At 40.6% G+C, this 144,179-nt stretch overlaps 5 protein-coding genes and 1 long non-coding RNA gene across 12 annotated transcripts in view; 2 read left to right on the top strand and 4 right to left on the bottom strand.

Moving 5' to 3' along the window:
- Positions 1–9,238: 9,238 nt before the first annotated feature.
- Positions 9,239–10,390, bottom strand: LOC124284964 (alpha-1,6-mannosyl-glycoprotein 2-beta-N-acetylglucosaminyltransferase-like). The gene has a single exon (XM_046721093.1). The coding sequence runs from the start codon at positions 10,388–10,390 to the stop codon at positions 9,239–9,241; it is 1,152 nt and encodes a 383-aa protein (XP_046577049.1).
- Positions 10,391–45,798: 35,408 nt separating this feature from the next.
- On the bottom strand, positions 45,799–58,224 carry LOC124284979 (galactoside alpha-(1,2)-fucosyltransferase 2-like). Of its 5 annotated transcripts, none has more exons than XM_046721107.1 (4): positions 53,847–54,095; positions 51,373–51,475; positions 48,313–48,391; positions 45,799–47,191 (listed from the first exon to the last, which is right to left on the bottom strand). In XM_046721107.1, exons 2-4 carry the CDS (start codon positions 51,406–51,408, stop codon positions 46,221–46,223), a joined length of 1,086 nt encoding a protein of 361 aa, XP_046577063.1. In that variant the 5' UTR covers positions 51,409–51,475; positions 53,847–54,095; the 3' UTR covers positions 45,799–46,220. The 5 variants fall into 5 exon arrangements, with proteins under 5 accessions (XP_046577063.1, XP_046577064.1, XP_046577065.1 ...); XM_046721108.1 differs by lacking the exon at positions 53,847–54,095 and adding an exon at positions 53,528–53,803; XM_046721109.1 differs by lacking the exons at positions 51,373–51,475; positions 53,847–54,095 and adding an exon at positions 57,996–58,224.
- Positions 58,225–65,164: 6,940 nt separating this feature from the next.
- Positions 65,165–98,811, top strand: LOC124284976 (integrator complex subunit 9-like). Its single transcript, XM_046721105.1, is given in 22 exon segments — positions 65,165–65,173; positions 65,332–65,382; positions 65,384–65,460; positions 65,994–66,063; positions 68,387–68,455; positions 68,969–69,108; positions 69,781–69,867; positions 70,454–70,574; positions 71,552–71,641; positions 73,579–73,623; positions 75,572–75,683; positions 89,535–89,715; positions 90,426–90,486; positions 90,602–90,644; positions 90,971–91,099; positions 91,416–91,471; positions 91,595–91,744; positions 93,798–93,884; positions 94,670–94,768; positions 95,422–95,535; positions 95,677–95,733; positions 98,151–98,811. Coding segments are annotated over 22 exon segments (1,968 nt in total). The 3' UTR covers positions 98,271–98,811.
- On the bottom strand, positions 91,640–92,832 carry LOC124284978. 3 transcript variants are annotated; one of them, XR_006900683.1, is made up of 5 exons: positions 92,456–92,832; positions 92,240–92,337; positions 92,078–92,129; positions 91,820–91,993; positions 91,640–91,729 (listed from the first exon to the last, which is right to left on the bottom strand). It is a non-coding gene; the product is annotated as an uncharacterized LOC124284978 (long non-coding RNA). The 3 variants fall into 3 exon arrangements; XR_006900685.1 differs by lacking the exons at positions 91,640–91,729; positions 91,820–91,993 and having other exon boundaries at positions 92,017–92,129; positions 92,266–92,337; XR_006900684.1 differs by lacking the exons at positions 91,640–91,729; positions 91,820–91,993; positions 92,078–92,129 and adding an exon at positions 92,180–92,192 and having other exon boundaries at positions 92,225–92,337.
- Positions 98,812–103,419: 4,608 nt separating the features above from the next.
- On the top strand, positions 103,420–122,678 carry LOC124284977 (acyl-CoA 6-desaturase-like). The gene is given in 12 exon segments (XM_046721106.1): positions 103,420–103,735; positions 107,365–107,460; positions 109,418–109,540; positions 109,542–109,616; positions 110,304–110,405; positions 111,051–111,176; positions 111,602–111,662; positions 116,043–116,119; positions 117,176–117,273; positions 118,390–118,566; positions 119,546–119,671; positions 120,394–122,678. Coding segments are annotated over 12 exon segments (1,299 nt in total). The 5' UTR covers positions 103,420–103,546; the 3' UTR covers positions 120,443–122,678.
- Positions 122,679–133,082: 10,404 nt separating this feature from the next.
- Positions 133,083–144,179, bottom strand: part of LOC124285017 (A disintegrin and metalloproteinase with thrombospondin motifs 9-like) — a 21,645-nt gene continuing 10,548 nt past the window's right edge. The window contains exons 3-8 of the mRNA XM_046721160.1: positions 141,828–141,994; positions 140,136–140,220; positions 137,014–137,297; positions 136,200–136,376; positions 133,967–134,111; positions 133,083–133,185 (exon numbers count right to left, since the gene is read on the bottom strand). Coding sequence (XP_046577116.1) covers positions 133,142–133,185; positions 133,967–134,111; positions 136,200–136,376; positions 137,014–137,297; positions 140,136–140,220; positions 141,828–141,994 — 902 coding nt within the window. The 3' untranslated portion in view covers positions 133,083–133,141. The remainder of the gene's footprint in view (positions 133,186–133,966; positions 134,112–136,199; positions 136,377–137,013; positions 137,298–140,135; positions 140,221–141,827; positions 141,995–144,179) is intronic.

Genomic DNA, 144,179 nt, shown 5'->3' with positions numbered 1-144,179 from the left:
AAGAAGAGTGCCAGAGTGCAGTCGGTGAGAATAAATGAAAGTTGCGGTCGCTATTTGTTTGTATCCAATTGTTCAACACACCGACGTCATGGAACCTTTCTGAAAAAACCGAACCTGTGAAGATCCGGGTAAGAATTGATCTTCAGTAACCCATGCTTGTCGTAAGAGGCGACTAACGGGATCGGGTGGTCAGGCTCGCTGACTTGGTTGACAAACGTCATCGTATCTCAATTGCGAAGTTTGATGCTCATGATGTTGATCACTGGTTTGTCTGGTCCAGACTCGGTTATTTACAGACCGCCGCCATATAGCTGGAATATTGCTGAGTTCAGCGTGAAACTAAACACACTCACTCATTTCTGGTGTCCCCGCCGTAATATTGTTGGAATGTTACTTGAAGCGGCGCAAAACTAAACCACTCACTCACTCAACTCACCCATTCACTCACTCACTTATTTCTTGGGTCCCCAATATTGTTGGAATGTTACTAAAAGCGGAGTAAAACTAAACTCACTCACTCACTCACCCAACCCACCCACCCGTCCACCAACTCTCATTTCTGGTGTCCCAGCCGTAATATTGTTGGAATGTTGCTAGAAGCGGCGTAAATCTAAACTGACTTACTCAACCCATCCAACCATCCACCCACTCACTCACTAACTCACTCACAGTATCACCTGACAGACTTCTTTCAACATGACAACGAAACAACACATACAGCCAGCTTCACTAATGACTCCCTTCACAATTCCGGCTCTTCGGATATGAACCCGACAGAGCATGTGTGGGATGAACGCGATAGACGTCAACGTCAACGTCAACGTCAACATATGCCACAGAAACCTGCACAACTGGCAATCGCGTTGCAGGAAGAAAGATGGAGAATTCCACAGGATAGAACACGTAGGCTTATTCAGTCTGTGCCAGCGGGGTGTAGAGTGATAACAGTGGTCACAGGCAGTGTGCGAAATAGTTTCCAAATATTGCTCGCCAGTCGGGCTAGCTGTGCCTAAAGTTACTAGCCCACAAAGTAATTCACTAGCCCAAAATTTCAGTACAGACACGGGTTTCAGCATTAAGCTGCTAATATGATGAACATTTTTATCATAATTTTGCATGGTTTATAAGTGTATTATAACTTAGCAAGTCGGAGAGAGGGATATATACTGAACATCATTGAAAACGCACCACCTGTATTAGTTTGGATTTCCAAGAGCATTAATGAGCAATCGGTGTAAATTTTACATACTTTTGGTGTCCAATGATTGGTAAAGAAAAGAAACAAGAACCAATCCAGCAAAACAGTGAAGTTTTAATTCAGCTGACCATGAAAGAAAGATGGAGTCAAATTGGAAAGTCAGTAACGTGTATGACCACCGTTAGCAGCAACACAAGCTGTGCAACGTCTCCTCATTGAACTGATAAGTCTCTGAATAATGTTTTGAGGCAATGCATTCCACTCTTGTTGCAAGGCATTCTCAAGTTCCCCAAGGTTGTTGATCTGTGGGCGACGTGAGAGGCGTTGGCCGATGTAATCCCACAAGTGTTCAATGGGAGACAGATCTGGTGACAATGCAGCCCATGGAAGTAGAGGAATGTTGTTGTTTGCCAGAAACTGTGTTGCAACACGTGCAGTGTGCGCTCGAGCATTGTCCTGCTGGAATGTGTGCAGATCTTGATGTTGGTTAAAGAAGGGAACGACGTTGTTCTGAAGAATGGTGTCACGGTAGTAAAGGGCATTCACTCTGCTACGACAAACTACCAGAGCGGTTTTGTGATGATAACTGATCCCTCCCCACACCATAATGCTGCCTCAACCCCACCGATCTGTTAGCACAACACAGTCCTGATGGTAACGTTCTCCCCGTCGACGCCATACCCGTAGACGCCCGTCAGCATTTCGCAAGTGAAAACGTGACTCGTCGGAGAACACAACACCATGCCAATGCCGTAACAACCACAAACGATGCTGTTCAGCCCATCGTCGGCGTTCAAAGGCGATGTCTATCAGTCAGGATGGGTCCAACATAAGGGCGTCGACACCGTAATCCTGCCGCACGGAGACGGCGTCGGACGGTGGAAGCACTGATCAAACCACGTCGGCCTTGGACAGCGTTGGCGGTTCTGGCAGCCGGCAACGTACGATCCCGAATATGGCGCCGAACAATGTCTCGATCTTGGCGAGGGGTGGTAACACGTGCCTGGCCAGGACGTTGGCGGTCCCTGGTGGTTCCTGTTTGTTGGTACCTGTTGGCAAGTCTTATGATGGTGGAATGATGGCAACCAAATCGTCTGGCAATAATCCTGCTTGATGTGCCAACCTGCAACATGCCCAACGCCCGTTCTCGTTCCTCTGGTGACAATCTTGGCATTGCAAAATAAACTTTACTTGCGGAGGTACAGCTAAAATGAGAACGGTTTTTGCCGACGGTCATTTATACCCCTAATCAGCATGTTTTACGCATGCAATTTGTGCTTTTCGTGTGTGTTGTGCATGAATTTTGTTGTTGTCATGTGATGTGTTCCATGATGTGTTCGGGCAATCCGTTCTTTACTGTACAGCATTATTTATTGTCTTTTGTGTTATTAACAACATTTCCAACGTTCATTTTCACTCTCAAAACAATCCTATTACCATATTTCAAAATTTACAGGTGGTGCGTTTTCAATGATGTTCAGTATATCTTCAATTTTTGGGGTGTTGGTGTGAGGTGTATGTGGGGTTGGGGTGGGGAGGGGGGTGACAACCATTATTGGCATCAGTATATCAGTCATTATTGTCCTTATGTTTATCATCGTGCCTAGTTTCATCCTGACATCAATCACATTTAATAAAACACAGGTAGGTAGTAGGTAGGTAGTACAGACAGGTAACAAAGCTATGCTTGTACCACGTCTCATGTCCACACCGACCTTCAACACCTAGTTTCACCGTCTGGGTCAGACAAGCCTTATCTCAAACTGATCAAAAATAGCATTTTAACGATTAAATATCTTTGCGAGTAAGATTAATTGGGTGGGTCGAGAGTTAGCTCACCCTTAAGTCCCAGGCTTGACATTCCTTCATCCTCAAATGTTGTTTTTCAGCATGTTGAATTTCTTTTGGTCGAGACCAAGAGGTAATATTTAATACCACGCGTGCTATGAACGTGGGGTTAGCTGAAAGTTAAATGTGTGAATGTGATTGTGAATGTGATTGTGATTATGTGAGTGTGAAAGTGACAATGCTAGTGTGAATGTGAAAGTGGCTGTGAGCGTGACTATATAATTGTGAAAGTAGGTCCCATAATGCCTACAGTTCCAAACTGCCTACATCCCAAACTGCCAACAAAAATATTGTAGGCAGCGTGTGAAATGATTTTTTGCGCTGTAGAATAATGGAACATCCCAATTATCAATGAAGAAGGTGTGTGTCGTTTGGAGTAAGGTAGTAGTAGTTATTTGCTTTATTAATGTCGCACGCACAACTAAGGTATTTCGGCGACGGGGTAGTACACTTATTAAGAAATGAGGGGAACAAAAAATAGAAATTTTGAGAGTGGTGTTACTACCAAAAAAACCCACCAAACAACTAAGTATTAAGGGAAATTTGAATGGGATGCCGAATTAAAAATGTAAAATAAAAATGAAATACTAGTAGGTAAAGAGTATTTGAGATTTTGAATTTTATATAGATGTGGTGTAGTAAATGGTTATTGTTATTGTATTTTTTAACCAACCCATGTTTAAAAACATTTATTAAGTGAATAATGATAGATATAATAAATGGTAAAAAGTGGTATTATTGTTTTTGTTGCTAGATTGTTTGGTATAATTTCGTATGAATGAGATGTTTAGTGAGTGGTTTAATTAATTTGGAATTTGTTAGAATGTGCTTGCAATCAGAAGAGTACTACTGGTTTTGGTATCTACATACCCCAAAAAAGCCTTAAACAATCCTATGATCTCCTGGCAAACTCCAGTATCTTCACAGCAGAACTCGCAGCCATAGTTCAGGCCTTGCAAACAACATCTGACCAAACAAACACTACCATCTGCATTTTAATGGATTTAAGCTCTATACAGGCTCTCAAAAATTAAAACAAAAAGACCAGATCTAATAAATTACATATACAGAAGATTACAATACCACCAAAACAAAAATAATCAAATATGTAAAAGAGTGTAAAACCTATCAATTCTTCATGATTTATCCATGTCTCCATGTAAAGACTGAGAATTCTCAGAATGAATAAAGATGTGTTACCAACCAACACTTGTCAGTCATTTTTTAAACTTTTGTAAGCAGAGTGGGAAGACACCATAGAACAGGTCAGTTCATTAACCAACTATGTGGTCAAGTTCATTTTAGCAGGTTAAATTAGCAGGTCAGATCGGTGTATTCCCATTGACTTCACTTCCTGATCACTGGACCGTATCATGTTGTTTTAACCTGTAGGCAGCTTGGAACTGTAGGCAGTATGGGAATACACCGAAAGTAGCAATGTGGGTATGAGTGTGAATATGTGAGTGTAGGTGTGAATATGTGAGTGTAGGTGTGAATATGTGAGTGTAGGTGTGAATATGTGAGTGTAGGTGTGAATATGTGAATGTAAGTGTGAATATGTGAGTGTAGGTGTGAATATGTGAGTGTGGGTGTGAATATGTGAGTGAGACTATGTGAGTGTAACTATATGAGTGAAAGTGACAATGTTAGTGCGCGCGCGACAATGTCAGTGTGTGTGAATATGTGAGTGTGAGCGTGAAATTTTGAGTAAGAAAGTAGCAATGTGAGTGAATGTGACTACGTGAGTGTGAAAGTAGCAATGTTAGTGTGCCTGCAACTATGTGAGTGTGACTATGTGAGTGTGACTATGTGAGTGTGAGAGTGACTATGTGAGTGTGAGAGTGACTATGTGAGTATGTGTGTGACTATGTGACAGTGACTATGTGAGTATGTGTGTGACTATGTGAGTGTGAGTGTGACTATTTGAGTGTGACTATGTGAGTGTGACTATGTGAGTGTGAAAGTGACAATGTTAGTGTGACTATGTGAGTGTGAGTGTGACTATGTGAGTGTAAAAGTAGCAATGTGAGTATGTGTGTGACTATGTGACAGTGACTATGTGTGTGACTATGTGAGTGTGACTATGTGAGTGTGACTATGTGAGTGTGAGTGTGACTATGTGAGTGTAAAAGTAGCAATGTGAGTATGTGTGTGACTGTGAGTGTGACTATATGAGTGTGTGTGTGACTATGTGAGTGTGACTATGTGAGTATGACTATGTGAGTGTGACTATGTGAGTGTGACTATGTGAGTGTGAAAGTGACAATGTTAGTGTGACTATGTGAGTGTGAGTGTGACTATGTGAATGTGACTATGTGAGTGTGACTATGTGAGTATGACTATGTCAGTGTGACTATGTGAGTGTGAGTGTGACTATGTGAGTGTGACTATGTGAGTGTGACTATGTGAGTGTGAAAGTGACAATGTTAGTGTGACTATGTGAGTATGTGTGTGACTATGTGACAGTGACTATGTGAGCATGTGTGTGACTATGTGAGTGTGACTATGTGAGTGTGACTATGTGAGTGTGACTATGTGAGTGTAAAAGTAGCAATGTGAGTATGTGTGTGACTATGTGAGTGTGAGTGTGACTATGTGAGTGTAAAAGTAGCAATGTGAGTATGTGTGTGACTATGTGAGTATGACTATGTGAGTGAGACTATGTGAGTGTGACTATGTGAGTGTGAAAGTGACAATGTTAGTGTGACTATGTGAGTGTGAAAGTGACTATGTGAGTGTGACTATGTGAGTGTGAAAATGTTAGTGTGACTATGTGAGTGTGACTATGTGAGTGTGAAAGTGACAATGTTAGTGTGACTATGTTAGTGTGACTATGTGAGTGTGACTATGTGAGCGTGACTCAACTGAGGTTGAAATCAAATTCTGCATTGAGACAAAGATAATACATTTAAAGCCACCATTTTTCAACTATTAAAACAAGAAACAACTGTTGTAGAGTGTGTAAAATTGTAAAATAATCATTCCTATGATTTCAGTCTTTTAAAACATTTTCTGCTGATTTGCATTAGTGAAAACAAGTAAAACGTGTCTTTGATATTGCAAAAGTGTTTAGGAACAACTAAAATTATCTTTGCTTTCAAAGTAACATTTTTTCATTTTCTGTTTACACATAATAATATCAATCGACAAAACGTAGCAATTTTCAAGCAGTATTTGCATCCATTTCCCGTGTAGAATGATTAGAGTGAGTGAATATGGTTTTACGCCGCTTTTAGCAATATTCCAGCAATATCACGGCGGGGGACACCAGAAATGGATTTCACATATTGTACCCATGTGGGGAATCGAACCCGGGTCTTTAGCGTGCAAGTCAAAACATTGATTACAGAACAGTCTCGTTTCCTGTTGACTGGGTTCCGTCATATTGCGCAACTTAGTACAATAACCAGTCCAGAATTTTGAGACTAATTCATTTAACTTGATACATAAATATTAATCATTATTATTTGATACATCTAAGCACTTGCATATTGCAACACTACGCTTCTTAAAATCCTTGCAAACACGTCGTGCAGCGTGCTCTGTCGTACAGCGAGCACTGACAAACAGAAACCTGGAAATCGTGGAAATCTCAAAACGAGGCTCTGCCGCTAGAAACCATAGTGGTTTGGCGGTCTGGTACGGAATTGATATTATATCAATCACATTGTGCGTTACAGAACTACACTGAATAAGCACTAAAAACACATAACACGTGTAACCAGTGAGCCAGATGCATTGTGAATAATTTTACGACCCCATCAAACAGGGGCACTCTGTGACGTCTTAGTTAAGGTCATGCAGACTACACCTCGCCATAAAATATAGAAATACGATGTTATTAAGGTTTAAAATTAAAATTTTATTGTAAATACCATTTTCTTATGAAACAAGATATTGGAATTCAGTGTAACCATAGTTGTTTGTGATGTCTATTTTCACTTTCACGCGACAAAATTAGGATCGGCTGAAAAGTAGGTCATTGTCTGAATAGGTTAATGAGACTCATGTTTCGGTTTGCGAGCCAACGCTTTAACCACTAGGCTACCCCACCGCCCCGTAGAATGATTAGAGCATAAAGAGAGACTAGGATGCTATGATATGATACACAAATACGTGAAGTATGCCACGATTAAAAGTAGAAGAGAGAAAAGGAGCCACTGGGATGGTGCAAATGGGGTCGACATACAATGCTGTTGCCAACGCCCTCGGATGCCACCGTATCACGGTTTTAAGACTTATTCAGCGCATCAGACAGACTGGATTCACCGTAGACAGACCAAGAAGTGGGCGTCCACGCATCACAACGCCAGCGGAAGATAGGTACCTCCGTCAATAAGGAAGGAGGGTAACGTTTCTTTTGGCGTTTAGTGTAGATAGAAAGACTGATTGCATGAAGGAGCACTGACAAAGCTAAATACAACCGTAAACCCTATCTCTCATTATTACTGCACAGTCATTACACAAACAAGGAACTAAATACACACAGGTCTCAGCAAAATAGCAAAGCAATGCAACAAAACATACGACACTCTCTGTATTGCACTTAGCAATTCTTCTGTTTGGTGGGTACTCTGTTTCCAGTTGTTTGTTTTTTTCCAATAAACGCGGATAGTTTTCATCAAGTATTCAACGCCCATTTGTTATCAAATACTTTCTTGTCTTGAATTTATCTCATTTTGTTGTATGGTCCTAGCGTTATCCGCATTTTATGTACAACGTGCGTACAACGGTTACGTACAACGGTATTGGGGGCGCGGTGGGCGAGCTGGCTAAGGCGCCTGGCTAGTGATCCAGCGAGGTTGAGGTGTCGGGATCGAGCCCACCTGTGACCGGGTGTAAAAACCTTGGAGTCAACTTTGCGTGCAGACTCTTTCAGTGTTGTCACAACCCCTAGTGTACAGTACACAACCCTGTTCACTTTAATGAACCCACGAATCCGTTGGTATATGACCAGATGGTGGCCACATGAATACGTGCAAACACCTAGTTGCGGGTACAGCAACGTGCAGTGAACTTGGACAAAGTACTGTGACTATGTGTCCCAGTCCACCCAGCTGTGAATGGGTACCTCGTTAGGATGAGAAAGCCACAATAACTCGGTGCGCCTAGTGGCTGCAAGAGTTGCATACTCCCCAGGGAGTTGAGATTAATAACACGATGTGCCGTTGAGATTGACATCCAATGATCGAGGGAAAATATACCAGCGCCTTGAGCAAGCACTAGTTGCCTGGATATGTAAATATCGTATAATAAAATTTTTTACGTATGTACAGAAAGAATTATCATGAAGTGAATAAAATCGCGCGAATTTGGTATGGCACAAGGTTTAATTGAACTTGATTAATCCGGACTGTACAATTCAAACATTTCCTTATTGAACGATTTCCTGAAATAGCAGAACGGGATACGCCGGTATGTCCTATGAGGTAAAGAGATAACACAGATACCATAATCACTTCTCTACCATCTCCTACAAGATTATGTGGACACAACAGCATAGGTCAGTTCATAGCACTTATAGTCTGTTTGCCGTGAAAACGTACCGATGAATATCACTTTAAACAAAAAGTAAATCAAAATAAGTGAAATTAAGATTGCCAATCCTCATAATTTTACCTTGCCAAATGAACATTTAAATCGCAACTTAGGATAAAGGTTGTTTAACAAACGATCATAGATTCAAATCGCTATTATTGGTTTGTATTACAAGGGGGTAAGGGCAGTAGATGGAACAGTTGAAACAAATGCACGTGCGGTTCGTGATGAGCGTTAACTTAGACCAACCCTACTTGTTCTCGGTGTTTCATTTAAAGTACATACCCCCTTGTAATACAAACCAATAACTGCGATTTGAAACTATGATCGTTTGTTAAACAACTTTTATCCTAAGTTGAATAAAATTCTGAGATTTAAATGTTCAATTGACAAGGTCAAATTATTAGGATTCGCAATCTTAATTTCACTTTAACCGATTTACTTTTTTGTATAGAGTGAAATTCATTGGTACGTTTTCACTGCAAACAGACTATAGATAAACCCGAGAGTGTTGGTGCAATAGGTACTCACTCACTCACTTGATATCCTGTCTCTGGATGTCACCATGTGTAACAATACATGTGTAACCTATGTAACGATTTATCCATGATATTGCTGCAAACACGCCTCTGTTTTCCAGCACACGTTAACTAGTTAGCCATTCTTCCTGAATAGCAGTTGGTGAATACCAGACAAATCCTTCTGGTTGAGAGTCTTGTTGTTGTAAATCTTAAAGCAAAGCTCGTGGTCCCTGATGTCTGTCCAACCCCCATAAGGCACATCGTGCGTCGGTCTATTTGGGAAATTACCAACAACTTGAACTTTAGCTGGAAACAAGTATTGCGAATTCGTTTTAAGAATATGGTCAGCTTCTTGTTTGACGCTCTCTGTGGTGCAAGACATATTTCTATGGAAACCCTTGCATTTCCCTAGATGAAAAAGCCGACTGGCTGATGGTTTCAATATTTTAAGGCCGCCGGGGATGCACGTGGCGGTCACGTGCTGTAGAGCCCAATCCCAATTACAGTCGTCAAAGAGACAAAACGCCTTTTGACAATCTTTTAACAATTTCCAGAAATCTTTCGTGAACGCTTGACCCCTCCCAACTCCAGCATACCAGTACCCTCTGTTAACGTCGCCTGACTGGGCACGATATGGCTGTGGGGACGTATTTTCCATTCCACCCATGATAAACATCTTGCAGTCCCTGCATTCAGCATCCCGTGCAACGTTCATCTTCTTGATCATATCTAGGGCGTCGGCGGCAAGGTAGTAGTCGTCGTCGAGACGTAAGATCGTCACACCGGGAACGTCTTTGAAGAAGGAACGTTCAAAAACAAACTGAAGTTTCCACAACCAGTGATGTTTGAGTTGTGTATGCTTGGCTTCCCTATAATGCTGGTACCGGTCCGGGAACTCCGCGTTGTTGCACTTCCGCTTCCGGGCCTCGTCTAGAGACAGATCACGTGGACAGTCATTCGGGTCGTCACCGGGGAACATTTTATTGTAAGCTTGTATAGGATATGGGTAGAATATTTGTAGAACCGGACAGAAGTCTATTGAATCAATAATGTCAAATACAGGTTTGGAATAATAGTCGTGACTTACGACAAGAAGGGTTTCATTAATGTACCTGTTTGTTCGGAAGGACTCGAGCTGCATCTTCAATATATCAAGGCGGTCGTGCACCTGAACCAATATCACAACTGAATCGGGTTTGATTTTGTAGTTAAACTTTTCCCCATTCATGATATGCTGTTTTGCATTGATTTGTTCCACGTCCATAGGAAACTGGTTTATATCCATCCAGTTCGGAATACGTGGTCCATGTGGATTTCTTAAAGATCCAAACTGTCTATTAAAATGCTCCGTCAACCTGTTTGCAGTTGAATTCAAGTGTCTGTTCCTCAAAAGTAATCCAGCATGGGAAGAAATTCCAAACTTGCTAGTTATAAAAGATGCAACACAGAAGATACAATATCCAGAAACGATCGCAGCGAAGAACTTGATACCCCTTTGTCGAATGACAAACCTCATGGTTAATTACAGATAGACGTTAGAGCAGCTTGTCAACCACGACCTGTTACTAGCCTCATCGTATGACGATCCAATACGTCTACTGGCACAGCATCACTGTGCGTCATTTGGGCAATGCCTGTATTTCAAACAGCTCCAGACTCACACTGATATCTCTACCACGAACTGCGTCACGTCCTTCCGGGTCTCCGTTCAGAGACGCTCTCTCGGCAAGTGCCCTTCGAATGGAGAGAGGTTTGTGTGGACACCCAGCCTCGTTAAAAGGAACGCGAAGCACTAGATGATAACGCCGAGAAGCTTCAAAGTCCTGACAGTCGCCATGATACGGAAATATGTCAGCAAACAATCGGGAACTTTGGAAGAGCTGGTGCAGATAACAGCCAGAGTGTACGACGACACAATGTGAGGCGTTGATGACATACCCGTGACATGCCCGTGGCAAACAACCCTCATTACCAATGCACTTTGTATCTTATGCACTTTTTGAGTTACTTGATCAGATTCGGCGTAGATTATCAGCAGTTATTGTGAACCGATGCAGGTCGTATGTTACACCACGTGGTAAACAGGAAGAATGTCCTATGTGCTTCAAATGCCCTGTGCATTACGGTGTCATTTATTGTAAACAACATGAATGGTGGTGATGTTGACCATGTCCGTGCCTGCCCTGATCTGCCCTCCCCAGTATTATCTTGTCAGTGTTTTCTGGTGAAGATCATCTGTCTTTTAACGAGTCTCACCTGCATGATAGAAAACAAAACATTTCGTGATCCAAGAAATCGATTTCAAACAAAACAAGTATGACACATTGTACATGTTGGAGTGAATGTGATACTTTCAACCAGGCAACAAGTCCAGTGGGTGAGTGTCGTTTTACGCCGCTGTTAGCAATATTCCAACAATATCATGGCGGGGGACCAAAAATGGGCTTCACACATTGTGCCCATGTGGGGAATCGAACCCGGGTCGTCAGCGTGACGAGCGAACACCTTAACCATAGGGCTACCCCACCACCCCTCATCAAGTCCAGCACGATGGCCCGTATATGATGTAATCTATTCCAAGCAAACGTGTGGGTGATTGCATGAACATCGCTCCATGACTGGATGAGGAAAATAACTTGAGTGAGAGAGTTTACAGTCCGTTCGATTTCATTTGAGACCGATGAATTGCTCACTAACACAAAATCTAATTATTGCAACAAAACCAAATTTTGCACAGTCACATGGATTCGACAGTCCAACTCTGATGATTTGCTGGAATGCTGATGAACGCGGCGTGAAACCAGACTCACTCACTCACTCGTACCATACCCATACGTACCTACCCAACCCACTGTAGCATACCTGTCCAATGCCACTACAATACCTCGAGTCACTTACCGTGCTTGATCTGCATACGATGTATACGTCAAACCGTACTCAAGTCTGTTTTTTTATGTTTTTGATTCCCTTTCAAGTTGTATAATGTACAAACAGAAAAGTGACATAAGTTGGCAGTTTCATGATCAAGTTACATGCATAGTTGTATATACATATGAGGGTGTACAGTAAAGAAAATAGTCTTGGATATTAGAACATGTCAAGTTGCTGGGAAGTTAGATGAGAATGTTACAGCTGTGATGGACTCATTGGTTGGCGTAAGACATATTTTATGAGTGCTTCGTTAGAATGTCAGAGTAAGGTATGTCAGTGTTGCCATGTCCTGGTAAAATAACTAAATCTATCATGTTTCATTGCAATAAACCTTTCAAAGTAAGTCCTTAAGCAATATAAGGTATCCTGCAAAAGATATATTTTGGAAACAAGGCATTTCCTTATGCGGGTAAACATACGTAAATTTTCAAAGTTTCAAATGTTTACACATCTTAGATACATGTATTTATGTACCATGCCGGATATCAAGGTATGTATATGGACGGGTTTTATATGTTCATTAAACCGGTGTTCAAACGAGATGATCATATGTTTCCATCATGTAAATTACTTGGTTCATGTAACTTCATTTCACACATTTTAATAGGTTTGGAATCAACGTTCATCTGACCTCATTAATCTTATCATCTAAAGGGCCTGGTAATGAAAACAGCATTATGCAAGCTAATACGTCTTGTTAAGATGTATTCGCTCTTGCTACCAGTATCAGTTACGCCTTGTCTGCACTGCTGGCAAACATTGTGAGGTGCTTGTTTCTGGGGTTGTATGGTTCAGTTGTGAACAAAGAGCAATGCGCTGCCCCTTTGTCCTTGCAAGTATCGTTACATCCCTACAGAATAAACCTCTATATCTCTTGGAGCACCGGGTACAATGTGTGAAGCCCATTTCTGGTGTCCTCCACCGTGATATTGCTAAAAGCGGCGTAAAACCCAACTCACTCACTCACTCACTCTTGGAGCACAGGGGAGGTGGGGGTAGTCTAGTGCTTAAAGTGTTCACTCGAAGATCCGGGTTCGATTCTCCACATGGGAACAATGTGTGAAGCCCATTTCTGGTGTCCCCAGTCGTGATATTGTTGGAGTATTGCAAAATGCGGCGTAAAACTAAACTCACCCACTCACTCATAGCACAGTCAAATACCCGAGACAAACCATCTCGTCATTTTAAAGTATATTCAGTTCGAGCAACACACGCCTTACAAATGTTGAATGTGAACGTTCAGTTGGCATGCTCCAGACTGACCAGTCTACTGTGGCTCTTGTACCTGCTCTTGTAATGTCATGAGATGCAGTAGACGGGACAATTCACAACCTGAGGACAAGTGTGCATCAAACGGGTTCAGTTTTCACTAGATTGTTTCAATTCACAGTGAATACACACGTTATTCCTTCGGTCTGGAAAACATCAGAAATTGTACCAGTTCCTAAAAAGACACAACCTAAAGAACTCAACGACTACAGGCCAGTTGCTCTCACATCTATAGCAATGAAGTCGTTGGAATGCATCTTAATGAGACATCTCCGACAGGAAGTTGCCGACATACTGGACCCGCTTCAGTTGGCCTACAGGTCAAGGAGAGGAGTTGTGTGAGCCACACTGTCACTCCTTAATAATGTCTATAAACATCTAGAGACACCTAAGTCATACATCAGGATCCTCTTCGTTGAATTTTTCATTTGCGTTCAACACCATCCAGCCATATATCATGATACAGAAACTGTTAGACATGGGCGTTAACTCATACCTCTTCAAGTGGATCGAAAACTTTCTTGTGGACAGACAGCAGTACGTGAAAGTTAACGGGGCTGTATCGAGTAAACGGACCACCAACACTGGTGCACCACAAGGCTGTGTAATATCTCCTGTTCTTTTCACCCCCTACACTAATGATTGTGCAAGCTCGAATTCAACCTGTTCAACTGTAAAGTTCGCAGATGATGCAGCAATTGTCGGCAAACTGAACGACACTGATTCTGAAGAACTGTATAAAGAGGACATTAATCATTTTAAGACTTGGTGTGCAGAAAACCACTTACTCTTAAATGTCACAAAAACAAAGGAAATGATAATTGACTTTAGGAGTAAACCCACAGAAATGCTTCCAGTGATAATCAACGGTGAATGTGTTGAGACAGTGTCGGAGTATAAGTATCTGAGAACCTTCATTGACTCTAAGCTGAACTGGAACTCTAACACTGAAGCCCTATACAAAAAGTGTCAACAACGTCTTCATCTCATGCGTAAACTGAGATCTTTTAATGTTAACCCATCTGTGATGTCATCTTTTTATGTAGCATTTATTCAGAGTATTTTAATATTTTCCTTCCTTTGTTGATACGGGTCTCTCTCAGTTCATCCCAAATCTAAAATAGACAAAATTGTTAACACTGCAAGTAAAATCGCTGGAGTCAGATTTGAATGTTTATCATCAATATATGAGCGGCAAATCGTGAATCAAGCTGTCAAAATTTATATCTCACTACTTATATTCGGAATACAACCTCCTCCCTTCAGGCCGCCGCTACAAAATTCCAATTGTGAAAACTAAGAGAGCCCGTACATCCTTTATTCCAAGTACCATATCTCTCTTAAACAAATGTGAAGATAACTAAATCAAAGAATTTATGTAAATATGTTTGGTATCTCTCTAATGTGTCAGTAGCTCTGCTGATGTAACACAAATTCCTGAAAAGGCATTACAGTATTATTCTATTCTATTCTATTCTATTATCTGATCGCCCCGGGTCAGGACGGCTACGTGTGACGTCACATACCGAGGACAATTCGGGTACGTCATATGCGTAATAGGTTTACGACCGCAGCGTCAACGGTTACGGCCTAATCCGCCGAATTTTGAACAGCCAGTAGTGCCGATCCGTCGAATCACGCTTGAGTGGTTCTGCGCTAATCGGTCGAATTTCAGACTGTGTTAACACACTGGGAGAGTCTAAGTTCATTAATTAAGGGGTCAGCTTGTAGTGGGTTAAAACCCTGACCCTGATACAGCGCTCTGCCCGTTCTGTAGAAACATAGATGAAGACGAGTTCCATGTCCTCCTTGTATGTCCTAGGTATGAGGAGAGCAGACAAAAGTATCTACCAGAATATTATACAAAGCACCCTTTTTTTGTTAAGTTTGTAGGACCACTAGCCAACCAAAATGAAAAACTTACCTTGTGTTAAGCAATTTTTATAACAAAGATATTTGAGTTTCGAGAGACTCCTAATTTTAATCCCTACCGTGCGACTTTAATACCGTACATTAATATACTCCCAGGTTTATGCACCAAGTCTAAATTACTTCTCGAGAAGTTTGAACATCAAGAACTATATATTTCTCCTTATGAATGCATTTTATTTAATGCATCAATTTCTATTTTGTACAAAAGTAAAAAAATATGGAGAGTCCAAACATATATTTAATGCATCAATTTCTCATTGTATCATATGAGTAGGCGAAGATATATACTGTAGAAAAGTACAAAAATATAGAGAGTCAAACCATCCAACACCCCTTGCGTCTTGTTTTTGGTATGATCCAATGTTTTGATAACTAATTCATAGCTATGATCACAGTGCCGATCCGTCGAATGCATTTTACTACTCTGAAATCAGAAATTCGACGGATCGGTATGCGACCGCGTCAACCAGTAACGCACTGTTTAGGCGTCGCGTAACTGCCCAGCCCATACGAAACTGCCTGCACACTGCCCATCTTTGTGCCCGACGTCCTTATGTTGGGCCGATTAGTAATGTATGTTTCGTGGGGGGATAAGTGCACCTACGCTGGAACCAGAGACAATAGAATAGGGATGGGTTTCGCAACGAAACACGCTTTATCTACTGACGGAAGAGGGCGAGCATGGCGTCGGAGCGATGAAAGTGCTGCGTATAGGAAATTGATCGATTTCGTGGCAGTAGCGTAATGGTTTGGGGAACTTTCTGCAGGACATGCGTTCACGTCTTCTTGTAATTCGTAGGAAGCTCAATGCAGCGGGATATCGAGACCATTCATGTAACCATGCTGCCAAACCCCAGGTGGAATATTAAAATGGATACGCTGAAAAATATATGAATGACCCTCAAAAAGTCAGACAAAAATATCCCCAGAGAAGTGAAATATAAGCCCAATGTTAAAGATGAAAGTTGATCAGTTATACATAGATAAAATATTATTGTTTTGAAATTCGCAGCGATTAATAACTATAATTCCTAAACATGTTAGAAAGCGCACGTACAATCTCCAAAACAAGCCCGCAAGATCGGCAATTTAACCTATGAGAGCCGTTATGTAAACAAACGTACGTGCGTGTATTTGGCTCACGTTCGATCGCATTATTCTTTTGAAATACATCCCATTAGGCAGCACAATTCTGATAGCTACGTTCCCTGTACTTTGAATATGACGATATATATTTTTATGTTTTTTTAAACAATGACATAATGCCATTAAAGGAATAAAGTACTCGGGATTATTTTCATCAAAGCACCGCAATCATTACGCGCGTTCTGATTGGTTTGTCGTATTTTCGCACATAACAAGCATCGAGATGGGGACGAGTCTTCTTGGAGGTTACGGAAAGGGGCGAGTGAGTGGGTTTGGTTTTGCGCCGCTTTTAGCAATATTCCAGCAATATCACAACGGGGGACACCAGAAATGGGCTTCACACATTGTACCCATCTGGGGAATCGAACCCGGGTTTTCGGCTTGAAGAGTGAACACTTTAACCACAAGGCTACCCCGTCGCCCTCTTCGGGTGAACTGACGTCCTCGGGTTTACCGTAAGCTGGGGATCATATATCCATGCTGAGGTAACTATTACAGAATAGGAGACATGAACATGAACATTGGGGCATGAACATATAGTTTTGAGTTTCAGCAAAATCTGTAACGGCGCACCCGTGAATGTCCGGGTTAGAATATCGATCTTCAGTAACCCATGCTTGGCGTAAGAGGCGACTAACGGGATGAGGTGGTCAGGCTAGCTGACTTGGTTGACACATGTCATCGATCTGCGTAGATCGATGCTCATGATGTTGCTCACTGGATTGTCTGGTCCAGACTCGATTGTTTACAGACCGCCGTCATATAGCTGCACTATTGCTGAATGCGGCGTAAAACTAAACTCACTCACTCATTGTAACGGCGCTAAGTTTACATTTGGAATCCACGTTTGTAATGCGGAGTTGTCTCCCTTCAATGTGTCAGAATGATGTGATTGTGGCATCGAATCCAAGACGCGCCATGATCATCGGTTTGTCCACCCTTGCCCTTGGGTTTCACTAAATAGTTAGCATATATGTAGGGGTGCGTATTGCAGAGAATTTTCATATTGCGATATATTGCGATGCGAACGCATATATTGCGATATGTATTGCAATATATTGCAATAAGTTTTAAAAAACCAAACTACTTATACTCGAGTTAATGCTTGATTTATAAAGCAAAAACAAAACAAAATCATCATGTTTGATTAAGCTGTAATTAAAAACCTTTAATCCTGACAAAATGAAAATGTAAATAATATTTGGCACAAATGAAACAAGGCAATATCCGAAGATTTCCGAGTGCAACGAAGTTTTCCGAATGCATGTCAAAATACCGGTTTTCGATCAGCGTATCGCAATACGTATCGTTTTCATGTCTGAACCGGTAAATACCGGTAAACCGGTTATATTGCGCAGCGCTACATATATGGCATACATTATACTGGGTTGGCAAGTAGTAATTATGCTGAAACGCAGTAGTCACGCGCTGAGCATGACTGTAGTCACTGTTACTGTGGCAAGAACCGACTCACCCTGTGCTCAGTTTATTTGTATTTTCCTATGTTGCTTTGTTATTTAAAACCGTGCTCATCAATATTCTAGCTGTATGGGGCGGTCTGTAAATAATTGATTCAGCTGGCAATGTGAATGTTTTTTTTGTATCAGTTCCGAGGAACAGCTATCAATATATACTCTCCCAAAAAAGAAACGCATCATGAAAATAGCAATTTCATGTAGCAATGAATTAAAACTCGATTCATTTTACAAAAGGTTTTGCTCTGTTTATGAGTCCTATGGTGTTTATGTTTTAAAACATCACAACAAAATGTACCATCCGTAAAATACCCGTATTTAACAGCATGATTGTGAATTTCGGCGTGTAGTGTCACAGAATACACAATTCACATGCAATGCACGTGAAAGTTGGGGATCAGATAGTCTCAATGATGGGTATAAAAGGTTGATCGCTGTCTGTCGATTATTCACTGTATTTGGAATATTGTTGACGAACGCAAAATGCCACGTCTAAGTGAAGCCAACCGTCATATCGCCATTGGTTTGCTTGAAGCTGGCCAGTCTCAACGTGCAGTTGCCCGACGCATGAATACTCACCAAAGCACCATTTCACGGCTCTGGGAGAGATATCGCCGGCAGAATGCGGTAGCAGATGCCACTCGTAGTGGGCGACCTCGAGCGACCACTGCGGCGCAGGATCGCTACATCCGGGTACATCACCTGCGTCATCGAACAGCTACGGCGACCAGTACCGCTCGACAAATACCCGGATTGAGGAGGCTTCCTGCACAGACCGTCAGGAACAGGTTGAGAGAGGCTGGTTTATGTGCCAGAAGACCTTATTTTGGCCCTGTGCTTCGACAACAACATCGTCGACATCGAGTTCAATGGTGCACCTACGTTCAGGCCTGGAACCTACCGAATTGGCGTAGAATCTGGTTCAGTGATGAATCACGATTTCTATTGGAACGGCGCGATGGAAGAATGAGGGGTACAGACGTCGACGTGAACGTTTCGCCGACGCTTGCGTTCCCCAGGTGGACAGGTTCGGTCGGGGAAGTGTTATGATGTGGGGAGCGATCACCTGCCGTAGGAGAAGTGATTTGGTGATGATCCAGGGCAACCTGACAGCTCAACGGTACTGTGACGAAATCCTACGTCCACACCTCCTTCCAATCATTGATCGCCAGAGGGAGTTGTTTCAACAGGAAAATGCCAGGCCCCACACAGCACTTCACACTAGAGACTTCCTCAAGAACCACAACATCAATGTGCTCCCCTGTCCCTCAAGATCACCGGACTTAAACCCGATCGAACATCTGTGGAGTGCCCTGGACAGACGGGTGCGACGCCGTAACCCTCAGCCCAGGACACTTCAGCAACTCGCACAGGCACTACAGGCAGAGTGGGCTGCGATTGGGCAACACGGGATTCTGAGACTTACTCGTTCGATGCCGAGGCGATGCCGTGCAGTTCTGGATGCCCACGGTGGTCACACGAGGCATTGACTTCAGCGCCACCACACGTCTCCATGTGACACTCAAACTGACTTTCCTCGAGTTGGTGCCAAAGACGGATTAGTCTGCATTCTCAGTGTGCAATTTCGCTATATTTCATTGACTCATAAAGTCTACAAGATGTTTCAAAATTAACATAAAAATACAGTTGAAATTCCTATATGCGTTTCCTTTTTGGGAGAGTATATTTAATCAAGATTGGCATTCATTGTTAGATAAGAGCTCATGATATGATTCCTATCGAATGTTAAAACTTTACTGCAACCCGAAAAGTACCTAACACATTTAACATCCAAAAAGTTAAGAAATTCATTAATACGATTTAGATTAGGCCTATCAAACTTAATGATTATTGAAGGAAGACGTATGCCCATGGACAGAGATAAAAGAATTTGCCCATTGTGTAAATCATTTATTGAAAACAAAATTCAATTGTTTATTTGTCTGCCCATCTTACATAGATTTACGTAAACAATATAATCCTGAATGTTACCTCTCCAAGTCACCTACTGTAGCATTTAAACAATTCCTGAATGTTACCTCTCCAAGTCACCTACTGTAGCATTTAAACAATTCCTGAATGTTACCTCTCCAAGTCACCTACTGTAGCATTTAAACAATTCCTGAATGTTACCTCTCCAAGTCACCTACTGTAGCATTTAAACAATTCCTGAATGTTACCTCTCCAAGTCACCTACTGTAGCATTTGAACAATTCCTGAATGTTACCTCTCCAAGTCACCTACTGTAGCATTTAAACAATTCCTGTCTTCTAATGACAACTGTATCAACTTAAAGCTATCATGCACAATACATTTACAATGCAATGTCTAAGCGTGATACTCTGTTAAAATCATCTGTGTATTGAAGCTGTACATGATTGTATAATGCATGTTATTCCACTGTTTGTGGGCCGGAGTGAGTGAGTAAGTGAGTAAGTATGATTTTACGCCGCTTTTAGCAATATTCCAGCAATATCGCGGCAGGGGACACCAGAATTGGCTTCACACATAGTACCCATGTGGGGAATCGAACCCGGGTCTTCGGCGTGACGAGCGAAAGCTTTAACCACTAGGCCACCCCATAGCTCCCTGAAATACAATAAACATCTTTTGACTTGACTTGGCAATCCAGTGATCAACAGCATGAGCATCAATCTACGCAATTGGTATACAGACAGACAGGCTGACAGACAAGTTTATTTCAGTAAAAGGCCTCCGGTCCAGAATACATACATTGATGATTTATTTCCTTGGGCAAAATCATTTACCTATTTCTGTGACTTAAAATATTTCTGACATGGTATAAATATATACCAACATACCTAATAATATCAGGGTTATTTTTCTGAATTAAAGATACCAAACTGTAACTTGTGTATGGTTTCGAAACATACTTTGTAATATATTTGTCATTAGTGTTGAGTAAGATTCCATTTGGGATACGATGACATGTGTCTCTCAGCGAGCCTGACCACCCGATCCCGTTATGGGTTGAAGACAAATTCTAACCCGAATCCTGTCGGGTGTGTGATCAGTTGAAACTCTTCACCATGTCAGAAATCTGTGATCGTTGGCTCGAAATCCGGTCCGCGCCGATCATGTTTCCAGGTATGTCGGTACCATACGCTTACTCGAGGTAATTGAATTGATGACGTCATAAACAGTGGCGCGGGAAATGACTAGGGGTGGGCGATATATAGAGAATACTACACGAGGTCTCATTACATACGAATTATACGAAACGAGTGTCCTTCCTATGGTATCTGACCGAGCGAAAGCGAGGTCGATAACTATAGGAAGGTCACGAGTTTCGTATAATTCGTATGTAATGAACGAGGTCAGATAATTTATTTATTTTATTACCCACGTCTTACATGCATTAAATTGACAAAATAACGTAGTTTTGTTAATATTTTGGTTTCAAACCGAAACCGGTTTCATAAAGAGGTTGCGGAAGAGTTTTGTACTGTAGTACAATATTTGCATGACGTCACTGTAATGACGTCACTGCCTTGGTAACCGACGTCACGATGCATGTCAGTTGTCTTCGCCTCGTACAGCCTCCTACAGTAAACTACTCCGTAGCACCTCGTTTCTTGGTTTGCAGTTGCTTCATTCGGCTAACATCACTGGTGGAAACATTGCGTTTACGTTTTCGACGGGTATAATGTCTCAGTTCGACTCACAATAAAACAGCGACACGGCAACGTTCGCGATGTTTACATTCCCACAATGCATTTAGTTGTAGAATGAATGGATCCACGTGTTTGTTATGAATGAAAAAGTAGTTCCGTCACAACATGACCTAACTGAGAGGTCATCGGTTATCCAATCAAATCGTTAGAATCTCAGGTCAAGTCGTTACGACACAGGTCAACGCGATACGACACACGTGTGACGTACGAGATTAGTATGCAACTCCCATACGTTGACCACGTGGGTAATAAATAGAGATTATTACACGAGCAAGTGTGGCATACGACTTATACGACAGGAGTGTGAAATTTCTAGCTCGGGCAATACACAATTTTGCACGAGTTTCGTATAAGTCGTGTGGCACACTTGCGGGTGTAATAATTTCTTTATTATCCATTTTATTCATAAACATTTGTGCAGTAAAATACGGTAAGCAAGTGTGGTTTCATAAAGAGGTTGCGGAAGAATTTGTTCTGTATTCTACCATGAATCAAGAAAATACTAGATTCTGATTGGTTGTTCAGAAAAATCAGAGGGCATCAATTGTGGATTGACGCTCATCTGATTGTAAGGCCGCTTCACCGCGCATTAACAAATCTTATTGTGAGAACTACTTCCGTTTGACCACAATGATGGCGGATCATAACAACAACTCCATGGATTTGGACGCTGACTTTCGAATTTTCCACACAGGCAATTGGAAATTTTTGGATTAAAAATGCGTTTGATTTCATTGCGCTTCACTGCGCACGTTTAGAACACTGCCGCACTACTTCAGCTTGACCACCAACATGACTAATATCAACACAACAGACGTGATGGAAATGCTGATAAAACATTTATTTAAACTCGAAAAATACAGTTATATGATTTTCCCCCCAACAATTACGAGGGAACCTCACTATCATATTACCTTCTATTATAAAAATATTCAAACTCAATTACAATACACAGCCCCAAACATAAACAAAACAATATCTAACAAATAAATCAGAAAGCCTTGTAAAAATACATCCCTATTTATACAAAATATGCAGCAAAACATTAGTAAACATTTACCTACCTGGTAAATGGTATATTTAATTCCGTTTAGAATTGGAAATTTGCAAGATAGATCTAACGGTCTGGCGAAACACCACATTTATGCCACTCATAGTCATACTCCATCATATCCCGTTGCATCGTTCACAAAATAATTCTGCTCTCTGCCAGTTTCCCAGTTCGACTCACGTGGAGCCGTACAACCTATGTAAACAAAGGATCGCTACGCAAATCGAAATAGTGTTACATGTTTTTGGATATTTTCTCAGTGAAACTAAACCTTTCTATTAAAGATGTTTAGTTAGATGTGTAGACTCGTCAAAAATAAAAGAGTAAAAGAAATTTGTACATTATATTGAATTGACATTGCAAGATGTGACGAATCGTCACATTTTTCTGGCCTGTGGCAGAGGTACTATGCTGGCTTGCCGCATGGAACTCTGGGTAGGAGAGTGGACCTAACTGAGAATCATCGGTTATCCAATCAAATCGTTAGAATCTCAGGTCAAGTCGTTACGACACAGGTCAATGCGATACGACACTCGTGTGACGTACGAGATGAGTATGTAACTACCTATACGTTGACCACGTGGGTAATAAATGATATATATGACACTGGTTATGTTTCACCATATGGATAATAATACGGGTTAACCGGTATATTGCAATTCGAACTTCACAATACCATATGTTGCTGTCCTGTTTTTGCGAACCGGGTCACCCGGTGTGATCGGCATTTTCCGTGACCATGATCGTTTATTTTCGTGATGTAGTCAAAAATACTTATAACATTTGTATTTCCTTTATATTATTATACATTAATAGTTTTGAGAATGTTTATTGGTCATATAGCTGCATTTGCGTGACTTTTAAACCATGTAAAAAAGAAAATAGATTGGTACCGAAGGCAGACGCTTTTTCTCGAGTTCCAAGCTTTAGCGAAATCTTCTGTTTGGAAACATTTTCAATTGGTCTCTTGTTCAATCACATCTGAATCCTGACAGTGGCCACTGGCATTGTTTCAAAAGAGAGGAAACAGTAATTTCATTACCCTAGACCATGGGTTACACTTTCACAATATATTGCAATACATATTGAAATACGCCAACGAATATTACAATATCGCAATATGAATATTTTGGCAATACACAACCCAAGAAATGACCGAGGAGTTTCTGTCAACAACGAAACAACTAGTGATTACTATAGTTTTGAAAGGAACAGAATATTGATTCAGATAATGGAAAATGGCGATGAGATCTTTAACCTTTACTAGATCCATACTATAGTTTCAGCGTAAAACGTGATAGTTGGGACTCTAGGTGAATCGTTTATGATAAAAACCAAAAATGATACATACCTTGCGAATAAGAACCGTTATTTACGCTGGTTAGACGTGCATCGGTCCAACTTCATGCTCAAATTATAAACACCAGAGACAGATTGTGTGTTACACCCTGTCAAACAAGCTATATTGCTCAAGACGCTCCCGAGGCAACGGTTAAAGTGATGATTTATTTAGTGGACGCTGAGATACGTAAAATAACCGAAGAAATGTCAAGGAGGTGGTGTATGCTGTATGTCGACATTTGATCCAGGTAACTTTATAAATGATTAACATCGACGCTCACGTAAATCCTAAAGAAAACGTTTACTTAAAGGAGTCTAGTGTTGATCAGCTAAGCGTATATCTGAATACACAATGCCATTTGGAAGTTGTCATATGTAACACATGTTATGTGTGGGATTACACTTTCTCAGTAAAGTACAGGTTCAAGTACTTTTGTCGGGTTGAGTCCCATCCTGGATTCGAACCAACATTGACTTTGTGTGCTGGCGATTAGGTACCTGCTGAAGTATAAAGTGCCTCTTGGCACTATATCACACCACACTTCTCTAAAAGTAAATAATGCATTTCTCTCAATAATACTGTAACTATCAGCCCTCAGGGAAGCTACCATATAACTGATTAAAATATAATTTACGTATTTAGATTACAGTATTAAATCATGAAGTTCGAAGGAATTAATGCAACGTTGCATTAAATCGACTCTTGCGCCCTCTACTGGCCGAACATTATTTCAAGCGAACCCCATAGAGTTATGCTCCCACGCAAAACTTGTTATTGAAACCAGTTCGACAACCACCGACAGTTTTCGATGTACAGAACAATTGTTTGCATTCCTTATATGGCAAGTGTTCTCTGTTTGGAAGCTGTTCGCCTCGAAGTTTCAATTACATGTAATAATTCAGGCAAGTCGTAAGGGATAATAAGTCTTTTATTGCATCAATAGGATGCTAAAGTGAGTGCATATGCCACAATATGTATATAACTTAGACCAAAATATTATCGAAAATGTGTGACATTGTGCCTTTAACTAACAACAAAGAAATAAAATATAATTACTAGTTGTATTCAAAATGTTACTGAGTCGACAAATCACTCTAAACAAACTACAGTAACTCTACAAATAAGAGTGAGTTAGTGAGTGAGTTTAGTTTTACGCCGCACTCAGCAATATTCCAGCTATTTGCCGCGGTCTGTAAATAATCGAGTCTGGGCCAGACAATCCGGTGATCAACAGCATACGCAACGTTCTACGCAATTGGGATACGATGACAAGTCAGCGAGCCTGACCACCCGATCCCGTTTGTCGCCTCTTACGACAAGCATGGGTAACTGAACACCAGGGGCCCGTTTCACAAAGCCCTCTTACCGGTACGACCTCGTAAAGCAGGTCGTAGACCACCTCTTACTTTTTTACCCTGTTTCACAAAGACCTCGTATATTTACACTGTGTCGTAAACAGCCCAAAATTTAGGACCCCGATTGACCTGTCGTAAATGCTTTAGGAGGTCGTAAACACTACAAAGATGGCGTCAACGATTATGGCACTGCAAGTGATTAAAACGCGCTAACAAAGAAGACCTGAGAAATTTTGAGACAGGTCGAACGTGCTCGACACTCATGTTGTTTTCTAACTGTGCAGAAAGTTAGAGCCTCAACTGAACAAACCTACAAGGCGTTCACATGCTATTCCGACCTCCCTGCAAGTGTTGTGTACACAGAGGTATTTGGCAAAAGGGGTTTTCCTCAGTGAAATCGGGGATCTCCATGGAGTATCCCGAGCTAGTGTGTTAAGAATACTCCGCGACACCGCTAGTGCTCTGGCCGTGTATCTGGACTTGATTAAAAAACCCTGGGTGCCACAGGGACATACATGTATGTGCTTCCTCTTCAACCCTCACTTTGAAGTCCAATAAAATTGGAAATTTCACAAGCACACGTAGTGTGTAAAGTGAAATTATGATTTCATTAGTAAACATAGTAGATGTGATATTGGTATCTTCATCATGATATCCGGAAGTAGGCCATATTTAAAGCTAGCGAAGTCTCGCTGTGCGAGATCTCGCGAGGCAAATTACCCATAAACCCTTCTTCATAAGGGCCGAAATTAGAAAAGAACACAGAGTAAAGGAAAAACATTTAATCAGATCATACAGATGATCTATTGAATTCGAACTTCCAACGGAAAAACCCTAGATAGGGTCAGTGGCCACAAGTCATCCAGTGGAGCGCCTTTCCCTTCCTGGCCAGCTCCGCTCTTGTCCAGACCCACAGCACTCAACTGCAAGCAAAGAGCATAGCATTATCAACTATGACTTGGTTGAATCACTTAGATCAATCCAAAACTGTAATATGTTAAAATCCATTAAGATTGACATAAATTCAAAACATTTCCTGGAATGAAGTTAAATCTTAGCAATGCAATAACTCTGAGAAATGCCAAACAATCTAGGCAATTCAGGGTGGGAGACAGGGTAGGGAATATCACATCTACTATGTTTACTAATGAAATTATAATTTCACTTTACACACTACGTGTGCTTGTGAAATTTCAAATTTCATGTCATAAACATAGTAGATGTGATATTGGTAGTTCAAAGCCTGGTAGTGTCAAGTATCTTTGACAAGCAGTTGCCACTGCTGATAGTATTTCTCAGATAGAAGGTTCTGAAAGTAGAGGCCTTGGTCCAGTTTCCCAACTTCAAAATGTCTGTGACAGAAGCACCTTTGGCAAATGCCTTTGAAGCACTAGCTCCTCTGACAGAATGAGCTTTGTAGTGTGAAGTGTCAATACCCGCCTCGCTCATAAGGTTTGTCACCCATCTTGCAATACTTGGGGATGAAACCGGTTTATGCGGTTTCACATAGCTCAAGAGAAGGCCAGACCTACATTCATCTCTCCAAGGTTCTGAGCGTTCGAAGTACACTCTAAGGCACCGAACTACACAGAGTGCAGGGTCCTTCTCATAGGCACTGAAACTCAAGGGATGAGGTTTTGTTCCTTTCTTAGTCACCTTGGTTGGTTTAATCAGAGTAAATTCTACTTCAGTGCCCCTGTCTACCATGTGTCTGATATCCAGGGAAGATAACTCTGAAGACCTGCTAGCAGAGGTTAGCATCAGAAGCATTGTCAACTTCCCAGACAAGTTTTTATCCGACAAATAAATATTATCTTTCAATTTTTTCAAATATTGCAGCACCAAATCTACATCCCAGGCCACTGAGTATCTGGGCTGAGGAGGATTCTGATTAAAAATCCCTGACATTAATTTCCTGACCAGTGGGTGCTGACCCACATTATAGCCCTCGATAGTGGGGTGAAAAAGCAGACAAAGCTGATCTAGCTGTATTTATGGTCCTGTACTGATTATTCTCGTGGTACAAGTGAGTGAGAAAGTCTAAGATAGACTCCACAGAGGCTGAAAAGGGATCAAAACCCCGTTGATTGCACCAGCCAGTACACCTATTCCAGGAAGCATTGTAAGCGCCTTGTGTGCCAGGTAGCCATTGGCAGGAGAGCAGCTGTGTAGTCGCCTCTGAAATTCCTCTGGTCTTGATGCTACGCCTGAAACCTTCCATGCCGCTAACACCAGAGTGTTGTTTTCTATCAGTGGATGAGGCAGGTTTTGCGGGGAGTTTAATCTGTGGGAGGAGGATTGGTTTTGTGACCGCCATCTCCAAGAGGAGTGGATACCAGGACTGACCTTGCCACACTGGAGTTATTATGACCAGCTCTGCTTTGTCCTTTCAGATTTTCCACAGACACCTGCCTATCAGTGAGAACGGGGGAAAGGCATAAGGAATCCCCTGGTTCCAATTCACTAGAAACGCATCTGTTGATTGTGCAAGGGGGTCTGGCCTCCAGCTGCAGAACGGCTTCATTTGGAAAGTGAGTCTCGATGCAAAAAGGTCCATTGAGAAGGGACCCAGTATCTGGTTGCATTGAGCAAAGATGATTGGATTGAGCATCCAATCGCTCGAGTCGTTGCAGTGGCGAGACTCCCAGTCCGCATGAATGTTCTCTACCCCTGGCAGATAGACTGCTGTTAAGAACAGACGGTTCTGGAGACAGAAACCCCATATCTGCTTTGTGATCTGCAACAGACTGACTGATTTTGTCCCCCCCAAATCGGTTCACATAAGCCATGGCTGTCTGATTGTCCACTTGGACCAAAATAGATTGATCTTTGATCCCCTTGCAAAAGGTCAAGAGTGCCAGATGAATTGCCTTCAGCTCTAGAACATTTATGTGCATACTCTGCTCTATCTCTGACCAGCGGCCTCCTGTTGATCTCTGGCCGTGTATTGCTCCCCATCCCTTTTTTTGATGCATCTGTCTGGAGAATTACATCTGGATGAGCTGCCATGATTGGCTTCCCGTTGAAATTGGTGAGGCTGGTCATCCACCACTTCAGTTCCTCCAGACAAACCGAAGGCAGTGTAATCATTGACTCGTAACTCTGAGAACGCAAAAGCTCCCTGCTCGAATGCATCTGCAGGTAACGACAATGCAGTTGAGCTGGTAAGATTGCTCTCATTGAAGCTGACAGTTTTCCTATCAAACTTACCAGTTGTCGAATCCTTACCTGTTTCTTTCTCATCGTGTGACGACAGGTTGCTACAATGTTCTCTACCTTATCCTCTGGTGAGATCAGAGTACGATCCACCGTGTTTATCTGAAACCCCAGGGTAGTGATCGACTGGGTTGGTGACAGAACTGATTTCTTCCAGTTTATGACAAAGCCTAGGGACTGGAGGAGAAAGAGGAGGGTGTCCCTGTGTTGACTCAGCAGGGTCGGCGATTCCGCTATACACAAGATATCGTCCAGGTATATAATCAAGCGGATGCCTGCTCGCCGTGCCAAACTTACCACTGGGCGAAGAAGTTTTGTGAATGCTCTTTGAGCTGGGGCAAGTCCAAATGGCATGCATCGGAACTGATACAGAACACCCTTCCAAGAGAAGCGGAGTAGCTTTTTCATGTGGGGTGCCATTGGGACGCTGAAGTAAGCATCCTTCAGATCCAACTTGCAAAGGTAGTCCCCTTTGCGGATCAAGTCCCTTAGAAGGTGTAGTCCTTCCAACTTGAAGTGTTTGTAAGGAATGTGAGCATTGAGGGCCTTGAGATTTATGATTGGCCTCTGTACCCCATCCTTCTTGGGAACCATGAACATAGGACTTAGAAACTGATCCGAGTCCATCGAAGCAGACTGGGGAACAACCTCTATCACATGTTTGCAAAGCATTGATTGGATCTCCTGGCTCAAGGCTAACTGTCTTGTGAGCTTTAGTTTTGGTTGAAACACACGATTCTGAATAGGTTTTGACAACAGAGGAATCTCGAAACCCGAAACTGTCTGAAGTATCCATGGATCTGAAGTGATCTTTTGCCAGTTTTTAAAAAGTGTACCAGGCGACCCCCTATGAGGGATTCCTTGTAAAACAGAAGATCCAGGTTTAGCTTTAGAATTGCTGGGATAACCTGTAGATGTAGCATTGAGAAAGGAGGAGCATTGTGGGAACAGGCGTTGCTGACATTTGACCCACCTGGTATATGAGAGTCTGCGATTCCGACCGGACTGACCGGCTCTTCCTCTGCCTCTGGAAGAGTTGCCTCTGAAACCTCTGTTGAAGGTGGGCTTGATGTGGAATGTGCCCCCAGAAGATTGTCTTCCTCCTGAGGGCATTCTCTGAAAGGGCTGTCTATCAGGGTGACTGGGCCCTTGGTGTCTGAAAGTAGGTCTGCGAGCTGAACGTCTCTCAGCATCAAATATCAATTTGGCTTTGGTCTTACGTTTTACCTCCTTCAGCATGACGTCATAAAAGGCATCTCCGAAGAGTCTGCCCTTAGCCTCTGACAAAGCTGTGTCATGCTTGAGAATGAGGCGTTTAGCCTTCTTGACATCCTTAGAAAGTTTAGCCAGAATGTTTAGCCTTCTGTTGTAATTCATGGAGACATTAGCCTGACCGATAAGACAGGTGGTTTTCTCTACCAATTCCAAAAGCTCAAAGATATCTAAATCGGCAGGGGGATTCACCTCTGCGGATCTTATCAAGGTTATGCCACAGGTGACATAGAGGCCCCATGGAATTCAGAATCCGCTTTTGAATAAATTGAAGGGATTGGTCAAACTTTTTCTCGAACGACTTTCCCTTTGCCTCAAAGAGGTCGTCTAGATATGGATCCAGAGAAGGTGTCTGAAGACATTCCTCTGAAGGGACAGGGAGATCCTCTAGAATATTTTCTTCTAGTTTGGAATCCTGGCAGAAGACAGAGAAATTTCTCTGAGTCTGTCGTGAGAGAGTATGCGGGAGACACCATTCTGATGGGTCTTTAGCATCAGCTAACGAGAAGGGGACGTAATCATCGAAAGTCTCTATTGTTCCTGTCTTATTGACTACCGGTTTAGACGGAACGACCCCTTTATCCCCACGTTGATTCGTAGCAGACTCAACGTAAGATTCGTCTGAGCTTACATCGCTCGAGGGGGAAGATTCTGATTCTGAATCTGACTCAAAGTCAGAAGCAGAAGCCACCCGTGCGTAAATTCGAGCACGTTTGTGCTGATTTGAGTGGCTATCCAACCCCAAGTCTCGCTTGTTGCCCGACCCCGATGGTTGGGGTTGATGGGACTTGCCAAAACCATCCACGTGGTTTTTCGACATATCATCAGCTGCAGATGTATGCGCCTCTACGGGCACATTTTTCTGCTTAGTTATACCATCTAGGTCCTGTATGGACCCTTTGATGGAAGAAATGTTATTCATACCAATCTATGCAAGTGAAAACGATCAAAACTTATGGAATGGCCGGCTCACGTGTCTATCTACATTGAGGCCATGATGAAGACGGGTTTATGGGTAATTTGCCTCGCGAGATCTCGCACAGCGAGACTTCGCTAGCTTTAAATATGGCCTACTTCCGGATATCATGATGAAGATACCAATATCACATCTACTATGTTTATGACATGAAATTCTAAATATATCACGCACACAAATATACTTCACAGTTTTGTATTCTGCGGGAAATTCCCTGTTTCTTGATACCATCCACTAAAATCTCAGACAAAGCTAAAGTGCTTAAATAACCTTTCAAAATAGGCTTCATCGTAAATGTCAATACGAAATCACGATTCACAGCATTATTTGCTGTACAGTGTAGACAGTATGTTTTCAAATGTGAAAATCGGATAATTACTGGGAGTACTGAATTTCAAAAATAACATATTAATGATAACTGAAATCAGTTTTTCATGATATCACTAACGATAATCTGAAACGCTGCCGATGAACCTAGAATCGGTTTGGATGTTTTCGAAAATATACTTTCTGCTTACACGAACGCCGAAGTGCGCTTTCCGCCTTATTGGATAGTGTTTACAAAATCACGTCTCGCAAAGGCCGGTATTGAGACGCCTATTACATCACGTATATTTTATAGTCAGCTGCGACAAATGCATCAATGAATTCCCCATACATTTTAAAATCAAATCACAGTTGGTCTTTGTTACCAATACCAACTGGATATTGGGTGTGAAAACAAACGCTGTGCTCGGAAGACTGCGCTACTGTAGTTTGAAATGTAAACAAAGAAAAGATTCGATTTATACTGCGTAGCAGCCGGCTATTCATTGCTTGCAATGGCTCAATACCTTTAGAATATGTATGGAAAGAGTATCATAGCAAGAAAGAGGAAATTAAAAAATAGATACAATGCAATGATTTGATTTGATACTTCATAAGAAATTGTCAAAGTTTCCGTGCAGCGTGACGCAATAACGCCATAACAGACGCAAAATCACGCAGAACGACAACGGTAATTATCAGCATTTCTGGCTTCTTCTCTTACTTACATATAACAATACACAGATAGTCAGAGTCACTCTGATTACTTACATTTCATATTTATGTACAAACGATCCCTGAAGCAAGGGAAGAGTCCTCGCAAAATCCTGTGTACCCTTGTCAGCGAAGCCGCCATTTTGTAAGAAATCGGTCATCGGTTGTGATGTCAAACGTCAACATTGTTGTAGTACTACATATTAGGCAATATCTTTGAGGTGAAGGTCGGATGAAAAAAAAGTAAACACAATCGTCCTATCCTTCTGATTACACTTTCAGTACTATGATGTATATTTTGCGTATCATTCAGATATATTTTTTTTTTCATGAAACCAATTTCAGTAGATTCTACCTACATTTAGCCTTGTTCAATATCATATCATATGTGGATACAGGGTATACGTTTTTATTCTTTGGAAGTTTTTGATTGTTTGAATAAAAGTTACAAAAGAAATTGACACATTTAGAGTATCACACCACATTTTAAACCTTTACACAAGTGTTAGTAGATCAAGCGTAGCCATAACTGCAACATTGAATTTAGGTCCTATAGTGTGCAATATTCAATACATTGGGACTAATATTGCAGTTTCATATGAACAAGTTAATGGACAGCGATTTAATTCAAACCTTATAAGTAAAACTGATAATATTAATGGAAATGATTTATACATTTTATCTTGTTATTTTCAATGAGATTTAGTGAGAGAATCCAAAATAATTCATTTATTGATATTTTCTTACCATAAGATAACCTGTACATTGAATTTAAAACATAACATTTGCATTGTTATTCAAACTGTATTTCTATTTTGAAATACTTTGGGAATAACAAGATAAGCAGGTGCCCGTTCGGTCTCGCTTTATGCGTTGCTATGCAACAAAGGACCTCTTATACAATGTACGACATGGATTTAGGACCGCGTCGTACGACATGGATATGACGTCTTTGTGAAATGGTCGTAAAGGAGGTCGGAAGAGGGTCGTAAACAAGGTCGTAGGGTCTACGACCTCCTAAATTTAGGAGGCTTTTGTGAAACGCGGGCCAGGGTCTTCACGGGTAGTACAAATAAGAGTGGCAATGTAACTTCAATGGCAGTACACATAGTGGCAATATAACAGTGATGATAGAAATAAGGACAGTGAAGATAGCATTCATCTCGCTGCAACTGTGTCCAAGCTTCCAGAACAGGCCCAGGCTGAGTATCCAGGGTGAAAGGTCAACTTCCCACAACTGGTGGTCTGCTTGTAACGTGACGTGTAATGTGAGATGACTGAAGCACGACTTGCGCCCCTTTACATATGCAAAAGTGAGAGAGTGAGTTTAGTTTTACGCCGCACTCAGCAATATTCCAGCCATATGGCGTCGGTCTGTAAATAATCGAGTCTCGATCAGACAATCCAGTGATCACTACCATGAACATCGATATACGCAATTTGGATACTTGATATGTTATTGGAATATTATGGGCTATTGCTAAAAGCGGCGTAAAACCCAACACTCGCAGACACGTCGTCAGGAGGCAAAGACACCCACTTCCGTCGACAAGACACGAATGTTACATTAATCATTCGCTTGCCCACGTTATATCCGTTGTGAAAAAGGTTCCATGGTTAATGTCTTTGCTGAAGTTAACCCTTTCATTTCGGCGGGGCCTTGTTACCTGAAACTAAAACATTGTTTCCGTGTAATTAATTAGAAGAATCAACTGCCAAATTGCATTTGAGTGAGTATCATGGTACATATAACATATGTTATATTTGGGATTACACTTTCTCAGTGAAGTATATGACCGCCTCCGTGGTGTAGTGGTTATCGCGGGTTCGATCCCCGATCGCGTCATACCAAAAGACGTTAAAATATGGTACTTGTTGGTCCCTGCCCGGCGCTCGGCATTAATGGGTACATCAAGGACTGGTCGGCTCGAGTCAGTATACTGTGTCTGAGTGGGGTATTCATGCTTCATTGCGGCATGGTATCTCAGTGGGCTAGCACTATAAAACCAGCTTCAGTCTGGGCTAGTACAAGCAGCCGCACATACACATACACATACACATGCATGCACGTCGTCATATGAGCGAAATATTCTCAAGCACGACGTAAAACCCAATTTCACCTCACCTCACCTCAGTGAAGTATACAAATCCGGGATTCGAACCCACACTCTAATCGCCTTTTAAACGTCGGTTGGTTGGTTTGTTGTTTAACGCCACACTCGGCAATATTCCAGCCATATGATGACGGTCTGTAAATCCCGTGATCAACAGCATGAGCATTAATCTACTCAATTGGGATACGATGACATGTGTCAACCAAGTCAGCGAGCCTAAAGATACGTTCCCGTTAGTCGCATGGGTTGTTGAAGACCTAAACTCATGCATTCACTCACTACCAGTCGTGATGCAAGTGACCAGGGTTCGATTCCCCACATGGGTACAATGTGTGAAGCAAATTTCTGGTGTTAAACCAAATCACTCACTCACTCATGTAATGGACGTTGTAGGGCGGTGGGGTAGCCTAGTGGTTAAAGCGTTGGTTCGTCACGCCGAAGACCCGGGTTCGATTCCCCACATGGGCACAATGTGTTAAGCCCATTTCTGGTGTCCCCCGCCGTGATATTGCTGGAATATTGCTAAAAGCGGCGTAAAACTAAACTCAGGCAGTCAGTCAGTAATGGACGTTGCCAAAAGGTAGAGTGTTAATCATACTGCAAACTGTTAACAAGAACACCATGAATCATAGCATATAGTTGTCAACATGTCATCATCGTACTGCAAATTGTCAACAACATCAATCATACTGCGCGTTGTGCACAACTCCAGGAATGATTCAGGAGTTGTTGACAGATTTATCCATTTATAAGCGCTTCAGAAAGTTGGACTTTTAGAGGAGATTCCCAGTATTTGTTAAAAAGGAGACAAAAAAAACCATACGTGTGTTTCAGTATAATTGTGGCTTCTATTGATGTCTCTGGAGCCGCAGTGTGACATTTGAAAAGTGCAAGCGTGTGAATCGTGCTGTTGATCTACCTTAATCTCAGGCAGAGGGTTCTTCATAGTCGAGTTACCCCCCTTTGATCGATTGGTCTTATGGAAGTCATGAGGTGTTCCTTTTTTGTCGGTACATTTGTTCAAGGAGTACATGCTTCAAATTTGGGAAGGAGAGTACTTGAAACCTGAAATCCCATTTTCCATTCAGCGTCCTGGAAATACTGCAGAGACAGAATGATTCAAATGACCCGCAGCTTTTCATAAGTATTACCCGGGTGGGATTCCCCACACGGGTACAATGCCGTGATAATGATGAAATATTGCTAAAGGCGGCATGAAACCCAACTCACTCACAAGTACTATCTACTGATGAAGATATAAATATAATTGCTGTTACTTGCAGGTGACCGAAGCTAACTAGTGTGGTGCCCAAAGTTCGAAGACTTAGCGTAAGACATATTTTACGAGTGTTTCAAATGGAACCGATTTCGCGAATTGTTTTCATCCTGAGCGTGTCAACCATTTGGGTCTAACGAAGTCCATCGGAATAGTTTCTAAGATATAACTGTCATATTGCAGCAATAATTCATTCCGATTGGCGTGAATGCCCTGTGACAGTTAAAGTCTTTGTTGTCACTGGAATCTGTAGCTGTACACAAGAAAAACAACAAACAAACCTGAGCCACGTATGATACATGGTCCTAAAATGTGTTTTCGTTTATAATCTTGAATTGCTGTTCTTTCAAGAATGCACCTAATTCAACATTCGTGACCAACTCGTGTTATTCCGGGACAAGCCGAATCTTCTTGGAGGTTACGGAATCGGACGAGTGGTTACGAATGCTAATTCAATGGAGGTCACTGTTAGTCCTTTGTTACGACCAACACGGAAGAACTACGGTTATATCAACGCTTTAAAAGGACCCGTGAAGATCCGGGTTAAAACTGATCTTAGAAACCTATGCATGCTTGTCGTAAGAGGCGAATAACGGGATCGGGTGGCCAGGGTCGCTGACTCGGCTGACACGTCATCGGTTCCCAATTGCGTAGATTGATGCTCATTCTGTTGATGATTGGATTGCCTGGTCCAGACTCGATTATTTACAGACTGCTGTCATATGGCTGGAATATTGCTGATTGTGTCGTTAAACAACCAACCATACCGGATCTGTACTTACTGAGAAAGTGTTATCCCAAATATAACATGTTATATGTAACATGATACTCACTCACTCATTCAGACGCAATTTGGCAGTTGATTCTTCTAATTAATTACGCAGAAACAATGTTTTATACTGACAAGCAAAAGAAACGCAATTCAAAAATCAAAACAATATTGTGTTAAAGTATCATATCCACACATGCTGAAAAAGTATAATATTCATGAATTCATGAGTCGCGTTTTTATTGCTGGTCAGTATAGTTCCAGATGAACAACTGATAGCAACGCCCCGCCGAAATGAAATAGTTAATTACAGCATAGACATTAAAATCAGGGAACCTCTTTCACAACCGATATAACGTGGGCAAGCGGAAGACTAATGTCACTGTCGAGTCTTGTCGACGGAAGTGAAGATGTGTCTGCAGTGATTACGCCGCTTTTAGCAATATTGCAGCAATATCAAGGCAGGGGACACCAGAAATGGACTTCTCAAAGTGTACCCATGTGGGGAATCGAACACGGGCCTTCTGTGTGACGAACTTACACTTTAACCACTGGGCTACCCCACCGCCCAGACGTGTCTTTACATATAGCGAGTTCGCTTCACACGAAAAACTGCCCCCAAAACCTTCGTGAAATTGGCATTCTGTATGAATTCAATGTAGAAATTATTGGACGTAGATTACAGTTAATATACTGAGAGAAACAAATAAAGTATCACGGGAAAGTGCAAGCGTTTATAATTTTACTTAATATTTTTCCAGTTTTCATCGCCGCAGCGCTATTCATGACTGGTGATGAAAACTGGAAAATATTAAAGGAACGCTGTGTTTCTTTATTTGTTTCTCTAAGTACGTCTCACACGTTCTGTGTTCACGAACAGTGAACACCGTCACGGGGACAGTGAGCAGGCCGAGTAGCTAGATATCCGGATCGATTTCCCCATTGGCACAAAGTATGCAAGCAATTGTTGGTGTCATCTGACGTAAGTATCACCCGAATACTGTATGAAACGGTGAAAATCAATATCTCTCACATATTGCAAATGAATTATTGCTTCATAAATTGTATAGCCAGGCTGGATGACTTGGTTGACACATGTCACTGTGACCCAGCTACGAAGATCGATGCCCACGCTATTGATTACTGGATTGTCCTGGCTCCATAACTTATAGACAACCGTCATTAAACTGGAATATTGTTAGTGCACCGTTAAACAACAAACAGTGAGTGAGTTTAGTTTTACGCCGCTTATAGCAACATTCCAGCAAAAACACGGCGGGGGACACCAGAAAAGGGCTTTACACATTGTACCCATGTGGGGAATCGAACCCGAACTAGGCTACCCCACCGCCCTTAAACAACGAACAAACAAATAACTCATACATGGTCGTACGGCCGAGTCCTGGTAATTTCAACTTGCTTCATAATTGTATGAAACATTATTGGGAATATCATACACTCTACTACTACTATATTGTACGGCGTGCCCTCAGCTGCCTGAGGCGGTGGGTATTCTAGTGGTTAGGGCGTTCACTCGTCACGCCGAAAACCCGGGTTCGATTCCCCATATGGGTACAATATGTGAAGCCCATTACTCATGTCTCCCGCCGTGATATTGCTGGAGTATTGCTAAAAGCGGCGTAAAACATAACTCACTCACTCACACACCAGTCAAGAAACTCAGAGGGTACAGATGGTAAGATTGGTTGGACCAGTGGACCCCGATTCACAAAGGGGTCGTAGAGTGAGATGATCTAGTGGTATTTAACTTAATTTGCCACTGAAATTAAGATAATATTATTTGAAGTAATGGAGTAATCGGAATAACTGTTCCGTTAGAATAGTTTGTGTTAGGGGAATACAGGATCTCTGGTGATTTATGTGGGTCAAACAAATGATATATCTATCTAAAGAAGAATAAGGGACGGACAGATAGAGATAACATTTTGGATTACAGAACATTTTGAAGGAACAGTTTTCATTAAAACGACAATGTAGTCCAATCTGTTGAGACCCGTGAAGATCCGGGTTAGAATTGCTGGTGATGAAAACTGGAAAATAGTAAAGGAACGCTTGAATTTTCCTGTGTTTCTTTATTTGTTTCTCTAAGTTCGTCTCACACGTTCTGTGTTCACGAACAGTGAACACCGTCACGGGGACAGTGAGCAGGCCGAGTAGCTAGATATCCGGATCGATTTCCCCCATTGGCACAAAGTATGCAAGCAATTGTTGGTGTCATCTGACGTAAGTATCACCCGAATACTGTATGAAACGGTGAAAATCAATATCTCTCACATATTGCAAAATTAAAAATCTATTGCTTCATAAATTGTATAGCCAGGCTGGATGTCTTGGTTGACACATGTTACTGTGTCCAAACTACGAAGATCGATGCCCACGCTATTGATTACTGGATTGTCCTGGCTCCATAACTTACAGACAACCGCCATTAAAATGGAATATTGTGCAGCGTTAAACAACAAACAGTGAGTTAGTTTAGTTTTACGCCGCTTATAGCAATATTCCAGCAAAAACACGGCGGGGGACACCAGAAATAGGCTTTACACATTGTACCCATGTGGGGAATCGAACCCGAACTAGGCTACCCCACCGCCCTTAAACAACAAACAAATAACTCATACATGGTCGTACGGCCGAGTCCTGGTAATTTCAACTTGCTTCATAATTGTATGAAACATTATTGGGAATATCATACACTCTACTACTACTATATTGTACGGCGTGCCCTCAGCAGCCTGAGGCGGTGGGTATCCTAGTGGTTAGGGCGTTCACTCGTCACGCCGAAAACCCGGGTTCGATTCCCCATATGGGTACAATATGTGAAGCCCATTTCTCATGTCTCCCGCCGTGATATTGCTGGAGTATTGCTAAAAGCGGCGTAAAACATAACTCACTCACTCACACACCAGTCAAGAAACTCAGAGGGTACAGATGGTAAGATTGGTTGGACCAGTGGACCCCGATTCACAAAGGGGTCGTAGAGTGAGATGATCTAGTGGTATTTAACTTAATTTGTCACTGAAATTAAGATAATATTATTTGAAGTAATGGAGTAATCGGAATAACTGTTCCGTTAGAATAGTTTGTGTTAGGGGAATACAGGATCTCTGGTGATTTATGTGGGTCAAACAAATGATATATCTATCTAAAGAAGAATAAGGGACGGACAGATAGAGATAACATTTTGGATTACAGAACATTTTGAAGGAACAGTTTTCATTAAAACGACAATGTAGTCCAATCTGTTGAGACCCGTGAAGATCCGGGTTAGAATTGATCTTCAGTAAACCATGCTTGTCGTAAGAGGCGACTAACGGCATCGGGTGGTCAGGCTCGCTGGGTTGGTTGACACATGTGATTGTATCCCAATTACGTAGATCGATGTTCATGATTTTGAACACTGGATTGTCTGGTCCAGACTCGATTTTTTACAGTCCGCCGCCACATATCTGAAATATTGCAGAGTGCGGCGTAAAACTAAACTAACTCATCCACCCCAATCTCACTGTAGGGGAGACCGGGGTCAGTAGTAACACTTTTTACTTAACCTCTTGTAATTCGATACTAGTCGACCGCTCACAAAGTTAATCGGTACTAATTTGTACATTGGCATCTTGGTTTTAAACCTCAGTGTCATTTAAAGTTCACTATCATGTCGTTACAAAGTTATTACATATCAAATGCAATGACTGCTAAGTGTTACAATTGACCCCTAGCACGGGGCAATTGTAACAGGCGGATGGGGCAATTGTAATACCCCCTTCACACTTGAGGCGGAATGAGCCGGAATGCCGTCGGAATGACAATTCCTGGAGATTCCTGGAAATTCGGAAATTCTAAAACGTCTTACTCCATTCCGAATGCACTCCAACTATTCGTGTCAATTCTTGTAACATGCCCGAATGTTTTGAACATGTTCAAAACTTTCGAGGTACATTCGAAGTGGAAAAATATCGAACAGCATTTGAAGTGCGTTCTAACTGCATTCTAAGTTTTCTGAACGTATTCGAGGGAGAATCGAAAAAGCAAGCCACTTCAAATCCTGCATGAATGTCCCGAATGCGCCTCGAATGTACTTCGATTGCTGGTGGAATTTAGGTGGAATACTCCTCAAACGTATCGGAATATTTCGATTTCACTTGGAATACAGCCCGAATGTACATCGAATGCACCTCGAATACAGTCAGAACGTCTCGAATGCTCTTCAAATGATCCCTGGAGTCATCAGAACACCGCCGAATCCCTTAAAAACGTCACTGAAACTTCAGACATCATTCACTCCTTCAAGCTGCGTAAGTTGTCTCCAGCCTCCTGGCACCACGTTGTGCTGCTCATCTTCCTCATCCACCATACCATTGTGGAGATTAGGATAACGACTCCTTATCAAGTTGTGCAGGCAGACACAGCATTCAATGATGTCCTTCACAACGGAAGGCCTTGGCAGCATGGTGGTGAGGAGGATTTGCCAACTGTGGGTCATGATTCCAAATGCATTTTCCACTACCCGTCGGCCCCGACTGATCCTGTAGTTGTTGATTCTCTCGTCTCTCTGGAGAGTCATATGGCCATACGGTTTCATCAAGAAGGCTCTTAATTCAAAGGCATCATCTCCCAGAATAAAGCATGGCATACGCTAGTCATCTTGTGGTAAGGCGAACGGATCAGGAAATCCTATGCTCCCGTCTTCAAGACAATCCTTGAGCTCGCACTTGTTGGAGATCTGAGCATCAGACATACTTCCGTAAGCACCAACGTCCGCCCACAAGGGCCATTTGGACCACAGAAAAGAAGCCCTTGTAGTTGTGGTACAATGAGCTGCCCTTGGCAGGTTTCCTAATGGCCACATGTTTGTCATCTAAAGCTCCTACGACATGAGGTATATTCCACCTGTTTCTGAATACCTCTTCAATGGGTGTCCATTCTTCTGGAGTGGTCGGGCAGATGATAACCTCATTCTTGTATTCTCCCAAATGACCTTACATACTTCTGAGATGATCAGGTTGATTGTGTTCCTTGCCACACGGAAGCTGTACATGTTGCTGTGGTATCACCTGAAGCCAGGAACCTCAATGTGATGGCTAGCTTCAAGCCTGGAGGTAGCACCTTTCTCATATATGTATCCTGCTTCTGTATTCTTGGTCCCACTTTCTGCACCAACTCATCAAACATGGCAGGCTCCATCCTAAGGTAGTTGAAGAATGACTGCGTGTCCCCAAATCTTAGCTCTTCCATCAGTCTTGTGTAATGTCAAACAGCCTCCTCCTTTCCTCTGTCAGCCATGGTCTGGTCTGGAATCTCCTGGGTCTCTGTTTTTCCACATCTCTTTCAATCTGGGATTGCTGGAGGACAGCAATCGGGAGCACCGCAACATGGTCCAGGTGGTCCATACTCTATGGGAGTTGGGCAGTGACTGATGAATAGTCCAGATTCAACCGGTTTTTATACCCCATCGTGGAAAATTCCGGCAGCATTCTTGATGCATACCGGACATTCGTGTTACATTCTAAGCGCATTTGAAGGACATTTGAAATATTCGAGCTGCATTCTGTTTTAATTCTTTAACATTCAACCCATATTCGGGGGCCATTCCAAGAAGGTTCTGAATGCATTCTATGTAAATTCGTGCAGCATTCGAGGTACGTTCCAACTGAAATTTGAGTGATATTCACGCAGCAATCGAACCGGACTCGTACTGCAGTCAAAATTCATTTTAAGTATTCTTAGTGTATTCTAACGGCGTTCTAGTTATTCCTTCTGTATTCCGATTCATTCGACCTGCATTCGTGATCTAGTACATTTGGAATGAGTAAGAATAATTCGAGACGGGTTCGAAGTGCGTTCTAAGCATTCTTACAAAGCTTGAAAAAAAATGTTTATTTAGACATTCTCTCCCGAATGCGGTTCGAATTTTGGAATATTTTTTTTCTGGCTGATTCTCCTTGATTCCTGTCAATTCGAAATAAGTGTGAAGGACCCTTAACAAAGAAGGTTCAAATGTAACAATCTGTTTATTTTCCAAATAAAATGAAAATAAAAAGTGGAAAGATGTTATCTTGATCAATTGAAGTGGAAATGGATTAACATTAAACCTTTATCACCATGGACATTTAAAATGTTTTTGGTTTAAAATTCTTGTATTGGTATGCCCAAAATATAATACAAAGACCAACACCAAAATATGTCACCCGAGGCTGATACTATCAACATAAGACTGAACACGTTCTACTATGATAAAACTAGTAAAGAACTAACATAAAACATTCATCATAATTTGCTTCATTATCCTAACACAAGGGAAAATTACATGGGGGCAATTGTAACACAGTGTTACAATTGCCCCCGATGGTAGTAGCCATGTTTCATGCCACGTCACACGTTAACAACCTAGGGCTTCTCAAATATTTCTACTTCAAAATATGTCGTAATACCTTAATTTTACACTTGTTAATTAATTTCATACCAAGCAACATTTACTGCATTAAGAACCTTTTATTACGTTTTGTGAAAAATTTACTTTCCTCTGTGAAAAACGGTTCTTCATCAACTGTATCTCGCCATGAGCGAGCAGCTGAAAAACGCCTGGATGTGTACCGTAGGAAAGTAAAGAGAAATAACTCTACTCACCTACACTATACTTGAGCGAAAGCTTTTAGAGTAATCGCCCTTCTTACAATTGCCCCTTGTTACAATTGACCCTGGTCTCCCCTACCTAAGGTGATGCGTTACCAGCATCCCAACATGGCGGCAGGTAAGATCGCTTGGCGATTATTTCCCTCGAATTAGCAGTCTTCCATGTGTATACAATCAAAATAATTTAACACACTGATAAACCTTGATGGTGCAAATACATTCAATGCACTGAGTTTGCTTATTAATGTCTATGTGTTGAAGAATAAGCATTTTTTAAATCGAGCGAGGATGTCGGTAACTCAGTCGACATCCAGACTTTGAGTTACCGACAAAATTACAGTAGCGATATTATACCAAATTATCAATCAATATTTCAGCTGATATGCTGAAAATCTAATCCTAATTTAAAGCATTTCTTATCTTAAGAACTTTATATAAAAACTTTGCTAAACTTAACAATACATTTTGTCAATACTCCATGTGATTCTAACAAAAGTGTCCATAGAAGGGCTATTTCTTATCTATTCTTACAGCTTTATAACGTTGACAAATCATTAATTCATGAAATTGATCTTCTAAAAGGAATACATTTTCACTGTGACAATCAAAACAAAGCATCTCGCAAACAATAATATAAAAAATCCCTCAATTGCTACCCTGAAATTGATACACCGGAATATACAATAACAGTTCTTAGATGCAAAGGAATGTCAACTGATTCAACATGTAACATAGTCCTAAAGTGACAATAAGTTTGACACTTGCTCAACTGTGAGATAATTACTTGTGAAGGTAACCCATGCTTGTCGTAAGCGACTAACGGGATCGGGTGGTCAGGCTCGCTGACCTGGTTGACACGTGTCATCGGTTCCCAATTGCGCAGATCGATGCTCATGCTCTTGATCACTGGATTGTCTGGTCCAGACTCTATTATTTACAGACCGCCGCCACATAGCTGGAATATTGCTGAGTGCGGCGTAAAACTGAACCCACTCACTCACTGTGAGATAATACAATGCCATTCTTGACTCAAGGAATCAAATAATCTCTTTGAAAAGTGATATAACCGTTTTAACATTACCAATGCCATGACTTATCCACACGACTCCAAAACCAAATTGGAACCAAATATTTCTCACATGAGAAGCCCAGTTGTTTCTACCAGCATCATCCATATATTCTTGTGTAGCCTTAATAGTCTCTTACAAAAACTGGTATGTTCTCTTTCGATTGTTTTACAATAATATGTACCCCAAACTTCAGCTCCATAACAAACAATTGGAACAATCATTGTATCAAATATATTAAAGGCATCAGTACAAGAAACAAATCCATATTTTCTTTGATAGGTTTATAATGACATCAGAGGCCTGAGCTGATAAACAGCTCTGTGCTTTTGACCATGGCAAAGTTGGTGTGAAAACCACCCAAGATATCTATGGTTATTTACAACATCAATCTTTTGGCCTTCAAAGTACCAATTCTCATAACTTCGTAGAGTACCACCTCTTCGAAACGCCATAATTTTAGTGTTTTGTACATTGACCCTCATACCAGTTCTTTCACAAAATTGTTCTAAGACATTTATTTTTCTCTGTAAATTGATAACAGAGTCCGATACACCGGCTACATCATCAGCAAAGACAAATGCTACAGAATGTGGATGCTCTTGTGAACAAATATACCTCTGACTCGTTTCTCCTCGAGCATTGCACACAATTGGTTTATGAAAATGACAAATATAAGAGGACTCGTGATATACCCTACGGGTTCCAATATCACATTTAAAATAGTCGGTTAACCCTTCTGATGTTCTTACACAACATGATATTTTTAATGATGAATACATCGAGATAATAAACTTTAGAAATTTGCAACGCACACCTATATTGTATAAACTTTGAAACAAAACGTGACGGTTTACACAATCAAAGGCTTTACTGAAATCTATAAATATACAGTAGAATCTGCCTTTTTCTTGGATATACACTTCTAGATCATTGCTTGCAAAGTAAATAACTGATCAATAGTGGCGTAACCAGGTCTAAAACCTGCCTGGGGCACAGAGATAACATTATTCACATTACACCATATATGTTCAGGATAGTAGATAGAGATTTGCCTAGTTCACAATTAAAGAAATTCCTCTATAATTCCCGTTGTCATTCTTATTACCAGATTTATGTTATGGGTAAATTATACTTTTACCCCACACAATGGGAAATACTCCATCATGGAAGAGATTATTTTACATTCTAGTCAATAATGGTGCAGTATAACAACTAGTGGACTTCAAACATTCACTTTGTATACCATCCTCCCCTGGGGATTTTCCCATTTTTAAATTTGTCAAACTCAACTTTACTTTATCTTCGGTAATAGGTACATTCAGATTACAAGTTGAATCATTTACATCATCACAAGTTGGCATAAAATCAGAACTAGGATTTCCTTGAAAATTAGAACAATCATTCTCAGGAAAAACAAGATTTATTAACCTTGTTTCCTTTTAAAACTTGGGTGTGTGTGTGTGTGTGTGTGGTGGTTTGGGGTTATCCTATCTGGCATTTGCAAGCAACACTCTCTGTTGGCTCTGATATTTCTGTCTATGGAGACAAAATAACCTCTTGAATTTATTTCTTAAATGTCTATATAGTTTAAAATTGGTGCCACACTGGCGGTATTTGTTTAATGCGACTATTTCCTATGTTTATAACTATATAATTCTTCATCCCACCAGGACGATTGAGAAACAACACTATTTGCAGCTTGACATAGTTCGTACTTTTTCTTCATGATACTTGCAGCTGACTGATACAAACAAGTAATATCCTCAATGCACATTAAAGTATTGTCTATAGCAGTACCCAGTAATGTAATGGATCGCAGGAAAGAAGAAACGGATCCTGAAACTTGCTCAAAAATAGTGATGCAAGTTCTTTGTTCCAAACATATTTTACCCACAGCTCTAATATCTACTAAAAAGTAAGACAGGTTCTCAATGTAGACAAATAAATAAAATACGTGCCAATATTTTGCTTTGTATGTTATACATCAGGTTGTTTCTGAGCGCCATGACACACCCAGAAGGGAATACAATAGGAGTATGTATGTTCTGATTTCCTTTGTACAGATCTGATTAGCTCCAGAACCTCCAGTTCACCCAAAGCGCGATCTCCCATGGAGGGGTTGTGGTAAAGGTGTGTAGATATGATTTTAATGAGACTGTACTTATCTGAGATTCGGTGATCACAATATCGATCACTGGATTGTCTGTTCCGGACACGAATATTTACAGACTGTTTCTATATATGTGGAATACTGCTTAATGCTTTTGTAAACCACAAACAAATCTTTCACTTCAACAGACGCTAAGACAAGAGTGACTGACTGAGTTCACAACGTTTTACACAACTTTAGGCATTATTTCAGCAATATGACTTGGGTGTAAAGACCAGAAATAGGCTTCAGCCTTTGTACCCATGTTGCGAAACGAACCGGTCTTCGGCGTGACGAGCGAACACGTGACCAGGCAACCCCTGTATAGACGAGACCCGTAATTTTAAGCATCACATGTTCACATAAGCACAATTTTTTCATCAACTCATGCACATTCATACAGGTATCAGCTCATCCCGATCCATTTAGGGTAGGCAAAAGTTGTTACATAGTCATTGGTAACAACACCAGACAGCTCAGAGTCTGGTCGGAATGGTTTATTGTAATAAATAACCAATCCTTGAATGTGCCAACCTACCCACCATCCGAACGTTCCCACTGACATAATAAAATGATCGCACATTGTCAAAACTGTAAAGTCGAACTCTCTTGTATTGTTCAGCAGGAACACGGCATTCGTTTCCTTGACAACTTCTTGTGACCATTCCATGTCGTTAGAACTGACAACAAACACGACTGGTTTAGGAACTCTCTTGGTGACGTAGGCCATAGCCTTGTGGAAATACTCCTCTGGTGCAACAAAATAACCATGTTCACGAAAGAAATCATTTAGCAGGTCACCCCGTCGAACGTGAACACCCACCAGAGATACGGATGATCTGTTTTCGACTCCGAGTTCTTGTAAACTGGCATCGATATAGTTTTCCGCTGATGCCTTTAGGTCGGACTTTATGGTGAAGTGTTCCCTTATTGTGTCCTCGTATTTTACCCAGTATAACCAGGACTGAAAATAGCCACCAAAATGAGTGTCGCGTTTAAGCATCATATTTCCAACTTTCGAATCATAGCCAATGTTGAACTTGTTTTTGATTGCCCCTTCGCCAAAACACAACCGAAGGCCCTTGTAGTCATCAGCACAGTCTGGGATATCGAACATCTGTTGTATGGTCTGAATCTTATCTGTTTCACACACCATTGTCATGTTAAAGCGGAGTGACATGGCCAGCGTGAAGGCGTACTGAAACAACAGGTTGCCAAGCCCGCCTAGCATGTCGCAGCAGATGTAATTGGTCCTATCAGCCTGGTATTTGTACCGTACAACCTCCATGTCCTCCACAATGACATCATACACCATCTGATTGTGGGTGACAATAATGATTAGCAGAACACAGAAACCTGATATCAATGTTAGCCGACCTGAAACATAAACCAAAGAGAAAATTATTCTGACAGTTAATTTGGGATACCATGACAAAAAAAACCCTCAAAACAACAGTGAGTGAGTTTAGTTTTACGCCGCTTTTAGCAATATTCCAGCAATATCACGGCGGGGGACACCAGAAATGGGCTTCACACATTGTACCCATGCGGGGAATCGAAGCCGGGTTTTCGGTATGACAAGCAAACGCTTAAACAACTAGACTAGCCCCCAAAACAACAACAAATATTTTGCCCTGCCGGTGTATTAATTGGCACTATTTATTTAAGGGACCTTGACTACAGTGCTAAGTAAGTGAGATTAGTTTTACGCTGCTTTTAGCAATATTCCAGCAATATCACGGCGGGGAACACCAGAAATGGTACTAATATCGTACTAACTTGGGGAATCGAACCCAGGTCTTCGGCATGACGAGCGAACGCTTTAACCACTAGGCTACCTCAAAGCCCCAAAGTGCTAAGACCCTAGCAGTGACAAACTGTATTGCGGATTTATCAGGTTTTAGGTTTAGTTTTACGCCGCTTTTAGCAATATTCCAGCAATATCACGGCGGTGGGACATCAGAAATGGGCTTCACACATCGTACCAACTTGAGGAATTGAACCAGGTCTTCGGCATGACGAGCGAACGCTCTAACCACTAGGCTACCTCTTGAAAAGCCCCAGAGTGCTAAGACCCTAGCAGTGACAAACTATACCTTGGAGCTAGTGCATACAAGCCCCTGTGGACGACATTGTCTCCAATGGCGATGAGACAAAGCATTCACGATTATTGTCTAGCTATTGGGACGTTAGTGATAATAAAAGACCCATGAAGATCCCGGTTAGAATTGATCTTCAGTAACCCATGCTTGTCGTAAGAGGCGACTAACGGAATCGGGTGGTTAGTCTCACTGACTTGGTTGACACATGTCATCGGTTCCCAGTTGCTTCTATAAGTGATAATGGGTCTCTGGTGTATTATCGAAAATATTATCGAAAACGCACAGGCTTCCTTTGCCATTACAAACGGAGCATGTTGCATTTGATTTAAATAGACTTGACTCCTACTACAACCTTCCAGTTGGTTAATTTGTTAATCATAAGCTGTAATTACTTACCTCCCCTTGTATTCAAGCATCGCATATTCATGACACCTGGCCTGAAGATTGAAGAACTGCGATGTCGATGTCGCAGCGCCTGAGCAGAAATAAAAGCTTCATGAATACAAATGTACACATGTATACTAGTGTATGTTCAACAACAATCATGCATTCGGCATCTAAGTATTTCAAATCCATATACATGTATTTCTAAATAAGAGGATTTCGGTTCGGGGCCATTTTTAGAGTGAGTGAGTGAGTGAGTGAGTTTGGTTTTACGCAGCTTTTAGCAATATTCCAGCAATATCACGGCGGGGGACACCAGAAATGGGTTTCACACATTGTACCCATATGGGGAATCGAACCTGGGTCTTCGACGTGACCAGCGAATGTTTTAACCACTAGGCTGCCCAACCGCCCCGCCATTTTTAGAACTAGCAGGTTCATCTTGAACAGGTAACGGCCTTTTCAACAGGATTGTACACCGTATTTATTTTTTTAATACTTGATATATGGATATATTTTTACTGGCAAGAAGTATGTGATTCATAAGGTCGTTATTATATCCGCCAATTAAGACTGTATATTTTGTAAGGGTAAAAGTTTCTGATGATTTATCTTCAATATATTCTTTCACTTTCAGCCAGAACGTTTTCACACATTCACATTCCCAATAAACATGTATCAAATTTTCTGACATTAAATTACAAAATGAGCAAAGTTCATCATCTACTAATTTCATTCTCAATAATTCTTTCTTTGTGTAGACAATATTGTGGATAAATTTAAACTGGAAGTCAATCAATTTGGTATCTTTGTACATCTTCTATATTTTCTAAAATATCTTGCCATGGAATTGCAATATCAAAGATATTTTGCCATTTTCACATGTTGATGGTAGGTTTTGCAGTAGTTATAAGTTTGTCATAGAAATATCTGGATCTCTTTGGTGCTGAAAGTAAATCTATCAGTGATGTGTTAAGATAATGATTATGAACAATCAATAAATTCTTTCTTATAGTTTCTTTTTCCATTTTTTGGGTATATTTGAAAGAACCTGGTAATAGTCAAGAATTGTGCCTTTAATTTTGTAAGTTTTCTTAAGTTCACTAAATGGCAAAATACCTTGATCATTACACAAGTCTCTTTATAGAGTGAATACCTTTGAGATGCCAATGTCTTATAATGAAATTACTATTTTGGAATTGGTGATTGAACCAAAGGGGTTGAGATAAGATTTGATCAATATCTGTAAAATCAGTTTGATGTGTTTTATAGAATATTCCCCATGCAGCCAATACATCTTTCCAATAGGGATTTATAATACTGACATAGTTTTCAATATTGGCTCCAAGCAGAAATATATCTTTAAATGGAAAGATACTAGGGATAGAATTGCTATTATTTTGAAGATATTTATGTAAAACTGACAGTTTTAAAGAGTTTATGAATACCTGTACATTAACCATTCTGAGTCCCCCCTCTTCATATTTTCTAATAAGTGTCGTTCGCTTTATCTTATCCCGCTTATCATTCCAGATGAATTTATAAAATATATTGTTTAATTTGTCAATGAATTCCTTTGGAGGATTTGGGAGTGAGGTGAATATATGCACCAATGATGAAAGTGCTAAAGTTTTAATAACAGTTATTTTCCTATTAATGTCAACTTTCTTTTCCTCCATTCCCTAGAGTTCTATTAATAATTTCTAGTCTTTTTCTTGTATTAATTACCCAAAGGTTATTTAAATTAGGATTAAGTCTTATTCCTAGAATATCAAAGTCCTCATTATGCCAATCAAGCTTAAGGTCCTGGCATAAAATCATGCTACTACCTGCCATTGAGCCTATCCACACTGCTTTCGTTTTATCTATATTTATTCTTAAACCAGACATTTTGTAGAAATTATTGAGAGTGTCAGTTGCTGCCCTTAAACTTTCTTCGCGCCCATCGAGAAATAATTCAGTATCATCTGCGTACTGTCCAATTTTATGTTCAGTGTTATTCAATGTAATTCCTTTTATTGCAGCGTTGTTACGGATCATTATTCCTAATATTTCAGCCACTAAGATGAATATATAGGGAGAGACTGGGTTTCAGGATTGCATTTGTGGGGTAAAGATTTTGTTTACATGTAAACCCCAAAATTACCCGTGAAGATCCGGGTTAGACTTGGTCTTCAGTAACCCATGCTTTTCGTAAGAGGCGACGGACGGGATTTCGTGTGGTCAGGCTCGTTCGTGACGAGGTAGACACTTGTCATCGCATTCCGATAACGTGAATCGGTACTCATTATGTCAGTGACTGGATTATCTTGTCCAGACCGTTGTAATATAGCAGGAACATTGCTGGTTGCGGCGTAAACAACAAACAAATAAACAACAATCCAATATTAATATCTTAACCAGGCCGCGTTAGTGGCAAGTCAAATTCTGCAGAAAGGTTCTCAAATACGCACCTGACAGACAGGCGCTCTTTTCAAAATATAGATCCCTGAATGAATTTTCACTCGTCCATAAAAGGTCAAGCTATTCACACAGTGCTGATACCTTTGTGACATGACGAGTACCGTATTTCCTCAGATAAGCGCCGGAACTCTAATAAGATTCGGATCTGGAAGCCCGTTAAAAAAAGCTCCAGGACGCTTTTTTGAGGAAATACGGTACTTGATTTGATCAAATGAAACAGTCATCCTTACTTGTGAACATGCAAGTAAATGTGCAAAACTTTGAAAGTTCTAAACCAAGATTCTGCGCTTAAACACTTAATGTGAGAACTGCACTCAGAACACAAATACAGAAATTGTTTTAAAACAGAGGTGCTACGTATACATTGTTAGCTAGTTTAAGCTTCCCTTACAACCTACACCTTGTCGAGGAAGTGATTATAGCGCTATGTACCACTGTAGCTACCCAGTGTGCAAGCATGAGTATTGCACTCAGCAATATTCCAACTGTATGGAGTCGGTCAGTAAATAACCCAATCTGGACCAGACAATCCGGTAATGAGCAGCATGAGCTGAGCTGAGCTGAGCTGATTGCTTACTTGCTCTAAAAACTGTGTGGTTGGCTACTTACGGACATTTTCGAGCCGCTAGCCATTTTGCGAGCCATTACATGTGCATGAGAAAAGGGAAGTAACTCCTAACGTAAGCTGTTTGCAGCGCCTGCCTGCCCAAAACTAGTTGATCAAAACAAAATGCATTATAATAAGTGTGATAACTGTTAGCACACAAAATTATAGGATTTTTTCCTTGACCCCTTGCTCATTAATGGTAACACTGAACCACTGAGTGGACAGCAAGAGGTAGCAGAAATAGCAACTGTACTATAGAAACCTTTCCGAAGGCGTTATGGTCGAACTCACCAGAGTTATCCCCCTGTACTTACTTTCTAAATTCCGTACCTGACCGGAACCGAAATATGAATAGAGCAGTAAAAGAATTTTACCGAGTTTTATATAATGTGAGGAATCAGACAATGTGTGAACTCAATTCGTGATGTCCTCCACCGTGATATTGCTAAATCTCTGTAAAACACATTCCGCTCACTCTAAATTTTATATAGCCAGATACACATTTACAACTATACGTATAATACGTCCTTCCGCGGGGCTCACCATCTAGACGAAAGCTAAGTCTCTGAAAATATGTTGCTTTGATAGAAACAAAAATCTCCAGTTAAATTTAAAAGGAGCCCCAGTGTGGTGGAGTGAGTGAGTATGGTTTTACACCGCTTTTAGCAATATTCCAGCAACATCACGGCGGGGGAACACCAGAAATGGGCTTCACACATTGTACCCATATGGGGAATCGAACCCGGGCCTTCGGCGTGAAGAGCGAACGCTTTTACCACTAGGCTATTGGTGAAATATTGCTAAAAGCGGCGTTAAACCAAACTCACTCACACACTACAAACAGTGCTGGGCAGAAGGGAAAATAACATGATTCAGGGGCTGTGCACAGACTAACCCAAGGCCAGTCGTTATGCTGTGTGAATGTGTGTGTGTGTGTGTGTGTGTGTGTGTGTGTGTGTGAAGGGGTGGGTGCATAAGTTGAGATTATCCCCATAGCGACGCTGAACTTCATTTCAAAATCGACTATTGAGTCCTAGAACAACAGCTGATATTTCGGATTATCCATAGAGCCTAATGGAGAAAGAGACCAGTCAATATATCGACAGCACTACAAAACATGTGCACACCTGTTAGAACCAAGCCGTACATCTACATGAATGTGCTAGGCTTTGTTTCTTTGTCAATTTGTGTCTTATCAGAAAGAAAATATTTCATTTACATTCACATCTCCGGCCTGTTATACGAGGGGATATTTTTAACCTAATAAATAAAGTTCGCCTAATTCAAACTAATTTCTGCTTTCGTTATTTTTTCATTCGGTGGACTTGTAAAACAATCAAAAGGTCTTATCGATTTTTTTAATAACCAGATCGGAAAGACAAGATCTAGATGGTAATAAGTACCTTCTTGTCTTATTCAGTGTTACATTTACCAGCTAGAATTACAAAAAGACTGAAAAACTTTCACTGAAAAAAGCAACAACATTTATGTAGGCAAAGACATGTTTTACATTGTTCTTCCCCTCCGATACGTCTGACGTCAAATAGATAACTTTTTATAATACACGCTTGAAACTTGACGTTGGCAAAACCATCAGTTATGGGTAGGGGGCTGACTAGCCCGCAACAGTTCCAGTGTCGTTGTCTCACGTCACCAATGAGCAAAGAAAAGTCAAATTACACAAATTAAAATTAAATAAATCATTAAAACTAAACGTACCCATATACTTATACTGAATCTCTGATTATTAATTCAGTGCCACAGCAAAACTTTTCATATATGTATATGTACACATTGGCTAAAGTGTGTGTGTTTTTATAAAATTGGGCAACATACTCCGTACCTATATTCTGTATGCTATATTCCTGGTTTTAGTTTCAGGAGAAACATTCTGCCGCCCATCATATCATACAATACACAACATCTAGGGTGAAAGGCATATGGCGGTATTTGAACGACATCATGTACTAATTGTTTATAAATAGTCCACGTGTTACAGCATGCCGTCAGCAAGCATCATAACAAAGACTTAGTGTTATGGAGTACATTCACAGGAGTACAATACAAACAGGACACAACTAGTGTCCTGGCACAATCAAGGAAGAAAACGAACACAAGTTTGTTTTAACACAACTGTGAAATTCAAACCTTACTCACCCGAATCATGTTTTGCCAAAAGTGATCACGTTATATAACGCTCAGCTTTGAGCGCTTGACTGAGTTTGTGGTCTCCGGCTGTCAACGTTGGCTAGGCGCGTTATAACGAAGCCTTAGCGGCGACAAAACGAGGTACACGTTCACTGGTGATTTTCGAACAGTGATGGCGCGCTAATGACATGAGTGTAATATATATAATTTCATATTGAAGGAACATACTAATTCGGATGCTGTTGAGATGACATAAAACCCGGACGGTATGAGAATATACACGCCATGTTGGGATAACCTCTTTTATACAGCGTATGCATATACATACCCACATCCAGACTTGTTTGCATCAGATCGTTTCGCTTTAACGGGCGGGTCTTGCGATTTGAATGAGGATGTAGATAGGACGGTGCGACCAATATGAGCTCGAGGTCGCTCTCGAGTTTCACGTAATTTGAGGAAGATCGTGTGGTTGTATCGGTCATTCCGACAGTGTTTCCGGCAGTGATTCAACAGACAGCATGTCAACCCATGGAAGGAAGTTATCCTTGGATGACTGCTTGCGGGTGCGAATGAGTATGGCTACAGTCAAACCTGTTTGGGATGGTCCATCGAGGGGTGGGCTTGTTTGCCTGAATGTCTCACGCGATGCGAGGAAGGGGTTGGGTTTCAGTTTAGCATTTCGTGGTTGGGTCGACTGTGTTTCAAAATCATCTGCGCTTAGAATTTATTTTTTTCAAAACATAAAACGAAAGAACTGATCAAATAAACGAACAGGCAAATACAACATGAAGCATTCACGGCAATTGCACATCGGGCTTATATTAAGGGTGAGGCAAGGAGTCACATTCCGCGGATTCGATGGCCTTAGGTGGGGGACAACCATTTCGATAACCTTAAGTTTGCCTAAGCAAATAATATACAGACCACCTATCTGTGTGTGGTGTCTGGCCTAATATAAATAGCTTAACTTCTGCCATTTTTAAATCAGGTCGAACCCGTTATATAATGCTTCAAGAAAGCCACCCGAATATTGGGCAAATAATTACACTTTTGTCTGCCATGGATGTTCTTCGTGAGAGAGAAGGAGTGTCGACTTAAGATAATTCTGCACGGGTGGATACAGCTTTTCGAGTTTCAATGGTCATTTAATAAACTTTCAGGACAAAAAAGGGGAGAGTGCGCACTCCGCCTATGGCAATAGTAAATGTCATCACCGAATAAACCTTTCACAATAGACAAAATCAAGGGAGTATAAGTATGGTTAAAGTGTGCAAATTGTCAAAAGCCACACGATTAACGAGAAACGCGAAGCAAGCAAAGCAGAGAAACCGAACAGTATGCACAATTTGCACGTACACCTTAAAGCGGTTGCCACCTCTGTGATAACGTGAAACCTTGCAATCAATCTAGGCATGTTTAGCCTATGGCGTTGTTAGGGACGCTGTTGTTAGGGACGCTGGCTGAGATTAACGTTATGCTAGTTACATTCTTCAACGGGGGATGTTCTATCGTGATTTTTTTAAGCAGCTACACCGAAACTTCGCTTACATTATAATAAAGAATTGTTACTTTATACGTGAAATCATGATTGAAACTCGCTGTTCATAAAAGTCAAAAGTCTTTGACGAGTTACAACACTGATTCGTAGATCGATCAGAAAAGGATCTATTCTTCGATTCTGCATGGTTCAGATTCGACAGTCAGCCAAATATTTTCTCCACTGTCACTTCAACCTTTCGCAAAATGTAAACACTAGCTCGTCCGCCATTTCCAACTGTTACGTAACTGTCAACAACTACAGGCGTTCCAAGAAAATAAGTAGGTCAGACGATTCCATGTATCTATAGTGTTTGCCGGGGGTTGGGGTATACAGTAGGGAAAGACTTCTGCCGGTATCCCCTTCTAGTCAAAAGATATCACCTGAATATATATTGTCCTCCTCTGATAAGGATAATTTTTAACATGATTCTTTAAACGTATCTGAACATACTGAAAGACATATCCAACTTCTAAAAATGCCACTGAAAGAAATCTTTCCTCATCGTTCAAAGTTAGGGGGGAAGGGGGATACGGGCGGAAGTCTTACCGCGTAGGCTCGTCTCGCCGAAGCCCCGGGTTCGATTCCCCACATGGGTACTATGTGTGAAGCCCAATTCTGCTGGTGTCTCCAGCCGCGATATTGCTGGAATATTACTAAAAGCGGCGTAAAACTAAACCTAACAAATTCGCAATGGTAGGTAATCCATGGATTACAAGAAAAGGAGGTACAAAATATAACAAGCCAGCCATTATGCACGTCCGCTCTGGTGGATCCGCCTATGGCAATAGTAAATGTCATCACCGAATAAACCTTTCACAATAGACAAAATCAAGGGAGTATAAGTATGGTTAAAGTGTGCAAATTGTCAAAAGCCACACGATTAACGAGAAACGCGAAGCAAGCAAAGCAGAGAAATCGAACAGTATGCACAATTTGCACGTACACCTTAAAGCGGTTGCCACCTCTGTGATAACGTGAAACCTTGCAATCAATCTAGGCATGTTTAGCCTATGGCGTTGTTAGGGACGCTGTTGTTAACAGATTCTGCAGATTTTGCAGATTCTGATACCTTTCGGTATGGACTACATATGGAAAAAACACGTGTAGCAAACTAACTACTGAACCAATAGGGCGGATGTAGGTACCAAAATAAAGTCTTGTATCTAAGCTACCCGAAGGTAACAATGAACATTTACAACCAGATATGTACAATTCACAAGGTGGCACAAATGGCCATTAAAGGTCACATGCAACGTAAAACACAACTTTGCAGATTCTGATACCTTTCGGTATGGACTTACCGAAACAAATCATCAAAAATGCAAATTCAACTTATAAAGTTGAAAAATAACGCGATGAAAAAGACCGCGCGAAATCGTAGTTCAAACGATTCATCAATTTTCCCCCAGCGCTTGGGGGAATTGAAGTGGTTTCAACAGCTGGGCTGCGCTCATAGCACATGCGCAGTGAAATAGGTTCGCGCAGCTTGGAAGCGGGTTGTCCGGTGAATACTAGTATTCGGTGAAGGCTTTGGTGTGAGCTATTTTTCTAATGTTTTGTTGATATTTCACAGGCGCGAGCTTTTTATATGTTATTACAGTAGATTACCGATTTAACTGTTTATATAATTTCATTTGTCTATTTCACCACACGTTCTTCTTACCCAGTCACTTTCTCAGTTCGATACTTAAAAGCAATGTCATTAGTTAGCGTTGACAGAATTTCTAACTGTGATATAGATATGTCGTTGTCACAGACAAAACTCAGTGTCTGTTTATTGACACCTGTGTGTCTGCTTGTCTGTCTGCTAATGACAATATTCAATACACAACTTCGATCACTGACCACATGCAATTTGAACTTAACACCTATCAGGCTATACACCATAAACAAAACGCATTGATTTATGGCCCGAATTCGGTCTCTGTCACATTATGTAATTACACAGATAGGCAGGTGTGATACTTGTACACATGACATGTTATGATGTCTGTTGATTGCAAAATGTTATATACAAAAAAATGAGCATGTATTTACAAAACCCAACATCTCTATATACACACACAATGAGCCGTGGGGGCATCTGCAAATGAACCAGCCGTTACACTTGAGTGCACACCCATCCGCTCTGACCGGGTTCGGTATCCCGGCTGCTTCGTTTCTTGGGAAGTTAACCCAAGTACAAAATATTGCACTTTTGATTTGCGATTGCACGCTTATAATTTTGTTTATATGTTTTTTCATAACCAGCAATGTATATTATATGTTATGAATAAGTGATAATTGTGTTTTAATTATGTTTGATTGTTTGGTTGCATGTGACCTTTAATGAGAAATATTTACATAGTACCAGATGAAAAATCAACGTTATTGACACATCCTCAATACATGAAGAAGCTTGTCAGTCCGTAGACGAGATAACCTTTATAAAAGGTGTGGTAGAAGTATGCGATAAAAGTTCGTGAGCAAAAAGTTGTGGATAACAAATTCAAGTAATGAAGCTTATACGTGACTCACTCGTGTAAATACCTGGACAACCGAATACCTTGGGTGAGTGGTGATGATACCGATACTTCGAGATACCGAGTGGTGCCGAAGTGAGCCGAGCTATGCCGATTGTCGGACAGCTGTGAGCCGCGAGTCACTATGTATATACAGTCATCGGCCGTGAAGAACCCAGTGCCAGTAATCAATGTCATTCAACAGTCTAAGATCACATTTAGCAAGATATGGCTATTAGTTGTAAATTTGAAACTAGAGCAACATATATTTTTGTTAAAAAGAGTACATCATCTTAAGAGAAAGTTGTTCATAATGTTTCTAATTATAACCCTCCGAACTAAAATAAACACACAAACGGGTGGATACGTCGACATCTCTCGACGTGTGTCAGTATTGCCTTTCACTCTACCAATACAACTAATTATCACTTACGCGTAGCCTGAACATGTGGAATCTGTCCTTGTTTAATCGATACGTGCCCACCACGGGTCTGTAAAGTGCGTTCTGGTCTCACGGTGTCTCCACATACCCAGGAACAGCCACCAGTCTGTTGATGTGTATCAAGTTATTTGTTAATCTGAAGATCAGATCAAGCTGGGTATTTTCGTGTAGTATTAGATCTATCTGGGGACGCTAAAGTTACGCTTTCAAATTTGTGATCATACACTATTACGAGCAGTCTGTGATCTTGGCTCCACCACTGCCTGGGATCACGTGATAGGATTCAAGTGTAATCTTTGATCAGGCTGGTTTTGAATGGACGCGGTATCGCTATGACAATGAACACCTTAAGCTGCAGACCGCCGCGTCGACACGCCTCCGTGATTCACAATAAGCGCAGCCCATTTCTGGTATTCAACGGGCGTTTTGAACTGATTGATAGAATAGAATTTGCCTGGTCACATGCGGTCTCATGCTTCCCAGGAGAGACCCCAAGACACACGCATAGGGGCACACACCCCTACATATGCGTCCCCAAGCAGGGACACACCCCTACATATGCGTCCCAAGGAGGGACTCCCCTACATAAGAGCCCCAAGGAGGGACACCCACTACATGCGTCCCAAGGAAGGTCACATCCCCACATGCGTCCCAAGGAGGGACACCCCCTACATGCGTCCCAAGGAGGGACGCCCCACTACATGCGTCCCAAGGAGGGACACCCCCTACAGGCGTCTCAAGGAGGGACACACCCCTACATTCGTCTCAAGGAGGGACATCCCCCTACATTCGTCCCAAGGAGGGACACTACCACCTACATGCGTCCCAAGGAGGGACACATCCCCACAACCGCCAGGGCAACCATTTCGTAGACTAACGCTTAGTCTCTGAAGATTTACACCCGTGCATTAATTAAGCACCCCCTTATTTTGAAAATAAGATGTGATGCTACAGAAAAGTTAGGATATAGCAATCAATTTAATCAACCTGTAGTTAAAAAAGCTTTATCCACTGACAGTTTTACAAATACCATAACCTTTTCTATTCGTTATGAAAGAATATGTTGATGAAATGTGATGGGACTGAATTTTTACCCAAAATAACTATTCCTCTCCTTTTCAAACTACACAATCAGGAAGAACCCGAATGTCAAAGATTCAGGTCTTTCCAACAATTCAGTTGGTAATTGACCAAAACTGAATTTTGAGTTTATTGTGTTGAATAAACACTTCTCCTTGCCGGATACTGATAATTAAAGCTAAAATCTGTGTGTTTCGTTTGCAAAGAACTGCATTTTTAAAATTTTACTTTTCTTTAGTTTGACTGTTACTTTTCCTAAATCTTAGTTTACAAACTTTCATCCATTCACAATAACTGACGAATGTATAGGCCACACAACAATCAATTATTACTTTTACTTTTCAAAATAAGGTAACTTGTTTTAGGACAGAAAAACACCTGTTTTAACTGTGGGCAATTATCCTAATTAAAATACATGGTAATTTCAATGATGTTTTCGTTTCTGAAATGTTAAATGCTTGCTCTATCAAATTGTAAAGGTTATTTTTTGGAAAGATTTTAGAATTTCATTTCAGACAAATTTAATTGGTAAAAATACATGGTGGTGCTTATTTTATGCACAGATGTATATATAATTATGATAGTAACAAATAAACCCATCTAAATTGAAAAGGAGTCTGGAGACCAGAGATTCAGAACCTGAGGAAATCTAGACTTGCTTAACTTAGGGCTTTAGCATTGCAGAGAGAGCTAGGCAGTTGGGAAAATAATGTGGTTCAGAGACTGAGACAGATTACCAATGGCGTGGACTACAACGGAATCTGTCAATGGATAGTGCAGTGCAGTGCAGTAAACTTCGTTTATCACAAATACGCTTATATCGAACTGGCGGATTTCGTACGTGAGTATAATGATTAAAGATGAGATTGGAAATCTGAGAGCACAACCCAGTGAGGAAATGGGTGTCTACATTTGATGATGGCGATATTGTATTTATCTATTAAACATATTTTTCAAACCGAAGCGAGGGACGTACGTTGCCAACCTTTGCTCTGTTCACTAGCATATAGAAAGACTGGTCATTTTTCTCTCTGTTGCGCAACCCTATTTGCCTGTGGTTTAAGGATGCACTAAGTTTCAGTCTGCTTGTAAATGACGTTTGCTATTTCGAGGCCAATATACTTAGATTACAGCCTGTCTCACAGTCCCTGAGCCACATTATTTTCCTTTTGACCAGCCTTTTCTGTAATACTAATGCAAGTCTAGATCTTGTATCTTTTCAAACTAAATTGGTTATTTGTTTCTATCAAAATTAGATATATTCAGAGACTAACTGCCAGTCTAATGTTGTTTTGAATCGATGACATAAAGAAGTGTTGGGTGTATGAATACTTATTCCAGATTTACCTCAGACATAACTAGATTTGATGGTTTACGGGCCATATTGCGTTTCTGTATCTTTTATCTCACTGGGGCCGCTTTTCCATATGAAAATAAGTTATTTTTTCTATCAAAGTTATATATATATATATATATTCAGAGACTGAACGTCACTTTCATGCTGATTAATACGGCCTGATTGGAGTTCAGCGTGTTTATGTGGGTGTTTTAGTCCATAGTGTAGACACGTGACGAGTGTTAAATCTGTGTACGTAACAGATTAACGGATAGGAAGAAATGTGATACGTTGTCTGTGTGTTGTAGACTGCCAACAGGATATAGCGTTATAATGGTTGGTTTCCGTGTCGAGACCCGGTTATTAATGCGCAGTGACGCGGCTAGACTAACAACTAGTCTCTGAAATGAACATATTTTACTGAAAAAGTTCATAGTAAAAAAATATATAGAGACTTTCTTCATTTCCTGAAGCTGAGGAAATCTAGACTTGCCACATTTTCTAGACTTGCGTGGGCTTTCTTGGATATATTTGCTTCAGGGTCTGTACGACAGTCTATGACGCGGCGTGATGAGATTGGACTAGCCTTGCTCCAAGGCTATACTGAAAGCTAAGCCCATGGATGTACAGTATAGAGGCCTAGCAAAGACAATTTTGCCACTGTGCAGAAAAACGCATATTAATCGTGGAAATAGCAACATGAACATAATACCTCGCTACTGAAATGGCAACTTTAAATCGCTAAAACTGCATAAAAGACGAAGAACCTGCAACTTCGATTTTGCGCATGCGCACACGGAAGAGGAAGTCTCGAACGCATGTTGACATTTTCCAGCTTGGACAAAAGTTACATTCCCTTTTTAAGTATTTCTGTTGTGTTATTTGGCATTTATCATCATGACACTTATGTGCACACTTGTTTAGTTTACTGTCAATTCGTATGAAATGATTGACAGCAATTATTTCGACATATTTAATACTTTTTCTACGCAAGGTGATTCACGGTTGCCCGGAAATTGGAAAGAAGCGCGGATCGTAATGCGCATGCGCAGTAGAGGTCAAAGTTCGCTGATATAAAAATGTTGCAGTTTCATAGTCTTTCGTTGCCGTTTTACTGTTTCAGTAGCGAGGTATTATGTTTATGTTGCTATTTTCACGATTAATGTGGGCTTTTCTGCGTTTTTGTGCACATTGGGAAAGTTTTCTTTGGTAGGCCTGGTATAGCTCGACTGTGTTGGGGCGGTGGGTTAGCCTAGTGGTTAAAGCGTTCGCACGTCACACCGAAGACCAGGCTTCGATTCCCCACATGGGTACAATGTGTGACGCCCATTTCTGGTGCCCCCCGCCGTGATATTGCTGGAATATTGCTAAACGCGGTGTAACATCATACTCACTCACTCGACTGTGTTGCTGAATAGTGTAAGAGGTGGAGAAATTCGAAATTAACACTTAACAAAACTTAGCTTGTTCACTATCGTCCTCCATCAGCGAATCGAACATTATTTGGGTTTAAATGTGGAAATGAGAGCATTGATATTTGTTCGTCATAGAAATATCTAGGTTTATGGTTAGAAGAACACTTAAATATGATCTATACAGCCAAAGAAATCGCCAAATCATCGATTAGAGCACTGGGTGTAATAATAAGTAAATTTAAATCATTTGGAGGAATGCGATATGAGGTACAGCGGAATCTGTCTATTACGGACTGGCCTGGGACCGACTCGTTTGTCCGGATTATAAAGCAGTCCGGTTTAGTCAACTTTTGTCCGTTACCACACAAAAGCACCGTAAGTTCTTTTCTAAACCTGTCCGATCTTTGCAGCATGGGTATTATTGTACATTTTGTTGGCTGAGCGGGTTAGGCGGCTGACTTTGTGTGCTGGCGATTAGGTGCCTGACTCTGAGAGTGTGGGTTCGAATCCCGGATGGGACTCAACCTAACAACAAAAGTACTAGAATTTGTACTTTACTATGACAGTGTAATCCCAGATATAACATATATTACATTTGACCACTTTCTAAATCGCATTGTGTAATCATTGTTGCACAGATACGAAGTTAGTCTCATGCCTTTCGAAAGTCAAGGGTTAGGAACGGTTATAGTAGCATGTTTACCTCTCTTCAGCTCCCATTTGACATTTATAATTTCTCTAATCATACGTAGTGAATTTCATCTTACGTACATTGAGAGTTAATGACGCCGAAGCCTGGTTACGGGATATTTGGAACGACACTGGCCAATTAAATGGAAATAAGCTGAGGACCTTTAGACTCTTTATAAGAATCAGCTAAATACGTCGACTTATGTCGGTTTCAGACAGACAACGTAGCATCGTGGCTAAGCTTCGCTGCAGTTCTTTCCCCTTAGAAGTTGAGGCAGACCGCCTCCGTGGTGTAGTGGTTAAAGCGTCCGCCCGGAGAGCGGAAGGTCGCGGGTTCGATCCCGACCGCGTCATACAAAAAGACGTTAAAATATGGTACTTGTTGGTCCCTGCCTGGCGCTCGGCATTAATGGGTAAAATAAGGACTGGTCGGCTCGGAGTCAGTATAATGTGTCTGAATGGGGTATTCATGCTTCACTGCGGCATGGCATCTCAGTGGGCTAGCACTATAAAACCAGCTTCAGTCTGGGCTAGTACAAGCAGCCGCACATACACATACACACGCATGCACGTCGTCATATGAGCGAAATATTCTCAAGCACGACGTTAAACCCAATTTCACCTCACCTCACCTAGAAGTTGAGGCTGGCCGTTACTCTGCCAGACACTCTTCCAACTCCGTGTATGTAGGCGATGTGAGCGCTCATGCCTCGAGGATGAGATACATTTCTTAACAGAATGTGAATATTATTCCGATCTACGATATGATTTTCTACAGACCGCTTTCCCAGCCTTAAGAAACGTAACCGCAGAGGAACAATTTAAAACATTATGCAAAATGATAGTTCTATCAGAGACCATTAAGCTATTTCCCTATAAGCTAGCCGCAGTTGTTACTGCTATTTACAAGAAGAGACAGTTTCAAGTTGCATTGTAAATAGTGCACATCTGACTGGGATCACATGACTAACTGATGGGTGATCGTTTATTTGTGCTGCCTACAGGCACAAGGGGTAATCTCAAAGATAATTTAAGTTTTTCTTGTATGTTGAATATGTCTCATCTATTGATTAACATCTTACGTGTCTTTCTTTCATAAAGTTTATGTTCAGATATGTAAAAAAGTATGATGCGCATAGAAAAACTATAGTCAGCCATCGTATTAAGTGTCTCAAAATATATAGGTGGCATGACCACCCGAAGATCGACTGGACTGGATATTATTTGTAAACTGTTATGACACGCCGTTTACTTCCCCAGTTTAATTCCTCTAAAGGATTATCTTCTTTTAGCTGATATCTCTATCCCCAAGCCCGACCCCAATCGCCGTCTGCAACACCCGTCCTGGTTTTGCTTTTGAGACGACCCCTCCTACCTGTTTCTTTTGATGGTGATAGTGAGACTCCATGGTAGCTACATCCTTAATAGTTTCAGTATTAAAGTTATTATTTTTTACGTCAGCTATCGTTTATAATGAAGTCAAATTTAATTTCAAAATGGGCATTAAAAAGTGCATTTTGTAATACAATACCATCGCACTCTAATTTGCATAAAGTCATGGTCTGTTCGAAATAAGTCGATTTGGACTCAGTAAAGTCTTTTTTTTAACGTTTCCTATCACCTTACCACTGAGACTGTATAGCTAGACCGAACTTAGTTTAACAGGTATTTCCCACTTTCACATATTAACTACATTGTACATAAATTGTAGATATAAATGTGAAAAGAACAAAAGTTAATTTTTCTATTTCCGCAGTACTTTATATAGTCGGAACTTAACATCCGTTATATTTTGTCATTCAGTCACTAGTCTCACTCACCGCGTGTTCAATCTATCATTTCAAGGAGTAAAACTTTTTATGTTATACAGTAATTAAAATGTTTTGGGGGAAATGACCTACTTTCGCTATTTGAATGTCCATATTGTATATTAATCAAGTCCAGAGCACTCACAGTTGTCTTCGTTATCTGGCTCATTATACTTTTCTGTATGTAATTTGTGAATTTTTTTCTGTAAAATATTATCATTTCGGAGACTAGATGTTACCCCAGCGGTTTTGGGAGGCAGTGATTCTCTCACTCAAACAGCTCTGAGCACCACATTTTACTGCACCGTATGTTATTGAGGCAGTCCACCGTGAATCATTTCTTCCTGCGGCGGACTTAGATCCTGAAACATCGCCGCGTGATCTGGCTGGTACAGTGAAGTGTTGAAATGGAAAGGAAGCGAACAATAGCATGAATTGGTGTTGTGAAAAATGTTATGTTATCAGATAAAATGTTTTACTTATATAATTTTATTATATCCATTTTCACTTTAAAAATCTGCACAGTTATTATGTTTTACAAAACCGAGAGAAAAATTTAACATTCTTCCAGTTAGTTGAATTATAGTTGTGACGTAAAATAATTCTCAGCTCTGTTTTGAAGATATATTCAAAATGAGCACCTGACATTGAGGATCCACCAGTTGGTTTACCGATATTCATTCAGCGCACGCATTACTAAACTTCAAACAGGGTAGGAATTTGTTCACTGCAAGGAGTTTATCAAAGGGCGATAACTCTAAATTTGTGTAAGAAAACCAAACGTGCCTGAGGGAAAAACAAAGATTGGGATATCGGGAATAACTCATAAGAATGAAGCTGGTTAGTAGATTCCTGAGACATAGTGACAATAATGAGCTCGAGTTAGAATGGATTAAATATCACTAGGGGTGTTTTTTTCGTGATTGGCTTTTGAGCATATTTAGTTTAACAATGAAACATCTTTGCACAATCTGAGAATCTCGTTTATTTTTCTGCAGACATGCCTCAGCAGCAACCCAAGTAAGCCCTGCTTCGTGCTCTACTTCAAGGGGGGTTAGTCTCATGCTCGACTGTGGCCTAGACATTGGACAGATTCAGCATTTCCTCCCTTTAACCGTTATACCCGGGTAAGCATTGGAATGAATAATAAGAATCGGAAATAACACACACTGACACAGGTGATTTGAAAACAAATATTTCAATGAAAGTAATTGTCATTTATCAACAAAGAAAGATCTACATAACTGTGTGCATATATTTTACCATACACTTCACAGATATTTACTGCCAGTGATGTTATAGTTACTTATATGTTTGACTTGATCTGTAGTCTGTTTAGGTTCAATTGAGAACAACAAATGATTAAATATCTCGAAATTGGGATAAGTGCACAAAAAATAAATAAGACACATGGTCCTGACACCTCTGTACCCAACAGGATCGATCACGGAAAAAGTTTTTTAAGAGACTATCGTGTAATCTTGTGCTATTTTCACTCTTCACACTGATTTCAGATCCTGTTGGGTACACAGGTTTTAGGACCATGTGTCTTATTTATGTTTTGTACACTTATCCCTATTTTAAGATATTTAATCATTCATCGGACTATATATCATTTTGGACTTTTTGACACATTTAATTTCTTTCTCTACACTACCAGTTGCCAGATCTCCAAAGTTCGGACATGGAATCCAGGTGTTGACAGAAAGTCAAAGCTAGGGGAGGATGTGGTAAGTATATAGGACTTTATTACCCACGTGGTCAATGTATGGGTAGGTGCATACTAATCTCGTACGTCACACGAGTGTCGTATCACGTTGACCTGTGTCGTAACGGCTTGACCTTAGATTCTAACAATTTGATTGGATAACCAATGACCACTCATTTAGGTCACGTTGTGACGGAACTACTTTTTCATTCATAACAAACACAGGATTTAATTCATTCTACAACTTATATGCATTGTGGGAATGTAAACATTGGGAACGTTGCCGTGTCGCTGTTTAATTGTGAGTCAAACTGAGACATTACATGCGTCGAAAAACATAAAGTTTCCACCAGTGATGTTAGCCGAGTGAAGCAGCTGCAAACTAAGAGACAGAGTGCCACGGAGTAGTTTACTGTAGGAGGCTGTACGACATGCAAAATGACATCGGTTACCAATGGGGCAGACGAGCAATGCGTAGTGACGTCATTAAAGTGTGACGTCATGCAAAAAGTGTACTACAGAACAACAGTCTTCTGCAACCTCTTTATGAAACCGTTTTCCTTTTGACACCATAAAAATAACAAAAATATGCTATTTTGTCAATTTAAAGCGTGTAAGTCGTGGGTAATAAATACAATATCACATTCGGTCTCATAACATATGAATTATACGAAACTCAGATACCATAGGAAGGACACTCATTTCGTATAATTCGTATGTAATGAGACCTCGTGTAGTATTCTCTATGTACGGTATTACCGGTATACCGCAAAACGATTTTCAAACGATGTGTATTGGTATTTTTTTTTCTGTGAACTGGTGTTTTGAGCAAAGAACATGTATAAAGTTTTTGTGATTATCTTTATGGTTTAAGTGAAAATCTGCACAGACTTTCATTCACAACAGATGTTTTACTTGGTTATTCAATTACAAAACTGCACACTGTAATACTATAAATTTATGAAAAAGAAAATAGAATCCCTGACTATACAACCTAAGTTTGAGATTGCTGTTATCAGAACCATAACATATATTTTTAGGGACTTATGATGTAGAAAATTTGATCAACATGTACAATAAGTGTCACCTACTGTTAAACACCTAAGTTACCAATATTTCACAATACGTATTGCAATATGGGTACCTGAATCGCAACTTATTGCAATACAATTAATTTGCCAATACACAGCCCTATAACTTATAATTATAACCACATGTCAACTAGTGGTGATCTGATTAATTGAAATAATCGAAGATTGGTCGCAGTGACTAAACGACCAAGCAATCGATCATGTTTTCTCATAATCGAACACAAACAATTCTGGAACACTTGTTTTCATCAACAATATTTTTCACAAGGTTGGTTTTGTCTGTTACATTTCATAAACACTATAAGCTCGTTCCAAGTCATGATTGAATTTATCTTAAAGACCCCAAGAAATTTATATTCCTAACATACTAGTCATCCTTTCAAGATGTGAAATTTTGCCAACCCCCCCCCCCCCCCTGTTTTTTCCTTATGTTTTTGTGCAGTAACAAATTTCATAAATGACGCTAACCAATTATTTTCGATGATTGATCGGTGGTAATGAACCAATCATCAATTATGAGATTTTAACCAATTCCCAACACTAATGTCAACACTCAGGATGTGATGATATATCAGTCGTATGGCTACAGTGCATTTTGTCACATGTGTACATGTTTTTTGTATTTAAATATTTACCGATTAATGTTAATAAGGTTATATTAAGAATTGTATGGTCCTGTAGACATGGTAGAGGTGACTTGTATTTCACTCACAAGAGTATGAATAAACCAAAGAAAGCGGCTTTCATGCTCAGGTTTACATAATTGCTTTGACTGTAATGTTAAAATTTGTAAGTCATGGATTGAGGATGATCAAGCTTATATTAAGTAATCATCAAAGAAGACAGGATCACAGTTTTCACTCTTGTAATGTTTCAGGTCATCGCAATCTAAGTCATGATTGATAGACATGTCATAAGAATGTTTTAAGATTACAATTTGGAATGACATTTTTCAAATATGACTCCGGGAGTACTAAATTGTAGTAATGTTTACTACACAAATGATACATATATCAGGCACATGGATATAGTGATGGTAATGCATAGGTCACAGATCATCATTAGCGTCTACTTTGAATCTTTTGCATAAGTTCTCCTAAAACTCTGAAATTTGTAAGTGAGTAGTTTCTTATTGGCAATTATTTCTTCAGTATTGTCTGCTCAGGAAGTGTGCTGAACACTGGACTGATGGGACTGATTTTGTCTATCTATTGTTGTCATAGTGAATGCAGACATATATTTTCTGTTGTCTAGTGTCAGGAGTTGAAGGAGTGCGGCGGTCGTGTGTTTGTGGATGGAACACCACAGTTCCTCACTCCAGAGGTGAGTTAGCACTGATGATCTTGAAGCACGCCCTGCTTGGTCTGTTATATGATGAGTGAGTGAGCGAGTATGCTTTTACGCCACTTTTAGCAATAGTCAAGCAATATCACGACGGGGACAACAGAAATGGGTTCACACATTGTACCCATGTGGGGAATCGAACCTGGGTCTTCGACATAATGAGCGAACGCTTTGACCACTAGGCTACCCCACCACCCCCTGTTGTATAATGAAATACTGTAGGAGACTGTTCTGAAGTTGCTGTCTAACCTTCAGTGGTTAAAGATTGCGCTTGTCTCACTGAAGACTCAGCACATGGGTATGATGTGTGCAGTTCATTTCTGGTGTTCACCATTGTGATATTGCTGGAATATTGCTGAAAGAATATATTGAACACTGTTACATTTGTTCAGTATCTGTACATTTGAAGATGCAAAACTCATGTAAATTACTAAGTAAAGATAATAATTGTCTTGTACCTCTCACATCATTCAAACATATGGTTATTTCCAGGTAAACATGGTGGATCTGAGCCAAATTGATGCCATTCTGATCTCCAACTACTCCTGTATGTTGGCTCTCCCCTACATCACAGAGTACACAGGGTTCCGGGGGGTTGTGTACTGCACGGAACCCACCCTGCAGATAGGAAGGTAGAGTAGATACAGTTCCCATGGTTACAGAATACACAGGGTTACGGGGAGTGGTGTACTTTACAGAACCCACACTTCAGATAGGAAGGTAGAGTAGATACAGTTTCCATGGTTAAAGAATACACAGGGTTACGGGGAGTCGGGGAGTCGTGTACTGTACGGAACCAACACTGCAGATAGGACAGTAGAGTAGGTACAATTTCCATAGTTACAGAATACACAGGGTTCTGGGGGAGGTTGTGTATTGCACAGAACCCACATTGCAGATAGGAAGGAAAGTGTAGATACAGTTTCCATGGTTACATGGTTACAGAATACACAGGGTTCTGGAGGATGGGTACTGCACAGAATGTAGAGAAGATACAGTTTCCGTGGTTACAGACTACTCTGGGTTTTGGGGTGGGGATGGGTGTGGGGGTCAGTTTCCTGAAAGTTATGTTGACAAGCAAATGGTCAAAGTCATTAAGCAGATGCTGGCAAGGCTAAGGGATGCAGCTGTGCATGACAGCTTGCAGTCACCCATCCTAGAGATGTTGATTATCAGTATCTTTTCATTTGTGGCATCAGAACAGAAACTGATCAAGTGTGGTATCCATGGCAACTGTCAATGTTTTGAGCCAGTGATGTCTTGCCATTGTCTTATGTTGCTGTGATGTTGCTGTGATGTTGCAGGCAGTACATGGAGGAGTTGCTGACGTATGTGGAGAGGAACCCCAGAGCTCACATAGCCACTCGCTGGAAACAGCAGGAAATACTCAAGTAGGCTTTCAGGGATATCTTTTTATACATAAAATAAAATTGCAGTTTGCTTGTATTTGAAACTTTACAGAGCAATGCAGAATGACATGAAATCCGTTCTAGCTTAGTTTGAGCAAAGTACCTGTGAAGGTCTGGGTTAGAATTGATCTTCAGTAGCCCATGTTTGTCGTAAGAGGCGATTAACGGGATCAGGTGGTCAGGCTCGCTGACTTGGTTGACACATGTCATTGGTTCCTAATTGCGCAATTCGATGCTCATGCTGTTGATCACTGGATTGTCTGGTCCAGACTCGATTATTTAAAGACCGCCGCCATATAGCTGGAATATTGCTGAGTGCGGCGTAAAACTATACTCACTCACTAGTTTGAGCAAAGGGGAGTGTGTTAAAAAATCACAGTGAGTCAAGGTTAATGTGACTAAGGTGAATGTAAGGATCAGATTTATCTGTGTTATGGTGAATGTGAGGATCAGATTTATCTGTGTTATGGTGAATGTAAAGATCAGATTTATCTGTGTTATGGTGAATGTGAGGCCAAGATTTATCCGTGTAAAGATGAATGTGAGGTAATCTTGTGCTGTTTTACAGGAACTTGCCAACCCCTTTGAAGGAGGCTGTCAAGCCAAGTGTGTGGAAACAGTGCTATACCCTGCAGGATGTCGAGTCCAGTCTGTCACGGGTACAGATTGTTGGCTTTAACCAGAAAACAGTGAGTACCTTGTACATGGCTTTGTTTAAGCAACATCCTGATCATTAAAGCTTATACACTTTGTTCTTCTCAAAAACTCAGTCTGAAAAAAATCCCACAATGCACAAAACAACTTTAACAAAAAGTGTTCATGAACACAATGCATCAAACTATCAATGGATTGCAATTGTGGAGTCTCCGATAGCAATTAATCGATGGTAGAAATGAAAACTATTGATGCATCGACAGTATTTGTGACTATCGATAGTGTAGTAGTTAACTAGTGATAGTTCAGTAGTGATACATCTGCAGTATTGTTTTATTGTTTGGGTGCAGACTTGCAGCTTCATTGAGTTTGTTTTAACTGTTTACTTGATCTGGGTTTGAAGTTTCTTGTCAGTTATTAAAAGAGACTGAAACTTCTGCAACTTTTTTTATTTCATATAAACTATACATTCATTTGGGAAATGACTTCAAATTAGACAATTCAAGGAGAAAAACTATTGCAATAGTATGTTGCAAAAGACTATCTCTATCGCAATAGTTGTTTCCCCCCTCAATAGTCACCCCTAGTAATTACATATATTTTACTTATATCTTTCTGTGTTTGTATGAATGTATATTTAAGTAAATGTTTGTACACTTCTGTTTATTCCTGAAAAATGATAGTTGGGTAGCCTAGTTGTTAGAGCATCCACTTGTCATGCTGAAGACCCAGGTTCTATTCCCCACATGGGTACAATGTGTGATGCCCATTTCTGGTGTTCCCCGCCTTGATATTGCTGGAATATTGCTACACGCGGCGTAAAACCACACTCACATACTCATTTTTAAAACAATTTTAAGTCTTTTGATATCAATATATCAACACTTGTTGATCTCTCATGCACATATATTGCCTTAATACCTTGTAGGTGTATGATATCAGCCTAAATTATTGTCGGAAATTGCTCATTCTTGTATTGCCTGGTGCAACTGGTGTGTGTCTTCTGCTGCAGGATATATTCGGCTCGATGAAAGTGATGCCGTCCAGCTCGGGGTACAGCCTGGGCAGCTGTAACTGGGTCATTCAGTCAGCTCATGAGAAGGTAACCACAGCGTTGTATTGCCATAACTATGTTTACTACAACTTACATTTGTCGTTATAGTATTTTTCATCCAACTTGGTAGTAGCATTTCTGTTCATTATAATTGTTTTACTTCACTGTCTAGCCATCGCCAGTAGACAGAGGGATGTTGTACAGTAATCCAGAATATGTCAGTGGTCCATAGTGTGGTGGCCTTAACTTAGCTGGGGATCTATCACCCAACTTTAGAATGTATGGTTCTGATCATCCACATTTTGATGTTCCTGTACTACTTTTAGACCTATATCTGTGATATTGCCCATGTGACTTCACTCACTCACTCACTCACATACTCCATGCACTCACTCACTCCATGCACTCACTCTATACACTCACTCACTCCACACCCATGCACTCACTCTATGCACTCATACTCTATGCACTCACTTCACACACACACTCCATGCACACACTCCATGCACTCACTCCATGCACTCCACACACTACTCCACTCCATGCACTCACTCCACTCCACCACATGCACTCACTCCATGCACTCACTCACTCCATGCACTACACTCACATGCACTCACTCACCCATGCACTCACTCCATGCACTCACTCACTCACTCCACACACTTCCATGCACTCACTCACCCATGCACTCTCAACTCACACTCACTACTCCACGCTCCTTGCACCACTCCATGCACCACAATACTCTATGCACTCACTCCACACACTCCACACCCATGCACTCACACTCATCACTCTATCCCACTGCACTCACTCCAACTCACTCTATGCACTCACTCCACACACACACCATGCACACTCCATGCACTCACCCATCTCACCACTCCTATCCACACACTCTCACTCCATGCACTCACACAATACTTATGCACTCACTCCACACACTCCATGCACTCACACTCCATGCACTCACAATACTCTATGCACTCACACTCACACACTCCTGCACTCACACTCCATGCACTCTCACTACCACACACACCTTATGCACTCACTCACTTCACTCCATGCACTCACAATACTCACTATGCACTCACTCCACACACTCCCACACACTCCATGCACTCACATCCACCCACACTCACACCACTCACTCATGCACTCACTCCACACACTACCCATGCACTCACTCCACACACTCTCCCTCACTCCATGCACTCCCTCACCCATGCACTCACAATACCCATGCACTCACAATACTCTATGCACTCACTCCACTCCACACACTCCATGCACTCACTCACCCATGCACTCTCACCCATGCACTCACAATATTCTATACACTCACTCCACACACTCCACACACTCCATGCACTCACTCACACTCACTCACTCCATGCACTCACCCATGCACTCACAATACTCTGTGCACTCTCCACACACCACACATCCTCCATGCACTCACTCACTCCATGCACTCTCACTCCATGCACTCACTCTATACACTCACTCACTCCATGCACTCACAACACTCTATGCACTCACTCTACACACTCACTCCATGCAGTCACTCACTCACTCCATCCACACACTCTATGCACTCACAATACTCCATGCACTCACAATACTCTAACACTCACTCCACACACTCACTCACTCCATGCACTCACTCCATGCACTCACAATACTCCACACACTCTCACACTCCATGCACTCCACTCACTCCATGCACACACTCTATACACTCACTCACTCCATGCACTCACAACACTCTATGCACTCACTCTACACACTCACTCCATGCAGTCACTCACTCACTCCATCCACACGCTCTATGCACTCACTGACTCACTCCATGCACTCACTCTATGCACTCACTCACTCCATCCACTCACTCTCTCCACTCGCCTACTCACTCACTCCATCCACTCATTCCATCCACTCACTCACTCACTCACGTTCATGTTCCACCAATGTTGCAGGTGTGCTATGTGTCGGGTTCTTCTACACTGACAACTCATCCAAAGGTAGGTCTGTCACATACATGTATACACTGATGATCTGTACTGTAAGGCTTCAGTCTTATCCTCGGGTCATTATATAGATTGCTTACAGATAGCAGAAGCTGCTCAGAGAAACCTTATAGGAACTTAATCAAGCAAAGACAGAATTCCATTGCCTTTAGCTTAGTTAAACCATTGTAAAGTTTGTGAAGTACCTGTCACGATGTAGATCAAGATGTCCTTGTACATCACGGACAGAGAGACATATTCCAGGGGTGGGAAACACCATTGCCGATGTTCTGTCTTGCCCAGACTGTCCATGTCCAACTAACTGAAGATGACATCCAGACATCGTCCATTCACACTGTCTGCAGTTCAGCATTCCTCAGGTGGATCTAATTGCAACCTGATTCAACACTCATCGAGAAATACAACTGATAGGAATAAATACGATAATATTCATTTACCTTGTTTGACGAATGTATCCCTAAGTATCCACAGAAAGAACATATGAAACTGTGCAAAGAGACTTGTTAGATGTTCGATGTCTTTATAACCATCTAATATTTTGAAATATATTTAGTGTTTCGGAATGTTATAACCCTTGTCTGTCTTCCAACTTGTTTCAGTTGTTCCACAAACATAGCACACATGAAATATGTTAATAATGTCCACATTGTGTATAAAAAAAAAATATCCAGTGGGTTACATCACAAGAAATTATCAATCAACCAATTACTGCTAATCCTTTGCAGAAAGTATGATGTTTTAACATGGGCACTTCATGCCCAAATATGGGTGTGGTCCATTTGCTTTTGACATATCCATTTTGCAAGATCACAGTTGGTTAAACCTTTGATGTTTTTACGCAACTTTTTTTCTCTTGCTGTGCTGCTACGTGGGTATTACATAACATGTTAGACATTACTGCATCAGACCAGGATTTATGACTGAATCAAACATGAAATTATTAACCCAGACATAGAAGTGCATAAAGCAAACCACTCATTGCTATGTATCCCTGACACCCACAGAGGCAGGGGTGAATGTCATTTGGGTATTTTGAATTGTGTTTGTCAGGTATTCTGAGTGGTTCAACAATCAATTATACAGGTAATAAAGATGACAGATAAACAGGTGTAGATTTAAGACAATAAAAAATGAATGGCAAGAAGGGAGTAGTAATTGTTGTACTTAATACAATTTGCCCCCAAAATAAGGGACGTTGCTCTTTTGAATACATGAACTGAACTTCATTGTTGCTAAACTAACACATACACATTTCCTGTGTATTGAACAAAAATTGTTGATGCATATTTACACATGCAGACAAATTTGCAAAAGAAATGGTTTTAGTAAGCATGATCCAATCAAATGCAAGGGGATTCCCCCACAAGGTTCTCCTGGCTGGTCCAGAGTGAGTGAGTGAGTGAGTGAGTGAGTTTAGTTTTATGCCGCACTCAGCAATATTCCAGTTATATGGTGGCGGTCTGTAAATAATCGAGTCTGGGCCAGACAATCCAGTGATCAACAGCATGAGCATCGATCAGTGCAATTGGGAACCGATGACATGTGTCAACCAAGTCAGCGAGCCTGACCACCCGATCCCGTTAGTCGGCTGGTCCAGAGCCCAGAGGTGAGGTGAGGTGGGGTAGCCAAGTGGTTAAAGCGTTCGCTCTCCACACCAAATAGCCAGATTCAATTCCCCACATGGGTACAATCTGTGAAGCCCATTTCTCTTGTCCCCCGCCATGGTATTGCTGGAATATTGCTAAAATATGTAAGAGCGGTGTAAAATCATACTCACACACTTTAGAGCCCAGTTTACTGTATCGCTGATGTGTAGTGGCATCTGGTGATTACTCAGATGAGATTTGAATTGTTGTTTACTTTCAATATTACATCCTTACCTGCATCAAGCATTACACCTTAGACCATTTGTAGGCTTAGGCTTGTTTCCCAATACTTGCAGCCCATGGAGCAAGCGCCGTTACGGAATAGCGACATCCTCATCCTCAGTTGCCTGACTCAGACTCCACTGGCCAACCCCGATCCGATGATAGGGGAGTTCTGTGTCAATGCAGGTAAATCTACATAGTGAATGTAACATAGCACTGTCCACAACAGCACATCGGCAGACTGTGAAGGAAGAATGCCATCTGAACAATGGCTACATAAAGGCACAATGTCACACATTTTCGACAAAATTTTGGCCTATATTTTATACCTCCCCTTCCACAAAGCTGGAGCGAGGGCAGACCACCTCTACCCATGTGCCTCACTCTCTCCTTCTTAAGCCCAGTGAGCTGGATAAAGAGAGCTCTGTGTCTCCGACACTATATCCTTTGATTTATATTTAGTTAGTTACCTGGTATAGACATCTATAGAGGTTTAGCTAGTATCCTTCAACGATTATATATGATATTTAATCGCTTTTTCTACAGTTTATTCACGGGGCCGCGTGTTTGTTTCAGTGTATTACGTTGATAAAAATTCTGTACTATTGCAGATTACGTTTTTTATTCTGCTGCTGATCCGCCTTAGTTGTATTGCGCCATGTTCATTTTATTCACGTTGCAGTTGCGGTACTAATTTATCCAATTCTACCCTTTATTAATATTTACTTTGCGTTTGAGACGCGCAGCAGATAGGTCGCGTATGCAGAGTCTAGTATGACTGATACACCTGAACCCCTCGCCAGTCTACTGCTGTTGGCCACCCCCAGTGTGGTGTTCCGCTAGAGTGGTGGAGAGGCGTGGGACGTAGTCCACCATCTCCAAGAAGCGTCCTGCTTCTCCAGACATCCCATCGCCGCAGCCGAAGACTAGAGGGTTTCTACTACATCTCAACAGCGAGATTGTTCCCGCAGATTTGGGCCTGTATGATGATCAGCCGATCATCATACCTGATGTACACATCAAAGAATGACCGATGTCGGCAACAGTGATGTCAGCGCAGATCAGCATGCAGCCTGATGTACCAACGCTGATATTCGATGATCTTCCTGAGGGTCCCATCGCTACCAACACTCAACGCAGACGTCGCACACCCAGGGCAGCATCGACCTCTGAGGGGAAATCAACGAAGTCTACTAGGACTTTCTCAACCGAGATTGTTCCAGCCGATGACCTGGACCTCTACGATGATCAGCCGATCATCATCCCCGACGTACGCCACAAGAAGCGACCGGTGACAGCTACAATGACATCAGCAGAGATCACCATGCAGCCTGATGCCTCTACACTGATGTCGGACGATTTTCCTGTGGACCCCTCCATTAACACCGCAGATAAGGCACCGACGACCTCGTCGCAGACCATCCCTGAGGACCTCATGCGGCAAATTATGACCATGATGGAGGACCGCTACAGACTGCAGTAGCAGGGACCGAGCCTTCGCGAAGGCTCCAACGTAGACAGCACCCCAGAGGCACCCCCCGTCAACGTAGCAGCCAGGACGATGTCACCTTCGCGAAGGAAGTCACGGACCACCTTGATGAAGGACCTAGATGTACAGCCTTCGCGAAGGACTTCGCGAAGGCGGGATAGATCATCGCCTTCTTCGGTTTCATCCCTAGATGTGGATTCGGACCATCAGACATCACGGAAGCCTTCGCGAAGGTCATATTGTCGATTCCCCCGGACCGGACGCAGAGGAAGCTTCGCGAAGGCATTCGTGAAGGACACCTGAATCCAGATCATCATCATCTAGAAGGACATCGAGGGACTACACAAGAGCTTCGCGAAGCTATCAACGTTCTCCTCACAAGTCTCGAGAAGATCAACCCATAGACAAGTTGATCATCGATATCAAGAATAAGAACTACAATCGAATTGGTTCAGTTGAATCCATGACCCAGAGGCGTATGTTCTCTGGCCTAAATAGATCTAGAACGATCAATAAGACACTTATCACCAGACTTTGTAACACGACTTCTGAAGATAAGATGATCCACTCGGCCCTACTTATGCACAACCAGCAAGTCCCAGGCCGCCTCCGAGAAGGAGCTAGAGCCTCACCAGCTACAAGGGACATCAAGGAGGAGAGAAGCCTTTCACGACCCCACATCCTGTTTAACACAGAGGCCGTTCGCGAAGCAAGCTCATATATATATATATATATACTAATCGGGCTTTGACTCGATACCTTCGCGAAGGTCGCGAAGGCTAAGTGGCTGCAAGTCTACTTCACCCAGAAAATCTAGAAGGGATACTTCGAGAGCTTCGCGAAGTCTCCGGCATTCACCGAGGAAGTTTCCTCCAAGGTCTCCATATACTAGCCACTCGTCATATATAGCTACTCGTCAGTCCATTCAACACATCGCATAAGTTGTCTATCAACTGTATGCCAGATGCCGTCTATAAGCCTACGCGAAGACAATTGCACAGGCTATTTACAACACAGAACGTCGCTGTATTATTTAGTCAACGACGTTTCATAGATCTTCACAGAAATCAACTATTCCGTATAAATTGCTAGAATATGCAATCCCGGACGACGATACGATTATCTACATGCGTGACCATTACGCATATCTGCAGACAATTCAATATCGAAATTGAACAGCAGTCTTGTTACAGCGAGTATAACTCATAAATCGTCAACGCTTTCTTGAGAAGAAATATGTACAACAAGTTCAGCTTTAATTCTACAATTATGACGATACATTCATGTATACAGTCTACAAGCTGACAACTTGCAAGTTTATTGTACCTTTATATAAGGAAGTCGGAATTATATTCAAAACTGAAGTTACTTTCCACGACAGCCAGGAAAAATAACCTACCCAGCATTAATATTACAGAGCGAGGTATTTTTGGCGCGAAGGTTCGCTGGCGTTTACCACTAACCCTCGAAACACGTGGTCACTCGGGTAACTTCGGGAAGCTCACGGTGAAGACCGGCGCTTATGCTAATATCAGGGACGGCAAGATTTTCATACAAGGTTTTTTCCTACTACACGGTGACATCACACAGCGAATTATTATACAGAATCAAAATGCCTTCTTCTGATTGGACGCGATGGACAGCCCCACGTGAGGTCGATCTTAGTTCACAGTGCAAGACTTACGTCACAAGTGACAACTATATATCAGTGAACGAGCAAGCCTCCTTACAGTCCAGTTAACCTGAACCTTCATGATTAGGCTGCTTTCTTCAGGTTAGAGACCTCCCCTGTCAAGTTAAGGCGAGGCACGGCAGTCAGGCGCATTTTTCATAAAGTTCACGAGGACGGACACACCTGGTTGTGAACCTACATCGTCAAAAGGACTTGCCGCGAGCGAATTACCTAAGGACGGACGGGATACAAGTGGATCTAAATCCACAGCGTCTCAGACTACAGCTGAATTTCATCATCAAGCTACTAACACAACTAGATGGTTAGTAACCTACTTAAGCTTTCTGATTGGAGAATTAAAACGGAAGTTTCACACTCCAACTTGGGGATCTGAATATAGTGCTCCAACACCTCACAAGTGAGGTTTATGAACACGCCTGGATGACATACTTGGGCTCCATGATATGGCATGATTCTATCACGATGGCCAGCAAGAGCACTGTAAATTTATCTCCACCGAACCAAACAGGAAGGGAAAATGCAACAGATTATTTCCTCTATCATCAACTTAGGCAGAATGAAGTCTCACGTACTATATCTCCGTTTGGATCAGAACTGTCATACTATGTGCATACAAGACGGATGGACCCAATCCGACCCTCCATGAGCTTTTAATACTCATGATATTAGAGCTGTTAACTTCTACAATTGATCTACACTAATGTTATTTGGAATAATGGAGGGTTTATTTCTGGAGATCCGATATGGTGGTTGCCAACCATTATCTGAGAGATATCACCACTGAGGGCGTCCCAGGTATCCACCAATTCGAATCCCATGGTCCCTCGCACAACAATTGACAGTTCCTCGGAGAAGATAAGTCAATCTTACAGTTTTCTACTTATCTTATAACAGTACTAAATAGCTACATGCTATATATATAATTTGCTTAAGTTCCTTTTATCATCACAGTACTATGATTATTACATCATACAATATATAAGTTAACAACTCTACAGAGTTTGTTATTATATATTTACCTTAAGTTAATCATATCTTAAGAGTAGTACTATGGTAACATGATAAATGCATTAGCTAACAAACTTTACAGAGTTTTTGGCTATTATATAATGTAGCTTAAGTTAATTATACCTTAAGCATAGTACTATACTCATATTATAAAATATATATTAAGCTAACAAACTCTACGGGTTTTGCTATTATATAGGTAGCTTAAGCTTATTCATATCTTAAGCTTAGTACTATGTTTATACCATATAAGTATATTAGCTAACAAACTCTAAAGAGTTTTGCTATTGGGTTTAAGTGTCATCATATTCTAAGCAATATGGCTATTTTATAACATGTATTAGCTAACAAACTCTACAGAGTTTTTGCTATTATATATGTAACTTAAGCTTATTCATATCTTAAGCTTATAGTACTATGTTTTATATGATATAGGTATATTAGCTATCAAAACTCTAAAAGAGGTTTTTGCTATTATATATTTGGCTTAAGTTTTCATCATATTTTAAGCTTTATGGTTACATTATAACATGTATTAGCTAACAAACTCTACGGAGTTTTGCTATTATATATGTAGCTTAAGTTTTCCTTCATAAGCTCAATACTAGGTTTATATCATATAAGTATTTTAGCTAACAAACTCTAAAAGGTTTTGTTTTGCTATTATTATACAATTAGCTTAAGTTTCATCATATCTTAAGCAGTATGTTTACATTATAAAATGTATTAGCTAACAAAACTCTAACGGAGTTTGGCTATTATATATATATAGCTTAAGTTTAATCATATCTTTAAGCTCAGTACTATGTTTATAACATAAAAGTATATTAGTTAATAAACTCTAAGGAGTTTTTTTTGCTTTATACATTTAGCTTAAGTCTAATCTTATCTTAAGCTTAGTACTAGGGTTACATTTCATTATAAATCTATTAGCTAATAAACTCTACAGAGTTTTTGGCTATTGTACATGTAGCTTAAGATAATTATATCTTAAGCACAGTACTATACTCATATTGTAAAATATATTAGCTAACAAACTCACGAGTTTTGCTATTATATATGTAGCTTAAGTTAATTATATCTTAAGCACAGTACTATACTCATATTGTAAAAATATATTAACTAACAAACTCTACAGAGTTTTGCTATTATATATGTAGCTTAAGTTAATTATATCTTAAGCATAGTACTATACTCATATTGTAAAAATATATTAGCTAACAATCTCTACAGAGTTTTTGCTATTATATATGTAGCTTAAGTTAATTATATCTAAGCACAGTACTATACTCATATTGTAAAAATATATTAGCTAACAAACTCTACAGAGTTTTGCTATTATATATGTAGCTTAAAGCTTATTCATATCTTAAGCTCAGCATTATATCTATATCATATATAAGAGTTAACTAACAAACTCTAAAGAGTTTGCTATTTTAATTAGCTTAAGTTTAATCATATCTTAAGCTTTAGTACTATATTTATATCTTAAAGTATTTTAGCTAACAAACTCTAAGGAGTTTATGCTAGCATTTTAACAAGCTTAAGTCTATTAGTCTTAAGCATTGTATTAAGGTTATATATACTTTATCATAATAAGTACATTGTAATAACCTTTATATGGCAGCTGATAAGTTAGCAGCAGGAATTCATCAGTTCAGTGCCTTTATGAAGTTCCCATAGGGTTATTACAATCATCACAGTTCAAATCACTAATTATTAAAAATCCAAAGTATATATATTCCCACCTCCTTTCCATTCAGTTCTACAAGCAAAAGAGCATGAGTCAGGATAAGGAAAAAATATGTAATTTTAGAGTAAAATTGATATTTTATACTTATCCTGACTCATGAGGTCAGCTCCTCCCATCCTCCCCACATAACACTTTGGATTTCCCTGTAAATTCAAATGTTGGGCTCAAGTATATGAGGAGAGAGTGAGGCACATGGGTAGAGGTGGAAGCCCTCGTTCCCAGCTTGTGGAAAGGGGGAGGTAACTTCGTGGTGAGTGCTAATTAGTGATTTTACATTGAAGGGAACTTCCAATTAGGGAGATACAAGTGTTTCCACTATGTTTGCAAGAGGAAGGGAGACAAGCAAAGAGCATGAGTCAGGATAAGTATAAAATATCAATTTTACTCCTAAAAATTACATTATTAGGGGTGTATGCACTCCTTTAGCATCCTATTGATACAATAAAAGATTGATTATCCCTTACGTCTTGCCTGAAATCGATAATTGAAACTTTGAGGCGAACAGCTTTCAAACAGATAACACATGCCATATATGGAATGTAAACGATTGCTCCGTACATAGAAAACTGCCGCACATGTTTTTGTCAGTGTTTGCCTAACTGCCCTCAATCACAAGTTGTGTTATAATATATTCGTAAAGATCATTCAAGGGACATAACTCTATGGGGTTTGCTTGAAATAATGTTGGGCCGGTAGAGGAGCGAGAGTCGATTTGATGCAACATTGCATCAATTCCTTTGAACTTTTTAATTTGATATTGTAATCTAAATATGTAAATATTTTTGAATAAATTATATGGTAGCTTCCCTGAGGGCTGATAGTTAGTATAATTGAGAAAAATGCATTATGTATTTTTGGAGAAATATGGTGTGACATTGTGCCTTTAAGGAAATAGGAATAAAAATTCAGTTTATTCATGGGGTTTCGAAGGCTGATCTGTTTTTTGAGGTTGTTGCTATCTTTGTTATAAATATGTTTTGGAGAAGGCTTTACAGTTATTTATCAGCCACCATGATATAGCTGGGTTTGGTTTTTGGTTTTGTTGTTTTTTAACATCGCACTCAGCAATATTACAGCTATATGGTGGCAGTCTGTAAATAATCAAGTCTCGGCCAGACCATCCAGTGATCAACATCATGAGCATTGATCTACACGATTGGGATGCAATAACATGTGTCAACCAAGTCAGCAAGCCTGACCACCCGATCCCGTTGGTTGCCTCTTACGACAAGCACAGGTTGCTGAAGACCAATTCTAACCCGGGTCTTCATGGGTCGATATTGCTGGGATATTGCAGTCTGTCACGTAACACAGAACTTGTTTAAGACACTGGCAGTGATCTTGGTATGGGCAGAGACAAAGTTGACAAAGGAACCAAACTTCACCAAATTTTATTCCTGAGCTGCCAGTAACACCATGGTATGGGTTCAAATCCACGAAGGTTTTAAGCTTTTGTTTGTCAGCACTGTACTGGATTTCAACAATGTACAGTGTGGTTTCACATCAGGTTTTCCTGGAGATTCTAAGATTACACATAAAATTGTGTTGAACTGGAGTTGAGTATGTCAGTCTTTGCATGTAAATCAACCTATGTTTAGTTACATCCCTGAATATGTATATTTTTCCTTATCCTAACTCATGCTCTTTTGCTTGTCTTCTTCTTGCGAACACAGTGGAACACTTGTATCTCCCAATTGAAGCTCCCTTCAATGTAAAATCACTAATTAGTACTCACCAAGAGTTATCTCTATCCCACTCTTTTGCGCGGGAACGAGGGCGCCACTTCCCGCCACATGCCTCATTCTCGCCTTCTTCGCCCAGTGAGCAGGATGTGAGAGCGCCTGTGTCTCCCTACACATTATATCCTTTGTTTATTCTTAGTTATTTACCTCTCATAGACTTCTATAGAGGTGTAGCTAGTATCCTATAAACATAATGCATTGATATTTATTCGTGTTTCTACTGTTTTATTCGCGGGACTCCGTGTTTGTTCAGATAGATTGCGTTGATGAAAATCTGCACTATTTGTAAATAACGTTTTTCTGCTGCTGACCCGCATTTAATATGCCCTAGTTGTACTACACCATGCTCTACTGTTTCACGTTGCAATTATTGTATTAATTTATCCAATTCTGCCTTTGATAAATATTTATTCTGCGTCTTGAGACGCGCAGCAGATAGGTCACGTAAACGGATTTAGCCATGGCTAATACACCAGAGCCCTTACCCTGTCAACTGTTGTCGGACGACCCCCTCCCGTCTGGTGTTCCGCTAGAGTTACCCTCTGAAGCGACCTGCATCCCCGGACATCCCGTCGTCGCAGCCAAAGACTAGGAGGGCTTCCACGTTGTCACAACGCAGACTCCGCACCCCCAGGGCTACATCCACGTCGAAGGGGAAATCATCGAAGTCCAGCAGTACTTTCTCAGCCGAGATTGTTCCCGTTGCAGAGTTGGGCCTGTTTGATGATGAAGATCCGATCATCATTCCAGATGTACGGCGGAAGAAGCGGCCAGTGTCGGCAACTATAACATCAGCGCAGATTAGCACGCAGGCTGAGGCACCTACACTGATGTCAGAGAATCGTCCTGAGGGTCCCGTCGCTACCATCGTAGAGAAGGCAGCAACTACTTCAGCGCAGACCGTCCCAGACGACCTGATGAACCACATCATGAAGATGATGGAAGATCGCTACGGTCTTCGGAGGCCTTTAGAGCCACGGGCGACCCAGCCCACCCCCCATACCTCCGTGTAGGGCGACCCAGCCCGTTTGCATGTCTCCGCGTAGGGTGACCCAGCCCGCTAATGCGCCTCCACGAAGGGCGACCCAGCCCGTCTCTAAGCCTCCGCGAAGGGCGACCCAGCCCGCCTGCACGAAGGACCCCGATCCTAAGCAGTCACGGAAGGCTTCACGGAGGATGTCTGTATCACCTACGTCGGACCTTGATGAGAGAGGACGTTCGCGAAGCAAGATCCTCTCATCCCATGATTCTGACTCAGACTCTCAACCTTCACGAAGGTTAAGTGGCTCCAAGTCACCCTCATCTAGAAGATCATTAAGAGAGTCACCGAGAGCTTCGCGAAGCTACCAGCGTTCGCCAAGGAAGTCTCCGCGAAGGTCACCTTATAGACGCCACTCGTCAGTCTGTTCACTACGTTATTCTGCTCGCCGATCTCCATATCGATCGCCTCATCGATCACCTCGTCGATCCTCGTACAGATCATCAAGGACTCCACCTCAGTCACTATCGGAGGAGCATCAACACATTATCTGTGACCCGATGTCTGAAGATGAAGATGGTATCGTATTTTTCCGACGCAGAAATAAGATATTGGATGGTGAATAGTCCGGAACTTTCCTCCCCGTCTAAGAACGAGAACTCAGCCCACACATATCTTATGAAGGAAGACGATGCTGACACAATCACCTTACCCCCGATTGACCCGATAGCAGTGGTGCCAGCTAATCTGGATACAGCCTTTAGTAAAGCCACGAAATCACAGACACCTCATGTGCCGCATTTCAACGCTAACAAGTTTGCAGGTCACAACATGGACTCTTTTTACAAGGCACAAGATATCGATGATAACTATAAGATGATCAGCGATGCCAAGTCCAAGACTTACAGAATAGATGACCGCAAGCTAGCCCAGATGGAAACCATATCAAGGAGGATGTTTTTTGGTCTGAACAGATCAAGAACAGTTAACGAAACTCTCCTCAAGAAGTTCAGAGACTCTACATCTGAGGATGATAGAATGATTTACTCGGCCCTCCTCATGCAGAAGAAGGACCAGCAGTTCCTTACGGATCACTTAACAGCACTATCCGCAGCTACTACTATGGCTCGTCGTCAAGGTCTCCTCGCCACCTGTAATTGGGGTGATCACTTCACCGCACCACTCTACACAGCCCCGTGGTCTTCACCGTCCATCTTCGATGGTAACATAGACAAAGTCTCTAAAGAAGTCTCTAAAGACTCAAGAGAGGTACTCATGATAAAGTCTATGGATACGCTAGCAAGCGTCATCAGACAAACTTCGCAGAGGTACTCAGGCAAATCGAAGTTCTCCGGTCTACACAGAGCACGGAACAGGAAGATGGCTAGTGTAAGAGGAGTGAAAGAGTCTTTTCGCCGCCCATACGGCAATTACAGAGGAGCATCGGGAAGAGGCAGGTCATCCAGAGGCTCCCGCAATTATAAACGATGAAGGACAGGTTCGGAACGACTGGAGTCTTCTACCCCCAGCCGTTCCAGTACAACCATCACAAGTGGGTGGACGCCTTCAACTGCACTGAGAAAACTGGGGATTCCTAGAGGATCCATATGTCTCCAACATCCTACAGCACGGATATCAGATACAACTACAGGCCACGCCTCCGCTGTCAGTCATCTCTCCTAGGTTCGACTTCCAGGCTCTACAACTACCAAAGTTAAGAGAAGCGGTATCAACACTCCTAACCAAGCAGGCCATAGAAGTACTGGACCAAGTAAACATCGAACCAGGCTTCTACTCCCCAGTTTTCCTAGTGCCCAAGAAAAATTCCAAAGAAAAGTTTCGTCTCATCTACAATATGAGCACGTTCTACAGAGACTATCTACGCAAACCGCAAGCGTTTCGCATGATACACTTACCACAACTATGGCACTTAATTCGTCCCAGAGACTACATGGCCAGCATAGATCTGCAAGACGCATATCTACACATCCCAATACATCCCGACTCCAGGAAATACCTTCGGTTTACACTAGACGGGCTGCATTACCAATGGAAAGTACTACCTTTCGGAATCTCATCGGCCCCCTGGTTATTCACAAGGGTGACGAAACCTATCGTCTCTTACCTACATCGTCAAGGACTACGCAGTGCATTCTACCTCGACGACGGGATACAAGTGGATCCAGATCCACAGCATCTCAGACTACAGTTAAACTTCATCATCAAGCTACTTACACAGTTAGGATGGTTAGTAAATCTACTCAAGTCGGATCTAGAACCTACGCAAGATCTGCAATTTCTAGGCATTCGATTTCTCCACGTAGCAGAGAATCATATCGTCGTGCATCGGAGGACCGATGGATCAAGATCCAACAGATAATCCCTCAAGCCTTACTCTCTCCGCTACCACTACGACAATGGCAGAGCCTGTTGGGTCTACTCACGTCAGCTCAAGACATGACAGTCAGAGGCAGACTACAGTTACGTCCGTTACAGGTCCTCATCAACTCTCATCTCGACGACCCTCAACCATTCAGTCTACTGAATCACGTCAAACCTCACCTACTATGGTGGACCAAGAGATCGAATGTTTTGCGATGGAATCTGTTTAATAGAGCCGAATTGAAAACACATCTCTATGTAGACGCGTCGCTCCAAGGTTGGGGAGCACACCTCGCCAACAGGATGGCATCAGGGTTATGGAGCCAACAAGAGAGCAAACTACACATAAACTTGCTAGAAATGCAAGCAGTAGTAAACGCCATACATCATTGGAGCAACTTACTAAAGAAGGCCAAATTGATGATTCACACAGACAATTCAACAGTGGCATTTTATGTGAACAAACAAGGCTCAACCAGGTCCCCGAACCTATTGACTCTATGTTTTCAATTGTTCGATCTAATCGACAATCTCAACATACATGTCAGAGCATGTCACATTCCAGGAGCAAAGAATGTAATAGCAGACGGCTCTCTCGCCACACCTACCATCGCCGACAGAATGGATGCTCCATACAGAGATATTCGCACAAATTATCAAGAAAATAGGAGCTCCACTAATAGACCTATTTGCCACTTTCGCTTCAACAATCAGCTGACAACATTCAGTATCACCAGTTCCAGACCCACTAGCATGGGCAACGGACGCACTAAGCATATCGTGGAAAGGACTCAACGCTGCGACGCTGCGTTCCGCCACCAGCGTTAATCCCACAGGTGTTACAGAAAATCAAGCAAACTCGAGCCTCCAAATGATTTTGGTCGCGCCCTACTGGCCAGCGAGAACGTGGTTTCCAACTCTTATTCAAGAAATCGGACAACCAATACTACAACTTCCAAAGTGCTCGAATCTACTAATACATCCTCACACCAAACAAGCGCATGGAAAGCCAGAAGCATTCCAACTTCACATATGGACTGTATTAAGGCGTGTCTAAACAAGAGAGGTTATTCAGCCAGAGCGGCGAAAGCAGTCACGCTTGCATTACGCAACTCCACTCGCAACTTGTACGATGACAAGTGGCACAGTTTTGAAAATTATGCTGCAAAGAAGGGATTTACAGCTAGAAATGCTACACATCCACAAGTGGCTGATTACTTATGTTACCTATGTCAGACTAAACGTCTAAAAGGCTCAACATTAAAAACATATCTCGCAGCTTTAAGCTCTGTCATAACTATGAGAACGGGTGTCAAGCTGACGAAGACCCCAGAGTTACTCGCCTTACTACGTGCATTCCGATTGGAGGATCAGAAACAGAGGTTTCGCGCTCCAGCATGGGATCTAAATATAGTGCTCCAACACCTCACAAGTGAGGCATATGAACCACTGGAATCAACATCATTCGAATTTCTGACACAGAAAACTTTGTTCCTGTTATCCCTAGCAACAGCAGCCAGGATGTCAGAGATTCACGCACTAGATTACGAGAGAACACGCTTTGATGACAATCATAACATCGTGCATATGGGACTACTTTGGGATTTCATCGCCAAGAACCAGTTGCCAGGTCAAACAGATAGATTATTCCACGTCCCAGCTCTCTCATCAATTCTCGGACCTCATGATACACTGGATCTATCATTATGCCCAGTCAGAGCACTGAAAATATATTTACGACGATCCAACACAAGGCGACATAAACTCAAACGATTATTCATCCCTCTATCGACAGCTACACAAACTGAAGTCTCACGTACAACTATCTCGATATGGATCAGGACTGTCATACTACGTGCCTACAAGGCTGCAGGACTCGACCCTCTAAGAGCATCTAATCCACATGAAATTAGAGCGTTAGCTTCAACACTTGCTCTACATGGCAACTGCTCTTTGAATACCATCATGGAGGGCTGCTTCTGGAGATCCGATATGGTGTTTGCCAACCACTATCTGAGAGATATCACCACCGAGGACGTCTCAGGTATTCACCATTTTCCCATGGTCCCATGGTCCTCGGAGAAGATAAGACAGCAGTTGACAGTCCCTCGAGAAGATAAGTCAATCTTCATGGAGATTTTTACTGCTTATTTCACAACAGTACTATATAGCTAATAACTCCATGAAGTTTATGCTATTATATATTTTAGCTTAAGTTCAATCACAATCTTAAGCTCAGTACTATGTTTATTATATCATAATAATATCATTAGCTAACAACTCTATGAAGTTTATGCTATTATATTATCAAGCTTAAGTCTATCTTAGTCTTAAGCATAGTATTCATGTTGTAAATACTTTATTTATGTTTATCATAATATCTATATATTGTAGTAACCCATATATGGCAGCTGATAAGTTTAACAGCAGGAATTTATCAATTCAGTGCCTTTATGAAGTTCCCATAGGGGTTATTACAGTTATTACAGTTATCAAATCACTAATTATCTAAATCCAAAGTATTCTGTATTCTAACCTCCGTATCCGTAGGATTCTACAAGCAAAAGAGCATGAGTCAGGATAAGGAAAAATATGTAATTTTCTGAATAAAATTGATATTTTATACTTATCCTGACTCATGAGGTAAGCCCTCACATCCTCCCCACATAACACTTTGGATTTCCCTGAAAATTCAAGTGTTGGGCTCGCTATATAAGGAGAGAGTGAGGCATGTGGCGGGAAGTGGCGTCCTCGTTCCCACGCAAAGGAGTGGGATAGAGATAACTCTTGGTGAGTACTAATTAGTGATTTTACATTGAAGGGAGCTTCAATTGGGAGATACAAGTGTTCCACTGTGTTCGCAAGAAGAAGAAGACAAGCAAAAGAGCATGAGTCAGGATAAGTATAAAATATCAATTTTATTCAGAAAATTACATCTTTCTTAGTTTCACATGCTAATTGATGTTCAACATTTCTGTCATATATTTTCAGCTGTGACGATAAAAAATGGGGGTAATGTACTTGTCCCGTGCTACCCATCAGGCGTGACCTATGACCTGTTCGAGTGTCTGTCAGGTCACATGGACCAGTGTGGCCTCGCCCACGTGCCTCTCTACTTCCTGTCTCCAGTCTCCGACAGCACACTGGCATACTCCAACATATTCGCAGAGTGGTAAGTTTCTTTGAGTTCTACAAAATAGGTATGCCCCATTAGTCCACTCCATACAGATACATCCAATACCAGGCGGTGGGGTAGCCTAGTGGTTATAGCGTTCGCTCGTCATGCTGAAGACCCGGGTTCGAACACACTCACTCACTCACATCCAGTTCCACTGGCATTGACTCTGCCCTTTACAAAGGACACAAATGAATAGTTTTTTTCTTTAAGGTGTCAGTGATGGTAGTGAATGCCTTGTAATTTACCTGGGGTGGATTATAACTCTAAATAGGATTTGTTTACAGCCTATTGTCGCAAAAAGATAATGAATCCTTTGGAGGCTAAGTTCAGTTTTTCGCTGGTTATTTGCTGGACTAACAGACAACTAAGAAGTTGTTACCATATGGTTGCAACATGTTGGAATATTTTGAAATAATTTGTATAAATAGTCATGTCCTGATGTGACAAATTTAAGGCCAGCACTTCCTCCCCCAATTTGAGAGTTTCTAGCAACTTCACCATGAGATTTAAGTGAGTGGTCTAGGGGAGGTAATTCTGAGCAACCCTTTAGCAGAGAGGCACGTTTGGGTTTCTGCATTATATGATATGAAGAGAGTGGGAATTTGCAGTTTTTGTGTTTGATATTTTGGTTAAATAATAAACATTCTGATTTATGTAAATTTCTTTATGAAGATTCATATTAAGATTTTCATGTGTGTTTTCAGGTTGTCCCAATCCAAGCAGTCTAAAGTGTATTTGCCTGAGCCCCCCTTCCCACATGCAGAGGTAAATAGAGTCTCTGATAATTTATCTCAAACCCAAACAAAATATTTTACTAAATTAATAATAAAGATGAAAATGCTGTGCTTATTTCAATACATGCCTTTTTGTCTTCTTTCAGCTTGTCAGCCTGGGAAGACTGAAGAACTTTAAGAGTGTCCATGGTAAATTGGTATTAACTCTATCCCAAAATCCTCATGAATTTTGAATACTGAAATAGAGGAAATTTCATCATAGATACCTAATTCAACATTGGGTTACAGATTTAGGGGTCTAATCATTCAAATACAATATGATGATATATTTATAACTTGCTTTAGTCACGATATGGCTGAAATATTGCCGATGTGACTAAAAATCTTAACTCACTCACTCACTCACTCAAATACAATATGAGAAGATCTTAAGGGCTGCAGGACCCACTTCATTTGTGATCCCTGACGTAGAGGATATTTCATCATTACATACCTTATACAACATTGTGTTACAGATGGTCTTGGCACAGACTTCAAGACCCCATGTGTGATGTTTGCCGGCCACCCCTCCCTGAGGCTGGGGGATGCTGTCCACTTCATAGAACTGTGGGGCAAGTCTGCCAGCAACACCGTCATATTTACAGGTCAGGGCAACCATTAAGTTATTGTAGGGCCTCTTGTAGAATAGGGGCGGTGGGGTAGCCTAGTGGTTAAAGCGTCCGCTCGTCACGCTGAAGACCCGAGTTCGAATCCCCACATGGGTACAATGTGTGAAGCCCATTTCAGGTGTCCCCCGCCGTGATGTTGCTGGAATATGGCTAAAAGCTGCGTAAAACTAAACTCATTCAGTCAGTCAGTCTTGTAGAATAGGACATGGATATCCTGTGGCATATTCATTTTGTATCTACTTCTAATTTTAGACATGTCTAAATTCACGTTGATATCTGCTTCCAATTTCAGAGCCTGACTTCCCATATTTAGAAGCACTTGGACCATTCCAGCCCTTAGCGATGAGGGTAGGCAGATTGTTTTGTTTTGTATAGTAGTCAGTGTCAGTCTTACAATAATTTGTTTCGAGTGAGTTGGTGGGCCGACAACCTGGGAGTGTTCTTGTTGATGTAAGCAGCTTCTTGTTGCAGGTGTGTTACTGTCCGATAGATACCAGTCTCAGCTTTGCCCAGGCCAACAAACTCATCAAAGATCTGCGTCCGCTTCACCTTGTAGTTGCTGAAACTTACACCTCACCTCCGTTGCTCGCCCCGCAGAGGACAGACCTCACCATATCATGGGTATGACAGACCTCACCATATCATGGGTATGACATCTCAACTTGGTGACTTCACCATATCATGGGTATGGCAGACCTCACCATATCATGGGTATGACATCTCAACTTGGTGACTTCACCATATCATGGGTATGGCAGACCTCACCATATCATGGGTATGACAGCTCAACTTGGTGACTTCACCATATCATGGGTATGGCAGACCTCACCTTGGTATGACAGACCTAACCATGTCATGGGTATGACAGACCTCACCATATCATGGGTGTGACATCTCAACTTGGTGACTTCACCATATCATGGGTATGGCAGACCTCACCTTGGTATGACAGACCTCACCATGGTATTGGTATGACAGACCTCACCATGTCATGGGTATGACAGACCTCACCATAGCATGGGTATGACAGACCTCACCATATCATGAGTGTGACATCTCACCTTGGTGACTTCACCTTATCATGGGTATGGCAGACCTCACCGTGGTATGACAGACCTCACCATGTCATGGGTATGACAGACCTCACCATGTCATAGGCATGAAAGACGTTACCTTGGTATGACAGACCTCACCATGTCATGGGTATGACAGACCTCACCATATCATAGGCATAAAAGACGTTACCTTGGTATGACATACCTTACCATGTCATGAGTATGACAGACCTCACCATATCATAGGCATGAAAGACGTTACCTTGGTGTGACAGACCTCACTATATCATAGGTATAATAGACCTCACTTGGATATGACTGACTCATCAGAGTATGACAGTTGTTACCTGGATGTGACAGATCATACCTGTGAATCCTTTGAAAACCAGGCTTGAACTTGTAGCTTCAGATCTTGGTGTGACAGAACATGCCTTGGTATGACAGATGAGCCTTGGTTTGACACATCACACCTGGGTATACTCTATTTATCCTACTTGTATCCTGTATGAAACATACCATACACTACACAGAGGGTATTTCTGTGACAGATGCAACTCATGCTGAAGTACAATCCCAGGTGAGGTGAGCTGAAATGGGCTTTAACATCGTACTGAAGAATATTTCGCTCATAAAGACGTGCATGCGCGTGTATGTGTGGCTGCTTCTACTAGCTCAGACTGAAGCTGGTTTTAAAGTGCTAGCTCACTGAGATACCATGCCGCAGTTAAACATGATAACCCCACACATTATACTGACTCCGAGCCGACCAGTCCTTGTTGTACCCATTAATGCCGAGCACCAGGTAGGAACCAACAAGTACCGTATATATATTTTAACGTCTTTTGGTATGACACGGCTAGGAATCGAACCCGCGACCTTCCGGGCGGACGCTCTAACCACTGCACCACGGAATAGGCTGCTACTCATGCTTGCCTTAAGTGGAAACTTGAAGTTGCAGAGTGCAGTGGTTGCAGTTCATTGAACAACTGTGGCCTTGACCTTTCCCAGAGATGCCAACCATACGATTTTATCGTAATCATTATGAAAAATAAGACAAAATATGCAACTACGATAGTAAAAGTAAAAACATATGAATTATAAAAAAGAAATACTTTAAATTAATTTATCATATAGCATACGTACCATACACAATATATTTCAACCACATTTATTCAGTATCAAGCTATATGTGGATGCTTACTACTGATTTAGGTGAGTACAATGTTAATAACAAGTTCTTAGAATATTTATATATTTTTTATTTAATAGGAAAATTATTTGGAAACGTTAATACTAATTTTGGCAAGAAAATACTAATTTTGGCATCAGTTTTTGGCCAAAATACTCATTGGGCTAAATTAGGGTTGGCATCTCTGCTTTCCTCATATTAATACATATCAGCTACTATATTACACGGTGGACCCAAGTATTAACAGAATGTTGTGTAACTCAGTGACATGAATATGGCTCGAATATTGCTGACCTCAGCTTAATAAAACATTCACTCACCTTGAAGCCACCACAACTGCAGCTAACTAGCTATATCATGCTATGTGTAACCTGACAATAACAGTAAACATAAGCTGGGCAAGGATGTTCTTATGGCTACCTACTTGCAGGAACCAGCGCCCTTGACATACAAGCGAGGGGAGATCCTGTCTCTGCCTATCAAGAGGCAGTATGAGAATGTTCACCTCCACCCAGAGGTAGGTGCTGTCCACTTGTAGACCTGCTTTACTGTACACTTATTTTCATATTTTATTGTACACTTGTTTTTATGTTTTACTGTACTTTTATTTTCATGTTTTACTGTACACTTAATTTCATGTTTTACCAAACCAATGAAGGTCCGGGTTAGAATATTGATCTTCAGCAACCCATCCTTGTCGTAAGCGGCGACTAACGGGATCGGGTGGTCAGGCTAGCTGACTTGGTTGACACATGTCATCGGTTCCCAATTGCACAGATTGATGCTTATGCTGTTGATCACTCAATTATTTACAGACCGCCGCCATATAGCTGGAATATTGCTGAGTGCGGCGTAAAACTAAACTCACTCACTCACCACTCACTCACTCATGATTTACTGTACACTAGCAGACCTCCATTATTTAACACATGTGAACATGGTAAACCTGAATGTCTTCACATTTTTAACACCTGACATATGACACCTTTAAAGACCAGATATGAACTTCTAGTTTGATCCTGACTGGCAAATATGTCCCCAGCAACCTATGGTTGTTGTAGGAGGTGACTAAATGGATGGGGTGGTCAAGCTTTCTGACTTGGTTGGTGCAATCGTTTCCCAAAGCGTAGATGGATGCTTTTGATGTCAGTCAATTAATTGTCTGGTCAAAACTTTATTGTTTACAGCCTGCCATCATATAGCTGCAATATTGTGAGGTGTTCAACAACAAAACAAACAGATTGTTGACACCTTCAAACTGCACAATCCTTCACTTTATGAGTTGTCTCCCTTCTGTTTTAGTTGGCTGAAACTTTGGAACCAATGGAAGTTAAACCAGGCACTGCTATATCTATGGTAACAGGTTTCCTGGAGGTTAGGGACAACAACTACGTTTTGAAGGTTAGTGTCCATTCCACTGGAAACTTTAGACTAAGATGACTGTTTTTATTTACAATTAGAATAACAATTACAAATACAGCAGTGATACTGCAGTGCATTGAAGTTTGCTGTGCACAGCAGTCATGCTGTTGGGCCTGTGTAAAATGTTGTTGGACCCATGTAAAATGTTGTTGGACCCATGTACAATGTTCTTGGACCTGTGTAATATGCTGTTGGACCTGTGTAAAATGCTGTTGGACCTGTGTAAAATGCTTTTGGCCCTGTGTAATGCTGTTGAGCCTTTTGTAAAATGTTGTTGAGCCTGTGTAAAATGCTATTTGGCCTGTGTAAAATGCTGTTGGGCTAGTGTAAAATGTTGTTGGACCTGTGTAAAATGCTGGTGGACCTGTGTAAAATCCTGTTGAGCCTGTGTAAAATGCTGGTGGACCTGTGTTAAATGCTGGTGGACCTGTGTAAAATCCTGTTGAGCCTGTGTAAAATGCTGGTGGACCTGTGTTAAATGCTGTTGAGCCTTTGTAAAATGTTGTTGGAACTGTGTAAAATGCTGTTTGCATTGAAAAGTTGACCTAAAGAAAATAATTATCAGAATTTGATGCATGACAATAAGTTAAGTGTAAGGAATCGTTACTCAGGTCAACTGACTCTCCTTTCAGCCCATACAGAAGGATCCTGTCCCTGGTGACAAGCGTAAGCTGGATGGATCAAAGTCCAAGTCCTATTTGTTTGGATCCCCCAACATTCAGTCATTCGTAGATGATCTTGGCAAGGTAAACCCCCTCGACTGTTGGAATGTAAGAGGTTGCAAGCCTGTGGGATAGAGTCCCCAATAACCCATACTTGTTTTGAAAAATGGTGAAAGAGGATTGTGAAATGGCTGCTTGTATACAGTGTGTTGTGTCTGTTTACAGGCGGGTGTCTCCTGCATCAAGGTGGAGGAGACCGGCAGTGGAACCATCATTCATCTGGTGAGGCAGGAATCTCAATTTATCTGTGAACATTATCTGTCATTGGTTTCAGGAAGGAAAATAACTATCACTGGAGCCCAATCTACAAAGCGTTCACAGCACTACGATAATCATAAACATGTAATATATTACATGTATATACTTACGATAGTTTGTAATGCTATAAACGTCATCTGGCCCTGATTTCTCGAAACAAATTTAAGTCTGAGTTTTTACTCAAATTTGAGAAAACGCAGGAAAATGCATTTCCCAGAATAAACTGAAATCAATATTAAACTCAAACTTAGTAGACAATTTGAGTTTGGTGGATAGATTACTTAAGTTGTTTGGGCTTTTTTTATTTAAAAAATTCAGCTGTTTCAAATTGTCAAACTCAGTTTGAAATTTGAGTAAAAACTTAAGTTTGTTTCGAGAAATCGGGGCCTGGATTGGGCACCTGGTTTGCAAACTGTTGTCATAATAGTTGAAATTTAAGGTAAACAGATTTGTTGATGCCTGTTGGTATTCTCGGACAGAATGGTTACTGTGTGTGATCTGGTTGACTGTATGACATTGTACACCAGTTGTGTGTTAATACTTTCAACAACTGGATGTCTAGGTAGTTACCTACAGGCTTCCATCATACAACTCATCTTCCAGGATCAAGAGATTTCACTTCCCTGTATCAGGGGGCGGTGGGGTAGCCTAGTGGCTCGTCACGCCGAAGACCCGGGTTCGAATCCCCACATGGGTACAATGTGTGAAGCCCATTTCGGGTGTCCCCTGCCGTGATGTTGCGGGAATATTGCTAAAAGCGGCGTAAAACCAAACTCAGTCAGTCAGTCAGTCAGTCAGTCCCTGTATCAGAGTCTTGTTTCCACCACTGACGGATTTTGGCTCGATATCGTCTGTAAGTCTCACCCAGCTTACTTCTGGTACCAGGTTTCCGGTGACCGTATATTCAAGAACCAGTTCTGGTTCAACATTGCAAGACCACCAAATATGACTTAACCAGACTGGACCAAGTGTACAACCACGCTTGGCTGTCACAGCTGCTGGCAGTCATAATAGTTGGATAATTTGGGGATGATTAGATCGGACATTTGTTTTTCCTGCAAGAATTATGGGTTCCTTGCTGTCAGCTGACAACCATGAGACCATTCAAACAGGTATGAAATGTTGTTTGTCACCGGAAGTACTAAGGTCGTGTCAAGTGCCGTGACCTACTTATGGACCCTTTTCCTGATCAGCTCCATGTGGCTGCCTCCGTGGTGTAGTGGTTAGAGCGTCCGCCCGGAGAGCGGAAGGTCGCGGGTTCAATCCCTGACCGCGTCATACCAAAAGACGTTAAAATATGGTACTTGTTGGTCCCTGCCTGGCGCTCGGCATTAATGGGTACAACAAGGACTGGTCGGCTCGGAGTCAGTATAATGTGTCTGAGTGGGGTATTCATGCTTCACTGCGGCATGGTATCTCAGTGGGCTAGCACTATAAAACCAGCTTAAGTCTGGGCTAGTACAAGCAGCCGCACATACACATACACACGCATGCACGAGGTCATATGAGCGAAATATTCTCAAGCACGACGTAAAACCCAATTTCACCTCACCTCACCTCAGCTCCATGTGGAGCATCAGTTGTATCCTGTATGATGAAAACATGATAAACAGTCAGATTAATCTGCTCATTTCACATGGTTTCTCAAAGATGGTTGCTACTATAAAAAATGACCTCTTTGATAAGATAATGAAAAATAAACAGTCAGATTAATCTGCTAATTTCACATGGTTTCTCAAAGATGGTTGCTACTATAAAAAATGACCTCTTTGATAAGATAATGAAAAAATATGAGATTTCATCCCTGACTAACAAACGAAAGAACAGATAACTATACATGCAAGTTGCTAATAAAATAATAGAGGCTAACAGACTACACAGTATCAAGTAACAATGCGTATGAAACACTCAGCATTGGTTGTCTAAAAATAGAACAGAATCTATGTCATTGCCGTAATGTTCAGCTGTTGGAATTAGCATTCACTGAAATGTATAAAAATCACTCTAAAAGTGAACGACAAATTAGGTAAGATTTTCAGAAATATTATTGTCATCAATCAGTTGTTGGAATAATTCAACATATGATTGCTGTGGCCATAGCTGCTGCCAAATTTCAGGAACCAAGATGTTGTAAATGTTCTCAGATTAAACTAGCGATATGTGCAGGACTTGGTTTGAGAGGATGCCAGTTTTAGCTCAGGAAACTTGGTTTTAAAGGGCAAGGTTGAAGAGTGGGAGATGGATGTAGCTGCTTATCTGGTGATTTTATGTTAAAAGCAGCCACTCAAAGGAATATTGTATGGTACAGGTAATTGGATGTCATGTGGTGATGGAGATGTTGTTATTTTCCTCTTCCTCTCATTACTGCTTTCTTCCTCCAGCCCAACGATGACACCCTGATTCAGCTGGAGAGTGATTCCACTCACATTATCTGCGAGGGAGATGAATCCATCAGGGTCAGACTCAGAGACACCCTCCTGAAGTGTCTCCAGAGATTGTGAGGACTCCATGAAACATCATTTATGATGTCTCCGAGATAATAACAGTTACAATGTCTCAGAGATTTCAGAGAAGTCAATGAGATAATGGTTACAACATCTCCAGAGATTGTGAGACATCAACAGTTCCAATCGTCTCCAGTTATTATTACAACTCAATCAGACAACTGTGGCAATGTCTCCTGGGACTGTGAGACATCAATGGTTACAATGGCTCCTGGGACTGAGCGAACTCATCAGTTATCTCCTGGGTCAGAGACACAAACATCGGACTGGGTGTCTCCATGCATCTGACAATCATTTGATTGTTTGATAAGAATATGCTCTCAGAACAATATCTTTTTCTTGATACGGCTCAAGGTCATAAACCAAGAAATACATACCAGGGCCTAGACTTTTTAAGCTCTTAGGGCTACCATAGTCATAAGTGCCATACATTAACATTAACTTACGACTATCTTAGAGCTAAGAGAGCTTGAAAATCTAGGCCCAGAACTGTACATGTGTACATAATAAAGTGCTATGTATTATAGCTTTTTGTAAAGCTGTTGTCTTGTAATTTCTTCACTTCTGTTGTAAATACTGAAGATATGATACCCAAAATGAAAACTCAGCAAACGCCCACACACCATTTTGCAAATCATCTTTATTATCTGCTGGGTATTCTATTACAGCAGACCCATGAAGGTCCAGGTTAGAATATTGATCTTCAGTAACCCATACTTGTTGTAAGGGCGACTAACGGGATCGGGTGGTCAGGCTGCTGACTTGGTTGACACATGTCATCGGTTCCCAACTGCTCATGCTGTTGATCACTGGATTGTCTGGTCCAGACTCGATTATTTACAGACCGCCGCCATATAGCTAGAATATTGCTGAGTGCGGGGTAAAACTAAACTCACTCTCTACTGTCGATTGTTAATAGAAGGAGAGGTGTTCTAGCATTGCTTTTTCTTTGTTTTTTAATAGGCTATGGCTATTTACCTATCCCATTCCTTTTGAAATTAGATATTGTTTAAATCAGGCAGACAGGTGGAATTGGTTTATTTATGTGTCTCGTGACAGACGACAAATCATTTGCATACAAAGTGTCCTAGCATCCAGCTTGGTAGGCTTGAGACATACGGTATCTGAAAACGATAACAAGTCACCGGGTTCATTTGCATATTAAGATTCCATGCATCCCATTGGTCAGGTCCAGTTTCTCAGCATCACCTGAGTGATGCCAAAGTGGATATCCGTGTCGTGGACAAGTACATGTGCTACGGAAAGTTTACCAAGGCTGTTGTTTACTGTATATATACATAGCGATAGATAATACTCATTGTTCACACGCGTTCCAGCACGCCTATCATAAATATACTGAAAGAAACAAATAAAGGATCACAGTAAAATTCAAGTGTTCCGTTATTAATTTCCAGTTTTCATCACCAGCTTTGAATAGCGCTGTGGTGATGAAAACTGGAAAATAATAAAGGAACGCTTGAATTTTCCTGTGATCCTTTTTGTGTTTCTCTCAGGATATATCAGCCTATTCAGCAAGGAAAACGCCATGGAACTGACGCATTCCAGTTTTACAGAATTACACATTAAAAGAAGTTGTTGCCCTCTATATTACATGGCAGTGTGGCATTAATCAGTTTTCACTATTCTGACAAGATTTTGAGAAATAGATAAATTGTTGTACACCGAACATTTCGGAAAAAATATTTCCCCTTCGATTTTACCTAGATTAAAAAGAGGTTCATTTATTTTCTGAAGTAAATGTCTTTGGCACTTCCTGTCAGAGATTCGCTCGTCACGCCGAAGACCCGGGTGCGATTCCCCACATGGGTACAATGTGTGAAGCCCATATCTGGTGTCCCCCGCCGTGATGTTAGACCAGTTCTAACACGGATCTTCACTGATCCGAACAACTTCGTCTAACGGAATAATCTGTGGAAGGACAGTTTTTGCAAAAACAGTAAAATTAGCCAGGATGATTATTGACCAGTATAAGTCAACGGTAACCTTTCAGTCGGACAGACAGGATAGGAACAGAAGTGCAAGTTGACGATCTATCTGTTTTCTCTGTGAGTCAGGTGTGTGGAGTCAATAAAATTATTGTAAACCGCAAGACGCTCTGGACAGTCCACTACTATGGAATTCATACAGACAGCTACATTTGTCCTTTACGACTCATAAACGTAGGGCTTTGCGGTCATCGGTGCCGTCACCAGCGTGGTATAACGACCGTACAGGCACAGTCGTGTGATATATTCATATCGCGCTATCGGTGATATCTCCTGGTATCTCTGCAAGCATGAGGAGGCTGGGATCAAGTCATGAAGCTGTCAACGCCATTCAGATTATCACGTGATGCAGGCTATCAACGGTGCCCTTGACATTGTATATCGTTCGGATTTTCTCTCTGCTTACACGAACATTGGTACTGTTTACCAGAAGGTCGTGATTAAACATATTTCTCGGTGTATGTTAAGGTTCTTAAATCACTCTCAATAATAAACAGCAACTTTTCATCTCTTCGCTGATATAATTTGTGAAAAATAATTATAAAAGCGGTGTTTAACCCATATCACTCAATCTAACACGTATTGAATAATAAATAAGCTTTGTTACATTCTTAGTAGTGTTTATCAGGATTCGCTTATGCTCTGTTAGCAACCTAACCTCAGTGGCTATGTGGTATAAGTAATATTCCTGAGTGCGGCGTTAAACAACAACCAACCAGCCTCAAGTTCAATCAGATTGACACGACCTGATATAATTTATAAAAATTCTCAAAGCGTCAAGTCAAGTGAACCCTCCTCATACGAACAATATTTTAAATATTATCATCATTATATCTGCTTTAAGTATCCATTTTGATCCTGTCGACATTCAGGTGAGGTGAGGTGAAATTGGGTTTAACGTCGTACTTGAGAATATTTCGCTCATATGACGACGTGCATGCGTGTGTATGTATGTGTATGTGCGGCTGCTTGTACTAGCCCAGACTGAAGCTGGTTTTATAGTGCTAGCCCACTGAGATACCATGCCGCAGTGAAGCATGAATATCCCACTCAGACACATTATACTGACTCCGAGCCGACCAGTCCTTGTTGTACCTATTAATGCCGAGCGCCAGGCAGGGACCAACAAGTACCATATTTTAACGTCCAAGTCAAAACATTGATTACACAACAGTCTCGTTTCCTGTTGACTGGGTTCCGTCCTATTGCGCACCTTACTACAATAACAAGTCCAGAATGTTTAGACCAATTCATTTAACTGAATGCTTAAATATTAATCAGTATTATTTGATACATCTAAGCACTTGTATATTGCAACACTACGCTCCTTATAATGCTTGCAAACATGTTGTGCAGCGAGCTCTGACAAAAAGAAACCTGAAATCGTGGAAATCTCAAAACGAAGTTCTGCCGCTAGAAAGGTTTGGCATAGTGGTACGGACTTGATATTAAATCAACCACATTGTGCGTTACAGAACTACACTGAATCAGCGCAAAAAAACCAAAACAGGTGTAACCAGTGAGCCAGATGCATTGTGAATCATTTTACGACCTCATCAACCTGGGGCAGTCTGTGACGTCTTAGTTAAGATCATGCTGCCTACACCTCGCCATAAAATATAGAAATACGATGTTATTAACGTTTAAAATTAAAATACATTTGTAAATACCATTTTCTTATGAAACAAGGAATTGGAATTCAGTGTAACCATAGTTGTTTGTGATGCCTATTTTCACTTTCACACGAGAAAATTCGGATCGGCTGAAAAGTTGGTCAGTCTAAATAGGTTAATGAGACTCATTTTTCGGTTTGTTTTGGTATGACGCGGTCGGGGATCGAACCCGCGACCTTCCGCTCTCCGGGCGGACGCTCTAACCACTACACCACGGAGGCGGTCCGTCGACCTTCAGGTGTGAGTTTGAAGCAGTCAGTATATTTTTATTACAAGCAATTTCAATATGTACTGATTGAGTGAGTGAGTGAGTTTGTATCTAAGCCACTTTTAGCAATATTCCAGCAATATCTTGACGGGGGGAGACCAGAAATGGGCTGCACACGTTGTACCCATGTGGGGAATCGAACCCGGCGTGACGAGCGAATGCTCTAGGCTACCCCGCCGCCCCTCTTTACTGAGAATGTGTAATTCCACTTATAACATGTGTTACCACTTTCTAAATGGCATTGTGTATTTATACGAACAGAGGTAATTAATCTTCAAGTTACAAATCTACAACTTAATATTATATGACTTTATTGATGAACGCAATCAAATCTGATATTAATCTGGCAGAAATCTATGTCGAAATACGCTCATTACAAATGAGAGAGTATGTATATGGTTGTACGCCGCTTTTAGCAATATTCCAGTAATATCTCTGCGGGGGCACCAGAAATGTACTTCACACATTGTACCCATGTGGGGAATCGAACCCAGGTCTTCGGCGTGACGAGCGAACGCTTTACCCTCAAGGCTACCCCACCACTCCAACAGTATAAATGTTGTTGATAATACTAATTACAATTAATCCTAAATAATAAAATGAAAAATCGTCATATAGATTAAACGGTCACGTTCTGAAGTAAGAAATGATTTGGGGATATCATGCAAATACTGATGTGATAAAATGCATGAGTAATGTGATATGTTACAAACAGGCATTAAAATATGGCGTCTGCTTTCGTGGCAAATATTATATTCCTGTTATCCATCAGTCAGTAGTTCACGCTTTTATATTTTTATGATGATTATGGGATACAGATACGTACTTGAAATATCATCCGTCAAACCAGAACAATATGAGATACATACATACCTGATTTTATCAAGTCTATTGTTAAACCCCGTGGGTATTAATTATTTAAAATAATTATTAAGCTACTCGATCGTTACTAAGTAAGGTGAACAGGTAAGCTGTCATCACAGAAACGTGCTAATTAACTAGACGACTGATATATTAACGTACACAGGCGAAAACAGTGTGTACCCAATCCTTATGCCAAAGCCAGTGTATTTTGTGGCGAGATTTGCGGTAATCGACAATTGAACCGAACGACAACAGCACAGCAATGCTTCCATCTTATTGGCTGATGAGGATGATCTGAGGGTCATTTCAGGTCATGCATAGGTGAAGGTCGTCTATAGCGCGATTTTATTTTTTTCTACTGGTGCGCTCGAAGCTATGGTCATTGTTAATTAATTTTCTCTCGAGAGAGGTTTATTTATTTCCTATTTCAGATCGAGAGACTGTCAGCTTATTTTATGCAGCATGTGCCGCGAAGAGACGAAGAAAGGGAAAGTGTTGCCCTCTTATTCTATGAATGACATTAGCAAACATGCTTCTCGCGAGGACCGGTGGATTGTGATCGACGACTTCGTTTACGATGTAACTTCGTGGGGGAAAAAGCACCCGGGTGGTGAAAAACTCATCAACAACCATGCAGGCGAGGATGCCACGGTGAGCTCATGTTTGTGTTCTGATTTACATTCATAAACCTTACCTGTAAGTACATTTATACATGTACACATGCAGCTGTTTAGCCGGCATGAGGCGCTTGAGGGGTGATCTTGGTCTGTTTCTTATAATAAGTTATATTATTTATTAATAAATCATATTTAATTTAAAATGAGAAAATGTTACGATTCTTTTATTATTTTGTATTGGTTCCCAAGATTACAATGTCATATGTACCAAACTGTAGTACATACAGATACATTATGTACAGGTATTATGCCAATATCATAATAATAAACATATACGTCGATAAAAAAGAAAGATGATATCAGGTATATATGGATACATTTTAAAGTATTCAAAGTACTTGGGAGAGAAGGACCCATTTATGATTGAAATGTTACACATGACAAACACTCTCACTTACATCATTGCAGAAACAACATAGACTGCTATAAACCTTTTTCATTTTAAGCAGTTCTCTTTTTGTGATGATTCTTTCTTTGTTAAAACACCATGAGTTTAAGAACCCTCGTACTAAGTCAATATTTCTTACATAACCATCACATTAATTTAACGGCTGCCAACAGACTATCAATATATATATTTCAATTAGTCCCAGAAATAAAGTTACCCTTTTAAATATATATAAAAAATGCACATATTATATCTACAACATATGACACATATGACTGCGAGGACAATGGGTGCTTAATTTTAGGCCGAGAAAGTATTTACATGCCAGATTAATCAGACAGGATTTAGGTGATTTTAAAATTATTCTCTTGGTCCGGAGACTGACTATTCATGACCCTCTTGTATATATCTGAAGTGGTTTTCAAGGAGATGACAATCACTGTATTTTGTTGGTGATTTGTGTTTGAAATTATTTCACAGATAAATATACCAGTCTGATTGGAAGATATTTTTGTCAGTTACAAAAGATTAACTGTTGTCTGAATTCAAAATCTCAATTACCTTAAAAAAGATAGATTTCAGACTATTCATCAAACGTCTTAAGTGATACTTGTGATAAAGAGTAAGGTAAGATTTAGGTTTGTCATTATCTGTGGTAGGTTTGATGACATGCTTTCAGTTTTCCAGTTCGTGCCTAGAGAAACAAGTCAAGTATAAACTGAATTAACTGGGTCTCACCACACACGGTCTAATAAGAATGATCTACTTCCCTGTTTACATTCTTGTTGTTATAAATATTCTGGTCACGATAGCCCCGTCCAGTTAATTCCTTGTGAAGACAATTAAGCTCACTGGCTGACATGTACATTAATTAAAGTAAATCCTTTGCATATTTACCTGGGAAGCTCATTGGATCATTTGCATTTAGAACACAAACTGTTCTTGAACAAATAAGACATCTCTCTCTGTTTTAATTACAAGGTTGAATGTATAGCTCTTTGAGGTCTAGATTTGGGTGGTGTTTGTTTTAAACAGTGTTGTGTTTGGCAAGTCAGTACAGAAGGACAGAACTATTATTATGTTCAGGTTGCGATACTTGGCATAAGAGGTACAAATATACAGTCAAGAGTACATAGGATGACAGGATGGTTTACATGGAAGATTTATTGTTTTCATGATGGTATTACAAAATATGCATAGTATTTTTAAAACATTTGTTTGTTTACAGTTCAACAATTGTTAATTTTAACACATTGTGTTTTAAATAATGTTTTGGGATATATGTTTTCCGATGATGCTTGAAGAAAGGGCAGAGAAAAATGTAGTGAAATTCATCACCAACATCACACGTGTAGCAGATGTTACACATTCTTTATTAAGGTGAAATTTTGTGCCACCAACCTACTTCTATAGGTAAATGATGGCAGGATCCCCGTTCGAATTTGTGAGCCAAGGAGAAGAGGATATATTGCATTAATTGAGCACCACCCTATTTTGAAAATAAGATGTGATGAGAAAAAGGGATATAATACCTGTAGTTAAGAAGCTTTATCCACTGACAGTTTTACAAATACCATAACTTTTTATTCTTTATGAAAGAATATGTTGATGAAATGTGATGGGACTGAATTTTTACCCAAAATAACTATTCCTCTCCTTTTCAAACTACACAATTAAATTAAGTTTTGTTTGTTTTAAACAGTGTTGTGTTTGGCAAGTCAGTACAGAAGGACAGAACTATTATTATGTTCAGGTTGCGATACTTGGCATAAGAGGTACAAATATACAGTCAAGAGTACATAGGATGACAGGATGGTTTACATGGAAGATTTATTGTTTTCATGATGGTATTACAAAATATGCATAGTATTTTTAAAACATTTGTTTGTTTACAGTTCAACAATTGTTAATTTTAACACATTGTGTTTTAAATAATGTTTTGGGATATATGTTTTCCGATGATGCTTGAAGAAAGGGCAGAGAAAAATGTAGTGAAATTCATCACCAACATCACACGTTGTAGCAGATGTTACACATTCTTTATTAAGGTGAAATTTTGTGCCACCAACCTACTTCTATAGGTAAATGATGGCAGGATCCCGATCGTTCCAAAGAAGAGGAATTTGTGAGCCAAGGAGAAAGGGATATATACACCCGTGCATTAATTGAGCACCACCCTATTTTGAAAATAAGATGTGATGCTACAGAAAAGTTAGGGTATAGCCATCAATTTAATCAACCTGTAGTTAAGAAGCTTTATCCACTGACAGTTTTACAAATACCATAACTTTTTTATTCTTTATGAAAGAATATGTTGATGAAATGTGATGGGACTGAATTTTTACCCAAAATAACTATTCCTCTCCTTTTCAAACTACACAATTAAATTAAGTTTTGACTAAAAATAAAAATTCTGTTCACACCAAGATGACTTACACACCAAGTAAGCTTTAATTGTGTATAATCAGGAAGAACCCGAATGTCAAAGATTCAGGTCTTTCCAACAATTCAGTTGGTAATTGACAAAAACTGAATTTTGAATTTATTGTGTTGAATAAACATTTCTCCTTGCCGGATACTGATAATTAAAGCTAAAATCTGTTTGTTTTGTTTGCAAAGCAACTTTTACTGCATTTTTAAAATTTTACTTTTCTTAACTTTTCCTAAATCTTAGTTTAAAAACTTTCAGCCATTCACAATAAATAACGAATTTACATAACAATCAATTTTTACTTTCACTTTTTATAATAAGGTAACTTGTTTTAGGACAGAAAAACACCTGTTTATAAATGTAGGCAATTATTCTAATTAAAGTATGTGGTGATTTCAATGATGTTTTCGTTTTTTAAATGTTGAATGCTTGCTCTAGCAAATTATAAAGGTTATTTGTTGGAAAGAGTTTAGAATTTCATTTCAGACAAAATTAATTGGTAAAAATACAGGGTGGTGCTTATTTCATGCACTGATGTATATGTCAAACATTTGGATAAGCCTAAATTTAGACATTTATTTTTATTGCTGGGAGAGCAAGCCTGGGTTTAAAATATGAGTGGGGTATTCATACTGAAACTGATTCAGTGTACTGTTGCTTTAACAATTAGGTTAGCCCACTGCCACTGTTATCAAAGAATTCATGTTTTGAGCAATGTTTTCTTGATTGGACAGAGCCTGAGAATCAACATAGTTTATCAAAGTTATTTCCTTGATTTTATTAGGATGCTTGGGTTGCATTCCACAATGACAGAAAAGCAGTGAGCAAGTACCTGCGACCACTGCTGGTTGGGAAAGTCAGAGAAGAGGAAAGAAAAGTGGTAAGATCATAAAAGAAACTAAAGTAAACAATGATGAACCTACCTTATTTGCCTTTATAAGCAGTGAGCAAGTACCTGCGACCACTGCTGGTTGGGAAAGTCAGAGAAGAGGAAAGAAAAGTGGTAAGATCATAAAAGAAACTAAAGTGCCGTATATGACCGTCTATAAGCCGAATTTTGAGGACCAAAAAAAGCAGTCTGTAGAAGGGGGTCGTCTTATCCATGGGTTACGCTTTCGTCAAACTTTTTTCCAGGGGTAAGAAAACAACATCGTATCACTTCGTGTGAACAAACAACAGAAGACGACTTTGTCAGTAGAGACGTCAAATTTGCAATTAAACATCACTAGACAAGATTATTTACCTCTTAAGTTATAAGTTGTTTTGCTGGGCATTGTATTATTTGCAGGGATTAAGATTACCGTGCGTATTTGTCTCGTACACAAAGCCGGAAATAGCAATCAGCTGTGCACACGTTTCCCGGCGAACAAGTTCAAACATGCACAATAATATAACGGGACGAATTCTGACGCAGTCATCAGTAAAATATAATACAGAATACCATTATTTAACCCAAAGAAATATATCCTAGCATTGTGTAATTTTAGTTACAGTTTTTGCTCTATAGATTAATTAAGATTACCGTGTGTATTTGTCTCGGATACACGGTAAACAATGATGAACCTACCGTATTTGCCTTTATAAGCACCCAGTTTACAAAGGGGATCACTAATCCTTGTGTTACTCTCAACTTAGGTTCTTTAAGCAGCAATTAGAAGCTGGTGCATATTTCATTTACTTGATAACGGTGTTGGGATCTACGTCGCATCGAATGCTATAAAGAAGTTGTCTATCCATAAAAAAAGTGTTCCTCTTCTCAATTTAGGGACTGTTCATAATTTATGGCTAGGGGTGATATTGATAATTTTTATGGAGAAGCATGTGAATGACCCCCCTAAAATTTAATTTATGTACAAAGTAAGAGACAAACCCCCAACCCCTGCATTTCATGTACAAAATTGCTGGACACCCCAGAAAAAAATTGGTGTTTCCCCCTTAAAATTATTTGATCAAAGCGACAATTCCCTACATCAAAACATTCAAAGAAATTTAATATCATAAAACACTATAGAAGTGCTTATGCAACATATAATTAGGAAATCAATGTTTTTCTCATAAAATAGAAGTGCTTATTCAACATGTAATTATGAAAACAATGTTTTTTTCTGGTCATCTTGATGTAAGGTGTTGAAAGACTTCATTGAGAAATAACGGGCATATTTTGTGTCAATTGTTGCTCAAGTTGAAATGAACACAAGGAATATTATTGAAGTCAGGACTAGTGTTGGGAATTGGTTAAAATCTCATAATTGATGATTGGTTCATTACAACCGATCCATCATCGAAAATAATTGGTTAGCATCATTTGTCAAATTTTCCTGGTTATGTTTGTTAATGCACAGAAAATAAAAAAACAAACATGTTCTTTTGTTTTTTTCAAATTGCACAAAATGCATTTGCAAATTTCACATCTTTAAATGATGACTAATATGTTAGGAACAAATTTCCTGGAGTCTTTAAGATAAATTCAATCGTGACTTGGAACGAGCTTGTAGTGCTCATGAAATGTAATGGACAAAACCAACCTTGTGAAAAATGTCGTTAATGCAAACAAGTGCTCAAAAATTGTTTGCGTTCGATTATGAGAAAACACAATCGATTGCTTGGTCGTTTAGTCACTGCGACCAATCTTCGATTATTTCAATTAATCGGACCACCACTAGTCAGGACAGCTGTATCACTCCCATCAGCATTTTTAATACTTTTAAAACTAAGACTGGTAATGAGCTTGTAATCTCATATGTGTGTTTATGGTATTTACTCTACCTGTGCCTGAACAAAAAGAATTATAATAATTTATGCAAATTATTTGGAATTGTTAACTGTTCTGACGTCAGAGTGAACTGATCCGGGACTTCCGGGACTTGCGTCAGAAGGTGGAGGACATGGGTCTGTTCAAGGCCAGCGTTGCCTTCTTCACATGGACAGTGGGTCAGGTGATAGCCCTGGAGGCCCTAGCCTTGGCTCATCTTCTGGCAGTTCGGGACGTCCTGGGTACCATATCTTGTAGCCACCTTGCTCCTGACGACTGCGCAGGTAGGGAGTGTAACTGCTGGTGTCCTTTGTTTTTGTTTGTTGTTCAAGATATTGTCAGCAATATGTATATATGTGTCTTTTCTGTCAGTGCTTTAAACAGAGCATTCCGACTTTTTCTGTACAATGCTGGTATGGAACCATGTCCCTTAAAAACAGAAACTGTCTCACCAGAATAGTTTTATTAGCCAGTAAAATTGCAGGTGTATCTTTTGCTAACCTAAATGAAATATATGAAGAAAGAGTTCCTTTGTTCCTGCCAGTATTAATCTTTTAAATGATTCCTAGTGTTTGTCTCACCTTGTTAGCATGTTATATCTGTGTTATTTATTGTATGAAAATAATTTAATCATTTTATCAATGTTTGAGCTCTGTACTTTACACAAGAATTCCCTCACGGGTAATAAAGTATTGTCATCATCATCATCATCATCATCATCATCATCATCATCATCATCATCATCATCATCATCATCATCATCACCAATACTCCAGCTATTTATAAGTAATCAAAGTTGGAACAGATAATCCAGTGACTGACATCATGAGCATCAATCCATGCAGTTGAGGTATCATGACATGCATTAAACAAAATAGTGAGGGATCAAACTTTTGTAATCTTCATCACAGTTGTAATAGGTCAGATAATTCATTGGATAATTACTTGAAAGGTTTGTGTGTTTGTTACAGGCACAAGCAGGGTGGTCTCAGCACGATTTTGGCCATTTATCTGTTTTCAAGTCGTCCAAGTGGAACCACATCCTTCATGTATTTATCATCAATTTTCTTAAAGTAAGTGACACAGTCAAGCAGAATCGGGTACTGGTATGGGTTACCTTCTCTTGAACCATTCATGTGATATGGCCGACCGTGCAGTATTATACCAGGTTGATGTTCACATTATCCACCACTGGGTTAGATGAATAGCTCATCATCTGGAAGTAGTGAGTAAGTTGTGTTGCATGTCACTTTAACAGTATTCAAGCAATTGCACAAGGGGGACACCAGAAATGGGCTCCACACATTGTACCCATGTTGGGAATTAAACATGGACCTTCTGTAAACACTTTAACCACTAGGCTACCCCACTGTCTCTAGAAATAGAAGTGACATAGACATATTTAGATCACTGGGGTAGACACCTTGATCTAAATCCAGCCAATCTTCTTTACTTCCTTGTTTGATAATGCATTTAAAAAGAATCATTAAAATGTACTAACTTCTTAGAAGGCAGTTCAGTGATCTGTGAAGAGTTACATACCTTTTCTGTGACAGGATCTGCTTCAGGTGAGTCTAAATTCATGATATGCCTGATCAAGATTAATGGTCTGTTTGTACAATGCACATGACTTTTTACCAAAGCATTTCATCAGATTTATATTTCATGGGTTTTCCATGATGTGAAGTGAGATCTGCAGCTGTTATTGTTTGATGCAGGGAGCCTCGGCTGACTGGTGGAATTACCGCCACTTCCAGCACCATGCCAAGCCGAATGTGGTGCGGAAAGATCCGGACATACGACTGGATTATATTCTCTTGGTTGGAGATAAACTACCAGTAGAGGTAATTATCCCATTCCGTATCATAGAATATACAGTAACATTTATGAATCGGCATCACTTGTGACTGAAGTGTTCTTTGAGAAAATTTAAAGGTGTAGTAATTGCCCCCAGAATGATGCTATTCATACTGGAGTATTTTATGGCTAGTACTAATACCACTAAAAGTGTTGTTTTTGCAGTATTATTTCATTCCCTGTTGGGATTCTTGGATAGAATAAGTCTACAGCATCCTATGCTTTTTGTAAGAGGTGATGGATTAACTCTGTCAATCATAGCTCAAAATATCACTCACTGAATTGTCTGGTTCAGACTTGATTATTTACAGGTGTCAGCCATATAAATGGAATATAGCTGAGCATGGCGTTAAACAAGAAATAAACAATAGCCTGTCGTTTGTGTACCAGTTGACATCCCTGTATCTTTCAGTGGGGCAAGAAGAAGAAGGGAGCCATGCCTTATCAGCATCAGCATCAATACTTCTTCTTCAGTAAGTGAACTACCTACAGACCCGTGCCAGTTATATTCGGACACTTGACGTAATTTCCATAGACTTACATGTTAATCTAGTGTAGCAGAAATAATTTTCATGAATTTAATTTTCGTAAGCTCCAAGTCAAATTTTGCACATTTGTGAGGAATCATCTTACCTACAATCACATAATTTCTGTTTAATTTTCCGTTGCTTATTTATTGAATGGCAACAATTTAATCAACATATGTACAGTGCCATGAACTCCTTTAACATGGCGGCCTATGGGATTGTGCATTGTGGAACCATACGTAAGTTGATAAATGTGATGTCATTAGTTAAATAGTGGTCGGAAAACTGAACTTAAATTATGTGCGCAGAGCAGATATGATTTCAAATTTGCCTGTCAAATTTTACAAAGATCCATCCTAAACTCACTTCATGAAAATTATTTATGCTTCACTGAAATAACATGTAAGTCTATGGAAATTAAGTCAGGTGTCCGAATATATTTGGCTTCGGTCTGTAGCATCTTGTGCATCTTACCTGCTTCAGCAGCTGTATTGGCAAAGTGGATGAAAGGTTGCAACAGTGATGATGTCCTAACAGAGTACATTGAAATATGGCTTTGAGTAAATTGAAGCAGGATATTATGTAAAATAATGTTTATATTTAAACTGCCCCTATCATATTGCCTCGTATTTTGCAGAACTCTATTTAAGGAAATGAAACCATCTTGCACCTTGTGCAACCTCAGGTAAAACCTTGTTGGGATACAGCCACTAACAATCACAGATGCTAATTAAATCACCAGTTATTAAAAAACATTTATCTATTTTCAAAAGTGAAATATTATTTTGATATATTTGAGAGCCATTAATATGGCAGTTGCTCCTGCTGTGAAAATAGAACTGTTATCTTGTAATCAAGAAGATATTGTTCTGGATCCACTGATCGTGGTTATAAGAATCCAAACCCCCATCCTTTGGGTCTATATTTGTGTTTAACCCTTAACATGACAACATTGTCCTTTGAACACCCTTAATACTTCTAGGTAGCGGTGGGGTAGCCTAATGGTTAAAGCGTTCACTTGACACGCTGACGACCCGGGTTGATTCCCCACAGGGGTACAATGTGTGAAGCCCATTTCTGGTGTCCCCTGCTGTGATATTGCTGGAATATTTCTAAAAGCAGCATTAAACCATACTCACTCACTCACTCTAACCTCTAAGCCTTCATACCTCTAACCTTTTCTTACCATACTAGACCCGTGAAGATCCGGGGTAGAATAGGTCTTCAGCAACCCATGCTTGCCACAAAAGGCGACTATGCTTGTCGTAAGAGGCGACTAATGGGATCAGGTGATCAGGCTTGCTGACTTGTTTGACACATGTCATCAGTTCCCAATTGCGCAGATCGATGCTCATGCTGTTGTACACTGGATTGTCTGGTCAAGGCTCGATTATTTACAGACCGCCGCCATATAGCTGGAATAGTGCTGAGCGCGGCGTAAAACTAAACTCACTCACTCACTCATTCTTACCATACTACAACAATGATCCATATGTTGTAACTTATGCTTTTTGGGGCTTGAAATAAAACTGATACAACTTGTCTTATGGTCTGAAACATTGTTTGATTGGCATTTGTAGAACTTGGAGATTAAATGATGAGTATGGATGAGTACTTCTGGTTTATAGTAGAAAGAGACATTTGCATGTAGCTTCTTAATAATGGTATAACATTCTACATCGAAGCATTGCTGTATGCAATAGAGAAGAAGTCTATCCATAAAGTCGCATGCTTCATAATTGTGAATACCCGTGAAGATCCAGTGTAGCAGGCCATTTCTTCCCCGGTCTAAACTTTGGCCTAGGCCAGATTCTCCCCGGGGAGGTTTTGTCCTAGGATATTCTTACCCCGGGGAAAGTTTGGGCTAGGCTCAAGTTTCCCCCCTTAGGCCAAACTTTTCCCCTTGTTTAAACTAGGATATTTTGTTCTGTTTTCTGTGAAAAGTGGGGAGATTCTGGTATGCTAGGCCACTTCTTCCCACCCTTGTTCTTATATCAATAGGGGTAGATTCTGGCCTACCTAGGCTTCTTCTTCCCCACCCTTGCTCTTATATCAAAAGGGGGAGATTCTGGCCTAGCTAGGCTACTTCTTCCCCACACTTGCTCTTATATCAAAAGGGGTAGATTCTGGCCTAGCTAGGCTACTTCTTCCCCACCCTTGCTCTTATATCAAAAGGGGTAGATTCTGGCCTAGCTAGGCTACTTCTTCCCAACCCTTGCTCTTATAAACCGACAGTAGGGTTGACTTATATTTTGGTACACATTTTTGCTAAATAGTCCATGTTTGCCTCTGACTTGGGTGTAGTGATTTGAATGCATACATGTTTGAACGGCATTTATCTCTAAATCTGTCCTGCTCCTGCTGCCATTCCTATGAAGACACATTGCATTAGTTCTTCATCTGTCCACCATAAGACGTAAACATTCAATCGCACATTTGATGGGTAAATAAGATGTAATAAACACAGGTTGCTTGCTCTCTTATGCTGTTAATCATCTAATATTTGTTGTATTTATGTATAAATGTAATGGAACATTATTTACATAAGCTTGTTTACTAATCCATAATCACTTTGGGTGAATGAAATATGATTCAGATATCCATGGGCCAAGTATACACCTTATCAAACCTTGTCTTTTGAATATAGAATAAGGCAATATAGTGGAATGATAGATGATACAGCATTTGATACAGATATTGTGTTGGGTTGTTGTTGTTGTGTTGATGTTTACATCTGCTTCCAACTGTTAAGTTAATGTCGCCAACATGGATGCCATATTTAAAGCCATTAGTGAGTGAATAAAATTTTGAATGGATTTGGACATCCAAGTGAAAACTGGGTATTTAGCTAAAGTTTCGAACATAGTAATGATTTTGACATAAGCCAATTTTGAGTAAGTGGGGATAAGTAAATTATTGAAATATAAAAATAAATAAATGATAATATAAAACAATAGTAATGATATAATATCTTTGCTTTTATGCTTGCTTTTCTTTTTAATCCCACCTTATAGAAGGGTATTGAAACAAAATGGGAACCATGTACATGTTGAACATAGAGATTTTTTCTGGGTTACATCTTCTTTTTATTCTCGAGTACAACATTTCAGGGCTTGTTCTGGAGAAAAATCATGGAATTGTTCTGGCCAGAACAAGCCCTCTGGAGAATAAAAGAAGATCAGAATCTCTATGTTCATCAAATATGATCTTCTAAAATGCCAATCAAGCATCATGTACATGTTATATATGAAGATGAAGATGACCTGTAAATTTTTAATGGAACTTGACATCAACATGAATATCTTATCAATGTGTTCACATGAATAGCTATGTCTTGTTTTTGTTTCTGACTTTTTCAAGACAAACATATACATGAAAAGTTGGAGAAGAAATAGCTTAGCTAGGCCAGAATCTCCCCCTTTTGATATTAGAACAAGGATGGGAAACACCCTCACGGGTGGGGAAAGTTTAGACAAGGACAAACTTTTCCCGGGAAGATTTAGCATAGGGGGGAAAGTTTGGCCTAGGCTAAAGTTTCCCCGGGGAAGGTTTGGCCAGGGGGAAAGTTTGGCCTGTTACACCGGGTTAGAATTGTAAGTAAGCCATGCTTGTCATAAGAGGCGACTAATGGGATCGGGCGGTTGACACATGTCATCGTATCCCAATAGCATAGACTAATGCTCATGCTGTTGATCACTGGAATGTCTGGTCCAGACTCGATTATTTACAGACCGCCGCCATATAGCTGGAATACTGCTGAGTGCGGCATAAAACTAAACTCACTCACTCATAAGTGTGAAACTTACCAGCAAATCAGCTGACTTAACAGAGTGAGTGAGTGAGTTTAGTTTTACGCCGATTTTAGCAATATTCCAGCAATACCATGGCGGGGGACACCAGAAATGGGCTTCACACATTGCACCCATGTGGGGAATCGAACCCGAAATGGCACAGTGTAATCATTGTATTACAGTCTAATCTGTACAAAACAACCATATCGCAACAATTGTGTAAGTCTATGTTAAGGTATGGGAGTCAGGATCATCTTAGCTCTACGATTGCTTGGTAGAATGGAGACCTGAACCCCATTCAACCACAGACCTAATCAATGTTATACTGACTGAGTGAGTTTGGTTTTACGCCCCTTTTAGCAATATTCCAGCAACAACACGGCAGGGGACACCAGAAATGGGCTTCACACATTGTACCCATGTGGGGATTCGAACCCGGGTCTTCGGTGTGACGAGCCAACGCTTTAACCACTAGGCTACCCCACTGCCCCTAATCAATGTTATAACAATTCCATGATTTTTCTCCTGTTTTCAGTCATGCCGCCCCTGTTGCTGCCCCTGTACTTCAACTTTGAGATTGTCTATTTCCTCATCTCTAGAGCCAAGTGGATGGTGAGATACAGAATAGGAAATGCTTATAATGCCTTTAGATTTGAGGGTGTTGACTTTTCAATTTACAAAATGTTCATTTGAGGCAAAATTAATTTTCAAATATAAAATTTCCTGTGCAATAAAACTTGATAAGGCCAGACCAAATTTATTTCTTGTTTTACAGATTCTTGTTCTCAGAAAACCTAAAGGCAGGAGGGAGACAAAATAAAAATAAAATCACCAGTCAAAGTAATATTCAAAATACTCAAAGCATTTTACTTTTGGCAATTTATGAAGTGTATATGGGGCAAAAAACATTTAAAAACATTTTTCTTGTAAGTTTACACTTTTGGCCAATAAAAACATTAGGATTTTAATTTTTGAGCGGGGAAAATTAATTATTTTTTAATTTTTTTATTTGAAAAAATACGACAGGCGGATTCGTAAAACAAGAAATAAAATTGGTCTGGCCTAATGTTGTTTCTTTATCACTGACATTCAGAGAAATGTAATATCATCATGCATAATATCAATAAAGGGTGATAATTAAAATAAAGGGTCAACTTCAGTACATTCTTACTCATTCATTACTAAGAATATATTCCGAAGCATCGTGTCCCTGATATTACGGAATATAACTGTGTCTGATACTGCTTGTCATTAAAACTGACCGACTTAGTAGAGTTTCATGCTGCTTTTAATAATAATAATAATAATGGCCATTTATAAAGCATCTGTTACCACGCACTTGTGCATTCTCAAAGCTAACACGTTATTACCCTGGATAACCAAGCTGCCTGTGAGGCGCTAGAAGGTTAACAGTCATATGACCTATCCCACCTGGTACCCATTCAAAATCATGGCTTATCTGTTTGGCTTAACTCTATGACAATCACATGTAGCCAGAGGTATAGTGTAGATCCAGATTGGGTACGAGAAATTGGCTTCACTCATTCACCCTTGTCTAGAATCGATCTCTGATCATCAATGTTGTTATTAAAACAACTAACATGTTGTCTGACTTGTTTTCAGTTCTGAGATTCCTGTTTGATGCATTGTTTCCTATTGATTTAACAGGAGCTGTTCTGGATGGGAACGTTCTTTCTCCGATGGCACATAATCTTCTCCCCTTTCATCAGCGTGCTAGGGATATTTGGTCTTTTCTTCTTTGTCAGGTGAGCTTAGCATATCTTGGAATGTGAAGGCACAAAAAAACATGAAGGTCCACTGGAACTAAAATTTCATATTTTGAAAATAGTTAAACAGATCTGTCCTGAAAGTCACTGAATGAGTTCAGATGACAACAGTTTTACAGTTTCAAAGTTGAATTGAGGGAGTTGGGTTATTGTGCCACTTTGTAAGATGTTTCATCTTTTTGAGAAATGCTTGAAGTGGGGCAAGTCCCAGACTTTGGTGAAACCCTTGAGCTCGGTTATGGATCTGAAAAGCCTAGAAACCTAAGTGGGTAGAACCAGGATTCAAACCAAGAATCATAGGATTCTGGCTTGCTCAAGGGGCACAACTCTTCACATTGAATGGTGGTGCCTTAGATGAATGGGTTCACCCATGCCCCACTTTCAGACTCTTGAGCTGTTAATTATCAAATCCAGTAGTATGACTTAAACATTGTGAAAGAAGCATGAACTTTTAGTCAAGCTATATTTTAGGAAATGTATTCTGAACAGGGAAGTCATTTGAGGAAAATATTTTTCTTGGGCAGGTTTGACTCCATTTTCCTTGAACTTCCAAAAATCATTTCTCTTTGTGTGTAACTTAACAATAACTATGTACTGTTAGAAAAGTATGGCTTCATGTTTGTGCATGTTCATTGAATTGTCAGTTTAGTGGTCCATGAAAAGGACTTTGTCATAACTCATTCTTTCTTGGTAAATCCGAATAATAAAGTGGACAGGAATAATCGTCTTGATTGTTTCATGTAAAGGTTTTTTGAGAGCCACAGGAATAATCGTCTTGATTGTTTCATGTAAAGGATTTTTTGAGAGCCACAGGAATAATCGTCTTTATTGTTTCATGTAAAGGTTTTTGAGAGCCACAGGAATAATCGTCTTGATTGTTTCATGTAAAAAGCCACAGGAACAATTCTTGATTGAGCCACAGGAATAATCGTCTTGATTGTTTCATGTAAAGGTTTTGAGAGCCACAGGAATAATCGTCTTTGATTGTTTCATGTAAAGGTATTTTGAGAGCCACAGGAATAATCGTCTTTATTGTTTCATGTAAAGGTTTTTTGAGAGCCACAGGAATCATCGTCTTTATTGTTTCATGTAAAGGTTTTTTGAGAGCCACTGGTTTGTGTGGAACACCCAGATGAACCACATTCCTATGGAGGTCGACAAGGACCATAACCGTGACTGGGTTACTATGCAACTACAGGCCACATGCAACGTGGACCAATCAGCTTTCAACGACTGGTTCAGCGGCCATCTTAACTTTCAGATAGAACATCAGTAAGTCAGTTTTTGCCAGAAGTGTTTAATATAATATATTCTTATGTATTCATGCTTCGTTTAATGTACTGACAATGCATTACCAAGGTGGCTGCATTGACTGTTGCTTATGCTTTGACTGGACCAAACTCAGAATGCTTCCAGATCAGCCATTGCTCAGCATGCAAACTAGCCCAGCCTCCCTCAGCTACAGTAAAAAAAAAGGGAAAAAAATGAAAAACTCTCTCAAACTTACATGTTTCTCGGGCCCGACTTTTCTAACTTGAAATCCTGAATAATTAAGATATGTTCAGACATAAGCCCAAAATAGAAAAAACCTCTAAACTGAATGTACCAACTTTAAATTAGAGCACATTAAAAAACACTAAGTTCTTCTTCTTGTTTATCCACTATCAGTCAGTTGATGAGTCTCCTTGCAATGATGCCTGGAAATTATTAAGAGTTTGCTGTCAGTATTTAGAGTCCTTTTATGTTCACTTCCGTGACTGCCCAACTTTGTGAATTTGGTTCTGTAGCAGGAATTGAAGAGTGTATGAAATATATGCTTCTGTTGTGTACCAATTCTTTAACACTGCAGCTGAACCAGTAGATCAGGTCTATCCTCAGTCACAGAGACCTTATTCACTCAAGGCAGTTCGAGGCTGTATTAGTTTGACTTACTTTTGTTCTTTATTGGAAGTTGGCAGTGTTATGTATTTTTGCTTAGCTGAAGTTAGGAGGGTTCTTTTTGTTGTTCTTTGTAGGAGTGAGTGAGTGAGTGAGTATGGTTTAACGCTGCTTGTAGCAATATTCCAATGAGATCACGGCAGGGGACACCAGAAATGGGCTTCACACTTTGTACCCATGTGGGGAATCGAACCCGGGTCTTTCAGCGTGACAACCGGACGCTTTACGATTAGGCTACCCCACCGCCATGTTCTTTGTTGGAATTTTGCACAAAACAAGTCAAAGGTATCCTGTGATGAATTCTTTGTTTCAGTTTATTCCCGACAATGCCTCGCCACAACTACCACACAGTGGCGCCGCTATGTAAATCCCTCTGTGAAAAACATGGCCTTAAGTACGAGTCCAAGCCGCTCTTCAAGGCATATGCAGACATCATAGGGTGAGTAGGCAGACAAACTAACACCTCTGAAAGGATTATCCTCCATGTTACATTACATCAGTTGACAAACATGTATAAACACTTAATATTACCTACGAGGGCAAAAATATCGGGGTTAATATTTTTCATATGATGTCCTAGGTCAAAATATCACTTTGTCATGGTGACGTGACATCATGTACAATGCTATGACGTCACGTTTCTTTTGTGACGTTGTGTTCTACACACGGCGACAGCGGTAGCCAGCCTATGTTTGAATGTAGATTTGGGTTATTTTCCTCAATTTGACGTCTTCAGTAATAAACAGAATATTATATGAGTGCCCATATCATACTATGTTTACGACACTTGTGCCTAAATATCGGTACATCCCTCGCTCTTGCTCGGGAAATACCAACATTCAGGCACTCATGTTGTAAACAAAGTATGACATGGGCACTCATATAATATCCTCTATAACATTAGCTTATGATCATTATAGATTGTTTCCTGGAACGGTTCATGAGCCCTGATTATTAGAAACTGGTTGCCTGGTTTAGTTACAGACCACCATGAGTACAGTTGGAATATTGCTGTCTGAGGCATAAAGGAACAATTCACTGATAGTGACCATATACACTTTGATGCAAGGTTTGTTTTAGTTACCAGCCTTGTGCACTGGAGAGAAAAAATTAATACATAGTGTTTTGTGTAGATTTTATGAATGCTTCTTCTTCTTGCAGATCACTGAAAAGGTCGGGTAAGCTGTGGTATGAAGCATACCATATGTAACTTCAGGGATAGCAGTTTGTTGTGTAGAAGACCTGGAGAGATCTTCAGTCTGTTGCATTTGGAGAATGACTCACAGGGTGTAAAAAACATAGTATTGCCCAAACACACATTCCTTTTGAAATATCTAAATCGAATTGTCCACAGAACATATTATTATATTTTAAGAAATAGTTTCCTATTTTCATTTACAAAGTGTTTTTGTTCACCACCCATGACATGATGTAATTTAGACTGGGCACAATATACCAGTACATGAAATAGCACTTACACCATGCACAAGGAAAATATCATGTTACCAGACCTTTGTTCCATGTCATTACCCGTAAGATAAATTTGTCGAATTCTGATTGGTCTATAGCCAAAGCATACGAAATCATGTAAGCGGATTTGCCTGGGTGTACGAAGTGTACACGCTGTCAATTCTGTCATATGACACACTACTCTGGTTCAGTAAATGACCTTGACCTTAGATGGAATGTGGCTGCCAAAATTCTGATCTCTTGAAATTTTAGAGTTGGTGTATACAATTATGAGTATAAAGAGAGTAATAAAATTGTTGTCATAATATGTTATTTGTTTGTGTCAATAAAAGTATATATATTTGTCATTTAACAAAACCTCAAATTCGATAATTTTTATCATAAACTAAGCCATCATGAGTTATCTCCCTTTGTGACCGTTCAGGGAAAATCATAGCGGAATAAATTCTGTATTCTGGTCTTACAATCCTGTAACCCTTTCAAGACACTGTGTAACTAATATTATGTATAAAATGGTTGTTGCATAAAACAATGGTGAGAAACAACAGTGTTTTAATTTAAGTAAATGTAGTGTCATACATATCAAACCCTTCTTACTGTTTTCATTAACGTAATCAGATGTGTTCTCTAAAAGTTGTAGGTAAGATGTGGTTTTCCCAGAAAAGTTCTTAAAGAGGCCAACTCAAATGATGATTCAAAACCCTTTATCCAGCCTTATCTGGAACCAATATCACAGGTAATCAAAGATCACTAATGTTTACTATTTAATACATTGATGGGGAAGAAATATGATTCAGACTATTTACTGTGACACCATCGTAGCTGGAATTGTAATGGGCATGTGCATCGTTGCAAGTTTTGTATTTTTTTTGTCTGGCAGTGACTAAGTCAGTATTTAATTTGCGTACCCTGAAGCTAAAAGGATGTTATAAATATTTACAATTTGTGCAGCTGAGATATTCTGGAGAAATTTTCACGTTACTTCTACAGAAAATGTTTCTTGCAAAAGATGTTTCAGATTGATGTGATCTGTTGGCCAGGGTGTTTTCAATGAATGTTTAGCTGCTAACCACCCACATATTATTTTGCAATGCTCACGTCAGTAGACTTTTGATATTATCCATCCATGAAAATTGCTATTTTAGACATTATGATGTTTGATGGAAATATGTACATGTTTGTTTCCAGTAGATATGGCATATAAATAATATTTATAAATAATATTTATTGTACCATAGACAAGGCCCAGTTTTCGTTCAGACTATTGATTTGGTCAATAAGGATAGTCAAATAACAACTAACAAATTATGCTAACAAATAATAGTGCATATGTACTGAGGGTAGGGTTTGAAAATTCCATGATTAGGCCAGACCAATTTTATTTCTTGTTTTACGGATTTTTGCCCTCAGAAAACCTAAAGGCAGGAGGGAAAAACATAAAAAATAAATATCACCAAAGTAATATTCCTTTTGCATACTAAAAGTATTTTATTTTTGGCAAGTTATGAAGTGTATATGAGGCAAAAAAACAATCAAAAACACTTTTTTTGTAAGTTTACATTCTTTGCCAATATAAACATGAGGATTTTTTTGGGAGCGGGTAAAATTAATTTAAATTTTTTTTCTTATTCTTGAAAAAATAAGACCGGCGGATCTGTAAAACAAGAAATAAAATTGGTCTGGCCTTAGACACAATTTGAAAATAGTTTGATATCAGATGATGAGGATAAGTGTTACACTGTTGTGTATTTGAACATATAATATGTTTTTAATTATACCGGTGATTGTTAGTGGAATAAAGTATCTTACAGGCTGTTTGAATTCTTTGCGATCTGATATCTAAAGTGTTGTTTTTGAAAGGCATTTAGAAGTTGGATGAACATGAATACATGACATGTTTTATGGATCACAACATAAGAACAACAAAGAATAAAAAAGTGTTGATGTCCGAGATGCAAGACATGACAGTCAATCAATTGAAAGTTTGTTCTCGTTTAGCCCAAGATCCACATTATACAGTCCAAGTACTTTCTGTATCAGAGTCCATATGTCTAGCATTTCCGACAATGATTTTGGAAATTCAGACCCTGACATATATTTGTCATGAGGTGACTTGGTTTTTGTTGAGGGCTGTTGCTCATACTATTAATCACTGGTTTATCTGGCCCAGATGCCATCATTGGCAGGCCATGGTGATATTGCTCACTGAAGCGTGACAAAACCATCTTGAGTGTAGCCTGGTGACCTGGTTGATGGTGTAATGGCCTGGTAGATTGTATGGTGACCTGGTAGATTGTGTAGTGACCTGGTTGATTGTGTAATGACCTGGTTGATTGTGTAGTGGCCTGGTAGATTGTGTAGTGAACTAGTTGATTGTGTAGTGACCTGGTAGATTGTGTAGTGGCCTGGTAGATTGTGTAGTGACCTGGTAGATTGCGTAGTGACCTGGTAGATTGCGTAGTGGCCTGGTTGATTGTGTAGTGACCTGGTAGTTGTGTAGAGACCTGGTTGATTGTGTAGTGACCTGGTTGATTGTGTAGTGACCTGGTTGATTGTGTAGTGACCTGGTTGATTGTGTAGTGACCTGGTAGATTGTGTAGTGAACTGGTTGATTGTGTAGTGGCCTGGTAGATTGTGTAGTGGCCTGGTAGATTGTGTAGTGACCTGGTAGATTGTGTAATGACCTGGTAGATTGCGTAGTGACCTGGTAGATTGCGTAGTGACCTGGTAGATTGTGTAGTGACCTGGTTAATTGTGTAGTGACCTGGTAGATTGTGTAATGGCCTGGTAGATTGCGTAGTGACCTGGTAGATTGTGTAATGACCTGGTAGATTGCGTAGTGACCTGGTAGATTGCGTAGTGACCTGGTAGATTGTGTAGTGACCTGGTTAATTGTGTAGTGACCTGGTAGATTGTGTAATGGCCTGGTAGATTGCGTAGTGACCTGGGAGATTGTGTAGTGACCTGGTTGATTGTGTAGTGACCGGGTTGATTGTGTAGTGACCTGGTAGATTGTGTAGTGGATTGTGTAGTGACCTGGTAGATTTGTGGTGACCTGGTAGATTGTGTAGTGACCTGGTTGATTGTGTAGGTATGGAATATAGCTCCCAATCATCTACAGAATTTTCTGACACCACTATATTTATAGCCTGTGGTCATTTAACTGGAATCTTACTGAAAGTTGCCCAGAACAGCAAACATGCAAAACTTGGTGTGGAAGCGAATATCGATTTGGACAAAACTGCTGACCTTTATCACCCTGACTCTACTATCAGTGGCAACAGAGATATTACTAGAAATGGCAGCAGAATCATGCTATCAATGGCTGCAGAATTCTTACTATTTATATCTGCAGTATGGCTGCAGAAGTACTATCGATGGTTCCTGAAGTCTCACTATTAATTGACCCGTGAAGATCCGGGGTAGAATAGGTCTTCAGCAACCCATGCTTGCCACAAAAGGCGACTATGCTTGTCGTAAGAGGCGACTAACGGGATCGGGTGGTCAGGCTTGCTAATTTGACTTGGATTGACTGGTCAGATCGGTTCCCAATTGAGCGTAAAACTAAACTCACTCCCTCCCTTACAGGATCGATGCTCATGCTGTTGATCTCTGGCTTGTCTGGTCCAGACTCCAGTTGTTGCATGCAGACTGCTTACTATCAATGGGTGGTGGTGTTTAGCCTAGTGGTTAAAGCGTTAGCTCGTCAAGCCAAAGATCCGGGTTCGATTCCCTACATGGGTACAATGTGTGGAGCCATTTTCTGGTGTCCCTGTCGTGATATTGCTGCAATATTGCTAAAAGCGGTGTAACACTAAACTCACTCATTCAGTATTAATGGCTGCAGATTTCTTACCATCAGTGGCTGCAGAGTTCTCACTATCAATGACTGCAGAAGTTTACTAATAATAGCAGCAGAACTCTTTCATTTTGATCATTTATTGACAACACTTTCACTTTGCGTTAAGTGAGAAGTTTACGTAATGTATTCCAATGTTAGTACTACTATGTATTCACATCAAAGCATCCTAATGAACTTCCATTACTCTTGCACTATGGGGTTTCAGTTCGTTGTTTAACGTCATATCGGGCAGTATTCCAGCTATATGGTAGCCGTCTGTAAATAATCGAGTCTGGATCAGACTATCTAGTAACCGACATCATGAGCATCAATCTGCATAAATGGGACACGATGACATGCATCAACCAACTCAGCGAGCCTGACCACACCCGTTAGACCAGTTCTAACCAGGAACTTCATGGGCCACGTCGCCATCTTCCCATGCTTGCAAACATCTCCTAATAAGCGTGCCTTTGCGTGTGGACGTGCATGTGCATGTGCATGTTCTAGCCCTCCTAGATGCCACAGTTTGACCTGGCTAATCCACTTCCACACAAAGACCGCCTCCGTGGTGTAGTGGTTAGAGCGTCTGCCCGGAGTGCGGAAGGTCGCGGGTTCGATCCCCGACCGCGTCATACCAAAAGACGTTAAAATATGGTACTTGTTGGTCCCTGCCTGGCGCTCGGCATTAATGGGTACACCAAGGACTGGTCGGCTCGGAGTCAGTAAAATGTGTCTGAGTGGGGTATTCATGCTTCACTTCGGCATGGTATCTCAGTGAGCTAGCACTATAAAACCAGCCTAAGTCTGGGCTAGTACAAGCAGCCGCACATACACATACACACGCATGCACGTCGTCATATGAGCGAAATATTCTCAAGCACGACATTAAACCCAATTCCACCACCACCACCACTTCCACACAACATACCGACTCGGAAGCGACCTATACTTGCTTATTCACCGCCGAGATCAAGACATAGTAACAACAAGTGACAACATCTTTTGGTGACATGCGACCAAGGGATGGAACCAACGGCCACTTACTCAGGGCTGACGCTCTGTTCACATGAACTCACGTTCGGTCCAAATTTATGAACTTTAACCATACTATCATATCAAAGCAAATGTCTCACCGTTTCGATTAAAAATTTATGAGTACAGTCCGTTAAAATATTGACACAGTTCACTGTTTGTTACGAGGGAGGAGAGCAGAGAAAGGGACAGCCAGGTGTTCGAGAAGCACGTTCACAGACAAAGTTATTTATTCATTAACCTGTGCTGTGCCGTCTCCATCCGTTCTCGAACACCTGGCTGTCCCTTTCTCTGCACTCCTCCCTCGTAACAAATAGTGAACTGTGTCAATATTTTAATGATAGTTTGTTAAGCAACTTTATTATTTTTAGGACAAAATTCTGCAAAAACCTCACAGAGTGGGTATGATGTTTTGATTATGATCAGCGTTTCATTGAGTATGTTATGTTTATTAGTTTTCGAGTTAGATTGCAATTCATCGGTCCGCTTTTGAGCCAAACGGACTATAGTTTGATGGAGGCAACTTAGATGACCTTCTAGTTAACAAAATATGGAATCAGATTTACATAACTTATAAACAAAAAGACACCTAAAATTAAACGATGCTCGGTAAATTAGATACAGTTGGCGCAGTGACGTCTCAGAGCAAAGTGTTATTAAAGAATTATGGGTCACAGTTTGACCGCCCTGTACTAACGCTGTCCACCATTCATCAATAAGGATTCCTGATGGACAACCCAAGCAAATCCCAGTCACGTTTAGATTAGTTACAAATAAATCTCCAGCAAGTTGAAGTCAATTTATGATGATTGTGGTTAAAACGATGATGACCTTGGTAATGCTGAAACGGGGACAATACGGGATGGACGTGAGACAACGTGGGGGGACTGAATGAGCAAACGTGACGGTCTGTGGTTGCCGTGGATGCCGTGCCAGATTTTAAAACTGTTCAAAAATTTGTCACGACAGTCACGGTACTAATGAGAAACCTAGTAGGCCGTAGAAAAACGGGGGTAACGCAACAAAACGTGACAGCACATATAGTTTGTTTGCAGTGAAAACGTACCGATGAATGTCACTTTAAACCAAAAAGTAAGATTGCGATTCCTCATGATTTTACCTTGCCAATTGAACATTTATATAAATCTCAGAATTTTATTCGACTTAGGATAAAAGTTGTTTAACAAACGATCCATGTTTCACATGGCTATTATTGGTTTGCATTACAAGGGGGTATGCACATCAAATGAAACACCGAAAATGACAAGGGTTGTTATAAGTTAATGCTCTTCACGTACCGCACGTGCATTTGTTTCACTGTTCCAACTACTGCGCTTACCCCCTTGTAATACAAACCCGTACTAGCGATTTGAATCTATGATCGTTTGTTAAACAATTTTTATCCTAATTTGAATAAAATTTTGAGATTCAAATGTTCAATTGGCAAGGTAAAATTATGAGGATTCGCAATCTTAATTTCACTTAATTTGATTTACGTTTTTGTTTAAAGTGAAATTAATCGGTACGTTTTCACTGCAAACAGCCTATAATAAACCGTAACGAAACTTGTAGACGGCCCATAGTGGGTCCGTAGTGGAACGGGAGGCATGCATATTCCCAGCATCTCACGGTCCTTTCAAGTTTTGTCAGGTTCGGCCACGTTTGTTTGGCGTGTTGTCACGGTTTGTTAAAAACTTGTTGCCCGTTTTGTCCCGGTTCTAACGGCAAGCTAGGTTGTATGTTCTACGTTCTATCACGGGACATCCAGACGTGTTACGGTTTACATGGCGGGCGAGATACGGCACGTTGCGTTCTCTGGCATTTCCTCTCTGCAGCTGATGCTGGCCTTCTTGCTGACGCAAGGACTCGATGTAAACATATAGCAAACATACAAACACAAAATCTTCTTCATCTTGGGGGTTCATGCTGCTCTTGTGTGTCAGGATACAATGGCTGCTACTGCTTGTGAGGCCTTATTTTTTTATACCGTGCATGGGCACAAACGTTGTCCAAAGCTGGCCGGCGTCCACGTTTCATCCATGGAGAGTCTTGACAGAACGCGCAAAACGTGTCAAAACCTTGATCAAAACGTGAGAAACGCGAGGGAACCCATCAGAACGCAACAGGCCGGGAGGAAACATAATTGCATCCGTAGTGGGCATCCAACGCTTCCGGGCTTCAGCTGTCCGTTTTTCCCAACGGCCCATCACGGATACCGTGATAGTCCGTGAGAAAACTTAGCAGGACAAAAATGGCCAAAATCACACGGCGCACCACGTTTCGGGGGAAATGGGGCTGCCCTGGCCGCCGGGAACATAGTGTAACCCTAGCATAACTGGACATATGGTCTTCTGTGTTACCGGACAAATGGTCTTCAGTGTTACCTGATAAATGGTCTTCAGTGTTACCGGACAAATGGTCTTCTGTGTTACCTGATAAATGGTCTTCAGTGTTACCGGACACATGGCCTTCAGTGTTACCGGATAAATGGTCTTCTGTTTTACCGGACAAATGGTCTTCTGTGTTACCTGATAAATGGTCTTCAGTGTTACCGGACACATGGCCTTCAGTGTTACCGGATAAATGGTCTTCTGTTTACCGGACAAATGGTCTCCTGTGTTACCTGATAAATGGTATTCAGTGTTACCGGACACATGGTCTTCAGTATTTCAGTTAGAGAGTGATGATGACCCTGGTAAAATCCAGGGGCGGATCCAGGATTTTGGATAAGGTGTGTGTGTATGTGTGCATGCGTGCGTGCGTGTTTGAAGCACTCGGACACTGCTGTTACATAAATAAACCTCTCTGAAATACACCTGCCCGTATTTACTGTCATACATGCGTTCCATACTGTTCGGTCAATATATATTAGAACGTCAGCATCAGAGAATAATGAGACGAACCAGATTCCATTGGCTGCATAAGTTTAAAAACAATGATGAAAATAATACGAATGGATCCCTAACTATCAGTGGTGCCAGACATTTGTGAAAAGGGGTAATCATGTTCCGCTTTACCGATAGCGCTAACCAATCACACAACATAAAACGTGCGGCTTCTTACTAAGTGTCGTGTCTTGACCACGCAATTGATCTGGAGGTCAAACAAGGGCGTTATACAAACAACTTTCGTTGTTCGCCGAGGAAATATAACTAATACTACATATGATTAAATGCAAGAGGTTAGGTAATTATTATTTATAATAAAAATATCAATAACTAGCCCACACGTCGATCACTAACGAGGCGTTCGTTAACATTAATGGTGTCCAATTTTCTTGACAGATGTAAGGTGTACGGGAGGCTGAAACAAAAGAATAGTCACCATCAAACTGCTGAGTGCGACGGAGTTGATGCCTTGGTTCTTATTACTTGATAGTTTTTATAGATTTTCGATTATTTTTCTGGTGTTTATTTTATCACACATTTCTTTCGTAAATTCAATTTGTCATCATAGGTAAATGGTGATAACATTACTTATATACGAAGTAATTGGCACTTAGTATGGTTTCGTTTGACCAATGATCAGTCTTAGCTTGACAAGTAAGTGGTGTGTTTTCAGTTTGAACAGGGAGTCTTGATTCCCAAGTTGAAGCTGAAAAATAACGGAAGCCGTCCAAAGGAACTCGGTGTGGCCCAAGCCTCCCCACCCCCTAAATCGCGACCCCCGATTTATAATCGGAGTATGGAGTGAGAAGTGGAGTCACACTATGTTTTGAGTGCTGTTTTAGCTGCACTATCAGCCTTCATGTTTGCTGTGAAACCAACTTGGCTTGGTAACCAAAGAAAACAACACGTGTTATTGGTCAGGAGCAAGCTCATCATGCAATTCAATAATTTCAATTAAAAGTGAATATGCGCAGGACATGTAATTGAGAGCCTGAAGACACGAAAGAGATCCCGAAAATATTACATATTGGTTTTGTTTAGACTGTACATTAATATATTTTAGAGTCGTTAAAATGACATTTGCCTCAGTTGTGAAATGGACCAGTTGCCAATTAGGAGATGAAAGCAGGCGGAAAGGAGATATGTTTACGAGGACGATTATAGCACCTGAGATGAAAGGCTTAATTCTTATTCCTCGAGGCGGAATAAGAGAAGGCTATATATCGAAACTTTCGAACAAATGCCATGCATTTAAAAGCCTAAATAAAATTCTTACTGAACAGATAACTCAATGGTGAGACTTTCAGAAACACTTGACCGACTGTGACAACTAGTTTTTCAAGAAACTGAAATTATGGTATTTTCTCTTCAATTTCCCATAAAGCCAAGTTTGAATTGATACCTTCATGTCACGCAAAGGTAAACTCTTACAAATTGAAAAAAAAGAAACTTTTCGGAATGTTATAGCACCACATACACGTTCGTAAGAAAGAAAAGACCCAATGTTCATTCACGTCCATATGTTTTACTTTTGTTTTGCTTAGTATTGGTTACTAGCTGTAATTAACGAATAAAAAAACGTTCTGACCCAATAAAAAGGGCAGGTGACAGTCTCTTTTTTATTTCGAGAGATTTTCTGACACAATTTGTAAATTCGTGGGTTACGCTGAAATACATTAATGAACATGCCCCGCGATAGGACTGGTTGAGTGAGTGGTTGAGTGGGTGAGTACACTGCTTTTAGCAATATACCAGAAATATCACGACGGGGATTTCACACATTGTACCCATGTGGGGAATCGAACCCGGGCCTTCGACGTTACGAGCCAACGCTTTAACCGCTAGGCTACCCCACCGCTCCCAACTTAAAGGGACACTGATCCAGAGCTATTCCCCGGGACTGGTTGTTGCTTTTGTTATTGTGTTTGCACCGCGACTACCCGGATGATATCCCAGAATTCTGGACTGGGTTGTGATCTCTGCTGCGCAATTGGTAATATAAGTATAATATGTAATATTTTTACATTGCTCAACAAAGATGCCAACTTTTTAACTCATTAAATTTCCATCTTCATTATTATGATAACAAATGAACACAATTTGAAGTTTAACTTCATCTGCCAGTGATAAAAAATGTTAGGACAGAAGAAAAGTCAATGTACGTCTTTATATTTTTGTCTTATAATTCGCTCAATGAATTTATCATAGCCCAATAGCTGTTTTTGGAACTGAGATCATGCCGCAGTGAAGCATGAATACCCCACGATCTGTTTTCCGAGCCGACCAGTCCTTGATTTTATAACAACAAGACCATGTTTAACGTCTTTTGGTATATCTATCGAACATTTTATATACTTCGCCATTGTGAATTTATCATATTATTTTTGGAACATAAAAGTACACGCCACGTCTGTAATATCTGCATTTTATAGACCATTTGTGCATGCATGTGGTCTCTCTCATCGAACTGCACGGCTAAACATCATAGGTACATGGAGTATTAAAGATACAACAACTAAAAGGAATTAAGGAAAATTCAAGATTATATTTTTTATTATTGCATGACAGATGAAGAATACAGCATGTTTGCATCAATTTTCATAAAAGCCAGAGAACAAGGAACTCGTTGTTCGACCACTTCTGCGCATGGCATCAAACCGATGAATACTTAATTTTAAATGTAAACCTGAGTAAAGGTCGGGCGTCATCGCTGAATGAATGTGTTCCAATAATGTTCTCGTCATCACTATTTTTCTTTCGCCCTAAGGTATAAGTTTCGACATATATTCAAGATTGATTATTCTCTGGTGTTTTGAATATACAAACAAATGTTACATATAAACGACACTGAAATATACTCTCCCAAAAAAGAAACGCATCATGAAAATATCAATTTCATGTAGCAATGAATTAAAACGTGATTCATTTTATAAAGGTTTTGCTCTGTTTATGAGTCCTATGGTGCTTATGTTTTTAACATCACAACAAAACGCACCATCCGTAAAATACCCGTATTTAACAGCATGATTTTCAATTTCGGCGTGTAGTGTCACAGAATACACAATTCACATGTAATGCACGTGAAAGTTGGGGATCAGATAGTCTCAATGATGGGTATAAAAGGTTGATCGATGTCTGTCGATTATTCACTGTATTTGGAATATTGTTGACGAACGCAAAATGCCACGTCTAAGTGAAGCCAACCGTCATATCGCCATTGGTTTGCTTGAAGCTGGCCAGTCTCAACCTGCCCGACGCATGAATTTTCACCAAAGCACCATTTCACGGCTCTGGGAGATATCGCCGGCAGAATGCGGTAGCAGATGCCCCTCGTAGTAAGGCGACCTTGAGCGACCACTGAGGCGCAGGATCGCTACATCCGGGTACGTCACCTGCGTCATCGAACAGCTACGGCGACCAGTACCGCTCGACAAATACCCGGATCGAGGAGGCTTTCTGCACAGATCGTCAGGAACAGGTTGAGAGAGGCTGGTTTACGTGCCAGAAGACCACATTTTGGCCCTGTGCTTCGACAACAACATCGTCGACATCGAGTTCAATGGTACACCAACGTTCAGGCCTGGAACCTTAAACCCGATCGAACATCTGTGCGATGCCCTGGACAGACGGGTGCGACGCCGTAACCCTCAGCCCCAGACACTTCAGCAACTCGCACAGGCACTACAGGCAGAGTGGGCTGCGATTGGGCAACACGAGATTCTGAGACTTATTCGTTCGATGCCGAAATATATTCATTCAACGCATACTCTTTTTGTCTCCATTTAATGTTAGCAATAGAATCGTGCCAAATCACATATCCCATCAGATACAAACATATTACAAAAGATTCTTCGCACATGAAGCTTATCTACATACATGATTGTAATCAAAACACGCTTTCGCGTGACCACGTCAAAGATTGTAGCGAGTGAGTTAAAATGTATCTCCACATTTATCTTCTTCGGCAATATTTCCGTCATATCGTGACGAGTCAAAGATTGTAATTCTTCCATCATGTCCTTTGTGTCTTTAGTGAGTGAGTGAGTTTAGTTTTAAGCCGCACTCAGCAATATTCTAGCTATATGGCGGCGGTCTGTAAATCATCCAGTCTAGACCAGACAATCCAGCGATCAACAGCATGAGCATCGATCTACGCACTTGGGATACGATGACATTTATCAACCAAGTCAGCGAGCTGGACCACCCGATCCCGTTATTCTCTTCTTACGACAAGCATGTGTTACTCAAGATCAATTCTAACCTGGATCTTCACGGGTTCTTTGTGTCTTTAAACACAGCAATCCGGTTAAGTGTATGATAACCTCTCAACGTTACGTACGCATAATGCGTACGACGTTAAAGTATCATCTGCGCAAATGTTATGTCATTTTTGCACGACAAATGGATGCAACTCTATAAGAAAACATGGCTCCTACACATTATCTCCACCCTATCCAATAGAACCACAATTCAAAACGTATTTTGGCAACACTAAAGATGATTATTTGAAATGTCCGATTTCAAGACCAATATCACTTGTAATTAGCCTTCGTGGTTACTCTATGTGCTTGATTCGTTTCTAAGACCGTATTCTAAAGCTTAACTGAATAAATAAGTCAAACAATTACACATGGTCGCCAAGGAAGGATAGAACTGTGTTTCCTCCAAGCAGTTCTCAGATGGTGCACTGAACTTTGGTTGCAGATGATTCTTCAAGAGCTGAAAAGAAAAGCAAAAATGTGAGCGTCTTTAATCCTTAGAAACAGCTGCGTTCCAAGTGACTTCATCAGATTTGGAACGTCATTTAGAAGTAATGCACATAAAGTCAAGAATTTTATGGATGTCAACTTCTTTATTTTGAGAACCCGTGAAGGTCCCAGTTAGAATTGATCTTTAGTAACCCATGCTTGTCGTAAGAGGCGACTAACGGGATCGAGTGGTCAGGCTCGCTGACTTGGTTGACACATGTCATCGTATCCCAATTGGGTAGATTGATGCTCATGCTGTTGATTACGGGATTGCCTTGTCCATACTCGATTATTTACAAACCGCCGCCAAATAGCTGGATTATTGCTGAGTGCGGCGTAAAACTAAACTCACATACTTTATTTTGAGGAACACAGAGAACATTCTTACTCCTTCATCGGGTGAATGGAGTGATGAAGGGTAAGAATATACCCCGAAGGACGCCTTCCTCAAAATAAAGAAGTTGACATCCATCAAATTCTCCCCTTTATGACAGGTTTCACAGTTTTGCACTAACGGTATATTTGTGTATATGAATGCCTGAAAACTGAAATAAATAACTTCAAATGGTGAATTATTAATTGCAGAAGAGTTGCGTGCTTGTTCTACACTAGTGCGAGCCTGCGTTTACCGTGTCATCGTATTGATCACTTGGTTGTCTGTTCCAGGCTCGATTATTTACAGACCGCCGTCGTATAGCTGGAATATTGCTGAGGGCGGCGTAAAATTAAACTCACTCAATCTCTGTGTTTACCGTCAATGTTGTGGGGTTGGAGATAAAGGCCACCTACAGCTTCGCAGAAGCCCGGATATCCCCCGCAGTTCAGGTAGATTATCGTACTTTCAATGGTTCGCGTTACGTTCATCCAATATTTGTAGCCGCTGTCTCTCCAGGTTGTCTACGAAAAATGATAAAACCCAAATTGAACAAAAATGAAGACAAAGGCCTTTACTGCTGTATGCTATTACTCTATAGTGTATGTTTGTTTGAGACCCGTGAAGATCCGGGGTAGAATAGGTCTTCAGCAACCCATGCTTGCCACGAAAGGCGACTATATATGCTTGTCGTAAGAGGCGACTAACAGGATAGGGTGGTCAGGCTCGCTGACTTGGTTGACACATATCATCGGTTCCCTAATGCTCAGATCGATGCTCATGCTGTTGATCACTGGAATATCTGGTCCAGGCTCGATTATTTACAGACCGCCGCCATATAGCTGGAATATTGCTATGTGCGGCGTAAAACTCAACTCACTCACTCACTCATGTTTGTTTGATGTTTAACGCCGCAATCACAACTATTTCAGCTGTATGACGGCGGTTTGTAAAAAAATCGGGTACAGACCAGATAATCCGGTGACTGACATCATGAACGCCGATCTACGCAATTGGGATACGATGACAAGCGTGAACCAAGTCAGCGACTCTGACGATCCCGGTTAGCCGCCTCTTACGACATGTATTGGTTGCTGAAGACGGCGGTATGTAAATATGCGAGTCTGGACCAGACAATTCGGTGATTAACATCATGAGCATCGATCTACGCAATTGGGATATCATAACATACATCAGCCAAGTCAGCGAGTCTGACGACCAGATGGGTTGCTGAGTGTCAATTCAACCAGGATCTTCACGGGTATACTATACAGTACTTATGAGACTTATCATCGGCGGCGACACATTGTTTCGAGGATAGTTGGCCATCCACTTGCAACGGAAGAGGTCACTGCCGTTCAGCGGAATCCTATTCACACTGAGCTCATGCTTTAGACGTATTCTCAAGTTGCCACACCTGTTTGCCCAAAAGCAATCCTTCCACACCGAATGTGGTTATCATCTCTCGGATTATGTAGTTTGGTTTGTGAAATTATGATTTTCCCCCGTGTAAATACCCCGTGTTTACTTTGCGATAACGATGTCAATGTGTCTAAAATAATCAGGAACTAAATGTTAGGGCTGCGCAATATAACCGGTTTACCGGTATTTACCGGTTTTAACATGAAATCGATACGTATTGCGATACGCTGATCGAAAACCGGCATTTCGACATGCATTCGGGAAACTTCGTAACACTCGGAAGTCTTCGGATGTTTCCGTTTTTTCACACCGGAAGCCAAGTTAAGTTCGGTTTGAAGTTGTGTTCTTAAGTTTTGTTCCTAATGTTCTGGATCTGAATGTTTTAAATATTTACTCATTAATGACCTGTGATCTCTGATATGTCCTGACCAGGTCAAGGTGCTGCCTAAAATCTCAGGGCTTTTTTGGAGAGTGGAAAAACTAGTTCAAACTAGTAACCACTGTGTTGATTGTTCTTTTCCTTGTTTCATTTGTGCCAAATATTATTTATTTTGTCATGATTAAAAGTTTTTATTAAAGCTTTATCTAGCATAGTGAATTGTTGTGTTTTTGCTATATAAATCTAAGCATTAACTCGATTATAAGTAGTTTTTTGACAAAAAAAAATTCTTGCAATATATTGCAATACATATCGCAATATATGCTTTCGCATCGCAATATATCGCAATATGAAAATTCTCTGCAATACCCACCCCTACTAAATGTTATTAAACACACCTAATTCAATCTTCCATCACGTACATGTATACATATACTGCTACCGATTTGCGTAGATTAGCTATGGCTGTATAAATGCGACGGCGAAACGGGATTCGAATCCAAATTAATAGATTCCTTGTTCTCATATGGGACATAACACAGTGGCTTGAAGCCTTAGACGATTCGGCCTCTCACGAGACCTTATGTTGCAAGTGGGGCGGTGGGGTAGCCTAGTGGTTAAAGCGTTCGCCGAAGCGTCACGCTAAAGACCCAGGTTCGATTCCCCACGTGGGTACAATGCGTAAAGCCCATTTCCGGTGTCCCCCGCCGTGATATTGCTGGAATATTGCTAAAAGCGGCGTAAAACTAAACTCACTCACTTACTTTACGACATAATTTGGATATTGCAATATACAAGAAACAATAATCACCCCCGGTGTTACAGACATTCCAGTTCCAGTCAAATTGATGGTAAACGTCCCCCGAGGTCCGCATGAAGCTCTGACTCCGTCGGTATGTTTGGAATAGCAATCTGATGCAACTCCATACAACAGTTTCTGGTTTGTGTAGTTAGCAAATGAGTGTTCGTTTGTGGTGACTTTCAGTGACTGGAAAAGACAAGATATCAAACTCTATAGGCCATACTAGACATCGGAACCTGTCAAATGTTCCTTTCGGGCGTTTGGGGGCGGGTAGTTCCTGAAGGGTGATCAGACCGTATGCATCCATGGGGTGGTGGGGTAGCCTAGTATTTAAAGCGTTCACTCGTCACACCGAAGACCCGGGTTCGATTTCCCAAATGGGTACAATGTGTGAAGCCCATTTCTGGTAGCCCCCCGATGATATTGCTGGAATATTGCTAAAAGCGGCGTAAAACTAAACTCACTCACTCTTCCATCCAAATGTTACTATTCCAAGCTGCTATAAGCCCTATATAATATAATATAATATAATATAATATAATATAATATAATATAATATAATATAATATAATATAATATAATATAATATAATATAATATAATATAATATAATATAATATAAAATATATCATATTTTAATATAATATAATAAAATATAATATAATATAATATGATATAATATAATATAATATAATATAATATAATATAATATAATATAATATAATATAATATAATATAATATAATATAATATAATATATGATATAATATAATATAATATTTTAATGTAATGTAATGCAATGTAATGTAATGTAATATATCTTACCGATGTGTTGATCTTGACTTTACTGAACCAGACCTCCCCATAAGTTCCTTCACAACTCTGGACCAAGCCCTGAGCCTCCCCCTGACAGACAGGGTTCCTGATATTCGGGTAGTTACCATAGTTCACGACAGGGAGAGTCAGGTAGTCCGAAGGTTTAGTGGAACCCATGTTGTGGCAATAGATGCGGGCTTTGGCCATGTTGAAGTTGAGGAGGTATATCCAGTATTCTCCATCACCGCTGGTGGGCGCACACTGCTTAACGTCGGCACAAGATGTGGGGAATTCTGGTTTTAGGAACAAATAGCAAATCAACGATGAGGGAATCTGTGACTTACGCAGCCTTGAGCAGTTTCAGCTATGTTCAGGATGTGCCATTATAAGACCGAAGTGACCCGCTGAGCACCGTGGTATGGCGCTAGCACACAGATGTTCTAATCTCAACGGGGGCGGTGGGGTCGTCCCGCTAAAGACCCGGGCTCGATTCCCAACATGGGCACATTGTTTGAAGGCTATTTCTGGTGTTCCCCACCGTGATATTGCTGGAATATTGCTAGACCGTGCTAAAAGCGGTGTAAAACCCAACTTACTCACTCACTCTAATCCAATGAATCTCAAAAGTACTGAGTGAGCTTTGAACAATATTATTATGGCGTGTAATTGTGATGTGGAATTAAAGATGAAAACGATGATTTTGGTGAACAAACATATAAGCAAACTACTGATCATTTCAACGGGAGTCATAACCAGGGCCCCCTTCCACAAAACGATCGTAGCGGTAAGATGATCGTAACTCCCATACTTTAACATAGACTTACGACCTTCATGGCGCTACGATCGCTTTGAGGAACAGAGCCCAGGCCCCTGTTCCTCAAAGCGATCGTAGCGCTAAGATGATCGCAACTCCCATACTTTAACATAGACTTCCGACTGTCGTAACGCTTCGCTCGCTTTGAGGAATGGGGCCCTGGGCGTCGATCTACAACGAATCCGTTGTCCTAAAACACCGGCGACCTCTAAACTTTACAAGTGACTTACGACAGTCGCGACTCTACGGCATTTTTGTAAAACGGAATCCCCGTTCTGAAGGTCGAAGCTAGCACTACGAACATCGACACTGGTACAGATACGTTCCGATCCTCTTAGCACTAACATTGCTTCATAGAACCTGAACGACCATGGAAGGTCCGGGCTAGAATTAGTCTTACACTACGAGGTCACGCACCTCTGTACGACAACGTGCGGCAGAAAGGCAACCGCGTCACCCGTTTACCATTCTCTTCCCACAGAGGTTACTCCTGTCAAATCTTTCTACGTAACCTCTGTTCTAATACGGCCCTTTCATGGTGTGAGCGTTCAAGACTCGTGATTGGAGGCAATCAGATTTAGTTGTGCAATCAGCGACGTTGTTTCAAAAGTGACTCATTCGCAAGGCCTCGGTAATTTCCGTATGCTTCGAGAAAACTAAACCTATTCCCCCTGCGGGATGCGCAAACGTTTCTTCTAGACAGAACTCAGTCATGTTATGGCGGATCAGTGGCGTCTCCATCGCCCCCGTTGACAACAGACAAGCTAGCCATTAAACGTCTTGTGTGTAACATCAACACAAGTCCCCGGCAGATGGGGGATATTTGTGGCCCCACATTTGCTTGTTTTAGTCAAGTTGAATCTAAGTCGATGTAACACGTGTTCTGATTGGATAGAAAGAAGGGAGATAATTCGTGTTGCGATTTTTTGCCGCTAAGGGATTTTACGAGAACCGGGAAATATGGCCGTATTAGAACAGAGGCTACGTAGGAAGATTTGACAGGAGTAACCTCTGTGGGAAGAGAATGCTTTTATTGATGCACACAATATAACTAACATTGATATCGCTTCATCAGATTTCTCGGACCATTGAAACATATCGAAGTACCAGTCGCCTGGGACAAGTAAATAGACAATGTCAATAATTTCGAGTGACCAGGATGGGTGGATTCTGTCCTGAGTGATTTCAGCTTTGTAAGTAACGGACCGTGGCGAGTGACTCACAAAATTGAATTCACGACGACGCCACGAATAGTTCATTGTTTGTATTACCCATCATCAAATTAAAACTTTCTTACATTCACCAATTATGTGAGAGACGAAGATGCATTTTGTGATTTTCCTACGTGTGAAACAGCACCAAAATCTGGGATTTTCACCGAAGCAGAATCACAACTTCACAATGTTCCACGATAGTCAAATAGTTCGATTTTAAAAGCATCTGTTTGTAAGCATATCATACCCAATATTCCAAAGTGTGAAGTAAGTATATTATTAACATTAAGTATTTTAAATTAAACGATACAGGATATCTGGCATCTGCCATGGCAAGCAGTCAGACTAGGGTGGTATATTTCAAACCGTTCACCAGCCTGTGTAGCCGTCGTCACTGCTGACGGTCACGTTTACGTCATTACAGAGTGCAAATACTGAAAAACTAGCGATTTCTACATCGTCAACTCCAAGTAAAGGCATAAAATGATGCTACAACAAGTGAACGTAGGCTAGACAATCCAGTGATCAACATCATGAGCATCGATCTACGCAATTGGGATACGATGACATGTGTCAACCAAGTCAGCGAGCCTGACCACCCATTAGTCGCCTCTTACGACAAGCATTGGTTGCTGAAGACCAATTCTAACCCGGATCTTCATGGGTATCGTAATGAAGATCAAGGTGATGCAACTCTTCACTGCGTACCACTGTCGCACCGTTATTGACAGAAGCAAAGATGTTTTAGATCAAGATATCGTTAAGTGAAATGACCTTTCATTTCCAAGTAATGCCCTGTGTGAAAGGTATTTTTATTATTATTACAATTTTGACAAAAATAAGTGTAAGCTTCAGTTACAATTCTTACATATGACACATCAATAACCTCCGTCCCTCGTGAGGTAATGACATGTTCCATCAAAAGCATTTCAATAATTCCTACCTACAGCGCAAGAGGGACCTCCGATCTTCGCAAGTGAAGGAGTGAGTGAGTATGGTTTTGCGCCGCTTTTAGCAATATTCCAGCAATATCACGTCGGGGGACACCAGAAACGTGTAAGTGAAGGGAATCCCCCGTCTAGAGTATTAACTATAATTCTTACCTATAGCGCATGAATAACCTCCGTCCTCAGGTACACATTTTTCATGATGGCCACAGCCATGGGATTCACACGATCGTGCAAGAAACTGCAATTTACAATGTACAGTGTTAAAAAGATATGGAGGATATAAGCATTTGCACAGTAATATAAAACACGTGAAGTATACAATATTCATTGTTCATGATCCTAAATCTGTGTAATATGTAATGAAACCCTGTTCACAATTTGCAAAAACGAAAAAGTGCCAGTGTCAAAGAGCATCGTTTGGCAGCGTAGAGACGTCTTCCAATATGATAATGTCGTGTAAACGCCTCTTCCTGTAAAGGATTGACTCTTCCAGCCTTCAAATCAATATCAATAGTAACCGTAGAAATAATACCTACTCATTTGTAACTAGTCGCCTCTTTCCGTGACCTACAAGAAGACTCGTACCTGTATAGTACGCCATTATCGCCAAGAATCGTGACAAACCAATCAAATCGCGCGTATTAAAATGTGAAATGAGGTCAAATAGTTTTTTTGCGATTATCGATTTTCATTATTATTTCCGTGATTATAAAAATATCCCGTTACTGATATTTGTTAACGACATAAGAAACTCACTTAAAGTGACTTTCGTGTTGTGTTATACATTAACTGGCGTAGGAAATTGTTGACGCATTTCGAAACATGAAAATGGCGGTATCGTCGAACTTTGAAACTTCGCTAAACTATGGAAATTCAGGGTTATCTTTCCTTGGAAATAGTCCGAGACATCCGGCTTGCCGGAATGACACGAGTAGTTACGAATGATACCAGACTGTTACCACTATTAGTAGTGACTGTACATGTGTGCCCCGCCAGCATCCAAAACTTCTCTCATAGGCTTGAGAAGAAATATAATGATCTCCACAATAAAATCTGCTATTTCTTTTGCCTTAATTGTCTTTGTTATCAGCAACCAAACGCAGCATCCTTAGACAATCTGTGTGTCTGGGAAGCATATATTGTTTTAGAGTGTTGCTAAATTGTAATCGTAACATCGCCTTGTGGAGCTGGTTCCTCCACATGCTGTTCAACACACGTGGGTCTCAACGTTACACGGTGCTTTAATAAACCGAGCAACCACGATGCGCATAAGTTAGTGAGTGAGTGGTTGAGTGAGTGAGTGAGTTTTGAGTAATATTCCAGCAATATCACGGCGGGGGGACACCAGAAATGTACTTCACGCATTGTACCCATGTGGGGAATCAAACCCGGGCCATCGGCGTGACGAGCGAACGATGTAACCAGAAGGCTACCCCAACGCCCCGTAAAATGAGTGGGAGATGAATGCAATTTCAGTTTCATTTGTTAATGTTGGACATTCCATTTGTCCAGTTTTACTTGTTTCCCAGAAGACATGCAGATAATGTTCGGACCGGTCAGGTGAGTGAGTGAGTCAGTCAGTGAGCGAGTTTAGTCTTAAGCCGCTTTTAGCAATATTCCAGCAATATCACGGCGGGGACACCAGAAATGGGCTTCACACATTGTACCCATGTGGGGAATCGAACCCGGGTCATCGACGTGACGAGCGAACGCTTTAACCACTAGGCTACCCCCCCGCCCCTCCGTTCAGGATGTGATCAGATAACTGAAAGGAACTTTGTTTAACAAAGTTTGAATGACGACGGACTGACGCGGATGACTCAGAATCATACTGAGAGTCCCTACCTGTGGCAGCTGATGTTTATCTGAATGTACAACTGCAGACAACGGCTCGTACAGCTGATCACTTGTCGCCATGTCATGCATCTCACAGCTGCCGTCTTGAAGGAAGAAGTTGAAGGACATGCACCTGGACCGCTCGAGACACTCGACAGCACACAGCATCAAGCCACCTGGAGTGAGTGAGTGAGTGAGTGAGTGAGTGAGTGGGTGGGTGAGTGAGCGAGCGAGTAAGTGAGTGAGTGAGTGGGTGTGTGAGTGAGTGAGTGAGTGAGTGAGTGAGTGGATCTGTGGGTGGGTAGGTGAGTGAGTGAGTTTGGTTTTACGCCGCTTGTGGCAATATTCCAGCAATATCTAGAAATGGGCTACCTGGTGCATACACGATACTTGTATATGTTACAGTCAATCTGTCAAACCAGTCATTTTGTCAAATGACTGTAACGATCAGTACAGTAAATACTGAGCATTGTGTAGAGTGTTCTTTATCGAAGTCAGGAAGCCATGTTATACATATATCCTTACACGTTATTTAAAACTGGTAATTTGCATGTGTCAACACACAATATCATTTAGAAAGTGGTCAAATGTAAACAAATTATATTTGGGATTACACTGTGTCAATGACGTACAGATTCTAGTACTTTTGTTGGGTTGAGTCCAATCCGGGATTCGAACCCACGCTCTCAGAGTCAGGCACCTAATCGCCAGCACACAAAGTCAGCCAACTAACCCGCTCAGCCATGTGTAAGTGGAAAGCGCGGTGACTTTGTGTGTTGGCGGTTATGTGACTCTAGATTCGAATCCCGGATGGGATGCAAACAAATATAAGTACAAGAATCTGTACTTTTCTGAAAATGTGTAATCCCAAATATAACATATATTTCATTTGCATGTGCTTTGACATGGAACCATAACCTTGATAATCAGGGCCGTACTGTTAAATGTATGGTTCACCTCATAAACATTTTGTAAATGACTCACATCGTATATGCTTATCAATACTGTTCGCGATAAGTGTGGCGTGTTTATGACGCATTTGTAACTGTATTTCAGTCGTAATTGGCATGTCATCCTGATAAGAAATGTGTGATACTTTATTGGTGACAACTTCTTCATGACACGGCCTTTCAGTATAGATTCTTACACCGTTGTGACTATTGCTTGATTATAATATTTATATAAGAATCTATACTGAAACGTCGGTTCATAAAATAACAAAGACTTTCTGATCCATAAAGTAATCAAAAGTATCATACCTTTCTTATTATTCATCAACTCCTACAATGGCAATCAAACAGATCATGTCAGCCTGATTGGGAAGAATGGTCTGAAGGTCAAAGACGTGAACCAACGAACATGGGGGATGGTGCTAACTGACCAGAGATCCTAATCGACTGGAATTATGCACTTGCATTCATGAACCACAGACCCTGTCACTACAACAGTCATACATTATAATCGATGAAAAACTTTTCTTGAGTCATCGATTCATATTTTTCCATCATTGAATAGATGTTTGTGATCCACTCGGACAATCTTGGACAAAACCATGGGGGATTGTCCTATTTACTTGTTTGAGCAAAAATATTGCACTTGTTAAAAAACAATATTAGGCTTGTTAAAACATGACATTGTACAGTTGTCATCATGCACTCACAGGCACCACGGTGGGACGTCTTTGCAACAACATCAATGCATTAAACGATCAATAAGCAGTATATACATAGAATACACTATTTGTGAGTTATGGAACTGTCTCATGAGTATTCAATATAATCTGAAAAATGTCACGTTCTACTCACTATTTGTCAGTTATGGAACTGTCTCATGAAGTATTCAATATAATCACTTTGTACTCACTCAACTGTCTCATGAGTATTCAATATAATCTGAAAAATGTCACGTTCTACTCACTATTTGTGAGTTATGGAACTGTCTCATGAGTATTCAATATAATCTGAAAAATGTCACGTTCTACTCACTATTTGTGAGTTATGGAACTGTCTCATGAAGTATTCAATATAATCACTTTGTACTCTCAACTGTCTAGGGTGAGCATTAACTAACAGTTAGATAACCACAGACATTGAATGCAGAGACAACACTAATTGTCTTCTTCAAAGTCCAAATCAATTCGAGGACAATGTGCACAAAGGATCTGTTCTGAATGTGGAAGGATAATAAGGTAGTTTGATCACAGTTACAACATTCAAGCTTCAGTAGAGCTTTCAAAAGGTTTTATGGTAGACATTTGGAGGATATTTCCAAATAATCGCGCATCAGTGACAAACCAAATGCCAGATGCAGTTCCCTTTTTGACTAGTGCCGTCTGATCCCTTATTTTGTTCAACTGTCTAG

This window comes from Haliotis rubra, unplaced genomic scaffold (genome assembly GCF_003918875.1).
Source record: "Haliotis rubra isolate DU_JTF1 unplaced genomic scaffold, ASM391887v1 Scf35, whole genome shotgun sequence".
In the NCBI taxonomy this organism is placed as follows: domain Eukaryota; kingdom Metazoa; phylum Mollusca; class Gastropoda; order Lepetellida; family Haliotidae; genus Haliotis; species Haliotis rubra.
This window is presented reverse-complemented; position numbering and strand designations above follow the sequence as displayed.

Excerpts from the sequence above, each read along its gene's own strand:
- LOC124284964 (XM_046721093.1), bottom strand. The coding sequence starts at position 10,390 with ATGGATATAAACCAGTTTCCTATGGACGTGGAACAAATCAATGCAAAA.
- LOC124284979 (XM_046721107.1), bottom strand. The coding sequence starts at position 51,408 with ATGGCTCGCAAAATGGCTAGCGGCTCGAAAATGTCC. Across the intron at positions 48,392-51,372 it reads CTAGCGGCTCGAAAATGTCC|GCGCTGCGACATCGACATCG; the intron begins GTAAGTAGCCAA and ends ATTTCTGCTCAG. Across the intron at positions 47,192-48,312 it reads ATGCTTGAATACAAGGGGAG|GTCGGCTAACATTGATATCA; the intron begins GTAAGTAATTAC and ends TTTATGTTTCAG.